Raw genomic sequence first — 121,896 nt, forward strand, 5'->3', positions numbered from 1 at the left:
GCTGCACAGGCATGTGCACGTGTACACACAGACATGCACACACCAGCACACGTGCATACAGGCATGTGCACACACATGCTCACACACGGCTCCCTCTCCATCCCTTCTCGTTCCATATTGTTGCCACTTTGCCCTTTGACCTTGTCTCCAGGACGACGCTGATCTTGCCCACGGCCCTCCTGCATCTGGAGCCTCAATGGCACGACGGGGCTTGTTAGGATGTGCAGCGTGTGTCACATCGAGCAGGGTGGGGTAACCCCGCTGAGTGACCCACGGCGTGTGGGCTGGTCGCTCCTTCATGCTGTCGGTCAAGGGAGATGCAGGTTAACTCCTAGTTTTGTGCCTTTGGTTTTACGGTTTTTTTCTCTCCTACTCGCTCTGGAAAGTAGTAAAAGGGGGGTGAGTGTCATGAGTTAAGAACTGGTGCCTGTTATAATTTCCAGAAGTCTACACCCTGAGCTTTGAAAGGGGATAATGAACCAGGGGGAAGTTGCCGATTCCTGGATTTCCTGCATCTTGTAAAGTGTGTTATGATTCACAGGCCCCACAATGTCAGGCAAACCCATTATCGCTCACATTGCTATTTATCTGCAGTCCTCGCTTTGCACGAGGCTCGCGGCTTTATCTGGACGGCGCAGAGACTGACCCGCTGACTCCTGCTGGAATCGACCCTGGCCGCGCTCCAGACTCGGCACAAATACCCACATGTGGGGCCAGGAGGGGAGCGTGGCCGTGCCGGGCCTTCCCGGCGGGTGGGCCGTGGCAGCCAGGTCGCCCAGGCAGCTCCGTGGGCACGGCTCAGCATGCCGCCCTGCGGGCTGGCGACGTGGCTGCGCGGCGCGTCCTCCGAGGAGGCCGTGTGGGCTGGCACAGGCAGCGAGCTGCGGTTGACGCTGTGTGAGCACGGAAGGGAAGAATGGAAGGGCCCGGAAGGAGGCTCGGGCCTCCAGGCACGGACTCCCTGGCCAGTCCACAACCAGAGGTCGAGTCAGCCTCAAACCAAAGCTTCCTGTGCCGCGAAGAGCAGCCCTGCCGACGCCGCCGGCCCTTGCTCGAAGAGCTGCGGCCTGGTCCCGCTCTGCAGCCTGGACGCTCCCGGCCTCCCCGGGCCGTTCACTCGTGGGCAGATGGACGCATGCTGCCTGCCCGCCCGCAGGGCCACGGGGGCTCCCCTGGTGACGGGCCCTCGCGCGGCCATCGGATGCGGCCCGTGTGACGGCGGCGGCCTGGCTCTGGCCTGGGAAGGAGACGGACGCGGGAACGCCTCCAGCAGATTGACGTCTTTCCTGGTTCCATGGAGCCGCCGGTGATTAAAGGAAGCAAACCGGCGAGCTCATTTGCATCTGGATCAAATAGTCCTCGTTCTGTACAGTATTCAGTGGCTATTTTTAATATTGATAAGTTAATAATGTATAGAAAACGGGATTTTGAAAATAGACAGCACCCAGAAAGACCCGATAGGATGCAGCAGCCGCTTCTCCTTCAAGCGAGGCTGTTCCCGGTAAAGCACAGCGTCCTCGGAAGGCCCCGGTCCCCAGTCGCACGAAGGGAAATGCCGTCCCGCGGAGAGAGGTCCTCTCAGGGGCCGGGAGGGCAGGAAAGCCTGGGCGCGCTCGGCCCGCGGTGAACCAGGGGTGACGCCGTCGGAGCGTCGCAGGGGGACGTGGCTTCTGGAGACGCGGCCTCGTCCCGCAGATGGCAAGCCTCGCCGCGGGCAGCGCCTTCCCCGACGTCCACGCAGCCGAGCCCCTGACCGCACACGCGCCGCTGCCTTTCCACGGCAGGTGTGAGCCAACACCTTGCAAACCTCACTCTGTGCGGCTGCTTTTCCCCCCACGGTAGGCCGGCCTTACTGTGTAGGCCTTTTCTTTAAAATTTTGTAAAAAAAAAATTCTAGAAAGCTTTAAGGTGTAAGAAAGCAAGGAAAATCACCAAAGCCATACGCTACGGCAAGCACGTCGGTGGCCGTCATTCATGCACACGCGTGCACACACACACACCTGTGCACAGGGGACCGCGTCCCCGGGAAGACGCGCACGGCCGTGGAGCCTCCCAGGGGCGTTTGGCCCCGACCCCACGAGGCCCCAGATCACCCGCTCAGCCTCGGCTGCGTCCGCCAGGCCTCCCCTTGCTCCCACGAGTCACATGCAATCACACGCACGTGCACGTGCACACGGATGTAGACGAAGGCGCCTACAGGGTGTTTGTACCTTGTCTAAGAATCGCCGTGTGATGTTTGCAGAGTCCTCGTTTTCCTCACTGAACCCGGTGCCGTCGGCGGGGACAGATCCCGTCACGGGAGCAGGGGCCACACCCTGGCCGCCGTCGCCAGGCCTCCTCCCGCTGCCCCGAGGCAGGCGCGCCCCGAAGGGAGCTGTCCTGCTCTGTCCGCGCCCTCGCTCTGCCTGCGTCGGGGGCGTCGTGGCCGCGGAGCCCCCAGGCCTGGTGCCCTCTGGGCTGGGGCAGCCCCTGGCCGTGGCCGGGCCCACCCTGCATCTACGCGGGCCTTGTCTCCTGCTGCGCCCGTTGGGTGCCCTGGGTCTCGGCGATGCCGTCGGGTCCGCCCCCGTCGAGGCCGCTCCATCCTCCGTCCCCTGGTTCCTGTGGGTCCGTCTTTGGCTCGATCCCTTCACGGATCACGGGTGTTATCCTTTCCTCGATAAGCCTGCACATCTATTTATCGGCCGACGGGCTATGGCTCTTTTTTTCCTGGGAGGGACCTTGTCGCCTGACAACCCAGGATGCCAGGCCTGGCCGTGCGCACGGCCCCCACGGACTCTCCTGAGACGTCCATCCATCTGCACTTTCCGAGACCTTTGCTTGGACTCACGATCCCTGGACTAGAACACGTGGGGTGACACCATCCTCAAGTGCCTCCCGTTGTCCAGACGCACACGTGTGTGGGACGGGAGCTGGTGACACCAGGTCCGGGGAGGGGTCGCTGCTGAGAGCGAGGAGGCGGCTCTCACGGGCAGACCCAGGGGGCTCCCGCTGCACTTCGGGGCCGCGGGGCTCACGGTGCTCTCAGGACGTGCGACCACGAGGGTGCTGTCTACGTTCCTCTGCGCCAAATATTTTATTTTGTTAATACACAGAAAAAATAAATTTTGATAATGCATAAAATCCCAGACTCTTCCTTAAATTCGAGCCGGGTAGAATTTTCTTAAAAACAGATCACCCGTATCGTTGAACGAGTTCGGAGGCCCGTGGTCCAGCGGAGCGTCCGTGGAAACCCCACGGGCTGTGAGCTCCAGATGTGGCTGAGACGGTTCGTCGCGGGTCGAGTGTTTCGAGTGTTCTTACCGCAATATAAAGAGTAAGAGCAAACCACGGAGGCGCCGGGCGTGCTTGCCCGGGCTGGGCTGGCGTCACGGGTGCGTCACCCCCACCCCCAGGTGTGCGCAGGAATACGTGGCGTCAACGCTCTACCTCAGAGAAAGCTAAAACCATGCACATGGACCGCTTAAAAACTATAAATGCTGACTTTTTAAAAAAATAAATAAATAAATTTAGTCTTCCCGTCGAAACGAAGGGAGACCCAGTCGTCGCAGACACGGGTCCGTGTCCCAGGAGGGGGTGCTCTGCGGAGTTCGAGGCACGCTGTGTGGGAGCGGCCGAGCGCGCCGACCGTGCTCCGGTGGGTGAGCCACCCCGAGGCCGGTCGGGCCCAGGACCGTGTCCGCCAGGCCCGCCGTGCGCCCGGGGCCGTCGAGGCTCAGCAGCCGCCCCGTCCGCCGCCGTGTTGGGGCCCGGAGAGCCACCCGGCTGGCGGGCTTGCAGGAGCCCTGAGGCTGGCTCTGGCAGCTTGTCCCTCGCGGGGCCGCCAGGGCGCCCCGAAGCCTCCGTGGAACAGGCCGCCGTCGGGCTGGAAGGCTCCGACCTCCACGGGACACTCATGTCCGCGACGTCACGGCGGCCCGGCCCTAGACCGGCAGGTGCACGGAGCTCGCACGGGCCAACGATCACAAAGCGCGGCACGGGCGGACTTTAACCGCCCACATCTCAGAGCAGAAAACCGGGTCCTCGTGGAACAGTCGGCCGGGCCCTACGACAGCTGCCTGGCGCCAGAGCCCGCCGGAGGAGCGCGGTGGCCATGCCCCGTGGCCCGCGTCCCCCGCGCCCCGCCAGCCGCCAGCCGCCGCCCCTGCTCTGCTCCGACCTGACGTGCAGCTCCCGGGCGTCCTGCACACGGCCCCGAGCCCCAGCCCGACCAGGCCCCACCCCCGCCCCCTCCTGACCGGGCGGAAGGCGCCACCCCGTCTCCTCCTGCCCCCGGGAGGCACAAGCCCACCCGGAACGGGCCTTCCCGGGCACGGGGTCCAGGCAGTCACCGTCCGCACGGCCAGGCCTTCCCCGGGGGACCAGGGAGAAGGAGCAGCCGCCGGGGCTCGTCCCAGAGGCGAGACTCCGGCCTCCTCCTCGTGCCGGCTGGTTTCCCCGCGGCTCCTGGCAGGCTCGACCGGAGGGGCGGGGTCCACACTGGTAACAGTCTCCCGGAGCCCCCGGTGCCACCCAGCTCCCCCCTAGTCCCCCAGCTCCCCCCAAAACTGGGCTCACCCTCGTCCCCGCATCTTCCCTCCACGTGGCTTCCAAACTCCTCAGATCACACGAGCATCACTGAGGACGAAATAGGAAAGTGCCCTTTGGTTTGACGGTGTGTGTGTCTGTGTGAAGCATATAGTGCACACGTGTGCGTGCGTGTGCCCTGAGCGTGTGCATGTGTGTGTGCCTGTGGGTGTGTGCGTGTGCAGGCCCATCTGTGTGCACGTGTGACACATCTGTATACGCAGGCGTGTGTGTGTGACCTTGGCACGTGTGCCATGTGCACGAGCACGTGTGGACGTGTGTGGCGCGTGTGTGGGCGAGGGCCCGGGTCTGCATGTCTGCATGTGAGAACTGCTCCGAGGCCACCTCCCCAGGGAGAAGGGGGCAGCACCTCCCAGGGACACGAGCACCGAGCTCAGGCAGCTGGAACCTCAGGTCCTGGCCCCTGCGGCCACCGCGCAGGACGGCCCTCGGCCCCACGTGAGCAGCACGTCTGGGCGGGCCCCGATGGCACCCACGTCACGGCCCGCCTCTCTCCTCAGGGAAGCGTGTCAGGGTTCACAGCCCGGGCCTCGTTCCGCCGCAGGGCCCGGTCACGGGGTCCCCAGCCGCAGCGGGGCGGGGACAGGTCCTGTTCCGCAGGTGCCGGTCGGGGGTGCAGGGGAGTCCACAGCCGGGCGCACCCCGAGGCCAAGGGCTCTGCAGCGGCCCAGGCCCAGCTCCCCAGCGAGGTGGCCGCGGGGAACGGGGACGGCGCGTCTCCTCGGGACCCATAGCAGCTCACGCGTTGCTGCCCCGACGGCTCGAGGTTCTGACGCCCGGAACAGCCTGCCCTCCAGACGGTCTGTCCACGGAGCCTCGGACCCTGCCCCGAACCGCGGGGCACACGCTGTGGCATCAGGCCCCACCCTGGACCCTGAGCCCGGAACCGAAGCCAGCCAGGTGTTCAAACCCACGATCCCCGCCCGCGGGGACTTCCCAGGGGCCAGCGCCCCAGATCCAGCCGGGAGGGGACAGGGCGCAGCCCCGAGCAGGGGGTCTGTGCAGCCAGGCGTCTGCAGTGCCGGGGGCCGTCCTGGGGAGACGGGCTGCGGGTCACACACGCACACACATGCACACCTGCGGATAGTGCTCCAGCCCCACACCTGCAGGGGCTCCCACCTGCCTCACGCGACCCTGACCTGAGAGCATAACCTTCAGGTGACACTTGGTGTAGACCCCTTCCTGACAACAGACTGACCGACACAGAGGTCCTCCCTGCCCCGGGGAGCACACGGACATCCACACCACAGGTGCCCGGGGAGCACACGGACGTCCACACCGCAGGTGCCCGGGGAGCACATCGACGTCCACACCGCAGGTGCCCGGGGAGCACACGGACGTCCACACCGCAGGTGCCCGGGGAGCACGTGGGCGTCCACACCACAGGTGCCCGGGGAGCATGCGGGCGTCCACACTGCAGGTGCCCGGGGAGCACATCGACGTCCACACCGCAGGTGCCCGGGGAGCACGTGGGCGTCCACACCACAGGTGCCCGGGGAGCATGCGGGCGTCCACACTGCAGGTGCCCGGGGAGCACACGGGCGTCCACACCGCAGGTGCCCAGGGAGCACGCAGGCGTCCACACCGCAGGTTCCCCGGGGAGCACGTGGGCGTCCACACGGCAGGTGCCCAGGGAGCATGCGGGCGTCCACACTGCAGGTGCCCGGGGAGCACGCGGACGTCCACACCGCAGGTGCCCCGGGGAGCACGTGGGCGTCCACACGGCAGGTGCCCAGGGAGCATGCAGACGTCCACACCACAGGTGCCCGGGGAGCACACAGGCGTCCACACCGCAGGTGCCCCAGGGCAGGGCATGGAGACCTCGGCGATGACACACGCTTTCCACTGGCAAGTGTTCAAGGCCGGTTTTTTGTTCCCTGAGCACAGGAACCATCCTGCAAGCGCCTGACTCACCGGGTGATTACATCAAAGGCTGTTTGTCTTGGTCGGCTGCCTATTTGGGTTAAAACCAAGATAAATGCGCACTGGCTGGAGCTGCTCACAAACACGCACGTTTCGGCGGATCCTGGGAGGAGCGCGCCGTGTGCCCGGCTCGGCTCACCCCCATCCTGTCGTGATTCAGCAAGTTGCTGACGGAGCCGCACAGGGCCCGGTGCGTGGGCGCTTCCTGCAGGTTCGCTGTGCCCTGCCACCTGCTGGCGCCAGACGCCGGGCGCAGAGGACGGCGGTGCCCCGACCCCTGCCCGGGCCCTGCCGGTGGGGCTGGAGCCGCAGGCGACTTGGCACAGGCTCCCGCGGGGCTGAAACCGCGCCGCCCCCACGTGCTGGGGGACCCCCTGGGGCCCTGGTCGGGACTGCGGCTCCCACTTGCCCTCCTCCTCTCCGTGGGGAGTGGGGACGCCCTCAGCTTCCAGGGGCCGCGGCTCGCGTCGGAGGGGGCGTCTGCAGGAGGCTCGGGGCCGCCCGGGGCTCTCCCCGCGGGTCAGCGGCCGGGACCGGCCACACGCACCCTGCCTGCCGCGCCTGCCGGGCTGTCTGGGCGACCGGAGGGGCTCACGTGCCCCGGGCCCCGGCCACCTGCTGGGACGCCCGACCGCCTGGCAGGACGGAGGGTGTGCGGGACGCGGTCCGGGGACCCTGCTCCCACAGCACGGCCCTCGGTCTCCGGCACGCAGCGGCCAGGCCTGCCCCAGGGTCGTGGGAGCCTCGTTCTGGGAGCTGCCGGGGCGGGGGCGCCGTCAGGCCGGAGAGCTGGCACCTCGCCGGGGCCCCGCAGTGGGATGGCAGCGGGAGCAGGCGGCCGCGCGGGGGGCGGGGAGGCCGGGCGAGCGCCCTCCCCACACTCTCCGAGGGTATTTTTTCAGTGATAAGTAAGAAAAGGAGCAGGTCAATGGGCACTTCCCCCCATTGTTTGCCCTTTTTATCACGGGCTGAGCAACCACAGCTGCGCCCCCGGGGCCAGGCCGGGCTCCGAATCAGGAAGCGCGGCTCTCAGAGGCCCAGCCGCGGCCCCGAACGGCCAGGAGGCCAGGACTCGGGAGCAGCCTGACCCCGCGGATGTCGCATCCTCCCGGCCTGGATGGGTCAGGCCAGGGTGTGGGCGCAGGGGGACGCCCCAGGGTGGCCGCGAGTGTCGCCTGAGAGCTGCCCCAGCCCCCGTGGCTGGGCCCCCCAATGCCTGGGCCCCCTGACACCTGGCCCCCCACACCTGAGCCCCCCACACCGGAACCCCCCACACCTGGCCCCCTGATGCCTGCCCCACCAATGCCTGGATCCCCCCTGACACCTGGGCCCCCAGACACCTGGACCCCCCTGACACCTGGCTCCCCACACTGAACCCCCCACACATGGCCCGCTAATTCCTGCACCCCAAATGCCTGCCCCGCTGACGCCTGGATCCCCCCTGACACGTGGTCCCCCACACCTGAACCCCCCACACCTGGCCCCCCAACGCCTGCCCCGCCGAGGCCTGGATCCCCCCCACCTGGGACCCCAGCGTTCTCCCGGCATCAACACCTTCCTGAGCTGGTTGCTCGTGGGAACTTGCCCAAGTGCCCGTGTCCCCCCAGCAGGGCGGCAGGGGCCAGCACCCCGTGACTGCGGTGTCAGCTCCAGCTGCCCGTCGGCTCCGCGGGTCCTGAGCCCGGCAGCAGTGGGCGAGGTCGTGGACACACGCGCTCCTCTTTCCGCAGGAGGGAACCACAGCATCTCCGTCCGGGAGCACGTCTTCAAGGTCCCCGGGTCGTCCAGTGTCGCAGGCTGGACTCCTAGCCCATCCCCACGGGCCTGGCGGGACGCTCGCCCCGAGGATCCTGGCGTTTCCGGAGACTGTGGACAGCCGGGTGGTTCCCGCGCTGCCCCCGCAGAGCCTGGTCGGACCCCGCGGGGGGACGCAGGTCACGGGCATGTGCAGGCCGCCCCAGGGGTTCAGGACCAGCGCTGTGAGCCTCACGTCACAGACACGCATGGTCCCTGCTCGGTGAGACACCACGCTCGGGAGGGGCCTCGCGCCTCCGCGTCTCTGCAAGGACTGCCCAGAGCAGCTCGGGGTCAGGCGGACGCTGGCGGGTGGACAGAGGGACGCACAGACGGACACGGAGACGATGATCGATGGTCCCTAGAGCCGGGACGGAGCCGCGTCCAGGAGTTCGGGGAAGCCCGACGCCGGGGCCGATACCCCCGCGGTGCCCTCGCGAGCTCCTCTCAAAACGAAGCAAGACAAGACTGAAGATCTTTGTTCCTCCGCAGGACGCGGATCAAACTGTCAGCGCCGTGGCCTCTTGCTTCCGCTCCCGCGATCACTAGTTTAAAGCTCAAGCCACTTGCTGGCCGCCTGCCGGGCACGGGGTGCAGGTGCTGAGAGATGCGCGGAGGCCGCCCACGCGCGGCTGGTCCCAGGGCACGCGGCAGCTTCGGGGCACGGGGCACCGGGTGCTGTGGGTCCACACGGGAGGCCGCGCCGGCCGCGGGGGGAGGAGGCTCCTGCGGCTGATTCCTGGGCGCGGACACATGGGAGCGTCCCTCAGCCAGAGCAGCCCAGGGACCCGCACGGGTCAGTGGGACAGAGACCCCGGCCCGGGCCAGCCCCCGTGCTGGGAGGTGCCCGGCGTGGCTGCAGTGTAGACGCAGGGCCCTGAGGCGGGGACACTGTGCAGGCCACGCGGCATCCACCTGCCGGCTCGAGTGGACCCTGAGAACCAGGACGGGGCCGGGCGGCGTCCTGAGCGGAGCAGTGCCGGGGCCTCGGGGCAGGGCTGGCCACAGAGTGGGTGTGGGGACAGGAGCCGCCCCGAGGAGCCCCGGCCGGCCGGCCCTGCGACAGGTGGGGTGAAGCCTCAGGCCTGGCGGGCGGGGGCCGTGGAGCAGGGCTGGGCCCAGGCCCGCGGGGCAGCCGGTGCTCAGGGTGGGCACAGCCCCAGGGTGGTGGACAGGCCTCTGCGGTGGGTGCAGAGCCGGCGGGAGCGCATGGGGCTGTGGGTACACGCGGGCCGTGATGGCGAGGCCTGCGGCCCCAGGACCCCTGTCGGCAGGTGTGCAAGCGCGGCTGTGGGGCAGGGGGCGGGAAGGAGGCCCGGCCCCGCTCCAGGCCCAGGTCAGGGGGTCGGGCCTGGAGGTCACCCTGGGTCCCCTGGCGGCAGCTCTGCCCGCGGACACCACCCATGAGGTCAGAGGGAGGGCCCCGGGGCACCAGCAGGAGCAGTGGGCCACGGGTCAGCGTGGCCGTCGGGGGGCACTGGGTGGATGTGCGTGCGGGGGGGGGGCGGGCAGGTGGTCAGGCCCCAGGTGCCCCATACGACGAGTCCCTCTGTGGCTCCTAAGGGCTGAGATCCCGTCTGTGCAGGGGTGGGGGGAGAGGCACTGCCCCTCTGCCCGTCCCTCCCGTCCCTCCCGTCCCCCCGCCGCCATCGGTCCCATCCTGCCTCCTCCCGAGGACCCGCAGGCCCCACCGCACAGCGTCCACTCCCGGAGCTGCCTCCTCCTGGGGTCACAGGCACGTCTGCGCCTCCTCTGCGCCGACTCCGAAGCGCCCATCGCCCTTTCCCCCCTGGGGTGGCCGTCCCTGTCCCCTTGGGGGACCACAGCCCCAGGGCTTGTTGAACACCTGTCTACACGGCACGGAGGGGGTTTCCGGTGCGATGGCCGAGTGAACCCGTCAGCCCCTTGTAAGCGGGTGACCCACGCCCCGCAGCGCGCCGCAGCCACGCACTTGAGGACACCAAGAGAGAGAAGTGAGGTCTCGGGAGGCGGAGGGACTGTCCTCCAGGTGTCGCGGGCGCTGAGCCCCCGTGACCTCCCGCCGCCCTGTCACCCCCACGGCGGCCACACTCCACGCGTCCCTGAGCCGATTCTCAAGACAAATGTCTGTCACTCAGCAAGTCACTGTGAGCCTTGTCCCCGGGGTTGTGTCTCAGGGCCTGTAACGTTGCCCCCACACCGCTGATGACCAAAGCGTATTTGGGCCAATTTCATCAATAAAGGAGTAAGCAGGTGAGTGTCCCTTTGCCAACAGTGCAGTAGGAGGTACAAGGACGACACAGTCCAGTCTCCAGGACACTCACCGTGTCCTCCCCCGTATGGACCACAGCCGAGCATGATGCTCCGGGAGCGCCTGGGTGCAGAGTGAAACGGGTCTATCACCTCCTTTCTTCAGGAGCCCGTGCTTTGTTAATATGACCTAACATACTCCCCGGGCCGGAGGCTGCTGGAGACTCGACCCACTGCTCCTCTAGGTTTCGTTTCCGGCTGCTCGTAGGGAAGGGAGCACAGAAGGAATGGGATGCCCTGGGGGAGGACCCGGGCAGGGGGTGACGCTCACGGCCCGAGCGCCTCTCCCCACAGCACCGGGAGTCTGGTTCTGTCCCTCCAGCGTGTGGGCCTCCTCGAGGGTCAGTCGCCACCTCCTGTCCGCATCCGAGGGCCTGGAAGAGCAGGGTGCGGCGGGGGCGGCCCGGGGAGTGACCCCTGCTCCTGAGGAAGGTGCTAGAAGCCGGGGCAGCACAGGTGTCAGGACCCGCAGGCGGCACCACCACCGCGGGCGCAGGGACGGCCGGGGCCGCCGGGCCTCACAGCACCGCTGGCGCGTCCCTGAACGCAGCCCTGGCGGTTCCCAGAGGCGCGGCGTGGCCTCCCCGTGGGGCGTCCGCACCCCCGTCCACCTGAGGCCAAGCCACAAGGCCAGGCCGGTGACGTGAATCACGCGCTGCAAGCACAGCCTGTATCTCTTCCCACCCAAATGTGCTTTCACGAGACCACGGAAATAGGACTGGAAGGTTCTGACGCCCGAGACGCCGCGACACCGCTCACCACGACCCTGCAAGGGCAGCACCAGCTCAGGCCGCGGGGACTCGGGGAGCACAGGCCTCCCGCCCGGAATCCCCGCTCGGCCGCCCCAGGGTCCACGCCGACCTGCCTCGGCTCCAGGGCGCGCTGGCCGGGAGGGGCTGGGATGGGAGGGAAGGGAGGGCGCCCCACGCACGCCCCTCCTGACCCCGGCTGCGACCTCCGAATCCTGGCCTCGCGCGGGGGCCACGGGCAGGGACCTGAGCCTTTTCCTGGGCCTACGGCATCAGCATAGGACAGATGACTCTTCTGGAAGGTCAGGGTGCTGCTCGGGGGCCCTCAGGACTTGCCCCAGGGTCCCACATGACGTCAGGGACACAGACACAAGCCAGGAATCCAGGGAAGACCCAAGGGAGGCCAGCAGGGTCAGAGAGGCCAGTGGGACAGGGGTGGGACGTGGATAGGGGACGTGGACGGGGCCAGGATGCGGATAGGGGACGTGAACAGGGGCCGGGGCATGGACGGGGCCCGGGGGGTGGATGGGGCCTGGGCACGTGGACGGGGCCTGGGGACATGGACAGGGCCCATGGACGTGGATGGAGCCCAGGGGATGGATGGGGCCTGGGGACGTGGATGGGGCCTGGGGACATGGACAGGGCCCATGGACGTGGACGGGGCCCGGGGACGTGGATGGGGCCTGGGGACATGGACAGGGCCCATGGACGTGGACGGGGCCCAGGGACGTGGATGGAGCCCAGGGGATGGATGGGGTCTGGGGACGTGGACGGGGCCTGGGGACATGGACAGGGCCCATGGACGTGGATGGGACCCAGGGAGTGCATGGGGCCTGGGCACATGGGTGGGGCCCGGGGACGTGGACGGGGCTTGGGGACATGGATGGGGCCCATGGACGTGGACGGGGCCCGGGGACGTGGATGGGACCCAGGGAGTGCATGGGGCCTGGGCACATGGGTGGGGCCCGGGGACGTGGACGGGGCTTGGGGTATGGATGGGGCCCGGGGGCGTGGACGGGGCCCGGGACATGGACGGGGCCCGGGGACGTGGATGGGCCCAGGCCGTGGACACTGAGCCTGAGGGTTTGTGGGGAGCAGCTGTGCGTCCGGCGCCCCTGGAGGCGTGGGATTGGCAGGCGCAGCTGCGGGCCGGGCCCCTCGCCCTCCTGACAGATGTTTTAATCTACTGTTTGAAGAATGAGTTCGGCGCGGCTCTGCCGCTCGGACATCTGTTTCTGTTTAGAATGACAGAGGCGTTTCCAACGGCGCTGGCCGTGCCCCCCGGGCCCCGTGTAAACGCGGCCACGTTGCTTACATTATCCACTGCGGCCCGGGAGGATTTACTGCAGGCGGGCTGCACATACTTTTAAGCTCTGTAAAATAGATCATTCATTCCAGAAAAGCGAGCAGTTTGGCTTCCTAAACACATCCTTTTTCGAAGGGAGGAGTCGCCTTATTAACCCATAAAAACCATCAGGGAGCGTAAAGCTTGCAGGACCGGCCTCCCGGAGCCCCGGCAGCGCCCGCTCGTCCTCTGGCTGCTGCCCCGGGTCCCGCCGCTCATGGCCCTTGCGCTCCCGGTGGCGCCGCGAGGACCCCGGGCCGTGCGGCCTCCCCTCCCCGTCTGAGCCGCAGGGGCCGCCAGCCTGGGACCTCGGCACGGCCGTTCTTACTTCTTACGTGTCCCCGCGTCCTAGCGCACAGTGGGCGGGCGATAATCGCACGTTACAGTAACAGAGTGGCTCTCCACGTGGGCTGGCGTGTGGGCCACCAGGCAGTACTGGTGGGGGTCGGACCCGGGGGCGGCACTGAGGCCGTGGCCCGCCCGCGTCCCTGTACCACCCTCCCGAGTCCTGGGTGGAGGGAAACCTGGAGGCAAGTGGGCGGCCTGCGGTCCCGGGTCGGGGGGGAGCCCTAGGGCCAGAGCCCCATCGCCCGGCCGGGGACCAAGGCCTGGAGGTGAGGGGCCCCCAGCGTCCCGGCTCCCGACGGGTCTGGTCGGCACCAGCGCCCAAGCTTCCCGCGTGGGAAACACGGCAGGTGGCAGGCAAAACCTGCCCTGGATGCGTGCGCATCGGGGCACTGCCCTGCGGGGCCCTTTTCCCAGCTCCTCATTGCACACAGCTCCATCCCCCCAGCAGCGCCCGGGGGTGCCCAGGTGAGGGACAGCATCTCCCGGCTCTGGCCGCCCCCCAGGAGCACAGGGCAGGAGCCCCTCGACCCCTCGGGCAGGAGGCTGGCGCTCGCATGTGGAAGGAGCAGAGGCGCCTGGGACTCGGGCACCGGGAGCACCTGCTGCAGGGACGCACCGGCCCCTCATCATCAGCCAGGGGTGACCATGACCAGCGGTGACTCCCGCGTCACAGCAGCTGCCGCGGCAGGCCTGGTCACACGCCGTGGGGACACTGTCGCCTCTGCCGGCCTCGAGGCACGCCGGGCCGCGGACGCCCCCGAGCAACGGCAGCTCCAGGGAGAGGGCCCGGCTCTCCAGGAGGGGCCGTGGACGCTCTGCTGGCGCCCAGGCCCGGCGGGGGGCGCCCGGTCACTCGTGCAGGTGGCGTGTGCCCCCCTCGCCCGCTGCCTGGGAGCACGAGGACGCACACTCGCTGCCTTGGGTGAAAGCTCCGGTTTACACGTGCCCGCCAATACCGGCCTCTCCCTCTGAACTACCGCGCAGGAAGACAGGACGACAGGTGGTCTCGGGACCGAGCTGCCCCTTCTCCAGGAGATCGTCAGCCGAAGGGAAATGGAAGTGCCAGCCTGGAGTGGCCGGAGGGCCAGGCCCGGGTGGGGACACGGGGCGCGTTTCCCAGGAAGGGGACGGACGCCAGGGAAGGCGGCTCACAGAGGGCGTCCCTCCTGCCTCGCGTGGGTGGCCGGGCAGCGAGCCAGCAGTGTGTCGCCCGCACCCCACGTCGGCCGCGTCTTGGGCGCAGCCCTGTGTACGCTCTTCCACAGAAAGTGAGCTTCCGAGGGACGCAGGGAAGCCAGGGGCCTAGGACTGATGGGGCAGGGAGACCCACAGTATACAGGGTGCCGGTGTGGGCGGGAGCCGGCCATTGGGGTGGGGGTCCCCGGATCAGCGACTTGGGATGGGACGTACCTCTGCGGAGCAGCGTGGTCACCTGTGCCACTGAGGTCGAGCCCAGCACGGCCCAGACCCTAGACAGCTGCTCCCCTCGGTGTGGCCCCGCGGCCCACGTGAAGGCGGCTGTGTCCCGCCACAGGGTGGACGCTGCCCGCTGCACCACGACAGGGGAGCACAGAACCCACAGCAGGCTCCGGGGGCGGCCACGGGCGCTCCAGAAGGCGCTGGCATGCCTGTCCAAACCCACAAATACGGGAGCTTGCGTTTTACGTTTTTTATTTTATTTTTCTAGGAACTTTATTGTACTTTCGTACCTTTCAAAAGTGAGCGGCAAATGGGACATAAGAGCTTGAAAGCTCTGGTCTTCGCCCCGGGGGTTGGGGACGTGCTGATGGAAGCAGCAGGAAAACTCGGGAAACAGGAGAGAAAGACGAAGGTGTTGGGCCTGTTCGCTTGGGGGTCCCCGAATACAGTAGGTCCTGGCGGAGCAGAATGTTTGTCGACTGCACCAGGAATCCATTTCCTTGTTCCTCGGAGTTCTGTGCCCGGTTCCAGAACGACCCGCTCAGGAGGGGGCTCGGTGTTTGCGTCAACGCACGGGGCGGCGAGGAGGCAACACAGGGTGATGCTCACGTTGTTCGAGAGGCCGCATGGATGAAGCAGGGGTGCGGCTCTTTGGCCACTCGGTGGGCGGTGCTAGAAGGCTAGCTATGCAGTTTTATTCGGCAAACTATTTAACGAGATTTAATTAAAATTTTTAATAATTAAATTAAAATAGAGCTTTAGTCAAATTTCGATCTAAATGTTGATATCAACTAAATATGATCAATCTGCCGTCCCTCGGTTTTTGTAGTATAATTTTGAATACTCAGAAGAAATACATACTTCAAGGCAAAATTTTTTAGATTTTTTTTTTGTTTCTTTATATTTAATTTATTTTTTGATGTTTATGTATTCAATTTTGGACGTTATAAAAGAAAGCACATGTTTTGATCATAAAATAGATCTTTAATGGTAATAGAATATAAAGTGCAGGAAAATCTTGTTTTTCAACAACATAGTTTTGGCAAACTATATGACTTTATGAATTTTGCATGCCTTTGGTTTTCTTGGGTTTTGGTTTTTTGTTTTGCCTTTGGTTTTATATAATGGAAACATTGGCAACCCACAGCAGAATACCCAGACAAACCCAGTAATAACTGATTTCAGTTGTCCTCGATATTTTGTCAATTTTTATCAAATAATAACCATAATTTTACACATTTTTATTTCCTCTGTGAATTTCTAGTTAAGAAGGTAACAGACAGAAATATTTTACTTAACAGCTTGTTAACTCCGTGTATAACTTTTCAGGATTGAGTCATATGCCTCCTTTGTACTTGCCCAGAACCCACACTTAGGGGGCCGTGACATCAGGGTAAAGCGACCCAAGACTTCATTTTTCTTTCCTGGTATCATTCAACTGCAGAGTCCACGGAGCCTCTCCAACCAGCGGAGCGTGGACCCCCCGTCCCTTCACCAGGGGAAAGCAGGGCCCCTCCGCTGGCGGGACATTCTGAAATTGGGGCACGCAGGCAGCTGGTGCAGGCGCTCTCGGCAGCTCAGGCCTGCGGCCTCGGGATCTCACCCTCTCACCTCCCTCCCAGCAACCTGCGGGCTTTGTAGAGAGCACGACGCTCAGTGGGCTGAGGTTCCCCCAAACCTAAGAAACTGCTCCGAGGGATCCCAGGTGCAGCAGAGGCTTTCACGGCCATCCCGGGAGCCCAGCAGCCCTTCTGCTCTGAGGGGACGCGCACCCTGTCCCCGCGAGCCTCACTATGTGCACGGCGAGAGCACAGACGTCTGTTCCAGTCGGACTTGCAAGGATAACCGCATACTTTAATTCGGTAAGCCTCATTCTGGTCAATGTGCGCATGAAAATAGAGTCATTATGTGCATGAAATCGAAGTCGAATGCTTGGAAAGACCACACGGGGAGAATTCAGTGAAAATTCATATCGATTTAGGTGCAGGTGAGAGAGCTGTAGATAAACGGAGGAAAAAACCGTAAAACTCCCGTGGGATTCCGCGCTGCCTGTGCCCTGCTCCGCCTGATTCCCAGGCTTCCCCGGAGCGTTTCCACGCGGCTCCGTCGGACCCTAACGGTCGAGTTAAATGGGCGGCTGGGGCGACGGGCAGTCGGGTGCAGCGAGAAGCTAGCGAGCTGTCACCAGCCTGCCACCTGCGAGGAGAGAGCTGGGATTTGGGACGCTTGGACTGAAGTTTAAGTGATCCCCGCACGGCCAGTTTCAGGCCACGCTCAGATGGAGCTGGGGAGGGACGTGCAGAGCAGATCTGGTGAGCGGGCCCGACCCTCGCGGGTCAGGAGGTGACACGGAGCCATGGCCACACTCCGGGAGAGCAGCCGTCACGGCTTCACCGCGGCCCCACAGGACAGGACCAAGGGCGCCCCGGGCGTGAGGGCCTGGTTGTGCACGGCTGCACCTGCTCACACCTCTCTCCCGGCTGGAGAGCCAGAGTCCGCGTGTTCCGGGAGCACAATCAGAAGAGCAGTTGTCCTGGAATGTTGAATTCAGGCTCTTCCATCCACGCGCATGTGTCTCCTCTGCCTCCGGGGCTCACCCACACGCGTTGCCGCCAGCAGCTCGCGTCTCTCCAGGACCTCCTGTGCCGTGGTCCGTGGGAACTCACTTCAGAAATCAACCAAAACAGCCCGAGAACCCCGTCACCCGGTACCCAGACCCTGGAGGTGGCCTGAGGCTTCTGGAAGAGCATGCTTTTTGGGTTTTCTCTTGGCTTATTGGGGGCTATTGTTTTTGTTCCCAGAGATAAATAATATTAGAATGAAACACGTACTTCGGGAATGTCTAAATTTCTGTGTGGGAAGAAGCTAAGCTGTGTTTACTTTAACTTTTTATTCTTAAAGATACCGGAATTTGAGAGGGAAACAGTACTGAGGGTGCGGGGCTGGCCGGGTGGGGTGCAGAGCAGGGAGGAGCAACCATTCTCCCGATCCTTCTCTCCGGGAGGAATCCACAAAGTCACTGATGGGGCACACGTGGGAGGCGGCACTCCAGGGTCCCCAGCAGCCGCGGTGCCCGAGGCGAGTCGCGCCGCAGAACGAGATGCGCCCGTGACACGCGTGAGGCCGGCTGCTCCGTGTGCAGCCGCCCCGGGAGGCCCCAGGCTCCTGAAGCCTGCACATCTGTGGCCTCTGAGATCAGCAGCGCGGTGCATCGGCCCCCCGCGTACCGTGGCCGCAAATCCAACAGCGTGTTGTGTACAGAAATCCTGATCCCGCGATCTCGGCCTTCAGATTTCACTCTCCTAGAATCAATAACTTGTCATGTGTAACCAAGACAAACGCTACCTAATGGCCCCATGTTTATTAAGTCAATATATGGCTGGGAGGGAAATCCTTGGCATTGTTTGTACGCGGTATAAATATTTAAGATTGCGCCAGTAACAGGGGTCTCTGTGTATATTATACAGAGTTCTCTTTTATCCAGTTTGAAGAAGTAGTACGCCGGAGCGGATGCAAATTGTCCAAACAAACATCTGTTTCTTCCTGCAGCTGGAGGATTGCCATCACCCGTCCCGGGGAGCCCCGGTGGTCTCTGCGTGTGCTCACAGGTAGTGCACGCTGGGCCGGGGCTGGAAGAGCACAGGGTGGGGCTGCCGTGCGTGTGGTGGCACTGAGTGCAGCGTGGGCTGGTGCTGTGAGGTATCGTGGGCGTCATGAGGTGTGGTGTGCTGTGTGGTGAGGTGAGGTGTGTTGTGAGGTGAGGTGTGGTACCGCGAGGTGTTGTGTTATGTGATGCTGTGTGCTCAGCTGTGGTACACTGTGGGGTGTGATATGGTGAGTTAGGGTGTGTTAAGGTTTGGTCAGGTGTGATGTCTCATGAGGTGCAGTATGATGTGTGGTGCAGTGTGGTGTGGTGAGGTGTTGTGTCATGTGGTACATGTGGTGAGGTGTGGTGCATTGTGAGGTATAATATGGCACGTTGTGGTATGTTGTTTAAGGCTTGGTGAGGTGTAGGGTCACGAGCTGTAGTATGATGTGTGGTGTTATGTGGTGAGGTGTGGTGGGGTGTGGTGAGGTGTTGTCTGGTGATACGTGGTGAGGTGTGGTGAGGTGGGAAGTACAGTGAGTTGTGGTGTGTTGTTTGGGGTCTGGTGAGGTGTTCTGTGGGACTGTGAGGTGTGCTGAGGTGTGGTGAGGTGTGCTGAGGTGTGGTGAGGTGTCGTGAGGTGTCGTGTTCCGTGGTGCTGTGTGGTGAGGTGTTGTGAGGTGTTATGAGGTGTTGTGTGGTGTTGTCTTACATGGTGTTGTGCTCCGTGGTGAGGTTGTGTGGTGTGAGGTGTGAGAGGGCGAGTTGTGGTCCGCTGTCTGGGGTTTGGTGAGGTGGCGCACGGGCCTGTGAGGCGTGCTGAGTGCTGCGTTGCGGGCCGCCTGCCGCTGGACAGCTGGGGGCACGATGAGGTCTGGCTGGCACCTGGAAACAGCCAGAGGCCCCTGGGGAGAGGGCAGCGCTGCCCGTGGGAGCGGCTGGCGCGGCTGCGCTGTGAGACCGCTGCCCCCCAAGTCTCACGTCCTCGGGCTCCGGAGACCCGAGCTGCTCTGAGAATGGGTTTTGTCCGCCGAGCGCCGGGTCCTCCCTTCAGTTCTCTGAGTCTTTGCATCATTATGTGCCAATACCCCAGAGGACGCCAAGTTCTTGCCGGAGCCAACTAGCGGTCGTTGACTTTTCTAGAACAGTAGGGCGGCCAGACGCTGGCGGGCGCAGGGCCTCTCGCCAGAACTCCGCGTGCCGCGCATCTCTGGGAAGCCCTTTCTCCACCGTGGGTCCTCGCCCCGGACGCGGCGGAAGGTGACCCCCCACGCGTGCCCCGGGACACCCACGCGCTCCCCGGGACACCCGACACTCAAGGAGGGAGGCGCTGCCCACGGCGGCCAGCACGTGCTCTCCGACGGCGGCGGGCGGCAGGGCCCAGGAGGCAAGGTCACAGAGGGGAGCCCCGTCCCACTGCGTCCTGGCTCTGGCGAAGCGGCACCGTGCGGCCCGGGCGAGGGGCGGAGAGGCCTCAGCCCGGCCCCCCACCCCGGCCCCCCGACGGGAAGCGCGTCGTCGGCAGCCACCCCGGCGGCAGGACCGTGTGGCGGCTCTGGGCCTTCCGGGGAGCGGCTGACAGGTCCGCGGCCTTCTCCAGCCAGGGAGGCCGCCCCCCGTGACCTTGAGGTCTCGCCATCTCCCCCTTGTCCTCCAAGGAGAGAGAAAAGACGGTTTACCAGATGCAGGGCCTTGAGGTCCCAGCGAGGAGACCGGCCGCAGCGGGCCGGGGTCCCCGCTCCTCCGAGCCGAGTGTGGGTCGTGGGGCCGGCAGCGGGAGCAGGGCCCGGTGTGGGGGCCGCTGGGCCCCTGGTGCCACATGGTGCCCGGTCCACGGCGTGTGTCCCAGAGCGTGCACGGCGCACGGAGGGCCTGGGCACTATTCTGGGCACACTCACTGGACACGGGGGACTTTCCCGGAGCCTCCAGTCTCGTGGGACTCGGGCGCGGTGTGCGGCTCCGCCGTCCCCATTGGGCCTGGCCCCATTCTGCGGGCCCGGTCCACACGTGGCCCCTCCCACCCGTGGCCCGGCTCCAGAGGGCAAGGGCGTCTGGGAGGCTCCTCCCCCCCACAGCCCCGCTTCTACGCAGGAGGGTGTCCGGCCCGTGTGGAAGGGTGTCGGGCAGAGCCACCAACCTGGCGCCACCAGAGGCCGCTGCCCCGCCACACAGGCCCGATTCCCGCGTGGGGAGGCCGTGGGGCGCGGGGACTCCGCTTCCCTCACCCGCCTCACGGGCTGGATCGGCGTCCGTTGGAGCGGGTCACGCGGGAGTGCGTGTGCAGCACGTCGGGCAGCCCCAGTGTGGCGAACACGCAAGTGTGCGGGGCAGCAGCCGAGGGCGGCGGGAGGGACGGGGACGGCGATGGGGATGGGGACGGGCGGAGGCTTGAGCCTCGGCGAGGAGCCCCCAGCAAGTGCGGCTCCGGCCCCGGGGACAAGCCCCCAGCTGTGGGCTGGTCCGGGTCCTTGTGTGGTGACCCCGGCCCCACGTTCCATCTGTGACCAGGGAGGCGTCCACCGCTCAGATGAGGGCAGGGCACTGGGGCCCCAGGAGCCCCCCTCCGTGAGCCCCCCCAGCCCCGTGTCCCCCCCTGTGAGACCCCCCTCCTGCCCCGGTGCCCCCCCGTGAGCCCCCCAACCCTGTGTCCCCCCCATGAGGTGCCCCCGACAGGCAGCCCGGGGTCCCGCCACCACCTCCCGCGTCCTGCTCAGGGGCGAGTGAGCTCCAGGCGGCGCCGCCAGCGGGCTCGTCCGTCTGTCCCGAGGTCCGTGGGCCGGAGCCGCCTGCCGCCGCCGCGGGAGGTGGGAGCAAGAAGCAGCTGCGGCCCAGGCGCCCGAGTTGCCCCGACCCGGCAGGCGCCCTCCTGCTGCTGCACGTTGGCCCACAGGCTGCACGTGCATGTGGGTGTGCGTGGGTGTGCGAGTGCCGTGCGAGTGTGCAGGGCCCGGGGCGTGGGCCAGCGGCTGTGCTGGGCCGGGCAGGTCGGGCGGGGGAGGCTGAGGGCTGCGGGCGCCCCCCTAGCCCGGCCGCAGCACGTGCCCCACTCCTGTCAGGCCGCCGGCCGCTCGCGTGCAGCCGGGCCGTGGGCTCAGCCCAGCGCCCTCCCACCACACACGTTCACGCATCCTCACGGGCGCCCGAGCCCACGGACGCGCATTCCCACCTGCCCACGAGCGCACACGTGCACAACGTTCACTCTCCTGTTCCCAGGCACGTGCCCACGCGCGTATTCTCACACAGTCATACGAGCCAGTGACTCGATTTCCCCTCACCGCCGAGAAGCTGCGGCACCGTGAGGAGCGACGGGCGTCCCCGGCGCGGCGCCAACACATGACAGCCGGGCGCCGGCCTTCGCAGGGCTGCAGCCACACACGTGCGTTCGCGTCACGGCTGAAAATAGGAGACGTTAAACGTAAATGGACAAAAGTATTTCTTCAGGCCGAGTGTCCAGACTTTGTCACTGTCCCCAGGACATTGTACACTTTGCGTTAAATATTTAAAACACGGAGATGAGGCAGACGGAGCCAAGTGCCCCGTGTCCACGTGGACGTCTCGCCCGACCGCCGCGGCCCTGTGCCAGCGCTCGGGCGCCCCCAGACAAGCGGTCACCCGCGGCTGCGAGGATGGCCGGGGACGCCCGAGGGCACATTAGCGGCTCCACCACGTGACACGGGGCCCCAGCTGGCCCGCCCCCCAGGACGCGTCCCCGCGGGGACACGGAGCATCACTTGGGTGCCCGTCACCTCTCGGGTCCTCGCCGCCGTCCCCGCCTCTGCGGTGGGTGGGGGAGCCCCGCGGTCAGCACACGGCCGTGTCCCTGCTCCGTAACCTTGTCCCGGGTCCCCGGCACGCCCCGCTGACCCGGCGGGAAACGCTCACTTCCAGTGTGGACGGCGGCGGGCTCGGCAGCTGCGGCGCCCCGGCCAGGGCCCTGGCGGGCTCTGCGGGGCGCTCCCTACGGGCGGCGGTGTCCACAGTTGCACCCGCGGGCGGCTCGGCCGGCTGCTCCCACGCTGCGTGGGCCTCACGCCCCGGGAACAGGACGCTCAGAAACCACCTGCCGTCCCCGGGTCCTCAGCTTGGACAGTCCCCGCGCCGTCCCCCCCCCCGGGAGCCGCGGCCGGCAGCACAACACCCGCACTCGCACCGCCCGTGTCCACACCGGCTGGGGCACCATTAGCCTGGGAAATCCGAGTGCAAGGACTCGCACGTCAAGCCGAGTTCCTCAGCATCTGATGCCGCAGATCCTTCGAGACGCCACCCGAACCTCGGACAGTCCCCGGAATCGTTCCGGCCCCAGGAAACCTAAACCTTAGTTTTTAAAGTAACCAGTGACTGCTGAGCGATACGCCGCCCCGTGAATCTTCGTTAATGGGTTGATTTTTGATGCGCATTTTCCGGCGTCCCCGGGGATCCCGAGGAGCCCGGCCTGAGGAACCAGGCTCGCACACTGGGTGCTCTGTCGGCGGAGACATCGCTTTGGTTAACCTCCGGGTCTGTCTTCACGGGGTCCCGGAAAAGGAGCTAAAGGATCGGGCGCAAGAAAAGCAGACTTCCTCTCTGGGCCGCGGCTGTGCGGCCCACCCGGGTCCGGCGAGCGGAGCAGGGCCGCAGGCCGGTGTGCGGGGCTCCCTGGCTCCGTGTCCCAGCAGGACCCTCTGCCGGACAGAGGGCTCCGGGCCCGGGGATGCACCGTGTCCCTGTCCCCAAGGGGCCTCAGCCCCGCGGTCCGCTCTAAGCTGGGCCACAGTCTCCAGGACGAGCGTCCTCTCCTCCCAGCCCCCAGCCGGGGCCCCCGCGCGCCAGCCCGCGTTCACCGGGGCGCAGGCCGAGGGCGAAGCTGAGTGGCCTCGCTCTGCACACGACTCCGCTGCGTCCCGCCCGAGGGCCTCAGGGGCCCAGGAGCATCTGCCTGCACCGACGACCGCCGCGGCCCCGCCAGGCCCTGTGGTCTGCTGGACTGGAGCGTGAGGCGCGGAGAGGCGGCACCGTGCAGGGCCCCGGGAGCCGGCCGAGCACCACGGCTGAGGAGGCTCCGGAGCCCGTGAGCGAGGAGGGAGTGGGCCGCGGCTGGCCTGGGCCCCGGGGGACGTGCTGGGGGAGCCAGGGGCAGGGCTCAAGTCTGGGTGCCCACGGTCCCCTGGTCCCGCAGGCCCGGGAGGCGTGGTGTGTGCTCCGGGGGCCCCGCGGCCTCGGGGGCTGATGCTGTGACCCCAGGTCTGTGCGGGAGCTCTGGGGGGGTGACTCAGGAGGCTGCGGGTCCCCAGGAAGGTCCCCAAACACCAAGGACACCGCCAGGCCGACGTGTGTGCCGAAGCCCCGGCCGGGGAATGTGTCCCTGTGCTCAGGGCAGGCGAGGTGCAGGCTCCAGGCCTCCAGGAGAGTCGCTCAAAACTCTCCTGGGTCACACTCGGGGCGTGTGAGGGAGGAGGACCCGCAGCCCGCCTTCCTCTCCTGCCCTGGGCGGGGGACCCAGGGGCGCCGGCCGTGCTGCCCTCGGCCTCCAGACCCTGCTGGCCGCCAGCAGGCCCCGTCCCCAGCCCCAGCCCCGGGAACAGCAGCCCGCACAGCCCGCTAGACCTGCCCACGGTGGGCAGGTGCACACGGACCCGCCCCCTGGGGAAGCTGAGTCCCCACACCCGTGGGAGGGGCGCACCGGGAGGGGACAGCACCGGGGAGCACCCGGTGCTGGCGGGGATTCGGAGAAGCCTGCCGAGCCTCCCGCCTGGCCAGGCCCACGGGGCAGCTGTACTCCCGGGGGTGGGGGCATCGGGGTGAATGCACGCCCCGCTTTCAGGGTTCTCCAGAAACACGGGTGGGGGGGTGGGGGGTTCTAAGGGGAGGCTCCCCTGACGCGGGGGCAGCACACCCGAAATCTGCAGGGGGCGGGCAGCCGCTCCAGGGAGGCATCGGAGGGTGCCCTCCACTGGGCTGGGGCGTCGTCGCCTGATTGGGTGAGGCCCGCCCCCGGGGGGAGGTAACCCGCGGGACTTGCTCTGCTGATTTAAAGGGTGGTCTCCTGCTAAAACCCTTCAGAGCGACAACCGCAACACCGCCCAGGCACACGTCTTGGTGCCGCGGCCCCGCCAAGGGGACGCCGATGGCTGTGCCGCCTCCGGGCAGCGAGCACGAGGGGCAGCTGGCCCAGGCCTGTCAGCCGCGGGACGGTGTGTGGACGGCGCTCAGCGCGGCGGGACCAACACTTGCCCTCGGGGACTCTGGGGACGCGGGGTCTCTGCCCGGCGCCACAGGCCCCTGAGGACGGACAGGCTCCCGGGAGGAACATTCTGCCGGGGACCGTCACCCAGATGCCACCTGAGCGACGCCTTTGGGCCACCGGGTCCTCCTGCAACCCGGCACTACTGTCCACTTCTCCACCTGCGCAGCGGGCAGGCTGTGCAAGGGTCAGGCTCCCGAGGGGCCCCCATCCCCGCCCCGGCCCGGGAGGGCACCCCCGATGCCCCTGTCACCTGGACCACCCTCAGAGCACCCCGGCCCCGCGCCACATGCCCCGCCCCGAGGGCCAGAGAGAGCCCCGCGAACACACTGCAGGGCAGTGAGGCATCTGACCTCCCGTCACCACCCAAGTTCAACGACACCGGCTTCCAAAGACACTGGTTCCGGGTCCCTTACGGTTTATGTGGTGCTACTTTCCCAGCAAGAAAACCGCTTCTGAGGACGGTGCCCTGATGGTACCCCCGACAGTGACCCCTGATGGTGCCCTGACTATGCCCTGACGGTGACCCGATGGTGACCTCTGACAGTGCCCTGAAGGTAACCTGACAGTGACCCTGATTGTGACCCCTGACGGTGCCCTGATGGTGACCTGATGGTGACCCCTGACAGTGACCCTGACGGTGTCCTGATGGTGACCCCTGATGGTGACCTGACAGCAACCTTACAGTGACCTGACAGTGCCCTGATGGTGACCCTGATGATGACCCCTGACGGTGCCCTGACAGTGACCCCGGATGATGACCCTGGCGGTGCCCTGAAGGTGACCCAATGGTGACCCTGAGGGTACCCTGAGTGTGTCCTGATGGCGACCTCTGACAGTTCCCTGAAGGTAACCTGATGGTGACCCTGATGGTTACCCTGGCAGTGCCCTGACAGTGACCCTGACGGTGCCCTGATGGTGCCCTGATGGTAACCCTGAGGGTGTCCTGATGGTGACTCTGACAGTGCCCTGATGGTGACCCTGACGGTGACCTGATGTGACCCTGACAGTGCAGGAGGAAAGGGAAGCTGCGGCCGCGTGGACAAGAAGCCCACGCGGGAGGGACACGCTGGGAGAGCCTGTGAAGCAGCGTGGGGGAGACGGTGGGGCCGCCGGTACCCGGCCGGGAAGGGAGAGACAGCCGGGTGTGCAGGGCGCGGGCGGTGGGGGCCGGCGGCGGGGGGCAGGGGAGGCAGCGCGGGGGGGGGGGGGGGGTTGTCAGCGGGGGAGGAGGCAGGGAGATGGCGGGGGGGGGGGGGGGTTGTAGGGGGGAGGTGCCGCCAAGCCCCGAGGGCACCAGGAGCTGTGTCCTCCGCCCCCCAGGCCCTGGCAGCGCGTGCAGACGCCTCCGCAGGAGGCCTCCTGCCCAGGACCCGGTATGTCCCGTCGTGAAGCTGGTGTTGACTCCCTCGATGACCGCGGAGAGTCCACGGACAGCCCCGCCCCAGCTCGAGCCCTGGTCCCGTGACCGTGACCCTGGAGGCCGGTGGCAGAGGGCTGGAGGCAGCGGGCGCAGGCCCTGGGCACTGGAGAAGCACGGCCCGTGTCGCTGCCCGCGAGCTCCGGGAAGCACCCCCCGGCGGCGCGGGGCCTCACACACCCAGAAGGGCCTCTCCGTGTGGCTCGCAGACCGCGGGCACAGGGGTGCCCCCGGGCCCCCAGCAGGCCCGCAGAAGGAAGGGAGGAAACCCGCCCGAGAGCGCCCATCACGGGCACCAGCTGCGACCCGGGGCAAGCACAGCGTCAGGCCTCCCTCCACGGCGCCGAAGCCGTCTGCATCGTGACAAGACTCCCGGTGATTGGCTGCCCTCGGGAGGAGGGGGCACCCGGGAGCACGAAGGGGATCTGTCGTCTGCGCCTCCTGTGGGGCCAGCAGGGGACAGGTCCGTGAGCGCCGTCGCCGTCCTAGCTGACCTCTACTAGAACCTCGTAAGGACCCCGTGACTGTGGAGACGTCCCGTCCTCGTTGACGGGTGAGAAAACCTGGGGCTTTATGAGTGGCTGGCTCCGGCCCACTCGGCCAGTAGGTGGAACGACGTCATGAGCTGCCACCTGGTGATCCCACCGTAGCTGCTGTTGCCATCTTTCCAGGAGGCTGTCGGCCTGGCTAGGTGACCGCCCCCCGCCCCCGATACCTGCGCCCGTCAGGCTTCGTGGAGCCACCAGAAACCTACCTCCAGGCTCCAGGCACTGTCTCCACGTCCAGTCCTGACCGGTCTGACCGCTGTCCACTCATTTCCTCCGAGACCTCTCTGGCCCCCAAGAACTGGGGGGGTCGCTTGGGCCACGGCAATGGGTGTGAGTTCACGTCCACAGCAAAGCAATCCTCCAAGAGGTGAGGCTCAGGAGGGCCAAGAACCCGGCAAGGGAGGAGATGTTTCAGACAGGCCTGCAACGTCCGCAGAGGAATTGGACGCTTCCCCGCATCCTCTGAAGGACCTCGCGGGAGCCCGTCCGGGAGCGCCGGTGCCTCTGAGCTGGTTCAACACGGGGTAAGTATTCTCAGCCTCTGCCTCCCTCCCTTTCAGCAAAGTGAAAGCGGGACCCTAAACAGAACGGGTCTTCAGGGAGGGGTCCTATGGGACAAGGAGGTGGCAGCAAGAAAGACCCGGCCCGTGCCCACGTGGCCAAGGACGGGCCAAGCTCTAGCAGGGCAGGTGTCCCCCCGGGTGAGCACATGTGGCCTGCAGCCTCGGGCCTGGCCGCGCCCCCAGCCAGTCAGGGTGATCTTCCAGGAAGAGAGGGACCTGCCATGCCTTCGGGGGACGCGACGTTGACTGCCCCTCGGAAGCCCGCTGCCCGGGGGCTGAGCCTCTCTCTGTCGGCACAGTTGGTCTCTCGAGGGCTCGCCTCTGCCACAATGTCGTACTGATGCCGCGCCAAGGAAGGGCCACACGGGGTGAGTCCTCAGTGATGGTAAACACGCCAGGGGCACCAATTCAGCCGCTCGGCTGTAGGAAACCCATTAATACGTGAGGTTTTCTGGGGCACAAGCAAGATCTGTGGGATCCATTACCACACCCTAAATCTATAGATTTTTAAACACATGCACAAATATTTTCTAAAAAACTCGTTTTTATGTGCATATTAAAATTTTCTCTTTGTGCTCTGTCTCCAATAAGGTCCAAAACTCATATCTGCATAACATGAGATTTCTCATTTTTTCTACTTGACGACACACAGTTGCCTCTTCCTACCTGTACCATCAAACACGAGATTCTGTCTACGCGCGTCTTCTCTTGCTCCTGTTGCTGTTTTTAGCTGACTTCGGGGTAGAAGCACAGATGTCATTTTAATCCTGCTTGATGTCATCTTCAGAGGGGAAAATTGTCATTCCTCCTGGTGGAAAACATCAGCTCGAAGTGAAAGCCAAAAACCACAGAACATCTCACTGTCCACGGCCCTGGGTTTTCTCTGCTGCAGCTGGGGTCAGCGTGCACGGTCGTGCGTGGGCACGGAGCGGGGACGGCACGTTGGGGAAGGCAAGCATGAGGCAGGTGTGCGCCCCAGTCGGAATTCCTCCCATCCACCTTGAAGAAGAGTACACGTCCCTCTGTAGTTCAAATAATTCAACTTTTTAAGAACCGCACACCCACCGAGCCAAATGAGAGACATCTGGAACCGTATATATTGACTGAGAGCTCTTCTCAGAGGAAAATATAGGATATTTGCATGTCCCCGTGATCTAGTCACACAACCCAGGCCTCTCACTAACGTGCTGAGTCACCACGATACTAATGGTAAAGAGCGTTGCTCTGGTCTCACGATCATTCAACGGGAAATGATGGCAGCTCTCCATCCAGAGACTGAAGTCACAGAAACAGGCTCGAGGACATAATTTCCGTTTTAATAGCTGTTGATCGTCTGCTGCAGGTGGGACAAGCCACTGGGCTAAAAGCTAGACTTGGTCCACAGCCGGTCTTCTCGACTTGGAATAAACGTTCTCAGAAGTCGGAAACTAGGCAGTCGCTAATTACTGTTATTTATAGCTGCTGAAATAATTTATTGGGTGTAAATTATATAAAGAGGCCAAGCACGTGCTCCACGTAACCTGGCCGGGCCACCCTCCAGTCCATGGACAAACTGCCCAATCCCGTGCAGCCCACACCGAACGGCACCCTAGCTGGGATACTCCCATTTTCCAGGAGGGAGACGGGGAGATGTCAGATGCCCGGCACTCCTGGTTTGCCCAAGGAGTGGGTTGTGGCAGCTTCTTTTTTTAATATTTATTTATTTATTCATGAGAGACATAGAAAGAGAGAGAGGCAGAGACACAGGCAGAGGGAGAAGCAGGCTCCTCGAGGGGAGCCCGATGTGGGACTCGATCCCGGATCCCAGGATCACGAGCTGAGCCGAAGGCGGCCACCCAACTGCTGAGCCACCCCGGCGTCCCTGTGGCAGCTTCAAAGGAGGATGTGCAACTGCATCGTGGCGCTTGGAGCCACGCCTCCTGCTCTGGAAAGATGGAGCGGGCTGCTCAGCTACCCCACGTCAGGCACAAGGCGGAGTCCGAGGACGCGGGCACGGTGAGGGCTGGTGGTGATTCGGAGCGCCCCAGCCTGAGATCCCCACCCCTTTCCTGGAGTTCTCCCTGGGTCCCCCATTATCGGCTCCAGGTCTCACTAGGAAGGGTCAGAAAGTATCATAGACACAGAGAAAGGGTAGAAATGAGGTCATTGAGGGTAGAAGAGGAGGGAAGGGCAGCAAAGTCAGAAAACAACCCTGATGTTAATTCCTCGATCGATTCTCAATTTATTGGGATTCTGTGATGGGGAAAGCTGTGGACTCTTCAGTGAGGATAAGACACAGTCCCGTTCTCAGGGAGTATCTCTGAGGCTTGCAGGTGTGGGAGGGAGGGGCTGGTATAAAAAACTGCGTGTCGGGATTTAGGGCAAATGAGAGGAAGCTCGTTCTGGCTCGACAGCCAGCGGTAAGCACTAGGAGACTTGGGGACAAGGGCACCGGGGGCGGCCCGGACAGGGACCAGCGGGGTCCGTATAACTAATGGGGCAGTGCGCACGGAGGAGCCTCCAGGGCGGAGGCCGGCCAGCCTGGAAGGGCAGGAGCGGGAGGGAAGGAGCTCCCTGGCCCGCAAGCGTGGGTCTCATCCATCAGAATCCGGGCAAATCCCCCCTAGGACTCAATTCAGTCCAGGTCAGTGAGCATCTTGCGAGCATCTGCCGGCATCGGACTGACCCGCCTCTGGGGTCGCCGTGGCACCCTGAGCCCCCACGACTGTGGCTCCTCCTCAGCGTCGGCCTCAGAAGACGCCAAGCACGTGGCCGTGAGAGCCCGTCCTAACCACACCCTCCCTCCTGAGGGGCCACACTGACCCCCAGGTGCCGGAAAGTGTTCTCGTCAGTGGCTGCCGACACTTTTGGAAACCCAGAAAACTCGACTGACCGATTGGCTCCACTCAAAATACACCTTAGTGTATGAAGTCTAGCAGCCCCCCATCGGCGCTCTCTGGGGAGCGCTGTTCTTCCAAATTCCCAAAAGATGGAGGGGGGCTCAGGTGAGGGGGCCTCTCAAGAGCCCGGCCTCCGCAGGTGGAGAGGCCATGGCAGGTTGGGATCCGGGCTCTGGGCCGGACCTGGGCCTCCAGTGTCCCCCATGGGGCTGGACTGAAGTCCTCCCCCCGGGGCCACGGGGCCTTTCTGTCAACAGAAGGGTGAGAGTGGACGATGAGGGTGGGGAGACAGCAGCCCTAGGCGGATCCTCGTGCTTGACCATGGCTCCCTGCCACCTGGGAGCTTGATTCGTCCCCAGCCAGGCAGCGGCGGCCACCCGTGGGGGAGTCTTCTGTGCACACCACGTTGGCGGACTGAGGAATTTAGGTTGGTTGTTTCAAAAAGAGATCCTGCAGTGAAATGAGATATCCCAGAATGACTCAGGGCTGGCTCCAGGCTCGGTGCCCAGCACGTGTCCGGTGTGACTTCTCGGCGTCGAACCGACGAGGAGGTCGTGAGCTGGGTCAGGCCCACGGGGTGCACCCGGCACTACCTGTCCCGGGCCAGAGAACTGGGGCCCTGGCTCATGAGGGAGGCCTGCCCAGGGGCCTCATCCCAGCAGAAAACCCCACGAGGCGGCCGCTGCTCCCAGGCCAGCGCACTGCTTTGTCATTTCCTGCACGTGGGTGCCCGGGGCTCGGGACACTCAGGAGGCAGGGGCTTCTTTCTCACGCCACCACATTTCCCACCAGCAGGAAACGCTCCCCGCCGATGCCATAGTCGGCAGGGGGGGCCTGGGATGGGTCCCCCTGAGGCGGGTCAGGGCACCAGGGAGGGCACAGGCCCCGAGGACAGTCTTCGTGGGCTGGGGGGCCGGGAACGCCGCTGGGTGGGCAGCCAGAAGCCGAGCGCTGTGGGCAGCGTTGCTTTGTCCAAAAAGGACAGGGAGAAAATAAAGGCAAAATTAGTGGCGAGCGTATTTTCAAGGAGACAGTTGTTTCGTGCAGCCCCAGAATCACGCCGACCGCCACACAGACCCTCGGACCCCCTCGTGTTCACGTCGGGGAAGCCAGTGCAGAGAGGGGCCCGGCAGCCGGGGTGCTGGGGAGAGGCCCGCACTTGGCCGAGGACGGTGGCCACGTGTCCCGGGGGGGGGAGAGCTGGGACGTTAGGTGGGCTGCCCTTGCCGAGAGCCAGGAGCCACCCGGGGAGTCCACGCACGGACCGGTGAGAGCAAGCCCTGGCCAGGGCAGGGCAGTCCCCGAGCGGCTGGTCCCCGCGGACGGAGGGAGGAGCCACGTATCAAACCCGGGAAGAGGCAAAGCAGCTGTTGTGCAGTCGCGATGAGACGGGTCTAAGGCCACTGACCAGAAGCGCAGGAGCAGGTCCCCCAGGCAGCCCGGGGGGGGGGGGGCCCTCTGACACGCCAGGTGGGCTCCCCAGGCCCAGTGGGTGCTGGCGGGCGGCACAGGCCACTGGGAGGGGACGCTGGGCCCTGGGGACGCTCTGGGCGGGTGACAGCCTTGAGCTGAGATGTCCTTCACGGATCCTGGAGACAGGAAGGCACCTGCACTCCGCCTCCGCTTCCAGCTCCTTCCCCTAAAGCCCCGGGTAAATGCTGCAGGGAGAGGGGGGTCGGCTGGGGGGTCCCGGGGGCTGAGACGGGGCCACCAATGGTGGGGGGAGGGCGAGCACCCAGGGGCCCGATGGTGGGGGGAGGCCGAGCACCCGGGGGCCCGATGGTAGGGGGAGGCCGAGCACCTGGGGGCCCAATGGTGACGGGAGGCCAAGCACCCTGGCTCCCCTCCGGTGCCCTGCTCCGCAGGGAGCTCACTCCGCCCCAGGACCCGGGTCAGACTGTCTAAAGGCTGCGCTCACCCTCAGGGCACCCAGCAGCTTCCCCGCCCTCGCCCCGCCCTCCCCGCTCTCTCCCTTCCCCCGTGACCCCTGCTGGTCCTGCCCTCCCGCCCCTGCGTACACCCGTCAGGGCCTCCGCAGCCCTGCGGCCACCACCCCGTCCCCCATGCTCCCCGTCACCTCAGTGGGCTGCCCCCAGGCCCCCCGGCCTTCCAGGGAAGCGTGGTCCCCTCGGTGGGGGGTGTTAACCGCTCCCCTGCCCACGATTCCAAGACGTCCCCTGCTCGGTTTCGGGGCACGTGGCAGGAACCCCGGGGGCCATCCTGTCAGCTCAGCAGTTAATGAGCTCATGCCATCCTGCTCACGGAGCCCACAGGACGTGGTGTTCGGATCATTGGGTCCTTCTGGTTCACGTCCTGGGAGCCCCAGGATACCCCTGATGGGCTCTCCCGGGGTGGCGGGAATTGGTCCATCCATCTGCCAGTGTGGCTCTGTGCCCTGTGCGTCCTGCAGAGAGGGACGGCGGGGACACGGAGGGACGGCGGGCACGGAGAGACTGTAAGGGTACAGACGGACAGCGGGACATGGAGGGACAGCAGGGACATGGAAGGACGGTGGGGGCACAGAGGGATGGCGGGGACATGGAGGGACGGCGGAGGCACGGAGGGATGGCGGGGACACGGAGGGACGGCGGGGACACGGAGGGACGGCGGGCATGGAGGGAGGGCAGGGACATGGAAGGACAGCGGTAGGGGACACGGAGGGACGGCAGGGACATGGAAGGACGGCGGGGGTACAGAGGGATGGCAGGGACACGGAGGGACGGCGGGGACACGGAGGGACGGCGGGCATGGAGGGAGGGCAGGGACATGGAGGGACAGCGGCAGGGGACACGGAGGGACGGCGGCAGGGGCCGAGGGCCACGTGGAACCCAGGGGCATCTGGGCTGTGAGCCCCACGGGGTCCCGCCCAGGCTGTCACCGCAAGGCGCTGGAGGACGCCCCGTCGCAGGCACACAGCCGTCCTGGGCCCCCCAACACTCCCGCACTCGCACGGGAGTCAGACGGTCCCCGCCTGCGGCCTGGTCCCAGACCGAGGCTGGTTTTCTAATCATCTGGCAGGAAACAAACAGTGTCACGGGTCATTTGTTCCCGATCCCAGAGACGCTGGCCTGGAAAGCACCCCGGTTTTCCCCGGGGCCCCCGCAGCGCCCCTCCCCCCGGGCGGGCAGGATCCTCCGGGAAGCTGCAGTGCCACCCCGCGTGTCTGGGTGCTCGGCCCGGGAGTCTGACCCCGGAAGCCACACCAGGAGGGCCAGGGCCGGGCCTGCGGCCGGGTCAGCATCCCCTGCTGCTGTGACAGGTAACAGCAATTGGTGGCTTAAAGCGAAGTCCTAACGGGGCCTCACCAGGCTCACACCCGGTGCCAGCAGCTCTGGGCCCCCCCGAAGCCCAGGACTCGGCCTGCCTTAGCCGAGCTTCTGGGCAGGCGCGGGGGGGTTGGCTCAGCGCCCCTTCCCCGCATCCAAAGCCTGCCGGCCGGGGCCTTTTTCACACCCGCCCCCCGCGGACCTGCCCTTGGGCCCCCACATCCACGTTTAAGGACCTGCTGACAGCCCTGGGCACACCCACCTTGTCCAGGATAATGTCCCCGTCTCAAGTCCAGTCGGGTGACACCAAGCCCATGCGTTCTCCTCTGTCACGTGAGCTAACAATCCACAGGATCTGGGATTAAAACACGAAGGTCTCAGGGGGCGCTGATTCCTCCGCCACACACCCTAAGAAAGTTTTAAGGTGAAAGTTTTACAATTGCAAAGAAACAAGTCTCTCCGTGGCTGCCAGACATGGCCACCTCCTCCATGTGGCTCATCCGAGAAATCTGTGCCTGGCGCCGGCGTGCGTTCCACACACGTGGATTGTGCCAGAAAATAGAATTTGCCAATGAAATCACCCAGTCACGTTTTGGAAGATTTTTAACTACAAAATCAGTCCCTTTAGGGGACCCCTGGGTGGCTCAGTGGTTTAGCGCCTGCCTTCGGCCCAGGGTGCGATCCTGGAGACCCGGGATCAAGTCCCACGTCAGGCTCCCTGCATGGAGCCTGCTTCTCCCTCTGCCTGTGTCTCTGCCTCTCTCTCTCTCTCTCTGTCTATCATAAATAAATAAATAAATCTTTAAAAAAAAATCAGTCCCTTTAATAGAGGTAGGACTATTCAGTTTCTCTATTTCTTCTGAGTGTGTTTTAATAGTTTGCAGCTTTTAAGGAATCGGTCGTCCTATTTGTCGGATGTGCGTGTGCAACGCCGTTCACGGGGCGCCTCACTGCCGTCTGAATGTCTGCGGGTCTGTAAGGGCACATCCTCATTTATTCGCCACGTTACATTTTTTTCTCTTTCCTTCTTTGTCATTCTGACTAGAGGTTTACTGATTTTGTTCATTTTTTAAAAATCTGTCTTGAATTTATTCATTTTCTCGTTTCCCTTTTTTCCAACTTTAATACAGTTCAAAATATTTTCTAATTTCCTCGCAATGGTCTCTTTGCCCTACAGATTACCTGTGTCATTTGGTTTTCAAGTAGTTAGAGGTTTCCTGAACATCTTTTTTGTTATTTTCACTTCAATTTTACTATGGTCAGAAAACATGTTTCATATGATTTCAGCTCTTTTAAATGTATCAGTTTTTATAACCACCGATGGCTTATTTGCTGGACGTCTCGTGAACCCCTGAGGAGGGTCTCCGTGTACTCCCCGTGTGGTCCTGTCTGCACCCCCGTCCGCAGGGCAGCTGCTGGGCGCCTCACCCCTTCTGCTAGCTCTGCCCATTACTGATTCGCGAGTCTTGCAGTCTCCCACTATAATCACGGATTCCTCGTGGCTTTTTTCAGATCTATCAGCTTATATTTCATGAATCCTGTACACATCCGTGTGCTCAGGATTGTAAACCGGTAAATTGACCATTTGTCACTGTGTCGTCTCCTTTATTGATGGTTTCCTTGCTCTGAAGTCTACTGGCCTCACACCAGCGCAGCCCACCACAGTTTCCCTTTATCGATGTTTGCCTGGTAGCATTTTGTTTACAGGAGGCGTCCTGTAGCCAAGAGAGCTGGGTCTTCTCTTTAAATCCAGTCTGATAATCTTTTTCGATTAATATGTTTCAGCCATTTCTATTTAATTACCAATATGGTTGGAGATGTTTACTCTTTTATTACTTTTTGGCCCTTATATTTTCCATTGTTTTATTTCCCCCTTTCTGTCTGATAATTAGTAGAATATTTTTTCCTATTCCATGTTAATCTCTCTACTGGGGTGTGGTCTATGTCACCCTGTACAGGTGTAGGACCATATAGTTGTTGGGGTTAATAAATCAATTTACAACTTTAACTTTTCACTATCTACTTAGAGGTTCTCTCGCAGAACAAGGGCTCCGGGGGTCCATGCTCAGGGTGGGTCCACGCTTAGGGAGTCCATGCTCATGAGGATCATGCTTATGGAGGGGGCTGTGCTCTGGGGAACTGTGCTGGGGGGTCCGTGCAGGGGGTCCATGGTCGGGGGAACTGTGCAGGGGTGGGGGGTCCATGCTTGGGGGTCCATGCGGGGCTCCATGCCTGGGGGAACTGTGTGAGGGCTCCATGCTCAGGGGTCCATGCAGGGGTCCGTGCTCAGAGAGCCACATCTGAGGGTGTCAGACTGGGTCAATGCTCTTCTCTTGGGTCCTCGCGTAACTGGCGATGTAGATATGCAGAGATCAGCACAGCTTCTGGGGGGCAGGGGGGCCACTTTGCTATCACTGAGAAGACAATGTCCTGGGGCCGCCAGTCAGGGCAACAAGGGCCGGAGGTCCTGGCATCCCAGGCCGGCCGGTGGCCCCCTGGGCTGGAGCCTGGATGCCTGGGTGGACTCTGGAGCCCTGAGCGAAGCAGGTCAGAGCTGCTGGGCTGGTGGCAATGGCGGCGGGAGAGGTCTGGGCCCTGGGGGCGTCCCTGTGCTCAGCTCTCCCGCCAGGGCCCTTCCAGGACGCCGCCCCCCGCAGTGGCCCGCCTTGCCACGGGGCCTCGAGGAGGGCCCAGGTCGCCCCCTCCTGGCCTGCCATCCGCCGTCAGGTGCCCCTGCGCAGTGCTCGCAGTGGTGCTCTTGGTGGTGCTCACGTGGTGCTCGCAGTGGTGCTCACAGTGGTGCTCACAATGGTACTCCCACAGTGGAGCTCCCGAGGCAGTGCTTGCAGTGGTGCTCGCAGTGATGTTCCCGGTGGTGCTCTTGAGGCAGTGCTCGTGGTGGTGCTCCCAGCGATGCTCACGGTGGTGCTCGCGAGGCAGTGCTCCCAGCAATGCTCCCGAGGTGGTGCTCCCGAGGTGGTGCTCGCGATGGTGCTCGTGGTGCTGCTCCCAGCGATGCTTCCAGCGGTGCTCGCAGTGCTCGCGGTGCTGCTCCCAGTGGTGCTCCCGGCGGTGCTCGCGGTGTTGGTCCGGAGGCGGAGCTCGCGGTGCTGCTCCCAGCAGTGCTCCCGGGGGTGCTCCCGCTGTGCTTCCGGGGCCATGCTCACGGTGGACCCAGCTGAGACCCGCCTTGTGAGGCCGGGAGACACGGGCCAGGGCAGGGGACATGGGGACACGACCCTAACCTGAGCCGTACAATGTTTTATTTCGCTTGTGTCTCTGAAAACCAGTTTATGTTAAGATCAGATTTCCCCCAGGAGCCCAGATTTCCAGATGCTCTAGCAGGCCTGCTCCCCGCTCCTGCCCATGGTCCCGCCCCGTGTGATGTGCGGAGGCCGCGGGAGCCTGGGGAAACCCGCAGAGGCCGCTCCCCCGTCTTGTCTAAGGACAAAGCCCCCGAGGAAGTGGTCAGCAGGGAGGAAAGTTCTGGATGCTGCTGCAGGAGCAGGAGCACTCGCGGCCCAGGGCACGTCCAGGCGGCCCAAGCAGGGACTCAGGGGTGGGCGAGCCCTCAGCCCAGACCCCAGGACGGGGGGCGCTTTGTGGGGTGGGCCTCGCAGCTGTGAGGGGCCCAACCCGGCGCACGGGCCCACACTCCTGTCCGCAGCCTCTGTCAGCAGGCTGGAACCCTGGCTTCTTGGGACAGGTGCTGGTGACATTTTTCAAGGCTCTGGTGTCAAAAAAAAAAAACTCAACACCACCGATGCCAGGGCCTCAGATGAGGTCAGGTCAGATTTAAATTTTTTTAAAATTTAAATTCAATTAATTAGCATATAGTGCATATTACTTTCAGAAGCAAATTTAGTGACTCCTCACTTAGGCGTACACCCAGTGCTCATGCATCACGTGCCCTCCTGCGGGCAGTCCCCCGGCTTCCCCGTCCCCCCAGCCCTCCCTCCAGCGACCGTTCCCGAGTTAAGAGTCTCTAATGGTTTGTCTCCCTCCGTTTTCATCTTACTCTTCTGTTCCTTCCTGGTTTGTTCTCCTGCTCCACAGGGGAGTGAGACCACACGACGGTTGTCCTCCTCCGCCTGACTTGCTTCGCTCAGCGTCATCCCCTCCAGGTCCATCCACGTGGTTGCAAACGGCCAGATTCCATTCTTCCTGACGGCTGAGTGATTCCGCCGTACACGTGGACCACCTGCCCTTATCCATCACCTGTCCGAGGGCACCCGGCGCCCCACAGTGTGGCTGTTGTGGACACTGCTGCTGTGAACACTGGGGCGCAGGTGCCCCGGCGTTTCCCTACATGTGCGTCTTCGGGGTAAATACCCAGTGGTTGCACTGCTGGGTCGTAGGGCAGCTCTATTAGTGACTTCTTGAGGGACAAGAAGTTACCCCCACGCTCTTCTCCACAGCGGCTGCACCAGCCTGCGTTCCCACCGCAGCGCGCGAGGGCTCCCCTCTCTCCACATCCTCACCATCGCCTGTTGTCTCCCGAGTTGCTCGTTTTAGTCATTCCAACAGGTGTGAGCCGGCATCTCCCTGGGGTTTGATCTGTATTTCCCTGGTGCCGAGGCAGGTGGAGCATTTTTTCATGTGCCTGTTGGCCACGTGTACGTCGTCTGCCCATTTCATGATGGATTATTTGTTCTCTGGGTGTTGGGCTTGGCAAGTTCTTCATGGATCTTGCATCCTAGCCCCTCGTCTGACATGTCGTTTGCAAATATCCTCCCCCATTCTGTGCGTTGTCTTCTGGTTTTGTTGACTGTGTCTTTTGCTGTGCAGAAGCTTTTTCTTTTGATGAAGTTCCAACAGTTCATCTTTCCTTTTGTTTCCCTGCTAACGGAGACCCGTCTAGCAAGAGGTTGCTGCGGTCAAGGTCACGGAGGTGGCCGCCTGTGTTCGCCTCTAGGACTTTGATGGGCTCCTGTCTCACATGTAGATCTTTCATCCATTTTGAGTTTATCTCTGTTCCGGTGTAAGAGAACGGCCCAGCTTGGCTCCTCTGCACGTGGTGTCCAATTTTCCCAGCACCACTTGTCGAATAGACGGTCCTCTTTCCAGTGGGTGGTCTTTCCTGCTTTGTCGAATATTAGTTGACCACAGGGCTGAGGGCCCATTTCTGGGTTCTCTGTTCTGTTCCATTGATCTGTGTGTCTGTTCCTGTGCCAGGACCACACTGTCTGGATGGTCACGGCTTTGTGGTACAACCTGAAATCCGGCATTGTGATGCCCCCGGCTCTGGTTTTCTTTTTCAATATTCTTTTGGCTATTCAGGGTGTTTTCTGCTTCCATACAAATTTTAGGATTATTTGTTCCAACTCTGTCTTCCTCAATTTCTTTCATGAGTGCTCTATAGTTTTCTGAGTAGGGATCCTCCGCCTCTTTGGCGAGGTTTATTCCTAGGATCTTGTGGTTACCACGAGGTCATTTAAATCCGCGTCTGGAAGCAGGGTCTGGACTCAGGGGTCTGGGAACTCCCTGTGATTCCGATGTGGACGAGGATTGACAGGCCCCTGGCTATGGGGTGAGGAGCCGGTGGCAAGACGACCCCTCAAGCAAACTAGGAAGGGAGCAGAGGAGGAGGCCTGAGGACTGGCAGCTGCAGGCCTGGGGAGAAAGGAAGGGGCCAATTAAATGGGGCCCCCAGCCCCCAGGCTCCTCCCCCAGCCCCTCCAGGCTCTGCCCCGCCCCTCCAGGCACCCCCCAGCCCCTGTAGATTCTGCCCACCAGCCCCTCCACCCAGCCCCTCCTAGCTCTGACCCCCAGCCCCCTAGGCTCCGCCCCCAACCCCTCCAGGCTCTGCTCTCTGGCCCCTCCAGGCTCCGCCCCCAGCCCTCCAGGCCCCGTCCCCACCCTCCAGGCCCCGCCCCACTCCTCCAGGCTCCACCCCCAGCCCCCCAGGCACCTCCCCGAGCTCCTCCAGGCCCCGCCCCACCCCTCCAGGCTCCGCCCCCACACTCCAGGCCCTGCCCCCACCCTCCAGGCCACGACCCCGCCCCTCCAGGCCACGCCCCCACCCCTCCAGGCCACGCCCCAACCCTCCAGGCCCCGCCCCTCCAGGCCCCGCCCCCACACCTCCAGGCTCCGCCTCCAGTCCCCAGGCCCCCGCCCCCACCCTCCAGGCCCCGCCCCACCCTCCAGGCCCCGCCCCCGCTTCCCCAGGCCCCGCCCCCACCCTCCAGGCTCCACCCCCACCCCTCCAGGCCCCCGCCCCCACCCTCCAGGCTCCACCCCCAGCCCCAGGCCCCGCCCCCACCCTCCAGGCCCGGCCCCGCCCCCTCGCTCTGCACCCGGAGGCCCTCGCCGTCCTCCTCCAGCGCTGAGGCTCCGGTCCAGGGAGGAGCAGAAACCCAGCGGCCGTCACCGGGCCCCGCCCCAGGGCGCCCGTCTCCCGGGCCCTGCAGGCCTCCCGCCCCACACCCGGACAGCATCCCAGCGCCTCCCGAGCGCCCACTGGCCCCGCGTTCAGCCGCCCGGATCGCACGGACAGAGGCGGAGCCCGGGCGCCGGACTGGACCTGGGACCTTCCCGGGCGCCCGGCTCGCCCTCCCCGGCGGCCCCGTCCTGTGGCCCAGGCCCTGCGCCCCGGGCAGCCCGTCCCCACGGCCACCCCCGCCACCAGCAGCCCCGCCGGTGCCCCGACGCCTGGCTCAGGCCAAGGCTCTCCTGCAGGTCTAGCTGCGGGCGGCCCTGCCCTGGGGCCTGCCCTGGGGCCTGTCCGGATTCAGGCCGGAGGGAGCAGCGCCTCACCTCGCTGGCGACACACACGGCGGAGGGTCAGTCGGGGCACACGCGACCCGCCGCTGCTGACCCCCTTGGTGGCTCTGGACACGGAGCATCAGCTTCGCCGCGCAGGGGGCGCCCGTGGCGAGCACACAGGGCCCGGCAGGTCTCCGGGCCTGCAGCCCTCGTGCAGGAAAGCCCGCGAGGGTCCTTGTCCTCAGCTCCCTGCGCTTGCGGGCCGGGCCCCATATGTCATCCCGCCACCGCGACGACAAACCAGAGCTCGCTCCAGGGCGCCGGTGTGGACGGGCCTGGCGGGCTCGAGCGGCCAGTCCAAGGCCTTCTCACGGGGCCTGGCGGGCGGCGGCTCGGCCCCGGGGTCACCCCGCAGCCCGGCCGGTCGCCAGCGGTCGTCTTTGCTCCTCGCTGGGGACTCCTGGGCCACCACGCTCTCCTGGACACGCAGATGGACGCAGGCATTTGTCAAGGGAAGGACCCGGGCCTGCGCCCGCAGGGCTCACCTCCCCACCCCAGCCGGGACACGGGCGCACCTCGCACCTGCAGGCCCTGGGGCTCGGCGGGTCTCAGCCCACGGGCGCTGCACCCCCGGAGCTCGTGTCCTCGCATCCAAGTGGCTATGAGCACAAATCAGGACACGCTACTGCCCCGGTCCCGGCCCTGGTGCCTGCCGGGGGACAGCTGGCATCCCTGGCGAGCTAACCCATGCCAGGGGCACAGTGTGGCGGCTCCGTGTGCATCCTCCACGGCATGTCACTCAGCCACACCGAGACAGAGAGAAATGCGGGAGACAGCTCAGAAGAAGGCCATTTCTCAAAGACGGTGCCTTCCAACGGTTTACTCAGAGGACGTCTCGATGACACACAGTGGCTGCCAGTGCCCCGGGCACTCAGCGGGGTGGCAGGAGCAGCAGGGAGGGGGTGGGCAGGGCCAGCCACGGAGCTCCCCTGGGGGACCCACACCTGGGGCCCCACCATCGCTGGAGTGCAAGGGGACCCGCGGTCTCCCGATGGCCACAGGCCACCTCAGGATGCGTGAGAATGAGACCACCTCGGAGATCGGAGATCGCGGAGCACAGACGCCTCCACCAGGGCGTCCTCCGGCCGTGGACCTGCCGGGCGAGGGAGGCTTCCCGCGCTCCCTGAAGGCTCTGACCCGAGGCCCCCAGAGCCTCCCTGGCTGTGTCCCCAGGGGCCTCCATGGGCCCCTGCCGCGGGCCTCCAGGCCGGGGCAGCACAACGCAGAGCCGCACCCACTGCTTCTGAGCAAAACTAACCTTGTTTTCAGCAAAAATAATAGTAAATTTGTTTCATTCCAAAACCTTTCCGTTTTTCCTAGGTGACTACACGGAGCTGCCGCTGGTACGAGATGCAGGTTGCTGGCTTCTGAGACCAGCGCTGAGTCCAAGAAATCAGGTCAGTTTTTGAGAAAATAAGCTTTCAATTTAGACATAATCAATACATTCAAGGAGAAACAAGTTCTAAAAATTCCAGCCTAAGAGTAATCACTTGGGGTTTTGCAGAACACCTTCCTTCCAAAAAGATTAAGACATTTAAAGCGTATTTACTCGGTGGTCGCAGCAGAGAAACCAAGACTGGCACTCCCGTTCCCTTCCTGGTAAAAACGGAAGCGCAGGTGAAAGAACCTGCCGCAGCCCCCACCGCACCCCCACAGGGCCCCCACTGTGAGTCAGGGATAGAAATCCCAGCAAACGGGGCTTGCATAGCAGAATAACCCGGGGGGGGGGGTGGATCCTGCGTGCCCAGTCGGACCTGCCCTCGTCACGACAGGCCTGGAGCAGAAAGAGGGCCTCATCCAGGCGCCAGCATCCTCTCAAGCAGGTGCAGATCCAAGGAAGATCCTACTCTTCAACCCCAGCACCTCCCCGCCCGCCCACCCCGTAACCAGCACGATGCTAATGCACATGGAAGCAGCCGTGAAATTAGTTCATAGACATTCAGCAGGAAAACGGGCCCCGACTGACGGCATTTCCAAACCTCCTGCTTATGTTTTTGCACAAAACATCTGCGCTTAGACACTCTTAAGTTGACAGGATCTATTTGATTATGTCCCTGTAGGAAATGCGCTTCTGCATGTGATTCGGGTTCCTTATGGGGGAACACACAGTGGCCAGAACTCTAGCTTCCGGTAGCAGGTGCAAAAAGGACTCTGGCCCCTGACGGGTCTGACTGGCCGCATGCGCTGGGAAATGCATGGGACCTGCCACACGCTGCCCGTGGCCCCGGGTCCCTGAGAGCCCCATGTGTTGCAGAATCACGACGGCTTTATTTGATCTAAGTGATATCTGATGATGCACAATTCAGATTCCTCAGAGGAGGACCCCCAATATATAAAGCCCCCTCTCCTGGAAAAACAGGCTAACGACACTCGCACACTCGTATGGCGTGGCTGAGTCTGCGGGTCAGGCCCACGTGCACACACGCGCTCCACCTTCTCCAGCCCGGCAGGGGGGTGGGGGTCACCAGCTCAGGCCCCAGGTTGCCCTGCGGCCGGCCAGGCAGGCTCTGGAAACCACCCCACATTCCTGGCAGGCCTGGAGCTGCCTGTGCTGCCTGTCAGGACATGGGGCCCTTAACAATCATTTTCAAGACATAAATCCCCAAATAAAGCGTGTGTGAAAGAACAGGACTCCGAGTTTAACGCACGCATGACACCAAGGTCAGAGTCACAGGCCCCGCTCTGTTCTGTAGGTGTGGTCTGTGATCCTGGCCCGGATTACCAGCTGGCAGGTGCACACGCCCGGGCACAAGTCCCTCTGCGGGGAATCATAGGATTGGAGAGATGCATGCTTTTCACCATTAGTGAAAGAAATTAAAATTCACACCCAAGACAGAATGTGAAAGACTCCTAACTCTGGGAAACGAACTGGGGGGGTGGAAGGAGAGGTGGGGGGGGGGGTGGGGGTGGCTGGGTGACAGGCACTGAGGGGGGCACTTGACGGGATGAGCACTGGGTGTTATTCTATATGTTGACAAATTGAACACCAATAAAAAATAAATTTATTTAAAAAAAATTCACACCCATTTCTCATGGTCTGCCATAGCCATGGTTGGTGGCATCACCCACAGTCAGGGGATCGTACTTGTGACCGATAGTCCACACACACGCTGGCTCCGGGGAGGGGCCTGAGCTCAGGAGCACGGCCTGGGGAGCATGGGGTGGGGACGAGCCACGGGATTCAGAAAGTGGGGTCGGAGTCCCGGAGCTGCCAGGATGCCCAGAATGGAGCTGGAAGGGAGCTGGCGGCAACTGTGCCCAGCAACGGCCCACGGGCCTGGGAGCCCGTCCCCTCGTCCCCCAGGGAGGTAAATGCTCCCTTCTCTGCAGGCCTCCATGTGCATGAGCTCCCGGGACAGGGTCAGATCCCGCCTGACCGCCCGCCTGCCTCTCCTGCCCTCAGCGTGTGGACCTGGCTCGAGGGTCAGACCGAAAGATGGAGCAGTGCTCCCCGTGCCGCAGTGTCTGTGCCGAAAACATGAACGAGACCTGGATCTCTCGGGCGGGGGGCCCTGTGCGCCTGGAGAAATGGGGACACGGGCCACCCAGCGGGGAGGTGGGTCTGGAGCCAGGTCTGTGAGCTGGAGTCCAAGCCGGGAGCAGATGGGAAGACCAGGACAGCGCTGGGCCCTGTGCAGGCGGCGGCTCCCTGATCCGGAGGCCGGAGGGGAGGCCAGAGGGGAGGCAGGGAGGGGAGGCAGGAGGGGAAGCAGAGAGGGGAGGAGGCCGGAGGGGAGGCTGAAGGGGAGGCAGAAGAGGAGGTCAGAGGGGAGGCAGGAGGGGAGGACAGAGGGGAGGAGGCCAGAAGGGAGAGAATCTGTGTGTGCAAATAAACAGCACTTCTGCATATTCTCAGCTTCACATCCCTGCCTGCTCAGGTGACAGCAGCTTTCATGTCATTTCCCGTTCAGAATAGACAGACCGTCCAGGGATGCCCGGGGGGCTCAGTGGTTGAGCATCTGCCTTCGGCTCGGGGCAGGATCCCAGGGTCCCAGGATCGAGTCCCACATCGGGCTCCCTGCATGGAGCCTGCTTCTCCCTCTGCCTGTGTCTCTGCCTCTCTCTCTCTCTCTCTCTGCGTCTCTCATAGATAAATAAAATCTTTTGAAAGAAAGAAAAAAAAAAGAAAGAAGGGAAGAAAGAAGGAAAGAAAGAAAGATCATCCAGCATTTCCACTGAGTTTTCTATAGATTTTTTTAATCCAAACACCTTGCAGCTTCCTGTTCGCTACAGCTTCCGTTCTGAGGCCACGGCTGCGCCCCGGGCCCAAGGGCACACACCGGCACAGCAGCCAGGGCAGCTCAGGGCAGGGGCTTCCCAGGCACACAGCCGGGGAGCCGGGCGTCCCTGCGGCGGCAGCAGGTCTGCTGTAGGCAGTGAAGGGACCGGCGGGTGGCAACTGGGCCCGGGCCGCCCAGGGCGGAAGGCGAGTGGTCCAACCTGTGCTTGGAGACAGCGAAGACCGTGGAGGAGCCACAGTGGGGTCCCAGGTGCAGCCGGCGGGAAGCTTGCGGCTGCGGCCACTGCAGTCCCTCTGGCCTGTCCCGCCAGCGCCAGCCTCGGGGACCGGCCCCTCCGACGGCAGTCGCCGCCCGCTCGGCCTCCACGAGCAGCCCCCGGGGCTCCACAGGCAAAGAGGGGCTGAGGCCTCACAGGCAGAGGGGTGGGTGCTGGGCGCGGGGAGACGGGCTCCCCTCCTGCCACCCCGGCCGCCCCACCGGGCAGCAGGGGAGCCTGTGACCAGGGCCTGGCAGACAGAGAGCACCTGCCTCCCGACAGGTGGCGTGGTCCCCTAGGCCTGCGGGCAGAGCCCGTGAGGACGCCCCCAGGCCCCCAAGGTCTGTGCGTGGAGGCCCCAAACCCACCGCAGCCCCGCCGCAGGGCAGGCGCCCGGCCTCGCTGCTGGATTAAGACGCTAATCCGCGCTCCATCTCCGGTGCTTTGAGGCCGAGTTTGGAGGTAATTCGGGGCTCCCATCTGGGACTCGGACAAAACCGCGGCCCGGACTGACCTTTGGTTGCTTGGGAGGCGCTAACGAAGGCCTCCGCAGGTGAAGGCGTGGGCTCCCCGGCAGCGCTGATGGATAACACGGAGCTAATCTCTGGCCTTTGTTCCCGGGGGGCAAAGGTTCGCGCTCCCTTTGAATCCGGGCCTTTCAACCGTCCAGTGAGTGAATCATAACAGGACCGGAGGCCCCAGGATTAAGGCCCTGCAGGAAGTGCTCTCTGGGTCCCTAATGACCACGGCCTCGCCGGGAGGAAGACGCTTCGCCCTTCCCTTGGAAACGGAGGAGGCGGCGCGGCTCGTGGCCACCACACCGTGAAAGACCAGAGCAAAATCACAGCTTAATCGTCTGCGGTGTTCATGCAAGGACGTGGCGGGGCACAGAGACCGGGAGGCCCAGGGCCCGGCGCGTGGCACCTGCTGCCCCACGGGTGGCCGACGTGGGATGGGATGTGAGCCGGGCCCTCGGGAGCAGGTGCACGGCCGGCGGGGCCCCGCTGGCCCCTGTGCTCCCCGAGCCCGCAGCCCCACGGGGCTTCGCGTCTGGACCCGCGCCCCCAACACAGACACGACCAGAGCCACGTCCAAAAATTAGAAGAAATGGGGAAATCCACTTTAGCCAAAGACTCCATCCAGAATTCTGTCATTTCGACATGCAATCAATACAACATGATTATTGATGAGATATTTCACTGTCTTTTTCCACATATGTCTTCAAAATCTGGTGTGTTTCGTGCACACAGAGCCTCTGGACGCAGATGAGCCTCGTGGCGCGGCAGTGGCATCCCCAGGACCCGCGGCCGGGAGAGGCCCTCCCCGTGGGGAGCGATCCTTCCGCGCTCACCTGCATTTGAGGAAGGATGGCCGCTGCACAACGCACAAGCTGCAGGAATGAATGTGTAATGGTAAAATGCCGCAGCCCACGGGGATGCCGCGGAGGGAGGCCCTGATTTTCAGATCCCCGCAACCCCCGACATGGCTGCGACAGGAAAGCTACGTATTGGGGTTCTGCACTCATTGCCCAGTGGGGGACGTGCCCAGACACCAGCTGCGGGCCCTGCAGCTCAACTCAGCTCTGACACCACGGGCCGCGTAGAGTCAGACCCCGGGCTGGGGGCTCGGCCCCACCGCCTGCCCCCCAGAGAGGCCAGTCTCCAGCCCTGCTGCCGTCTGCGCTTCTGGCCCCATCAGCTGTAGATCAGAGGCTCCCCAGCCCCTTGGGGCCAAGCACTAGAGCGGCTCCGAGATCTCTGTGACAGAGCAGGCCAGGGGAGCAGCCGCATGGGGGACACGCGTGGGCAGGCACGCAAGGGGTGCGGAGCTTCTGCTCCCTCTCCACGGGCCACTCTCCCCAGGGCCCACCTGTTCACACACCCGTCCTCTGGGTTTTCCTGGAGGCTTCATCCCACAGGCCTGTCCAACGGCAGCGTCAGCCACTGGGGCCTGGACCCCACCCCCAGCCCCTGGCCCACCCCACGAGGTCAGGGGTGGGATGGACCCCACCAGGCTGTCGTCTCACCGGGCAACGCACCCCCACCCTCTCCAGAAGTCCCCTCCTGACCACAGAAGACACGTCTGTCTCTCATCAGAGACCTAATGCACATCCCAGACCCCAGCACCACGCTAAGGGGTCTTCACCCCACAGGAACCAAAGAAATGAAGTGTGGAGACTGATGCCCCTGGGACGAGCTCTACGACCCCAGGGGCCGAGGATCCATGGAGGAGAGAAACCAATGGACAGGGACAGGCCAGGAAATCCCTCCCTTCCGGAAATTTCCGCCTGAGGGACAGGAGAGGCAATGTGGCCCCCTGGGAGGAGAGGCCCTGGGCGGGCAGCGGCGGGAGCCAGGCCCTGGGGGCAGAAGGGCCTCCACAGGGCGGGCTTGGCCGCGAACCTCGAGCCCCGGTCGCGGTGGAAACGTCCTCAGTTGCACAGTCACGGCCGCGCACGCATGGCTGGAAGGCCACGGTCTCTCCGGGGAAACGGGTCGTAGGGAAGGCGGGAGACACCGTAAAATACGCAAGTTTGGGAGGACACGAAGAAACAGCATCCATTCTGAAAACAGAATCAGTGACGGAAAACAGAGGTTCTAAAAATCGGGGGACATGAAGATGCACAGTCAGAAATTTGACATTTTTAAGATTTTTAAGATGGGAGGAGCCGCAGACGGATCGCAGGGGAGCCTCTGCTGCTTCAGACGGTCCTGAGGACAAGAAGAGCTTTCACTGGGGCTTCCAACGGTTACGGGCGCCCACCCGTGGGGCTCGTGGGGACCAGGCCTCGACGGACAAACAGCTCAGCGTTTTCACAAACTAGAGGCCAAGGGCTCAAGCTCGCAGGAGGAAGTGTGGCTGCACCCCCATGCACTCCCCCGTGTGCCCCCATGTCCAACCCCCTATGCGTGCCCCAGGTGCCCCCACGTCTGCCCCCTGTGCGCTCCCCGTGCACCCCCCATGCGCCCCCACGTCCGCCCCCCCATGCCCCTCCCAATGCGCTCCCTATGCATTCCCACGCCCATCCCCCATGTCCCCCCTGGGAGCCCCCCATGTGCCCCCATGTCTGCCCCCCTTGCCCCCATGTGCTCCCCATGCACTCCCATCCAACCACCCATGTGCTCCCACATCCACCCCCTTGCACCCCACCTCCGCCCCCCGTATGCCCCCGTGCGCCCCCCGTGTGCCCCCACATTCACCCATGTGCCCCCCATGCACCCCCACATCCACCCCCATGAGCCCGCTGTGTGCCCCCACGTCCACCCCCCGTGTGCCCCCCAATGCGACCCCACGTCCACCCCCCCGTGTGCACCCCATGTGCCCCCGCATCTGCCCCCCCATGCGCTCTCGTGCACCCCCCATGCGCCCCCACATCCATCACCCCGTGTGCCCCCCCAGGAGCCCCCCATGCACCCCCATGTCTACCCCCCGCCCCCATGTGCTCCCCATGTGCCCCCATGCCCATCCCCCCGTGTACCCCCCACCGTGCGCCCTCCATGAGCCCCCTCATGCGCCCCCACGTCCACCCCCTGTGCACCCCCACCTCAGCCTCCGTGTGCCTCACGTCCACTCCCCGTGTGCCCCCCCGTGCACCCCCACGTTCACCCTCTTGCGCCCCCATGCACCCCCGTGTACCCCCCGTGCACCCCCATGTCCACCCCCGCAGTCGCACAGAGGGCAGCTCCTAGCCACCCCTGGGCGAGAAGACAGCACCTAGAAGCTCTGCACACTTGTCAGCTGCCAGGAGGGACACCGCACTGACGTCACCAGAGGGGAGAGGAAACCAACATGAGCCTGGGTGTTACGCTCCATCAAACGTCATTTAAGAACGAGAGGAAACCGTGGAAGGAGCCTCAGTGTCCTTCGACAGATGACGGGTACAGAAGACTGGTCCTATAGCTACAGTGGGGTATCGCTCAGCCGTCAGGAAGGACGAGCACCCAGCGTGGGCTTTGACGTGGGTGGAACTGGAGGGCATGACGCTGAGTGAGGGAAGTCGTGGGAGGACAGTCATCACATGGTCTCACTCATCCGGGGAAGAGAAGAAATAGTGAGGGGGATTAGAGGGGAAGGAGGGAAACTAACTTCATGTTTAAATGTACGTAGTTTAAATGCCAAAATCTTTTTCCTGTTTGGAACGATAGGAATACTGAACAGATTCTCATTTGTTAAAAATGAAATTATATGCATGTTAAGATGTTAGGGTGAATTTTAAGAGAAATTGAAACAGAGGACAAGCGAGGAGGAAGTCATTAAGATCTATTTACCAGAACTAGTAGCATTCTTATAACCACTAGTTACCAATTATTAGATGTAATAGGAAAAAGAATATATCATGAGCAGTAGCAAGATATTTTTAAAATCTCAGTGAGTCTGCAAATAACAAGTCTGCTCAGCCTTGCGGTCCTGAGCTTGAACCTCTTTGTGCTCAGACTGTTTCTGACGGTTCCGATCACAGGATCTTTGGGGACGTGGAGTCCAGACACCGCGGAGCATACGAAGCAGGTTGGAGCAGAGCACGGTGTCACGCTGCGTTTATGGACGCGAGGACTAGTGTTGTGAGTCTAGCAATTCTCCGCCTTAAGGGCCTACGAGGTAGATGTCGTTCTGGGGGCCCCCCAGGGGGTGCCGTCGGTTGAGCACCCGCTTCTTGGTTTCAGGTCCAGTCGTGATCTGGAGGTCGTGACATGGAGCCCCGTGTCGAGCTCCGCGCTCAGCACAGAGTCTGCTTGCGATTCTGTCTCCCTCTCCCTGTGACCCTCCTCTCTCCCTCTCAATACATAAATAAATAAATAAATAAATAAATAAATAAATAAATAAATGCCATTCCGACCAGGATTCTCATAAGATTTATTACGGAACCTGACGAGCTGATCCTGAATGTCATTAGCACAAACCCGAAGAACAGCAAAGAACAGGTGAGAGGAGGAGGGAGGACAGGGAAGGCGGTGGTGCCAGCCCTGTGGCGTCGGGCCTGCCCTGCAGCCACAGCAGGTGGCGCAAGGACTTGGCGGAGAACCAGAAACGGGCACACGTTTCCGGAATGTGGGCATACGACACAGCAAGGGCCAGGACTACAGGAAGAAAGCACTGTGAAAAGGTAACCTCTGAGATGACATCAAAAGCAGAGGCTATAAAAAATAAAATAAAAATAAAAGATTTTAAAAAGCACAGGCAATAAAAATAAATAAAATTTTTTTTAAAAGCACAGGCAATGAAAGGAAAAACAAATAAATTATGACAAAAATAATCACTTTTGTTCCTCAAAGGACACTACCAAGAAAGCAAAGAGACAACCTACAAAACGGAAGAATATATCTATAAACATATCTGATAAGGGATTAGTATCCAGAGTATATAAAGAACTCCTACAACTGAACAGAAACAAACAAGAAAATTAAAACATGGGCAGAGGACTTGAACGATTTCTCCAAAGAAGACGTACAAAGGACCAACAAGCACACAAAGCTACTCCCCATCATTAGTCATCAGGGAACCGCAAACGAAGACCCCGGTGACGTACTGCTCCACCCCGGCCAGGATGGCTAGCAGACAGTTTTTTTAGGAGAGAAAACAAATGTTGGAGAGGATGTGGAGAACTTGGAGCCTTCGTGCACTGTGGGCAGGAATGCAAAGCAGTGTGGCAGTGAGCCTATGGCTCCTCAAAAAATAAAACACAGAATTATGGTCTGACCCACAGTCCCACGTCCCGAGGTAGGCCCAGGATGCCTGAGAGCGGGGACTCGCACAGGTGCGTGTGCACAGATGCTCACGGCAGCATTTTTCGCAAGAGGGAAGCAACCCAAAGGTCCGTCAGCAGGCGACCCGACGAACAGCATGACCACGACCTATGGGGAGGGAGTATCCCGCCCCACAAGGGAAGGAAGATGGGACGGTACCACATCGGTGGCCCTTGAACCCGTGGTGCTCAGCACGACAAGCAGGCGCAGGACAGGTGCGTGGGACAGCCTGTGTGCGAGGCGCCCGGAACAGCAAACTCCCGGAGATGGAAGGCAGAGGGGAGGTCGGGGGTCAGCGTTTAACAGGGACAGAGTTACAGTGCAGACGAGGAAACGGGTCTGGGGGACGACATGGTGACGGTCACACAATGTTGTGAGTGTATTTAACGCCTCTGCAGCGCACACTTGCACAGGTACGCGTGATAAAGATCACGGTGTGTCTACTTTATAAAAGTAGACGCTGGGCAAGTCGGCTGTGATGAAATTATATTCCTCAGACTTGTTTATACATTCCTGGGGGAATAAAGCCATAAAAGGAAAAAGCAAAATGTTAATTTTGGGAGATTTTGGAAGTAAATATAGGGAAACATCTTTAAGATCACAGAGGGAAAGTTATTTTAAAATACACAAAACATGTCCCCCAGCAGACGAATAAATCCGACCCGGTAAAGTGAACAGTTTGTGTGCAAACGCTGGTTCCCACTTTGACGACTGCATGAGGGCATCAGAGGTGCAAACAGGTGCAAACAGGACCTTGTCAAACCACTTCTGTGAACCAGAACAGGAGAGGACACTTAACGCACACGCCCAACAAGCACTAATACTCCGTCTGAAGCATTCCTTCCAAACAGCTTAAAAAGTAACCTCCCGACGGAAGTGCTCCCCGGGCGCAGGCGGTCACGGGGGGCTGGCCGCTGACCCGCCCGACCCCCCTCGCCTTCACCAGGAAGCCAAGCTAGGAAGGCGTCCTGGGAGTCCTCTAGACCCTCTAGACGGCGCGGGTTCAAGCCCGGTGTCTGCAGCGGGCACGGAGGGAGCAGTGCGGGCTGTGCTGGGGGCGCCAGGGGCCCCGGCAGGTGAACAGGCCTGGCCCGGATCGCCGCCTGGTCCGACCCTGAGCTCTCGCCGGGGCCTGGAGGTCGGCGAAGCGCCCGCACACCCTGAACCAGATCCTGTGGCCGCTCCGTGGGCATCAACCCGGCGACGCAGGAGACTAACCAAACCCAGGCGGATACTCAGAATATCTGATGCCCGTAGCCGCGGCCACACTGCGAGCACCCACCCGCGTGGACAGGGAACGCCAGCCCTGGGGGAGCCTTGCGGTCCTGAGCTTGAACCTCTTTGTGCTCAGACTGTTTCTGATGGTTCCGATCGTGTGGAGGCCGCGCTGGGCTCGCAGCTCGCAGCCACCCCGGGCCCTGCTCCCTTTCCCAGGCCCGGCTCCGCACCGCCCTCCCAGCAGCCGGCCGGCAGGTCCTCCCAGGTCGGGAGCCCCAGGCCCATGTTGTGAGCAGCTTGCCCCCCACTTCAGCCCACGATCTAAGGCCCCTCGTCCAACAGCAGCTGCCCAGGCCCCGCCGCTTCCCGACCCCAGGCTCCGCTCTGGCCGCCACTGCACCCCGCAGGCTGGCGCTCCAGGCTCATCCCCAGGCCACACCACCTGTCAGTCCCAGTCCCGTTTCTGGGCCCCGCCCGAGGGCCACCGGCCAGTGGTCTGTGGGAGGGACTGGTGTCTTCAAGGTTTGCAGGCTTGGGCAGTCGGGGGCTGGAGGGGGCGCGGGGGGTCCCCACTTGGACCGTGTACTGCGTGGAGTCGCTGCCTGTCTGAGCACAGGAGTGACACAAAACAGTTTTCATCCCTGTCTTGTAGGTAAGGAGCCTGCAGCTTGGGGACCAGGAGCTCGTCCCTGGGGGCAGGACCCCCGCCTGGATCCCTGGCCGTGGCACCCGGCCGAGTGGCTCTCGGGATCCTGGGAGCCCAGGGGACGGATGGACTCCCCATCCACGTTCCCGCTGGGCACCTGCTGACTTTTCAGACGTGTCAGCCACTGCGTTTCTAACCGTAAGGACCTGCCCACGGAGAGAATGTGGCTGCCTGGCATGGAGCACTGCGTGGGGGGCAGGATTTGCCCTCAGGCCCCGGGAAAGAGTGCTGCGGAGGTGGGACAGGCCCAGGGTCTGACCGGCCCCTGCCCTGATGTGGCCTCCGGGCCGCCCGCTACTTCTCTCATCTGCAAGGGTGAACCGGGCAGAGGCAAAGGGACATGCACCCTGCTGCAAGGCGCAAGGTCATCTCGGGGCGGCGTCCCGCGGGGCTCACGCCCTGCCCCTTAGCCTTGGTGGGTGTTGCGCGTGGGCCTCATGCATGGGCCTCCACAGGGCACGCGGGGACAGATGAGCCACTTCTGCAAGGCAACACCCCGCCGCTGCCCACGCAGGTGGCATCTCCTGTGGGGCGCATGCGGCCGGGGTCACGCTCCGGGGGCGCCTAGCACAGGGCTCCCCGTGCAGACTGTCCACCCCCTTCCTGCCCCTGAGCTATGCGTCCCCTTGGGGCCACCACCCACGGGAGGGCGGCTGTGATGCTGTGGTGGGCGCAGTGGGCACTCAGCTGCCCGAAGGCTTCAGGGGCAGCGTGGAAATTTCACTCAAAGGCAACTGGCAGGTGGACACAGCCGATCTGGCTGCAGCTCTGGGTGGTGAGGGCGGAGGTCAGCGGAGCTGGGGGCAGGCAGGGCGCGCTCGGGCAAGAAACCTGAGGACCCGAGGGCCCAGGAGGCCCCAGGAAGGTGGTGGGGGCCCCGGGGCAGGGGCGAGGTGGGGGGCGTGAGCCAGGTTCCCCACAACACGGGGCGCACAGCCACAGGTTGTAGCCTACAGGCCTCCGCGCGGGGTCCCCTGCCCCCGGGGGTGTTCGAGCCCCTCCTCCCCACCCCCGTGGCAGTGGGTCCCCAGGGGCCGCGGTGTCTCCAGGGGGCAGTGACGCTGCCCTGCTTCAGGGGCGCAGGCCCGGAGCACACGGCCCTCCCGCCTCGAGCTGCACAAACCGCGGTTCCGAAGGGGGCGTGGGCGGCCGACAGCCCGGCCCTGGGTGCGGCGACTCCCCCACGGCACACGCGGCCTCCCCTTGGGCAGGACGGAGGTTCCGTCGGAAGCGCGGCGGGGCCCGACTGAGCTCCCAGGGGGAGGGGGACCAGGGGGGCCTGTGACACCCCTGCCCCCGGACGACGTCCCGCAGCCTCCCGCCGGCTCCTCGCTGCCCCGAAACGTGCTGCTCCCAGCACAGGCCTCCGCGGCCGGGTTCCCTGACGGATGGAGGCTCGGACCCAGACTGACCCCGACGGGCGGAGGCGCAGACCCGGACTCACCCCGACGGGCAGAGGCTCAGACCCGGACTCACCCGAAGGGCAGAGGCGCAGAACCGGACTCAAACCGAAAGGCGGAGGCTCAGACCTGGACTCACCCGACGGGCAGAGGCGTGGACCCGGACTGAACCCGACGGGTGGAGGCTCAGACCCGAACTGACCCCGACGGGCAGAGGCGCAGACCTGGACTCACCCCGACGGGCAGAGGCTCAGACCCGGACTCAGCCGACGGGCAGAGGCGCAGACCCGGACTGACCCCGACGGGCAGAGGCGCAGACCCAGACTCACCCCGAAAGGCGGAGGCTCAGACCCGGACTCACCCGACGGGCAGAGGTGCAGACCCGGACTCACCCGACGGGCAGAGGTGCAGACCCGGACTCACCCCGACGGGCGGAGGCTCAGACCTGGACTCACCCGACGGGCGGAGGCGCAGACCTGGACTCACCCCGACGGGCAGAGGCGCGGACCCGGACTGACCCCGACAGGCAGAGGCGCAGACCCGGACTCACCCCGACGGGCGGAGGCTCAGAACCGGACTCAGCCGATGGGCAGAGGCGCAGACCCGGACTCACCCCGACGGGCAGAGGCGTGGACCCGGACTGACCCCGACGGGCAGAGGCGCGGACCCAGACTCACCCCGAAAGGCAGAGGCTCAGACCCGGACTCACCCCGACGGGCAGAGGCTCAGACCCGGACTGACCCCGACAGGCAGAGGCGCAGACCCGGACTCACCTCGACAGGCAGAGGCTCAGACCCGGACTCACCCGACGGGCAGAGGCGCAACCCGGACTCACCCCGAAAGGCGGAGGCTCAGACCCGGATTGACCCCGACAGGCAGAGGCGCAGACCCGGACTCACCCCGACGGGCAGAGGCTCAGACCTGGACTCACCCGACGGGCAGAGGCGCAGACCCGGACTCACCCCGAAAGGCGGAGGCTCAGACCCAGACTGACCCAGACGGGCAGAGGCGCGGACCCGGACTCACCCCGACGGGCAGAGGCGTGGACCCGGACTCACCCGATGGGCAGAGGCGCGGACCCGGACTCACCCCGACGGGCAGAGGCGCGGACCCGGACTCACCCCGACGGGCTGAGGCGTGGACCCGGACTCACCCCGACGGGCAGAGGCGTGGACCCGGACTCACCCCGACGGGCGAGGCTCAGACCCGGACTCACCCCGACGGGCAGAGGCGTGGACCCGGACTGACCCCGACAGGCAGAGGCGCGGACCCGGACTGACCCCGACGGGCAGAGGCGCGGACCCGGACTCACCCCGAAAGGCGGAGGCTCAGACCCGGACTCACCCGACGGGCAGAGGCGCAGACCCGGACTCACCCCGAAAGGCAGAGGCTCAGACCCGGACTCACCCCGACGGGCAGAGGCTCAGACCCGGACTGACCCCGACAGGCAGAGGCGCAGACCCGGACTCACCCCGACAGGCAGAGGCTCAGACCCGGACTCATCCGACGGGCAGAGGCGCAGACCCGGACTCACCCCGAAAGGCGGAGGCTCAGACCCGGATTGACCCCGACAGGCAGAGGCGCAGACCCGGACTCACCCCGACGGGCAGAGGCTCAGACCTGGACTCACCCGACGGGCAGAGGCGCAGACCCGGACTCACCCCGAAAGGCGGAGGCTCAGACCCAGACTGACCCCGACGGGCAGAGGCGCAGACCCGGACTCACCCCGACGGGCAGAGGCGTGGACCCGGACTCACCCGACGGGCAGAGGCGCGGACCCGGACTCACCCCGACGGGCAGAGGCGTGGACCCGGACTCACCCCGACGGGCAGAGGCGCGGACCCGGACTGACCCCGACGGGCAGAGGCGCGGACCCGGACTCACCCCGAAAGGCGGAGGCTCAGACCCGGACTCACCCGACGGGCAGAGGTGCAGACCCGGACTCACCCCGACGGGCGGAGGCTCAGACCTGGACTCACCCGACGGGCGGAGGCGCAGACCTGGACTCACCCCGACGGGCAGAGGCTCAGACCCGGACTGACCCCGACAGGCAGAGGCGCAGACCCGGACTCACCCCGACAGGCAGAGGCTCAGACCTGGACTCACCCGACGGGCAGAGGCGCAGACCCAGACTCACCCCGACGGGCAGAGGCTCAGACCCGGACTGACCCCGACAGGCAGAGGCGCAGACCCGGACTCACCCGACGGGCAGAGGTGCAGACCCGGACTCACCCCGACGGGCGGAGGCTCAGACCTGGACTCACCCGACGGGCGGAGGCGCAGACCTGGACTCACCCCGACGGGCAGAGGCTCAGACCCGGACTGACCCCGACAGGCAGAGGCGCAGACCCGGACTCACCCCAACAGGCAGAGGCTCAGACCTGGACTCACCCGACGGGCAGAGGTGCAGACCCGGACTCACCCCGACGGGCGGAGGCTCAGACCTGGACTCACCCGACGGGCGGAGGCGCAGACCTGGACTCACCCCGACGGGCAGAGGCTCAGACCCGGACTGACCCCGACAGGCAGAGGCGCAGACCCGGACTCACCCCGACAGGCAGAGGCTCAGACCTGGACTCACCCGACGGGCAGAGGCGCAGACCCGGACTCACCCCGAAAGGTGGAGGCTCAGACCCGGATTGACCCCGACGGGCAGAGGCGCAGACCCGGACTCACCCCGACAGGCAGAGGCTCAGACCTGGACTCACCCGACGGGCAGAGGCGCAGACCCGGACTCACCCCGACGGGCAGAGGCTCAGACCTGGAGTCACCCGACGGGCAGAGGCGCAGACCCGGACTCACCCCGAAAGGCAGAGGCTCAGACCCGGATTGACCCCGACGGGCAGAGGCGCAGACCCGGACTCACCCCGACGGGCAGAGGCTCAGACCTGGACTCACCCGACGGGCAGAGGCGCAGACCCGGACTCACCCCGAAAGGCAGAGGCTCAGACCCAGACTGACCCCGATGGGCAGAGGCGCAGACCCGGACTCACCCCGACGGGCAGAGGCGTGGACCCGGACTGACCCCGACAGGCAGAGGCGCAGACCCGGACTCACCCCGACGGGCGGAGGCTCAGACCCGGACTCAGCCGACGGGCAGAGGCGCAGACCCGGACTCACCCCGACGGGCAGAGGCGTGGACCCGGACTGACCCCGACGGGCAGAGGCGCAGACCCGGACTCACCCCGAAAGGTGGAGGCTCAGACCCGGATTGACCCCGACGGGCAGAGGCGCAGACCCGGACTCACCCCGACGGGCAGAGGCTCAGACCTGGACTCACCCGACGGGCAGAGGCGCAGACCCGGACTCACCCCGACGGGCAGAGGCTCAGACCTGGACTCACCCGACGGGCAGAGGCGCAGACCCGGACTCACCTCGAAAGGCGGAGGCTCAGACCCAGACTGACCCCGACGGGCAGAGGCGCAGACCCGGACTCACCCCGACGGGCAGAGGCGTGGACCCGGACTCACCCGATGGGCAGAGGCGCAGACCCGGACTCACCCCGACGGGCAGAGGCGTGGACCCGGACTCACCCCGACGGGCTGAGGCGTGGACCCGGACTCACCCCAACGGGCAGAGGCGTGGACCCGGACTCACCCCGACGGGCGAGGCTCAGACCCGGACTCACCCCAACGGGCAGAGGCGTGGACCCGGACTGACCCCGACGGGCAGAGGCGCAGACCCGGACTCACCCCGACGGGCAGAGGCGTGGACCCGGACTCACCCCGACGGGCAGAGGCGTGGACCCGGACTCACCCCGACGGGCGAGGCTCAGACCCGGACTCACCCCGACGGGCAGAGGCGTGGACCCGGACTGACCCCGACGGGCAGAGGCGCGGACCCGGACTCACCCCGACGGGCAGAGGCGCGGACCCGGACTCACCCCGAAAGGCGGAGGCTCAGACCCGGACTCACCCGACGGGCAGAGGTGCAGACCCGGACTCACCCCGATGGGCGGAGGCTCAGACCTGGACTCACCCGACGGGCGGAGGCGCAGACCTGGACTCACCCCGACGGGCAGAGGCGCGGACCCGGACTGACCCCGACAGGCAGAGGCTCAGACCCGGACTCACCCCGACGGGCGGAGGCTCAGACCCGGACTCAGCCGACGGGCAGAGGCGCAGACCCGGACTCACCCCGACGGGCAGAGGCGTGGACCCGGACTGACCCCGACGGGCAGAGGCGCGGACCCAGACTCACCCCGAAAGGCAGAGGCTCAGACCCGGACTCACCCCGACGGGCAGAGGCGCAGACCCGGACTCACCCCGACGGGCAGAGGCGTGGACCCGGACTCACCCCGACGGGCTGAGGCGTGGACCCGGACTCACCCCGACGGGCAGAGGCGTGGACCCGGACTCACCCCGACGGGCGAGGCTCAGACCCGGACTCACCCCAACGGGGAGAGGCGTGGACCCGGACTGACCCCGACGGGCAGAGGCGCAGACCCGGACTCACCCCGACGGGCAGAGGCGTGGACCCGGACTCACCCGATGGGCAGAGGCGCCGACCCGGACTCACCCCGACGGGCAGAGGCGTGGACCCGGACTCACCCTGACGGGCTGAGGCGTGGACCCGGACTCACCCCGACGGGCGAGGCTCAGACCCGGACTCACGCCGACGGGCAGAGGCGTGGACCCGGACTGACCCGACGGGCAGAGGCGCGGACCCGGACTGACCCCGACGGGCAGAGGCGCGGACCCGGACTCACCCCGACAGGCAGAGGCTCAGACCCGGACTCACCCGACGGGCAGAGGTGCAGACCCGGACTCACCCCGACGGGCGGAGGCTCAGACCTGGACTCACCCGACGGGCGGAGGCGCAGACCTGGACTCACCCCAACGGGCAGAGGCTCAGACCCGGACTGACCCCGACAGGCAGAGGCGCAGACCCGGACTCACCCCGACAGGCAGAGGCTCAGACCTGGACTCACCCGACGGGCAGAGGCGCAGACCCAGACTCACCCCGACGGGCAGAGGCTCAGACCCGGACTGACCCCGACAGGCAGAGGCGCAGACCCGGACTCACCCGACGGGCAGAGGTGCAGACCCGGACTCACCCCGACGGGCGGAGGCTCAGACCTGGACTCACCCGACGGGCGGAGGCGCAGACCTGGACTCACCCCGACGGGCAGAGGCTCAGACCCGGACTGACCCCGACAGGCAGAGGCGCAGACCCGGACTCACCCCAACAGGCAGAGGCTCAGACCTGGACTCACCCGACGGGCAGAGGTGCAGACCCGGACTCACCCCGACGGGCGGAGGCTCAGACCTGGACTCACCCGACGGGCGGAGGCGCAGACCTGGACTCACCCCGACGGGCAGAGGCTCAGACCCGGACTGACCCCGACAGGCAGAGGCGCAGACCCGGACTCACCCCGACAGGCAGAGGCTCAGACCTGGACTCACCCGACGGGCAGAGGCGCAGACCCGGACTCACCCCGAAAGGTGGAGGCTCAGACCCGGATTGACCCCGACGGGCAGAGGCGCAGACCCGGACTCACCCCGACAGGCAGAGGCTCAGACCTGGACTCACCCGACGGGCAGAGGCGCAGACCCGGACTCACCCCGACGGGCAGAGGCTCAGACCTGGAGTCACCCGACGGGCAGAGGCGCAGACCCGGACTCACCCCGAAAGGCAGAGGCTCAGACCCGGATTGACCCCGACGGGCAGAGGCGCAGACCCGGACTCACCCCGACGGGCAGAGGCTCAGACCTGGACTCACCCGACGGGCAGAGGCGCAGACCCGGACTCACCCCGAAAGGCAGAGGCTCAGACCCAGACTGACCCCGACGGGCAGAGGCGCAGACCCGGACTCACCCCGACGGGCAGAGGCGTGGACCCGGACTGACCCCGACAGGCAGAGGCGCAGACCCGGACTCACCCCGACGGGCGGAGGCTCAGACCCGGACTCAGCCGACGGGCAGAGGCGCAGACCCGGACTCACCCCGACGGGCAGAGGCGTGGACCCGGACTGACCCCGACGGGCAGAGGCGCAGACCCGGACTCACCCCGAAAGGTGGAGGCTCAGACCCGGATTGACCCCGACGGGCAGAGGCGCAGACCCGGACTCACCCCGACGGGCAGAGGCTCAGACCTGGACTCACCCGACGGGCAGAGGCGCAGACCCGGACTCACCCCGACGGGCAGAGGCTCAGACCTGGACTCACCCGACGGGCAGAGGCGCAGACCCGGACTCACCTCGAAAGGCGGAGGCTCAGACCCAGACTGACCCCGACGGGCAGAGGCGCAGACCCGGACTCACCCCGACGGGCAGAGGCGTGGACCCGGACTCACCCGATGGGCAGAGGCGCAGACCCGGACTCACCCCGACGGGCAGAGGCGTGGACCCGGACTCACCCCAACGGGCAGAGGCGTGGACCCGGACTCACCCCGACGGGCGAGGCTCAGACCCGGACTCACCCCAACGGGCAGAGGCGTGGACCCGGACTGACCCCGACGGGCAGAGGCGCAGACCCGGACTCACCCCGACGGGCAGAGGCGTGGACCCGGACTCACCCGATGGGCAGAGGCGCCGACCCGGACTCACCCCGACGGGCAGAGGCGTGGACCCGGACTCACCCCGACGGGCAGAGGCGTGGACCCGGACTCACCCCGACGGGCAGAGGCGTGGACCCGGACTCATCCCGACGGGCGAGGCTCAGACCCGGACTCACCCCGACGGGCAGAGGCGTGGACCCGGACTGACCCCGACGGGCAGAGGCGCGGACCCGGACTCACCCCGACGGGCAGAGGCGCGGACCCGGACTCACCCCGAAAGGCGGAGGCTCAGACCCGGACTCACCCGACGGGCAGAGGTGCAGACCCGGACTCACCCCGATGGGCGGAGGCTCAGACCTGGACTCACCCGACGGGCGGAGGCGCAGACCTGGACTCACCCCGACGGGCAGAGGCGCGGACCCGGACTGACCCCGACAGGCAGAGGCTCAGACCCGGACTCACCCCGACGGGCGGAGGCTCAGACCCGGACTCAGCCGACGGGCAGAGGCGCAGACCCGGACTCACCCCGACGGGCAGAGGCGTGGACCCGGACTGACCCCGACGGGCAGAGGCGCGGACCCAGACTCACCCCGAAAGGCAGAGGCTCAGACCCGGACTCACCCCGACGGGCAGAGGCGCAGACCCGGACTCACCCCGACGGGCAGAGGCGTGGACCCGGACTCACCCCGACGGGCTGAGGCGTGGACCCGGACTCACCCCGACGGGCAGAGGCGTGGACCCGGACTCACCCCGACGGGCGAGGCTCAGACCCGGACTCACCCCGACGGGGAGAGGCGTGGACCCGGACTGACCCCGACGGGCAGAGGCGCAGACCCGGACTCACCCCGACGGGCAGAGGCGTGGACCCGGACTCACCCGATGGGCAGAGGCGCCGACCCGGACTCACCCTGACGGGCTGAGGCGTGGACCCGGACTCACCCCGACGGGCGAGGCTCAGACCCGGACTCACGCCGACGGGCAGAGGCGTGGACCCGGACTGACCCGACGGGCAGAGGCGCGGACCCGGACTGACCCCGACGGGCAGAGGCGCGGACCCGGACTCACCCCGACAGGCAGAGGCTCAGACCCGGACTCACCCCGACGGGCGGAGGCTCAGACCCGGACTCAGCCGACGGGCAGAGGCGCAGACCCGGACTCACCCCGACGGGCAGAGGCGTGGACCCGGACTGACCCGGACGGGCAGAGGCGCGGACCCAGACTCACCCCGAAAGGCAGAGGCTCAGACCCGGACTCACCCGACGGGCAGAGGTGCAGACCCGGACTCACCCCGACGGGCGGAGGCTCAGACCTGGACAAACCCGACGGGCGGAGGCGCAGACCTGGACTCACCCCGACGGGCAGAGGCTCAGACCCGGACTGACCCCGACAGGCAGAGGCGCAGACCCGGACTCACCCCGACAGGCAGAGGCTCAGACCTGGACTCACCCGACGGGCAGAGGCGCAGACCCAGACTCACCCCGACGGGCAGAGGCTCAGACCCGGACTGACCCCGACAGGCAGAGGCGCAGACCCGGACTCACCCCAACAGGCAGAGGCTCAGACCTGGACTCACCAGACGGGCAGAGGTGCAGACCCGGACTCACCCCGACGGGCGGAGGCTCAGACCTGGACTCACCCGACGGGCGGAGGCGCAGACCTGGACTCACCCCGACGGGCAGAGGCTCAGACCCGGACTGACCCCGACAGGCAGAGGCGCAGACCCGGACTCACCCCGACGGGCAGAGGCGTGGACCCGGACTCACCCGACGGGCAGAGGCGCGGACCCGGACTCACCCCGACGGGCAGAGGCGTGGACCCGGACTCACCCCGATGGGCAGAGGCTCAGACCCGGACTCACCCCGACGGGCGGAGGCGCAGACCCGGACTCACCCCGACGGGCAGAGGCGTGGACCCGGACTCACCCCGACGGGCGAGGCTCAGACCCGGACTCACCCCGACGGGCAGAGGCGTGGACCCGGACTGACCCCGACGGGCAGAGGCGCAGACCTGGACTCACCCTGAAAGGCAGAGGCTCAGACCCCCGACTCACCCGACGGGCGGAGGCGCGGACCCCGGACCCTCCCACCCCGCAGCGCCGCCTCCGCGCCCACTCGGTGCCTGGCGCCCGGGGCAGGGGCACAGCCGCTTGTGGGCCGAGGGGGCGCGCCCCAGGGCACCGCAGCCGGGGGAAGCCTGGCGGGAGCTGTGCCCCCGGGAGCTGCGGCACAAAGGCGGATTGCTCGGAAGAATTCCCCCTCGGAGGGAAAAGCGGATTAAGGGCCCTCTGGGGGCTGCCAAAGTCCAGCCGCAGGCACCGTGGAAGCTGTGGGGACGCGGGCTGGGGGCGGGGAGGGCGCCTGGCCCGGCGGCGGGACAGATTGTGTTTTGGCAGCCGAGGCAGCGGCTGGCAGGAGGGGCCGTGCGCGGGCGGCAGACTAATGAGGTGTGATGCTGGGCGCTTGGCTGGGGCGCCAGGTGACAGGGGCGCAGGACCATCCGGCGGAGCGCGCGGCCACGGCCCCAGGAGCCCGCGGCCCCACGGCCCGCACTCAGGCCCCGCGCTCGGAGCGGCTTCCCTTCCCGCAGGTGCACCTGCCGGGGGCGCTGGTCTGCGGCCTGGGAGCCCCGGGGTTGCCGCCCCGAGGAAGGGCCCCACGCGAGGCCGCCCTGCGCACGCCCCCTGGCACCTCCCGAGGGATCCCTGGCTGCGGCCCTCTGTTGGGCACGTATCTGTCAAGATTAGTTTCAATTTGCTGTGAATGTTTTCAAACTCCTTCCGTATACATGGAAGTGTCACCACCTCATCTCAGCCTCTGCCAAGTCGAATGGCAAGTGTGTAAGTGAGTTTTCTGTTTTCTGGGAAAGATAAATAAATAACACTCACTTTACATAATCCGTTGGCCCACGCCAAGGAGCTGCTCCTCGCCGGGGATGCATCCGATCCACACAGGTCTCCCGACTGGGCTGCGTGCGTCTGGATTGTCCTCCAGGCAACCCAGGCCCAAGCGAAGACGACGTCTTGCCTGAGATCATGGGTTCCCCACCTGCATGCTTGCAGGACCGTCTTGGAGGGTTTCCGCTTATCCGATGCTTGGTTGATTATACAGACGGTAAATCCTACAGACAGTAGGACAGACAGTAAATCCTTTCAGAGTGCAGGAAATAAAGGAGCAAAATGCACTGCCCACATCCGAGCCACAGGGCACGTAGACGAGGTCGCTGGGTTTGCAGAGTCCCCGTGTGCACCGCGGGCCCTCCGGGTGCAGTGGGAGGCCGCGGAGGACGCGGGGCCCTGGGTGATGCCCACCAGGCCAGGAGCAGAAAGGCCCCGCAGGTCTTACAGCTGCGTCTTTATCACACGCTCCTGGACACCGCCCACGAAGCTCTGCCCTGGGCCACCTCGCTCCCATGCCCCACCACCCTTGCCCCGGAACGTGCTGGAAGCGGGCTTGGGCTCCTCACTTCCCACGGCTCATCTGGACGTGCAGCCTCTGAACGGGATCCGCTGTCCTGCAGCCACCGCGGCCTCCTCTCCCCTCGCAGCACACAGGCCTCGGCCTCACGGCACCTGAAGGACTGACATCAAGGAGTAGCAGATGGAGACCCGGAAGCACCCTCCCACCGGTGCCGGGCTGACGAGCTCCGGCTTGGTGGCGGTGTTTGCCCTTTGGGGGACACATCCGCACCAAAGCCTCAAGACCCATCCCATCGTAAGGAATCGTTGATGAGTGTGAACAAGAGTGAACCCCGCTGGGGTACGGCGGCAAGCCGGGAGCCGTGCTGAGCAGGTGCAGAGCTCCACCGCAGTTCGCAGCCACCCCCTCAAACCCCAGGTCCCCAGGGTCCCCACTGGGGCGGGGGTGCGATCGCTGGGCAGGTGTTCCATGGAAGGCGGCCCGGGAGGAGGGACATGTGCCCTCAGGTGACTAGCTCTCAATTCCATGGGTCTTTCTCAGCTGCCCCAACGCCCAGGTGATATATTTATTGCCAGCCTCACCGCAAAGGACACAAATAACCCAGATGTCCACGTGGTAGACCACTGAAAGACACCGCCAGGGCCCAAGTAACATCAAACCCTGGATGCTGGATGCGATGCTAGAGATTTATGAGTCCAGACGCGGGGATCCGTCTCCTCATGCCCCCGCTGAATCCCAGGGGATACATAGATATTTTTTAAAGCCTGAAGATTGCTTCCTTTTAATGGCAAGTGCCCGCTCTGTCCCGTGGAGGCAGAAATGTTTTTCTACTCTGGGTTTGCAATCACCACAAAACCGTAATGTGATTCTGCAGAATCGAGAGGTTGACAAACGAGCTCAGGACACAAAGGTGTTTCAGAGATGGAAATGGGCGGGCGCTGGGGCATCTCCTCGCCGCCCCTCCCTGCGCGGTTGCCACGGAGACCAGGGCTCCTGCAGGCCCGGCTTCACAGTAGCATCTGCACACTCAACTTTCCTACTCACTTGCTTTCTTGCTTCTTATTTCACTTTTACAAAGGGTTTGAAAAGTGTGCATCATGCCCGTGTAAATTTACTGACTTCATCTTTTTATCATCTACCTGCCCACAAACCAACCCCTGCCCTTCCACCCATACACACCTGCTTTATTCAGGGAAGAATTTAAGATGACACACTGAACATTGCTTTATTCATTCAAGTATATCTGTATTTATTTTATGCATAAATTCTGTTTCAGACTCAGCAAAATGTAAGCTTTTAAATGATGGCATGATTGCACTAGCTCTAAGTTTCCTCTGCTAGCGTATTTTGTTAAATTAATTCAAGCTGCTGTTGAACTCTCACTGCATAAGACAGCAGTATGTCTTTATGGAAAACTGGGTTCTGAATGACACATGCTTCAGGCTGCAGCTACACATAATTATGTGTCAAAATAAAATTCAAAAACTTGGTTTCAAAAGCTGGTTATGGGTACTTTGTTTTATCTTGTAATAGATCAGAGGATTTTAAAAAATGGGATCATCTTCACCAAAGCTTAAAAAGTATCTGATAAAATCAAGCATTAAAAACTTTAATAAAATAGGATTCGATATTTTCTTAACATGTTAAGATTCATCTATCTCGGGTAGCCCTGGTGGCTCAGCGGTTTAGCGCCATCTTCAGCCCGGGGTGTGATCCTGGAGACCCGGGATCGAGTCCCACGTCGGGCTCCCTGCATGGAGCCTGCTTCTCCCTCTGCCTGGGTCTCTGCCCCTCTCTGTGCCTCTCATGAATAAATAAATAAATAAAATCTTTTAAAAAAATACATCTATCTCAACCCAAAGACAATATCAAGTGAAAACCAAATAGTAAGAAAATTTAGTAAGATATCAGAATATAACATTAACATAAAGAAACGAACAGCTTTATAAGCTAGAATAGGAAAAAAAAATACCCCTATTTAATTAGCCAAAAAACAAAGATCAGCATCAGGAATGAGCTTAAGAAAAGTTAAAAATCTATGTAAGAAACACGTTTAAAAACATTCATATAAAAATTCATATATGAAAGTCTGAACAAGTGGGAAGAACCTCTGTCTTCCCTAACTCTATAAATCAATGCATTACTGAATATGCACTAAATGAATAAAAATAAAGATAGTTTAAGGTTTTTCTGGATCTTTGCATTGCATTTTTTTTATTGTGGGGAGAGGAGTAGACAGTCTGATCCTAAAGTTTAAATAGAAAAAGAAACCAACAAGAATAGGCAGAAAATCCTTAAAGGAAAAGTTAAGAAAAATCAGTAGCCCTATTTGCTCTTCAATCATATAATAGTCTCAATAATTAAAACTCTGCTGTGCTGGCTCATGAACAGGCACCCACAACGTAAAACTGCAGAAAGTACAGGTAAACACAGAAAATATGTGAGAAACTGGCATACAATACAGATGACATCGCAGATTAGTAGCGAAAACTTGATGGGTAAACGGCATCAGGATGGCTGAGTGGCTACCCAGCAAATAAATAATAAAAAACAAAAGCCACACTCAAATCTCATGTTATACATCAAAATAAATTCCCTAAGAGTCAAATCCTTAACTGTTAAAAATACAACCATGAGGGATCCCTGGGTGGCGCAGCGGTTTGGCGCCTGCCTTTGGCCCAGGGCACGATGCTGGAGACCCGGGATCGAATCCCACATCGGGCTCCCGGTGCATGGAGCCTGCTTCTCCCTCTGCCTGTGTCTCTGCCTCTCTCTCTCTCACTGTGTGCCTATCATGAATAAATAAAAATTAAAAAAAAATACAACCATGAAAAGCACTGATGGAAATCATGGGCCGGTTTCTTTATAAATTTGTCACCAAGGGAAGACTTTGTTAATTCAAACTAAAAATCCAAATGCAGTAAAAGAATAATTTATAAGTCCAACTACATGAAAATAAAACTTCTGCATGAAAAACTGCCATCAGCATATGAGGAAGCCAACACCGACAATGAGAAAAACACCTACTTCATCTCCTGTCACAACCTGTATCCTTAATATGCAAAGAACTCCTGGAGCCCAAAAGGAAAGACAAAGATTAGCAGCCCAACAGAAGCGTGTCGCAGGTGAAGTCAGGCGTTTTTGGTTATGACCCTGGAGCCGCGACAGGAATTACAGCCACAAGGTTCACTGGGAAGGAATGGAAATGAGCGAGTCCTGGGGACGCAGAAATTCGCGTCGGACAAACGTCAGCCCTGCGGCCCAGGAGGGCCGGGACTCTGCACATGTCCGCCGGAGCAGCTTCTTCCCGGCCGTCCCTCTCTGTCCCGCTGTCCCAGCAGGGCCGATTTAGCCCAGATGTTTGCAGCCTGCCAGGCCTTTCCTGGAAGCGGCGAGGGGCCAGCCAGGAAGGAGAGGAGAGCCATCAATCAGACCCGGGGGATTTTGGAAATCTGTGTTACTCCCTTGGCGGCTGCAGAGCCGGCCGCGCCGCCCGCGTCCCCTCACGCTGGCCTTCTCCATCCCCGCTCAGGGGCCCCTGCTGACCACCCAGCCTGCCCACTTTGTCGCTCAAACGGGGCTCGGCCCCTTGGTCCACCCGGTAGCCCCGTGACTCGGCGAGGTCCTGACCGCTGTGCGGGATGGCACCTGCCCCGCGGGGTGATCGCCAGGGCCGGAGGCGATGAGGATGCACCAGAGGGCAGGTGTCACCAGGCACGAGCACGGCACTGCGGGGACTCGGGGTCCATCTCCCTCGCCTCCATCCCAGGGCAGGCCCTGGCCCCCACCCACAGTGACGTGTGCTCGGCCTGGCCCTGGGCCACCCCAGCCACTCTGGCTGTCCCGGTCCCTGTCCCTGCTCCTGCCCCGTGGGCTCTCCCTCCAGCCGCCACGCCCGCTGCTGTGACCCGATGCGGCAGGAGCAGCCTGGCCTGAGCCGTTCCTCCCACCGCTTCCACGAGCACCCGGGGCGGACGACTGTCCTCTCTGCGGCCTGGCATTCCATCCGAGGAGGCGCCGCTGGTTCGTGGTAACACAAAGCAAAACTGATATGAAAACTGTCCCATCTGCTGCATCCCTAACGGACCCCGGTGACGGGGCGCCGAAGGAGGGCTGGGTGGCCTCGTGTCCATGCACCGCTTTGCGTGGTCCCGAAGGCCACACCTATTCTGGAAGAAGTGCTGGGGGTGAGACTTGGGGAAACGTCTGCAAAACCAGGAAATCAGGGGACCTAAAGGTCCCCTTGGGAACGCAGGCTGGATGCCTGCACCTTTGTCTCGCTGGTGTGCTGGGAAACTTTTGGCGTGGGGCCCTCAGAGGCCGGGCACTAGGGGACGGCTCATCAGGCACGGGCGGAAGGCGGGAACACCGTCGGGACCCATGCCAGCCAGAACCTGGCACATGGGGGCCCCCCCGGTGGCAAGACGGGTGTCCCCCAGCCCGGGCGGGAGAGATGCGGCAATGGGGCTGGAGGTTCAGCCACCATCTGGACGGGACGGCTTCACACCAGGCCATACCCCCACCATTTGTCTGCCGGCTGGATGTCGCACCTCGCGGCTGCCTGCACAGGTGTCTGCAGCAATGACACCTCCCTGACGTGGGGCGCCGCGGCCGAGCCCTGCACAAACAGAGGCAAATGGGCATCCTCTTGATCACCAGGTGCCCGGGTGTGGGGCGGCCCTGTTTCCCAGGCTGGGGTGTGATGGCAGGACCGAGTCTCTCTCGTCTGTAGGTGGGGTCCCCTGGGGCCCCCGGGGAGGGGACGGGCGCTGGTGCTACCTGCTTCTCCCACATCCCAAGATGCATAAACACCGCTTTCTCCACTCAGGAGCGGGGCCCCATTTGTCCCCCTCATCCAACCCCCACCCTCGTCCCGGCTCCCTGGGGAAGACTGTGAATTTAACTACTTCACGTACTGCCCACTGCTCGAAGGCTTCCTGGCTTTCCCACCGCCTGCAATGGGCATGGTGCCCTCCTCTCGCTCAGCCCCAGCGCCTTGCTCTGGGGTGTTGGTGTCGCCAACACCTCCTGGAGTCCCCAAGACGCCCCACACCGCCCTCCTCAGCCCTGCATCTCCCGGCCACCCCCCTGTCGGGCTTGTCCAGCGGTCAGCCTGCCAGCTCCCGTCCCCATGGTCCTCCTTGTGCCCGCCTTCCCACCAGCCCCAGGACCATGGGCTGCCCTCCTTGCCCCTGTGTGGCGGCCCTGCCCTCGGTCCCCAGCCCTCCACTGCCACCTCCCCCGTGTGAGGCCGGGGGCTGGTCTCAAGGCTTGGGATGCCTCGGCCTGCCCCATGGAAGCAGGTAGCTCCCCCAGCGGACTGAACACTTGCCCCCCGAGGAGTTAAGCGTACGGACCACGTGACTTCCACCCAAGCCGGAGATGCCTGACTTACCAACTAGGAAAGGGAAGAAGCTGGACCCTCTAGGGCCACCAGCCCTGACACTCATTCCTGTGTCTGACTTGCTCTCTGCTGTTTGAGCGTCTGAAGCAATAGTGTGACTTCGAAGGGGGCAGGGCGGGCGGGGTCAGTGAAGCAGGTGCACTTGGGGTGGGAGCCACCATGGGACACGTCCTGTCAATAACACGAAGGACGGACACAGGTGGGCTGACGGCCGGGAGACGGCTGCTCTCCTGCCCAGCGGCCCCGGGTGCCAACAGGCTCGGGTTTCTGAGTGTCTGGTGGACCCAGACCACAGGCTGGCCCTGCTGCCTGGGTGACCTCGCCCTCGGGGCCCCCCTGCTCCTCAAAACTGCCTCCTTCCTGGGGCTGCTACAAGGTGGGCTTGGATGCTATCCGCCAGGGTGACCGCCTGCAGGGTGTCCCACGGTGGATTCAGAGCTGCTGTGGGCACCCTGGGAGGGGGGACAGCCCCGTGGGGCCCACCTGCCGGGGAGCGGGTGCCTGGAAAGGGCGAGCCGACACCCGGCTTCTCCTTCTCCATCAGGTTTTCTGCGCGTTTGCTCCCTCACTCTGAAACGGAGTTAATAACACCATCTGGCTCAGGGGTGTGCGCAGACGTGAGCAATTAGCGACTGCAACGGACTTTGAAAATGAATGAGCTTGCTCGAGGGGCGGCATCTAATATTTATGATAAGTCTGTGCCTGTGCCTGCTGGCCGCGCGGGCTCTGACCGCTGGTGGGGCCCCAGTGCCACGACTGGCTTGAGCTTAACATTAAGTTCTCTTGTTTTAGAGTAAGTAGGTGACGGGCGGGAAGAGCGTCCTGCGGGCGTCGGGGCCTCCGTGGACAGGCCGAGGTCGGACCCGAGGCCCCGGATCTGCGGTCGCCACCGCCTCACCCACGGCCCTGCCTCTGCAAGGCCTGCGGGGGAGCCCCACGGCCCGGAGCCTTGGTGGCAGCCGCGGGGCGGGTTCACGGGACTCCCGGGGGCGGCGGGCTCTGCGCCCCGAAAGGCTGAGTAGAGGGCGGCTTCCCCGCACCCGCACCCGCACCCGCACCCGCAGCCGCACCCGCACCCGCAGCCGCAGCCGCACCCGCAGCCACACCCGCACCCGCAGCCGCACCCGCACCCGCACCCGCAGCCGCACCCGCACCCGCACCCGCAGCCACACCCGCACCCGCAGCCGCACCCGCACCCGCAGCCACACCCGCACCCGCAGCCGCACCCGCAGCCGCACCCGCAGCCGCACCCGCACCCGCAGCCGCAGCCGCACCCGCAGCCACACCCGCACCCGCAGCCGCACCCGCACCCGCAGCCGCACCCGCACCCGCACCCGCAGCCACACCCGCACCCGCACCCGCACCCGCAGCCGCACCCGCAGCCGCACCCGCACCCGCAGCCGCACCCGCACCCGCAGCCGCAGCCGCACCCGCACCCGCAGCCGCAGCCGCACCCGCACCCGCACCCGCAGCCGCACCCGCACCCGCACCCGCACCCGCACCCGCAGCCGCACCCGCACCCGCAGCCGCACCCGCAGCCACACCCGCACCCGCAGCCGCACCCGCAGCCGCACCCGCACCCGCACCCGCACCCGCAGCCGCAGCCGCACCCGCACCCGCAGCCGCAGCCGCACCCGCACCCGCACCCGCAGCCGCACCCGCACCCGCACCCGCACCCGCACCCGCAGCCGCACCCGCACCCGCAGCCGCACCCGCAGCCACACCCGCACCCGCAGCCGCACCCGCACCCGCACCCGCACCCGCAGCCGCACCCGCACCCGCAGCCGCAGCCCTCCGAGGAAGCCCATCGCGCTCTTCACACAGAGCCTTGCCGCACAGCGACGGCGAGACCCGCGGCCCCGGCCTCCCGAGGGCCCCTTCCCGGGCGGTCACTGCCCGCCGGCCTCGGTCCTCGCTGTCCTCCGTGAGCCCGCGGAGCCCGGTGGAGCGCCCGGGGGTCCCGCAGCTGCGGCTCCTCCTCTGCGCCCTGAGCACTGCGGGCGGGAGCGCACGTGGCACCTGACCCCCCCCCCGTGCTCCCCGCCGTGGCACCCGAGCCCCCCCCCCAGGCACCCGAGCCCCCCGCGGTGGCACCTGACCCGCCCCCGCCCCCGCCCCCGCCCCCGCCCCGCGGCCACCTGCTCGGCCGAGCAGCGCCACCACGCGTCCCGCAGACGCAACGCCCGCCCCCCGCGACCCTCCCCCGCGTCCGCCGCGGCTCCCCGGAGCCCGAGTTGGTCCCGAGCGACTCGCTGGAAGCACGACCCGGGGCGCCGAGACGCGACCAAGCTCGGGCCGGGCCGGGTGTCCGGGTGTCCGGGTGTGCTGCGGGCGCGGGTCGGGTCGGGTCGGGTCGGGCCGGGTCGGGTGCGCGCTCCGGGGCTCGGCTGCGCTCCGCGGACAGAGGACGCCCCCGCCCGGCCCCCGCGGACTCTGCGACGGCGGCTCCTGCGCACCAGGGCCCGCGGGCGGCCTCCGTCGGGGACCGGGGGGCGTCGAACCCGCGCCGCGAGCCCGTCAGTCCCGGGGGGGAGCCCAGCGCGGAGCCGGCGGAGCCTGACCCCGGAGGAGGGCGGCGCGCCTGGGGCAGGTGGGTGTGCGGGGCCAGCGGCGGGGCCAGGAGCGGGGCGGGGGCGGGGGGGCGCGGGGCGGAGGGTCCCCCCCCGCACCGGGCACGGGGCCGCGGGAGGGGCGGGCTCCTTGCGGGGCACGCAGAGGGCCCACAGTCCCCCCCGGGAGCGCGCCGGGTCTCGGGGCCCCCGCACCGCGCAGCCCCAGGGCCTCCGACGTGGCGGCCCGGACGGACCCTGGCCCCGACCCCACCGCGGACGCCCCGGACGCGGAGACGGGCCCAGCGTCGCGGCCCCAGGCCACGGCCGCTCCGCGTGAGCCTCCGACCCGTGGACGCCCCGCGCCGGCAGAGGCGCGCCCGGCTCCCGGCGTCTGTGCCCTCGGCCGCCACGGGGACACCGAGCACGAACACGGACATTCTCGGGGACCCCGTGCGCGGAGGCCGCTCGGCACCTCCCGCCTCGGGGGGCCGCCCACGAGCCCCTCCTGCAGCGCCGCGGCCGCCCTGTCTCCGCTGAAACCAGGCACCGGAGTCTTCGGGGCCTAAAACAGCACGAAGGCGCGGCTTCGCCGTGGGCGCCGAGCCTGGCGTGGGCCCGGGGCTAAGACCCGGCGCGGGGCCCTGCTCCTTCGCGAGGCTGGGGCGCCCCGCCTCCCCGCCTCCCCGCCTCCCCGCCTCCCCGCCTCCCCGCGGGCTCAGGGCCCGGCGCCCCCGCGAGCCCAGCAGCCTGCCTCGCCCCGGCACTCGGCACTCGAGGCCGGACCCCGCAGGAGCGCCCGTTCCGTGGGCCCCACCCGCCCCGGCCGCGCCCCCGACCGTGCATCCTGCGTCCCCGGCCCGGCCGCACGCGGGGCTGGACGCCAACAAGGTGCCTGGGGTGCGGCTCTGGGCGGAGCGCACGACCGTCCACGACCCTCCACGAGGCGTGTGGTCCGGGGGCCTGAGCGGAGGCTGAGGACCCCGCAGCGCAACGGCTCCCGCTCCTCCTCCCGCTCGCGCTCCTCCTCTCGCTCCTCCTCCCGCTCCCGCTCCTCCTCCCGTTCCTCCTCCCGCTCCTCTTCCCGCTCCTCTTCCCGCTCCTCCTCCCGCTCCTCCTCCCGCTCCCGCTCCTCCTCCCGCTCATCTTCCGCTCCTCCTCCCGCTCCTCCTCCCGCTCCTCCTCCCGCTCCTCCTCCCGCTCCCCCTCTCACTCCCGCTCCTCCTCCCGCTCCTCCTCCCGCTCCTCTTCCCGCTCCTCTTCCCGCTCCTCCTCCCGCTCCCGCTCCTCCTCCCGCTCATCTTCCGCTCCTCCTCCCGCTCCTCCTCCCGCTCCTCCTCCCGCTCCCGCTCCTCCTCCCGCTCCTCCTCTCGCTCCTCCTCCCGCTCACGCTCCTCCTCCCGCTCCTCTTCACGCTCCTCCTCCCGCTCCTCCTCCCGCTCATCTTCCGCTCCTCCTCCCGCTCCTCCTCCCGCTCCTCCTCCCGCTCCTCCTCCCGCTCCCCCTCTCACTCCCGCTCCTCCTCCCGCTCCTCCTCCCGCTCACGCTCCTCCTCCCGCTCCTCCTCTCGCTCCTCCTCCCGCTCACGCTCCTCCTCTCGCTCCCGCTCCTCCTCCCGCTCACGCTCCTCCTCCCGCTCCTCTTCCCGCTCCTCCTCCCGCTCCCCCTCTCACTCCCGCTCCTCCTCCCGCTCCTCCTCCCGCTCCTCTTCCCGCTCCTCTTCCCGCTCCTCCTCCCGCTCCCGCTCCTCCTCCCGCTCATCTTCCGCTCCTCCTCCCGCTCCTCCTCCCGCTCCTCCTCCCGCTCCCGCTCCTCCTCCCGCTCCTCCTCTCGCTCCTCCTCCCGCTCACGCTCCTCCTCCCGCTCCTCTTCACGCTCCTCCTCCCGCTCCTCCTCCCGCTCATCTTCCGCTCCTCCTCCCGCTCCTCCTCCCGCTCCTCCTCCCGCTCCTCCTCCCGCTCCCCCTCTCACTCCCGCTCCTCCTCCCGCTCCTCCTCCCGCTCACGCTCCTCCTCCCGCTCCTCCTCTCGCTCCTCCTCCCGCTCACGCTCCTCCTCTCGCTCACGCTCCTCCTCCCGCTCACGCTCCTCCTCCCGCTCCTCTTCCCGCTCCTCCTCTCGCTCCTCCTCTCGCTCCCGCTCCTCTTCCCGCTCCTCCTCCCGCTCCCCCTCCCTCCTCCCCCTCCCCCTCCGCAGAGGGAGGCACTCTCCGCGCCTGCGCACAGCGGCTCTGCCCCGGCCTGGGCCCCGCAGCCCCCACACCCCACACCACCGGCCTTGGAATCACGCACGCAGCCCCCACCGCGGGAGGCGCCGCAGCAGACGGGCCGCCTGGCGAGGGTGGCGGGAATCCGCCTCCTGCGACCCGGGGCAGCGGACGCACCAGGGCCCCGTGGTCTCGTGCTCCCGAGAACAGTGTTTTCTTTTTTTTTCTCGGATTTGGAGAGAAAAAACGGACAGACGGACAGGGGGATCCCAGAGCTGTCAGCGCCCTCCCGCGCCGCCTTATCCCACGAGGGCTCTTGCACTTGTGGTTTTGTTTATTTGAGGCCCCTCTCCCTCTCTTGGTGAATCTAGCTCACGGTTTGCCAAGTTTGTGTAGATTTTCAGAAAACCAACTCTGAATCTTGTTGCTTCTGTGTCATTTACCTCTTACCTGCATCGTTCTTTCATTCTGCTAAGCGCAGGCTTAGCTCTATTGAGGCTCCGTTTGCTGTTCCCGGTGAGGGACGACTCCAGCCTTCCTCCCTGTGTATCTCTAGTTCTTCATTCCCAGAGTATTCTTGGGAGCAGTTGTTCTCTGCAGCATTTTGGGACAAGGATCTACTTGAGGTGCAGGTGCTGGGCCTGTTCGCAGGCCACCGACCACTGTGGCTCCTGCGGGGTCCTGGGTGGATCCTGGGCGGGCAGGTGCAGGCCGCAGCTGGCAGGGGCTTGTGCAGGTCCTCAGCCAGGGCGAGGTCAGGCCAGCCGCTGGGGGCACAGAGGAAAGTATCTCACCTACCCCGTCCCCACCTGAGCCTCACTGAACTCCCACACAGCCCCGGTCCTTGGGGACATTCTGTCCGTGGGGCATCATGAATGCTGTCTGTGGGAGGGCACACACGTGCCTCCTCCACTCACACAGACCCCACTGTCCCATCAGACTTCACTTACAAAGTGCAACTTCAGAGGTAAAACTAGTGTCAGAAATGACACATGGGGGATCCCTGGGTGGCGCAGCGGTTTGGCGCCTGCCTTTGGCCCAGGGCGCGATCCTGGAGACCCAGGATCGAATCCCACATCGGGCTCCCGGTGCATGGAGCCTGCTTCTCCCTCTGCCTATGTCTCTGCCTCTCTCTCTCTCTCTCTCTGTGTGTGTGACTATCATAAATAAATAAAGAAAAAAATATTTTAAGAAAAAAAGAAATGACACATGGGACCTGGTCCTCCTGAGCACAGGGTCCCCTGGGACTGCACCGGTCTCACCGCTGTGGCCAGCCCTGTGTCCTTTGTCACTCAGCCCTCTCAGAAGTCACCCCTCCTTGACCCAGCTCCTCAGGGCTCCCGTCTCCCAACAGGGGCAGCCCAAGGCTTCATCTCCCCAAATAAACCTCTACATTCCTGCTTTTTCTTCATTTTGTCCCACATGGACGCCTTGGTTCCTGGCCTGGCAATTCAGGGTATGCGTCCAGGGGTTTGCAGGGAGGACTACTTCTCCGGATATTCAGTTTGCCACACAGCCAGAGCAGTGTCCAAATAAAACGTCCTTAACTACGAGAAGATATCCGTGAGAAGTCAGCAAGGAGCGGCGCCCAGGGGGAGGGGGGGGCAGCAGGGGGAGGGTCTGACTCTTGGTCAGGCTGAGCACGGAGTCTGCTTGGGACTCTCTCTCCCTCTCCCTCTGTGCTCTCCTCTCTCTCTAAAAGGAATAAATAAATCTTAAGAAGTCAACAAGGAATACATGGCTTAGTGATGAACACGAGAAGCAGGAGCAAGACAAAGTTGTTCCCTACTTCACACGGCGCCGACTCTTGTTCTCACGTGCAGAAACTCCTACACACGAGATGATGTGGGAGGCACATTCCCACATTTGGCAGGTATGGGGAGGGCCCTGGACACCGTGCGGAGGAACCAGAATGCTTTGCATGAAAGGTGCTTATTTAGAGGAATAACATGACCTGACCAGTGGTTGGGGAACACAGTTCTCCAGCTCAGAGGATGCGCTGGAGAGGCGAGAGGAAGGCGGTCTCCAGCACGTCCTCGGGGGGTAACAGGGCAGGCAGGCACGGGCAGCACGGGAGGTAGTGCAACGGATGGGAAATTGTGAGTGCTGGCACGTGCCCCTCAGGTTTCTAGAGTCTGGGATCCCCTTGTTGCCTTTCAAGACAGAGCACCCACAGGAGGGCTTGAGTGGAAGAGGATGTTAAGTGAAGGGACGTGGCCTGTGGGGTGTTGGTGCCAAGTTGTCCAGGAGGCAGAAGGCTGAGTCTTAAGGCCAGGGCTTGAGATAGTTGGGAATCATCAGCATAAAAGTAAGCGGGGAAAATAATTTGCATGTAGAGCAAAATCCTACTGCAGCTTTTAGTGCCTCAGAAGTGTCGGGGCATTCATCTCCTGGGTAGAGAATGCCTTTGTTGGGGAAAGCAATTTGGTTGGACATCTAGTTTAAGAAAAATAAGACTTCCCCCTGGAATACCTTAATGGGAGGGAACAACAGAGAAAAGTTAATTACTTGGTATAATAAAGTGAGAGATTCTGAATCCCATTGGAGCTTTGGATGGAGCTGGTGAGAAGCCAGCTAAGTGGGAGAAAATGGGGATTTGAGGAATACTAGGGAACCAGGGCCAGTGTCCTAAGGGCAGACACAGCCAATGAGGGACCCCAATGAGGAGGAAGGACCCCGACGGGGGACCTCGATGAGGAGGGACCCCGATGACGAGGAGCCCTGATTAGGGACCCCGATGATGAGGAGGGACCCCAATGAGGAGCAACAATAGGTCTATTTTTCAGGATGGGGGACTGATACTCGGATGGAAGTGGCTTCCTTCTCTGTGCAGTACTTGCCCTGTGTGACCTCTCGGGCTTCCACAGGTGGCCCCACCATCAGCCTCGTGCTGGGGCACTTGGGCACCAGCGCCAAGCCCAGGATGGCCCCTCCAGGGATCAGCAGGGGAAGGGCTGGCTCAGGAGACATGCAAACCCTCCAAGCCACCTTGAGCTTTAGTGACTCTTTTTGTAACCAATCTGCCTGAATCTGTTGAAACCCTTGGTTTCCCCCAAACCAACACAAATGCCACCTCTGTGGAGTACTCCCAGATCTCCCCGGGAGGGGATGCACGTACACTGTGCACAGCATCTGCTTCTGCAAACACCTGCCTCCTCTGGTCTCCTTCTCATGTTATTTCTACGTCAGCCGCTCTTCTGCCGACTGGCTCCTGAGCACTTCTGGGTGAGAAACACGCTTGTTTGCAGCCGAGTGCCCTTGCCTCTCGTGACAGGGTAGCGTTTGAATCCATGCAAACTTAACTATCTGGTTTTGTGAACAATATTTCTAATTGTTAAAATAACAAATCAGCATTGTTAGTATTAGTTTTGTGAACTCAAACTTGGTGAATGGGAAAGATTCTGCTTCTGGTGTGTTGACATTAATCAAACTTCTGTGCCTGCACGACGAAGGCCATACATGTGGCCAAACCCAGATTGTGGGAGTGAACCCGATGTCCGGGGGGTCTCATTCTGCCTGAGTCGGCTGCTTTCCAGAAACACTCAGCACTGTGTCCCCCGGGCGGTCTGCTCAGATCCCAGCATCGAGGAGTGGACAGCACATGGCGGGATGCAGGGCCGGAGGAAGAGGAGTCCTGTGGACGTCAAGGACCCCCCCCCCCCCCCCAGTTCAAGAGGGAGCTGTGGCTTGTGTGTGCAGAGCACTGGGAACACTGGCGGGGTCTGTGGGACGTGTGAAGTCTGGCCCAGACGGTGCCCGGATGAGACACAAGCTGAACCGCTGTCTCTGTCCGGATGTCAGACAGAGCAGGCCCAGGTCTGGCACAGGCACACAGCTCTCCTGGCCTTCACCCCGAGTCCCAGAGAGTCCCCTGGGCACAGGGACGTCCTCCTACACCGCCCGAGGCTGGCCGCTCCCGCAGGAAGACGTGGAAACAGCTTCACCCAAGCTGCTGCCAGGAACCCTCCAGAATCAACACCTCTGCCTCTTCCGGCATCCACGCTGGTGATGGGGTTGGCCCCAGGAGGCAGAGACAAAAGTACGGTTTCACCCAAGAAAATAACTGTTAAATTTTTCCAAATTATATTGGTAGAATTCTGGGGAGTGACGATCACTGCTCAGGTGCTGGATGATAAAGGAAGACGCGGCAGTCCTGGCTCACGTAAAGCGTACCGCATTCTGGGCCTCACAATGGGCACGCCAAGGTCACTGAGTTGGCCCAGCTTCCTGACATACTTCAGAGGAAGAGACCCAAAAGCTTTGGAATGTAGGAATACTTGGGTTTTTTTTTTTAACTTTAAGAAACATTTTTAATATTTTATTTATTTTTAAAGACTTTATTTATTTATTCATGAGAGACACAGAGAGAAAGAGGCAGAGACACAGGCAGAGGGAGAAGCAGGCTCCATGCAGGGAGCCTGATGCAGGACTCGGTCCAGGGACCCTGGGGTCACGCCCTGGGCCAAAGGCAAACACTGCCCCCACGGAGTCACCCAGGCTCCCTAGTTTTGTTGGTTTGTAATGAGTGGCTTACTCAGTGCCCAACAACGTCTACAAGCAGTAGGCACTGAAAAAGCACACCGGTAGGGGACCCGGGCACTCCTGGCAGGTGCATCGTGACTGTGCCCCTTAGGAGGGTGACAGAGGGAACTGCCACCATCTAAATTAAATTACTCAACTTCACTGGAAAGGTTGGGACCTGGTGTCAGGTCCTAGAATGGACTGAAAAACAGGGGTGCACGTGGCTCCTGTAACTACGCGGGAAGGTCAGACCTACAGAGACGTTTGGTGGTAGCCAGTTAACCACGGAGCCCCTTGGACAGGAATACGTGGGCCGTCCCTGACATCACCCTCTATCAGCAAATCTGTCCCCTTGGCTGTTTGACGGAGGCATCACTACAGAACCACATCCCTCTCTCCAAACTCCCAGGACTGAGCCAGTTCTGACCCAGAGCCTCTTTCACAGAGCGATGGCAGGGTCCCTTGACCCTCCAACAAGGTCCAGCCCAGTGGGGAGGGCAGAGCAGAAACCTACAGAATGACCTCTTTCCTCCAAGAGGGTAAAAAACCCAAAGCAATACTGCTTCCGTGGGAACTGCACATGATACTTGTACGACCTGTGCCCAAGTGACCTGTGAGGAAGGCAGCTGGGTCTCTGTGAGTGGCCACGGGCTGCCGCAAACCTAACCAGGTCACGGCCCCCACTGCAGGCGCTGCCCCAGATGTGGTTCCTCCAGGGGAACAGATGGCCTGCAGCTACTGCTCGGGTGCACATCCGTGAACACCTGCCACAAAACCCGCCAGAGCAGCGTGTGTTCGCCTGTCGGGGACAGCGGTCACCCTCAGTTCTCCGGTTCGTTGTGGGACATCCTGTGGGACGTGCTGACAGCTCAGCCACTGATGGCGTGTGTCACAGGGAAGAGGGCGCCCTCGATGCCTGGACGATACACGAATGCCGAGGGGAGGGGCTGCCTTCAAGTTTGCAGGGTCCCAGCGGTCAGGGACCACCCATGCGATTGGGCTCTGACGTGGGCACGCCGCCCGGACCCGTGCCAGCAAACCCATAATACCACCAGTTTGCACGAGGTCGGGAATGTGAAAACGCTCGATAGCAGGTTGAGCCGAAGGCTGTTCCCCTCAGACCCCAAGGCACAAAAGGTGCCCGTGGCAGGGGAGATGCCACACGGAGCCGCAAGCTGGGCCCCGCACAGGCCCCTAGGGCTCGGGGACAGAACCACGGCGACTACGCTGCATGTAGCTGTGCTCCTTCTGCCCCCTGGCTGCCCTCCAGGCCCCCGCACGGACTTGGAGCGGCTCCTGGTCAAGCTGCACCTGCAACGGCCCTCCTTGCGCACCCAGGCTCCCAGAGGCTCCTGTGGTCACTGCCAGTAACGAAGCTCTGTCTGATTTCTGGAAAATGCCGCTGGCCCCATGTAGGGCTGATGGCAGGTAGCACAAGGGCCCGAGGGTGACCCCCCAACAGCGGGAGGGAGGGAGGGGCCGTGGCAAGCTGAGCGCCCCCTGTACTTGTTCACTCTGCAGGACGGTGGGCCTGGAGGGAAGCCGGCAAGGGCGGTCAGGGTCTCAGCAGGGGCAAGGCCAGGAATGGCAAGTGGCGTCTGAGCGGTGGGCGAGAGCCGAGGAAGAGGTCAGTGGCTGGATCTCCTGCGACGAGCGGTGTGCAGGCGTCGTACCCCAGGGCGCTCACCCCCGGCATCAGGGGCGCGATGCGGTCAGTGGCTCCCACAAAGCCTCACTCGCCCTGGTTCTGACAGCGATGCTTCCAAGAGGTGCGCCTCCCACAGACGGAAGTGCCAGGGCCCCTGCTCCCCCGGCGGTGCGGGCCGTGGACGATGCCCACCTTGGAAGTGGAGGCCCGGATGCAGATGCCGGCTCGCCAGCCGGAGGACGCCTGAGGGTGGCGTCCCTCCCCCTACGGCAGCCGCTAGCATGTCTCACAACCCTGGACTCTGCTGGTTTGGGTATCTGCGCCCTCAGGGACAGGTCGGCAGCAGTCAGGCGGGGATGAGTGTGCTGGGACGCAGCCGGCCCTGGGGAACCCCCCACTACTCCCTGCTCCAGTGATCAGAGCCAGAGGAAAACTAGCTGCTCAAACCAGAAAGATGTTCCAGACAGAGCCCTTTCAGGAATGAAGTCTGGGTCACCCTGCCAGGTGCAGAGCGACCACCACCAGAGGTGAGCGTCTGAGGGCAGAGGAAGAGAATGAGCAGCAGAAGGGGGTTTAATACCGACCATGCCCGCTCGGCAGGCCCCAGGAGCTCCAGGCTCTTCACGCGCTCGTAAGTGCACCCATTCTTTATTTCCCCTTTTCCATCCCAGCTCCAACAGCAGGAGAGTAGAGGGGCTAAGCCCATAAACTATCACCTAGATTAGTCTGTCCAAGGGAGGCCGTGACCACACTGCAAAAGAACGTGTCCCAGGAGCAGCGGCTCGGACACGTGGGGTTTGGGGCCGCGTTTTGCCCCAGGGGAGGCTGCACGGAGGGAGTGGAGGCTCGGTGCCCTGTCCTTACCCAGGAGCTTGGTTTACAAGGGGTGAGGGGTGGAGTTGGCAAAGGGATAGATGGGACATGCTGGAGTGTGTCGTCCCGCAGCACCACCCCTTCCCCTTGGGGTCTCCTTGGCCCTGCTCTCCAACGGCAGAGAAGCCAGAAACAGACGTGGTGGAGCCGTTCCTGGGACCCGGACGTGGGCTGGAACCCATGAGCCAGGTCTGGACGGTGGAGGGAGGCCACGACTCGCTGTGCACGGCCCAGCACGCACGCACACCTGAGGTCTGGGACAGCCTCATGGGGTCCTGAGGGCTGCCACCCCCGAGACGACGGCACGGGCTTCCCAGATGTTCCAGGCAACTGCAGCGGCTCCAAGAGCCAAGAACTGCAGACTCTGGCTCTCCGAGCGGGATGGGGGCGACTGCACCCCTGACCCCCAGTCCTCCAGCTCTCCCTGCGCCAGGCAAAAGCTTCAGACCCAGACACATGCCAGGGCCCCTGCTCCCCCCGCCACACACCAAAGGGCAAACCTGCTGCCTGGCACCCGTGTCTGCCCAGTACACCCTCCCCCAGCTGTCCCGTGGGGTCTGGACCATCCAACCTCACTCTCAGCTCCAGGGATGAGGCTGGGCTGGCCCAGGCTCTCTCTCCGTGCCCCGGTGGTGGCTCAGGAGCGGCATCTATGCAGCCGGGCCAGCGGGAGCAGGGGGCAGGGTCCTGCCCACACTGACCATTTCCAAGGGTGTCTGGAATGCGGGGGAAAAGCTCCCCCTCCTGTGGACACTGTGTCATGGTGGGGGCCAAGGTGCTGCAGCCATTTGGTTCTGGGGGGGCCCAGCCTGAGGTTCGCACAAACACGGAACAGCTGCAGGGAAACGGAACTTGATCCCTGATCAAACACACCCTGGAAGCCGCCCTACCTTCGGCTTTTCAATTTCCGTGCTGGTAAAGCCTCTCCGGGCTGGGTTTCCAGATGTAGCCGAAAGCATCCTGACGGTACACGTTCTCATAAGACTCCTTTACTCGTGGATTTCTTGGCTAAATGTACTAACATTTGTTTCTTCTCACTGAAAGTCCAAATTTTCAGCAGAGCTGTGCGGGTAAGAGCGATGGTTTCGCTCCACTTGTTCTTCTGTTGGCTGGTGTAAGCCACCAGGTTCTCCATGTACTGCAAGATCGACTTTAAGAACCTGTTTTAACAAAAAGAAATTAATTTCGTTACCGTATTATAAAATGCAACAATGATTTAAATGGACTCTTCTCCTTTCGGAATTAAAACTAAAGGACTACACTTAATTGCTGTCTGCAAATTCGAGAAAAAGAAATGCACGGAACACAGAAGCTGCGTCGTAAGCGTCCCTGGAGAGACGGGCTGCACGCCCGAGCGCCGGCTTCAACTTACTCTCAGGTCAGGTAGACGGCAGTACGTAGGGACCGCGCTCCCGGAAAGGGCTGGAGACCGTTGGGACTGAATGCCACGTGAGCACGCGATGCGCTGGGCGGGGCGCCTGCGAGCCCTGCAGCCCCACGGTGGGGGGGCCGCTGTCCGACCCCCGGTACCCGCCTTCTGCGTGCTCTGACCCAGCCGTGCTTGCAGGCGTTCACCAGCTGTTCCCGGGGCCCCTCCGACTGGTGGGGGGCACATCGTGCTCCTAGGTTTTCCCCATCTGCCACGTAGTCTAAAATGTGCCCCAACTTTTTTCTTTTTTTTTGCCTTGTTTTGTTTTTCCAACTTCTAATTCTGAATATAACAAAAGTCCCCAGATGCTTCCTGTGGAGAGCTCCTCAGCCGGGGAGGACTCTGTCTGGCAACATCACTTTGGGCCGTCGCCGTGCGGAGCTGTAGGCACGCCGTGCTGGAGACCAGGTGCTGCTCCCACCCTGTGTGCTCGGAGGACCCCCGGTCAGAGTGCCAACAGTGCCGGGGGCAGGGGGGGCCCCATCTGGAACCACGGATCCGCAAGCCTCTGCACATCGGTTTCGGCCACCCTGGTTCTCACCTGGGTCCTACGTTTCTTTAAGAAAACGCATCGTGTTTTCATGTTCATTCTAAGCAGGAGGCACGGGAGGTATCGCTCCCTGGGCGGTGGTGTCATCACACAGGGTGACGGATCCTAAAAGCCTTTGCAAGTGCATCACATTTAATTTTCTGAAATGAGGCTACCACGGGTGCTAGTTTTAAAGGTTCACACACTTGCACCAAAACCCACAGAGAAAAACGAGTGAAGAGCCAACCAAGACTGTGGGGTTTTTAAAAACAAACAAGAAAAATCAAAGAAAAGAAAGCACTGCAAGTGAAAACCACTTAATTCGCCAAAATATAGTTTCAAGTCTTATAAGGACGACACACTTACTTTAGATACTGTTGATATTCCGAAGTATTTTTTCCACAAACTGCGTGAATGTTGACCAATTCCAGTGCAATCAGTAATAAAATCAGGTAAAGCACGGGAGACAGCAGCTTAATACTAAAAAAAGATGAAGTTAAAATTTGACAAACGCTCAGTATTTTGCACTTTCATCAGTGAACATTCTTTTTCAAAAATCCCTTTTCCAAGGGGACTTAAATTCAAACTATGCAAGAGAAGGCTGCCTGCGTGGTGGTCTCCCTGGGCCCCCACCGCGCCGTGGCCCACCTGCCCTACCCGCTCCCCGCCCCCCAAGAGCCCGCCAGCTGCAGCCCAGCCCTCCGGCAGGGGTGCTCAAGAGCAGGAGGCCGCCGCCGTGGCTCCGGGTCACCGTGCCTGCTGCCAGCATCCTTCCTGCAGCCTGATGTCGATACGGACCGTGCTGTCCGACTCTCACAAGAAGACACATAGAAATGGCTCAAACATGAGAACATGTTCAGTGTCTCCAGGACACAAAGATATTCCAGTCAGAGGAAGATACTATCTTTCCCATGAAACCGGTAGAGACTCTAGAAAAATATACCCTGTTTGGGGAAGGACGTAACCTAACAGTCATCATCTTCTAAACTGCTGGTAGGAGTACGTTCCAGAAGAAGCCAAGGAAAACCCGTTAAAAGCTTTATAGACACAGATACCTCTCAACCCAGAGTTCTGGGAATTTGTCCAAAATGGTGATTTCCTAAAGATGTAGAACATCCTAAGAACACAACAGGTAAGAATGCTGGCATACCCGAGGTAACCTGGTAATATTTTAAATCCAAATATTCACGGGGTCGGTAGCACCCATGTTCTCATGCACCAAAATCACAACAGTATTTAAAACAGGAGTTCCCCTACAAGAAAGAATTAGAACGGCCTCCCAAGGGAAGGCCTGCCCAGCGGGGCCTGTTCCAGACCAGGACAGGGAGCCGCGCACCTGCCGAGCATGTGCAGGTAGGTCTGCCTCTGCCGGGAGCGCAGCCTTCTTTCCACCCACTGCTGGTGTCTCAGCCCCGCAGAGGCCACCACCTGGCTGGACGCACGGGCACACTGTGCGCTGATGTTTCGAAGCACGGTCAGCACTTCCACAACGGTTCTGGGACAGAACAGAGTGGGGACGGGGGTGCCGCAGAGTTCCCGGATCAGCTGGGGCCACCTGGGGATGAGAGCGTGGGTTCTCAGGGGTGTGTTCACTGCTGGGCCCCTCCACAGTCAGCTTGTGGGGAGCAGCGGCAGGTCACATGCCGCGTCGTTCCCTGCGGGGACGAGTGTGCAGGGGGCCCCTCAGGCCCACCAGCACTGCCCAAGCGATGGAGGCCACCTCCCCGCCCTTGAGGCACGGCCACCGTGGGATCGAGTGCTGCCCCAAGCTCGCCAGCTTTGACACAGAAAAGGGGAGTCTGGGGCAGTTCTCGGAGACTCACGTCTCAGCAGGAAGACCGTCCCCGTCACCGACAGCACCGTGGCTCTCAGGCAGGTGGTGGTACAGCTCACGTAGGATTTCTGTGATTAGAGACTTACAGGCACGTGCTTCGGAAGTACCTTCTAATCTGAAAAACAGAAGATATGTAGACACGTGACCATGAGGCAGATGCCCAGTCGGGGCCTGTGCACGTGTTTAAGGGTTCACTGAGCAACGCACTTAATCTACAACTTTGTTTTCCCCAAATATGAAAAGAAAAAGCCACTGTCAGGGCAGTGGTAAAAATAAACCATAGGATATGCTAAAAGCAATAAATTGTTGACAAAAGATAAGCAACAAATCGAATTATTATTCCTTCGGGATGGATCTGCTATATCCTGATTCCAAAATCTCTCTATGCCCCCTTCTCTGCAACCTTTAGATCCTATTTCTAACCATCCACTAAATATTTCTAGAGGACCCCTCCCCTCCCCACAAGGCCTGCCTCTCGTCTCTGTGGGCCCGGTCTCCCCAACGGCCCATCACCCGGCTGGGCTGCCAGCAGGGAGACGGCTCCGTCCGCACCGGCACCGCTGCCTAGCAAGACCCCTGCGCCTGGGCCGCCCGTGACCTGGCCAAGGCCTCACTCGGAGGTTCACCGGGGACCGTGAGGTCTACACGACCCCCCACAGAACTCACCTGGCTGCCTCCTCGGCCTCCTGGGGCAAAGGCAGGAGGGGCCACACCCTGATGCTCTTCTCACAGCTCAGCACCTGAGAGGGAGATGTCCTACTGGTGTTACAGACTTTACAGCAAGTCTGGAAACAATGTTTGCAAACTGTTAGCAGCAACCACTCTCCAGAAGACACTCTGGGTAAAATTGTTACACATCTTACAACATTTGAAACCCCAGTTATTTGCTGTGACACTGACAGGAGATTAGGAGGACGTTACCATGTGGCCTGTCCTGTCGGGAGCAGCCTTCACCCGGACGACACGGTGGACGTGAGGGTGCGGGACTCTGGAAGCCAAGTAGGACAGCCCGGGAGGCCCTGATCCACCTCTCTCCACAGATGAAGCACCAAGCCAGGAGCCCACCCCAAGTTTCTGACTCATCAAAGCAAATGAAACACTGCTGACACCACTGACGGCAGGTAATTTATGCAGCAATAAGCAGAGCAATGACCTTAAGAAGAACGGGATGCAAGGCTGCCAAATGAGAACTGAATTCCACGGCGGGAATAAGGCTGCAGGAGAGGGTCCATCAGGTCTGAAATACCCCCTGTGGGAAATACCCCCGTGGGGCACGGAGGGGCCGCAACCAGGCCATGGAAGCAGCAGCCGAGGAACAGGGGGCCTCGCGAGACCAGACTCAGCCGCGGAGTCTACGGGCAAAGCCTGCCTTCCGGAAGCTTCTCTTCCTTCTGGAACGTCACCCCTTCCTTGCCACGTGCCCCCCTCCGTCCTCTCTGTAGGGCAGAGTCCTGCAGGCAGGTCCTGGTCCTCCCTTCCAATGACTGGTTCCCGGGAAGCTCGGAGTCACGACAGGCAGATGAAGTACCCGGTGCCCCGCTGCTGACCCAGAGCCCGCAGGTATTCGGGTCGACCTCCTCTCACATAGCGCCAGGAGACCACAACACCTCCGGGCCTCTGCACCTCGACTGCTGACAACCCCTTCTACCGTGTGACACCGTCAGACCCCATCCTCTCAGGCCGTTCTTCCAGCTGCAGCTGCAGATCTCTCCCTAAGCCCTGATGTGTGGATGCGACGGCTTCCGTCTAGAGGGCACGCTCACTGATAAACGTCTATGTTGGCAGGTATCCTGATTATTCTGTTCTTGGAGACGACCCCATCTTGGCCCTTGCACATTCACATCCTGCTACATGGAGAATAAAGGACCCAAGCTAATTTCCACCCTGGAACCTGAAAGTCCATGTTCTGCTTGTTCTCATTCACAAGAGAACAAGCACTGGTCTCGCGTGCCATCCCGCACACGGAGCGGGAGCAGTCCCGAGTCAAGGCCGTACCGCGTGACCCAGTCACCACTCCTCCCGTGCTAACATCACTGGAAACAACAAACGCTGCCGCGACTGCCACTACGGGATGAGGGGCGTGAGGCTCAGAGGGACGGAGGGATGGAGCCAGCCTCTGGTGGCGACCCTGAGGTCCCGCTTGCCAGACCCGTGGGTGTCTCTGCCCCAGGAGCCCCATGTGCCCCTCCCAATGGCCCATGTGCGGCTCACCTGTTTTTTAAGCTGAGAAATTGGGTGGAAGTGAGCAGTGTAGCCCTCTGCAAGAGCGACCAATGACTTTATCGCTGCCTTTCCCTGGTTCAAAGAAAACAGACAAGGGTTACTGCGACGTGTGGTCTGGCCCTGGTTTCTCCTGCTGAGTGTGAGTCACACGACTGTGCCCCAGTCTCACCAGCTTCCTTCACCGAACCCCCGTCAGCTGTAACAGAGCAGGACTCCTCATGGAACAGGTTTCAGACTGTGGTCAAATCATTACCAATACAAGTTTTCTAAATGAAGCCAATTAACAACGAAGACAAAGGCCGTGTGTGCTCTTTGTCCACCATCAGTGACACCAGAAACACATAAGAAAAAAGAAAAAAACCTCATAACAACTAGAAAATATAAGAACATCTCCTAAAAAACTAGAACGGGAATTTAAATTTAAAAACCAATACAACCAAAAGAGTCATACAGGTATAACCACGTAATTGTTAAACCTGAAAATACTGAAAGAAAGAGTAAAAATGACATTCTTTACAGCTGATGTAACTCTGTGGCTGGAAAGCCCAAGCCGGCTGAATAACAACTATCGGGAACAGGAGAGGCGGCGAGTTGACGGCTGACGGCCTCAGTACACCCCTGCCAGCCGGGAGCCCTCCCTACGACTCTCAACAGCACCAAGCGAGTCTCTAAACGTCCAGACACTAAGCCTCTCATCCGCTCAAGGCCCCGAGTCCTACGGCCCAGCGGAGGGTTCCGTGCACAAGGTGGCAGGCGAGCTCCATGTGGGGCAGCCACACCTCGCACAGGTGCAGGTCAGTGATGAAGCCCCGCAGCCGCCGGGACACACGGCTCCTCTAAGACCGAGGCCATGGAAGGGCAGAGGATGGGGAGGGCGGAGGATGAGGAGGGGGGCCTGAGGGGTCCCCCGGTTGCTGGGCTGACAACAGGACAAAGGACCACCCGCAGGGAGCCCAGGTGAAGGCTGGGGCAGCTCAGCCCAGCACGTGGCACAGGAGCACCAGAGACAAAGTCTAAGGTGGACGACGGAACAAGAACGTGGACAAGCAAGGAGAGGAGGGGTCTGGCCTTTGGATGGCGCAGCCCCTCGGGAGAGGCTCAGGGAGGGAAGGCCGAGGACATGGAGACACACGTTCGGGAGTAATGTTCAATATTGTAAGAACCATCAATTATCCCTAAATTAATCCGTCCAGAGCCCATTCCTGTTTGTTGCTGGGTTAATCTTGGGCTTCGTGTTTATTTTTAACTACACAGGTTTGCCTACAATCCTCATCGGGAGGAGGCAGGAGATTCGGGAAGAGACGACAGATGGGAAAGTTCCCCTACAGACATTGAACTGTCCTGAAGGTCACTACGGAGTCACAAGCCACTGCACACAGTACACAGATGTCGGTCTTCTAAACACTCTTGGGCCAACTTGCAAGACATATGTCAAAAAAAAAAAAAAGAAGAAGAAGAAGAAGAAGAAGAAGAAGTGAACCTAAATTTTCTAACTCCCTCCCAGGTGAAATAAATTCCAGCTGGACCAAAGGATGTTAATTGGGGTGAAAAAAAAAACCCTATAAAGCTACCAAGGAAATGCATGACTATATTTATAATTTTAGAAAGCAAAGTGTCTCTTAAAAATAATTCCAAGTGCTTAAGTCAAAACGAAAAGGCCTCAGAACTTCAAGACAAGTAAGCAACATGCACACTGGGGGGCAAGTAAGGCTAATAAACCAACGAGGAACATAACATGCACGAAATGGAGCAAAAGACATTAATAGTTCACGAAATAATAGCACATTTCCAGCAAACACAATAAAAGCAGAGTAACTCAAACAGATAAAAACACGTCTTCGCTTTGCTTCAGGACTCTGTTTTACAAGTTCACGGGCGCCCGAGTGAACAAGGGTGTGCAATCCGACACCAGCCAGGAGAGCTGCACACGCGGGAACACTGGGACCCACCCCTCGTGAGGGGCAGCTTACGTAAACCATAAATGAGGGTACACTGATGCACATGTCGAGCAGCTGATAAACCAAGGTAGAACAAGTGCTACCTCCAGAACAGGTACGGCCCCCGTGGCTGCACAGCGTGCTCCTGGGAGGGCGTGGAAGCAGTGCCCACCCCCACGAGGAGGCGTCCCTGAGGGCTGTCACTTCTCCTATCACACGGTCTGTGTTTTGTCTGAACCTCTGAACGTGTTTTTTTTGGTTGTTTTTTTTTTTTTCTCTGAACGTGTTTTACAGCAATCGTTACACGTATCGTTTGAAAAAAAAGATTAAAGTCAATAACTACCCCGGATGATTTGCTTAAAAATAAAAATAATAAAATTTGCTTAAAAATAAAATAATAAAAAAAATTTATCGATCGATGCAACTATTCCACCCAACCATTTGAATCATTTTTAAAATTTTGTGATACATTTAGTTAATCTTTTATGCTGGTTCTTTGGTTTGTGGTGTCCTGTCCCCGTTGAAGGGAATCAGACGGCACATCATCCGCTCACCTGTCACAGCAAATACATGTGCGTAATCAAGTCACAATGATGTGTTCTGACAGAGGCACACTCTCACTCCGATATATTCAAAGAAAGGGCGATTAAGGGTTAATTACCTTTCAAAATAAACTGTATTTGGTCACAGCTGAGCAAGAGCGCCCCTAAGGCCTCTCTTCCCTATATGTTACCTTAAAGGCCGTCGACACATCTTCATCGGTGAATCTGAGTAACAGCACGACAGAGAACGCAAGCAACTGGGTTGTTGCCTCTCTAGGAAAGTCATGTAAGTTGAATTCCCCGTGGCTTAGATGGTCTCTCAGACGGGGCCCCTCCTGATGGTTCAGGAAATCCCACAGAAACTCCTGTCGGAATATAAACACAGAAAATACGATGTTAGTTTTCTCAACTGACGGAAGAAAGAACCGGCCGGCCATGCCTCGCATATCGGAGGAGCAGCAGGGTCGGGTGACAGACGCGAGGACACGGAGCTTCAGAGACAGTTAGTGTAGGTAATACAGCCCCGGATCATGCTGGGATCTCACTGGGAACTGTCCTAACTGTGGCCACTGCCCTGGTCCCTCACTGTCCCCCCACGGCCTGGGGCAGGACTGTCCCTGGGAGCCCTGGTCTCTCACTGTCCCCCCACAGCCTGGGGCAGGACTGTCCCTGGGAGCCTTGGTCTCTAACTGCCCCTCCACAGCCTGGGGCAGGACTGTCCCTGGGAGCCCTGGTCTCTCACTGTCCCCCCATCGCCTGGGGCAGGGCTGTCCCTGGGAGCCCTGATCTCTCACTGCTCCCCCCACAGCCTGGGGCAGGATTGTCCCTGGGAGCTCTGGTCTCTCACTGCCCCCCCACAGCCTGGGGCAGGGCTGTCCCTGGGAGCCCTGATCTCTCACTGCCACCCCCACAGCCTGGGGCAGGACTGTCCCTGGGAGCCTTGGTCTCTAACTGCCCCCCCACAGCCTGGGGCAGGACTGTCCCTGGGAGCCCTGGTCTCTCACTGTCCCCCCCACAGCCTGGGGCAGGACTGTCCCTGGGAGCCTTGGTCTCTAACTGCCCCTCCACAGCCTGGGGCAGGACTGTCCCTGGGAGCCTTGGTCTCTAACTGCCCCCCCACAGCCTGGGGCAGGACTGTCCCTGGGAGCCCTGGTCTCTCACTGTCCCCCCATCGCCTGGGGCAGGGCTGTCCCTGGGAGCCCTGATCTCTCACTGCTCCCCCCACAGCCTGGGGCAGGACTGTCCCTGGGAGCTCTGGTCTCTCACTGCCCCCCCACAGCCTGGGGCAGGGCTGTCCCTGGGAGCCCTGATCTCTCACTGCCACCCCCACAGCCTGGGGCAGGACTGTCCCTGGGAGCCTTGGTCTCTAACTGCCCCCCCACAGCCTGGGGCAGGACTGTCCCTGGGAGCCCTGGTCTCTCACTGTCCCCCCCACAGCCTGGGGCAGGACTGTCCCTGGGAGCCTTGGTCTCTAACTGCCCCTCCACAGCCTGGGGCAGGACTGTCCCTGGGAGCCCTGGTCTCTCACTGTCCCCCCATCGCCTGGGGCAGGGCTGTCCCTGGGAGCCCTGGTCTCTCACTGCCCCCAAACAGCCTGGGGCAGGACTGTCCCTGGGAGCCCTGGTTCTAGCTGTTCCCCATTGCGCGGGGCAGGAGTCCATGGGAGCTCCAGTGTTTTAGGAATCCTCACACTGTCTCACCCACATCCCTCTGAAGGAAGAGGCTGAGGCGTCCAGGCCTGGAAGCTGACCTCCCTTCTATAGAGAAAGCACTGCTGTCCTGTCTCACAGCCCTGGCCTCTCCCTGTCCGGGGGCCTCCCTCTGCACCCCCTCTCAGATCACATTCTCTATGAAGCCGACACAGACAGCTGCTTCTCCCCTAACACCACTGGCTGGAGCAGGAAAAGAAGTGAGGACACAGGCAAGCTGCCCGTGGACAGACTGTCCTGGAGATTCAGGATGGACACACACACTGGCTCCATCATCCTAACTTCCTGATGCCAAAAATGACACTCCAGGAGTCCACAGAATCCCACTAATGTCACACAGGGACTAAAGTCTAGGCTGCTAGTAAGTCTCAGTTCAGAATAAATGTAAAAATTCTCCTTATGGTCCTAAGGAGCCCCAGTAATATCTTTGGGAGGAAATGGGGAATGGCTCTGCGTCTCTATCCACGTTCATCCAACACACTCAGCTCCTGCTCATATCTGACTTCTGCGGCTGCTCACAGGGTGAACCCGGATCCTCCAGCACCACACTCCACAAGGAACCCACGTGCACTTTGGGAACAGGGCAGCCGTAACAGCAGGACTCAGAACAGGACGTTTAAATGGGCAGCAGGCAGCCTGGTACCTGAGCTGCGTGGGCCGCGTGCGTGGCACTGAGACAGCGCGGGAGTGGCTCAGGGGCACTCTTGTGAGCACATCACAGGCCAAGATTAATTTCATTTTGGAGAAGTGCTAATCACCTCCATAAACAGAAGGATGTCAGATCAGGAAAGGGCTAGTACTTTACCATTGCAGGCGCTCCTAGGAAAAGAGGGAGTTGATTGATTTTGCCATCACTCAAGTGTTTTGCCAATATCTAAAACACCGAAAATAAATAATTAGTATGCACACATCACATACAGAACCTTCAGAGCCAAGGACGTAGCATCTTGGTATGACATACATAGAAGCCCGAAGCACATGAAACACGGACAGCCTTAAGCACACAGCAGCCACTCGCTCAAGAAAACTCTTCTTAACCAGTATAATGATTTCAGGAATAAATGTGAATATACATGTCTTCTTAGTTGTCTGTGTATATGGGTCCTTATGTGTACTTACATGCACATACATGTGTGTGATGATGTGTATTTATGTGTATAAATGTGCATGTGTGTATTTATAGGTATGTTCCTGTGTATAGGTGCGTGGGTGTTTATTTGCACATACATATGTTGACGTGTAGTTACACGTGTATGTGTGTATATATGTACTTATGTGGATGTGTGTATATATCTGCACATTTCTGTGTTGTATGTATATTTATAGGTATGTGCATATACACATTTGTGTCTGCATGTGTTCGTGTGTAAGAGTGAGTGTGTATATGTGTATTTATGTGTACTTGCATGTGTTTATATTTGTATGCGTTCATGTACCTTCACAGGAATGAGTGTGCATGCATGTGCATGTGTGTTCTGTATGTGTGGATATAAGTATACATCGGAGTTACTTTATAGGCCGCTTAACTCCCCACAGAGCTCAGAGCCCAACCACCCAATCCAACCCTATAGACCCTAATCCTTTTTTTTTTTTTAAGATTTTATTTATTTATTCATGAGAGACAGACAGAGAGAGAGAAGCAGAGACACAGGCAGAGGGAGAAGCAGGCTCCCTGCTCCCTGACGTGGGACTCGATCAGGATCAGGCCCTGGGCTGAAGGCGGCACTAAACCACTGAGCCACCTGGGCTGCCCTATCGACCCTAATCCTATACAGATATGACTACACTATATAATTTAATCCTCATAGGATCAAACATATTATGTACTAAGTTATAACAAGTTATTTACCTAATGGAATAAAGTCTGTAGATAAACAGGCATGTGCTTAATGCCTCCTGCCAACCATTCACTAAGGAATCTAAGAGTTATCTTAAAGGCCCCAATCACTCCACAAAGACTCTCCCCTTTGTTTCCTCCTGTAGGCCAACTCTGTGAAGTCACCCTTGAGGCTATGTAAGAATTCTTATCCACAGGACGCCTGGGTGGATCAGTGGTTGAGCATCTGCCTTCGGGCCCAGGGTGTGATCCAGGGGTCCTGGGATCGAGTCCCACGTCAGGCTCTCTGCAGGGAGCCTGCTTTTCCCTCTGCCTGTGTCTCTGCCTCTCTCTCTCTCTCTCTGTCTCCCATGAATAAATAAATAAAATCTTAAAAAAAAAAAAAAAGAATTCTTAACCAGGATTACACACACACAAAAGCCTCTACACTCTAAAGTGGTAAAAGATATTTTCAATGGCAATTTTTAGTATTCCAGATTTTTAGTTTCAGAATCCCACACCCACTTCACAGATTAAATGCATCCGTGTATACTGTGCATTTACAATAGTAGTTCATGCATATTTCACGTGCAAAACAAATGTCAATCTTAAATCTAAAATGTAACCTCTAAATAATTATAGTATATAATATTAATATCTCTTGGCATTTTCCAACGTTGCTCTTTCTATAACTTTAGAAACCAGGTTAGTCAATCACTGAATCTCAAAATTAGCCTGAAAACAACACTTAACTCTATAATAAAGTTTTTTTTTTCTGCATATACAGCTATCAACATTCTCTGTGTAATAAAAAACAATGTTTTGTTTGTTTCCAGATACTCCATAAGCTTACTTACTTCATCGAAGGTGGTATAAAGAGCCGTTGACTTCAGAAAAGGAAAGAAAAGAAACAATGAAAACAAAATGTAAGTAAATGACATTATCCAAAGGAGGAACGACAATTCTAGTAGATGGCCACAAACATGAAACCTTCTTCTGAAAATAAATGTTCACTTAGCAATGGTCTGGGAAGAATGTCATTGACCTAAAACATCACTAAAGACAAGAAAATATGGTGAATGGGCGCCGGAGCCTGGTCACAGCTGCTCTCACAGGTGCTTCAGCTCAGGGATGCCCATCACCTCACAGGCACGCCCCACCCACGCGGCATTTTGGCTGATGGCACACGAGTGAGCACAACTGGGTGTGCTCTCCCTCAAAGGGCCTGGGTGTCACATGCTTCCTGGTGTCACAGGTCTCGTCTACAGACACGGGCTCTGGAGCTGGCTGCCTCGACATCCACTCCTGGCTTCCGTGCCTCCCAGCAGCGAGACCCTGAGCACCCGCATATGCAGGTTTCGCTGCAGAATGGGACACAACCGATGCCCACCTTGGAAGGCTGCTGGGAAATTCTGTAAGTTTTTACACACATTATGATGAAATCAGCATTTTGTGGAAGCCAGCTCTCAAGAAAAACCTCTCACATATTCACACCTGTTAAAGTTTTTTCAATTTAACATTATGAAATTTCTTTCAACATTTATTATGGTATAGGATGCTTATAAAGTCTGCATCTTTAGCTCCCAAATCTATAGTACTGACCCTAAAATTTTTCCTGAGCTCTTAATATCCAATTTCTACTAAATACCCCCAGTACTTCCTCAAAAGAGCTGAACTTTTCATTATCTTCACAAACTGCGTGCACTAACGTCTACCTCGTTTTATGGAATTGGTATACACATCTTATTCCTCACTCCTCGTACATAAGCTCCTTAAAAGTCACAACGTCTTACTCAGCCCGATCTTCCCTGATCTCAGAGACCTTATGCTGGAAGTATTCAGTCAACGGTAACAGCGTGTGCACAGCCTTCACAGCTTTATAAATAAAGCATTTCCATGTGTGCTGCCTTATAAATAAACTGATGCCACGTTTATTCTGAATGAGAGCCTGGCCTACAATTTCAGACATTCTTTGTTAAATTACTTCCCATGTGGAAACGGTCCTGCTATGTGCTTGTGTGGTCAGCCAACGAGTAAGGAAATGTGTCCCCACCGCACAGCTGCAGATAACGGCCCGCCAGCCAGCGCTCGGGTGAGGGTGCTCTCCACACCACCGCCCACACCGCGCTGGGCACAGCCACAGACAGGCACCAGGCGTGGGCACCGGGGGACATGGCCGTGCACCCCGCTCCACAGGAACCCGAACGGGAATGTGCCTGTCCCGACAGGAATGTACATCAGGCAGAAAAGCACTTGAGGTAAGGTGGATGCGGGAAGAGGAGGTGTTGAACCTGGGTTGTTGAGGCTCCCGGGGTCACTAATGTGGCCTGAAGGGGCAAAGCTGGAGAAAGACACACATGCGGGTCTGGGGGGCTGGGTGATGCTGGAGGAATCTGAAGGGAACAGCCTGCAGGCTGGGCCACGCCGAGTCAGGCACGCCCCAGGCAAGGGCGAAGCTCCCGTGGGTCCTGGGGGCCGTGAAAATGCTTTAAGCGGATGAGCCCCCAGCAAATGGAGGCGTATTTGTCAGTTTATAAAACAATCCGTGGCCATGAGGACAGATCAGAGAAGGAAGAGCGTCAGGAGGGACGCCAGGAGAGCGGGCGGGCACGTTGGGACACTGAGTGGACGGAGGGGACCTGGCCCGGGTGGAGGCCACTGCCCAGCGCCTAAGCAGCGAGGAATTGAAGGAATACCAGAGAACACAGTTGTGGAAGAAAAAGTGAGCTCCTTAGACACCAAGTGGTTTGAGGCCTGGGGAACACCCCCATCGCCCCTGCGCAGGCAGGTGTGAGCCCACCTCGGGGGTGGAAGAGCTGAGTCCGAGGGGGCCGTCCTGGGGACGCACTGCCCTTTCCCGCCATGCACAGCTGTCCTGGCGCTGCTCTGGCCCCATCGCCAGCTCCGTGTGCAGGGCTTTCACTTTTATCAGGCTCCCAGGATTTTCCAGTCGTTCCCATGGGACTAAGATCTCCCAGGGCCGATCCAGGGAGCGCAGGGTTGGGAACAGAATTTTGAGGAATGCCTCTGGAAAGGGGCAGAAAGAGGAAGGTGACCTAGTGAAAGGTACGGCGGCCACTGCTGTTGGCCCGGCACAGCCCCCAGGCCTCTTCCCTCCGCTCCTGACAGGTAACTGGGTGCACGGCCCCCCAGAAACTTCTGCACGCCTCCCGGCCCTGCTGGCCCAGAGGAAGGCGTGTCCTTCAGCAGAGCCACCTCACGGGGCTACAAGGGGACGCTGGCGGGAATGGCTACAGAGAGGAAATAAGAGCTCTCTCCCTTTATGACAGCGAGCTTGAAATACCTGGAAATACTACACAACCAGCAAAACAGTCACAAAAAGCAATTATGCCATATAAAATCATTATAATAGGAAGCCACAAAACATGACACTCAAACCTTCCAAAGCAAATTCTTAGCTAAAAAATTCATTTAACGATGGGATCCCTGGGTGGCGCAGCGGTTTGGCGCCTGCCTTTGGCCCAGGGCGTGATCCTGGAGATCCAGGATCGAGTCCCACATCGGGCTCCCGGTGCATGGAGCCTGCTTCTCCCTCTGCCTGTGTCTCTGCCTCTCTCTCTCTCTCTCTCTCTGTGACTATCATAAATAAATAAAAGTTTTTTTAAAAAATTCATTTAACGGAAAAAAAAAAAATTCATTTAACGGTAAACAAAAATGAGATATTGAAGACTTTTAATTAGGCACAGAAACCGTCAACGCAGCAGCAACCACCATCAATCACTAAAGCACGTGTACCTCAGCAGTCAGAAGTCTTTCCGGACACTCGTTAACGGTGGCAAAAACTCTCCTGAGTCCCGTCTCCAGCTGACTCAGCAACAACATGGCGCAGTCAGCAAACCTGTGAAATGAAAGGAAAATCTCAGGCTTTAAAAGTGAACACTGGCACCAACCCCAAATAACGGAGCTTTATTCCAGATATTACCGTGTGTGCACAAAGCCGGGGGGAGGTGACAGTACTCGCTAGCGTGGGAAACAACATGGAATCACAGTCTCCTTAGACTCGGGATTTTTAAATCTATTTTCCACTGTTGTGACGTAAGATGGAACATGCTTAGAAGCTCCAAGGTAGGGCAGCCCCGGTGGTGCAGCGGTTTAGCGCCGCCTACAGCCCAGGGTGTGGTCCTGGAGACCCGGGATCAAGTCCTATGTCAGGTTCCCCGCATGGGGCCTGCTTCTCCCTCTGCCTGAATCTCTGCCTCTCTCTGTGTGTCTCATGAATAAGTAAAATCTTTAAAAAAAAAAGTAGAAGCTCCAAGGGAATAAAACATTATCAAAGACCTGCCTACGTCTTCTCATCACTTGCAAGAAATGCTCAAATACCAGGATTTCGGTGGGTTTTCAGGGTACGAACAAATGTAGACAACAGGACCTGGAGGGAGGGAAAGGCCAAGGGCCTTCTGAACAACTCGAGCATCTGCTCTGCTCCCCAGGAAACAGAATCGAACGTACCTCCTTGTTTCAGAGTTAAGATTTCATTTATTCATTTGGGGGAGAGAGAGCGAGCGAGCGAGCGAGAGTGGGGGGAGAGAGAGAGTGAGCACAAGCAGGGGCGGAGGGGGAGGATGACGCAGACTCCTCGCTGAGCAGGGAGCCCAATGTGGGACGCAATCCCGGGACCCTAGTATCACGCCCTGAGCCGAAGGCAGACGCTCAACCGCTGAGCCCCCCGGGCACCCGTTTCAGGATTCTTTAAGGCGGGACACACGGTTCTCTCAGAGTAAGAACTCAACAGATACTGAAAAGTTGATTCCCAGCAGCGATTGTCAGGGGCGAGAGCAGCAGCGGGCTGACGCGTAGCATGCAAGCCTCCTGGGAGCGAGCGGCCTCCGTGCCGTCAGGAACCCGGGCTTACCTGTGTGACCTGAACCTGATTAATGCAGCTTCCCAGTACGGCAACATGACCTTCGATACAAAAGTGGATTTCTTCACCACCTCTTCTAACATGGAAAGTACCTCAGAAGTGACATCTGCAAAATAACAAGTGTTTTTAAGCACAGTCACCCTAATCCGTGGAAGAGCGATGTAAGCAGAGTCAGGGTGGGATGCCCACGAGCTGACCCCTGCAGCGGATGACCCAGGGCCCCCGGGGCCAGCGCCCATGCCGTCAGACCACCCGGCCAGGGCCAGAGTCGGAGGTGAGCACAGCACCCCCCGGGGCAAGGGGATGCACACGACGCCACAGCTGTGAGCACAGGACGTCAGGGCTGACCTGCTGACCACACTGACCAAGAGGGGGAAGATACAGAGGAGCGACAGTGACCCCTGGGGCAAACTACGGACTCTGCGTGACGATGCCGCATCCTTGCTAATGAAGGCGCCTCTGGAGGAGGTGTGGATGAGAGGGAGGCTGTGCAGGTGCCGGTCAGGGCGCGGAATCTCTGCGCCTCCCTCTCCACTGTGTCCATTTTGTTCCAAACTTAAAACTGCTCTAAGAAACAAGGTCTTAAAAAGTACGTATTATTGGCAGTCAGCAGCCAAACGGTCCATGGCACAAAAAGACTAAGGCCTCGGGTCCCTAGGATCCGGGCTATTCCCACCATGATTTACATCAGAAACTCCGCTCCCATGGCTCTGCTGCTGCAGCGGACAAGGAATGGGCTCGGAGCAAACACGGTTTGACCGCACTTTCAAAGTGTCGTGTCCCCACCCCCGTTAATCTGGTCAATGGCTTTGTCACAAAAATAAAAGAGACAGCAGAGGAGACCACCTGCGCCGTCGGCGCTTCCGGCATCAGGACTGCGCACAAAGGAGCAGGGAATGCACGTTACACAAAGGTCCGGAGCCAGCCTCCCTCAACGCGCCAGAGGCAGAACTACCCAGACACTAGCAAGTACTCCCGCACCACGACCCCCAACCCGGGGCGCTGCGGGGGGGGCGCAGGTTCCATGGAGCAAAGCGGAAGAGGCTCCTCACGCATCTTCTGGCATCTGGAGCAGCAGCAGTGCATCCAGGGCGTCCGAGGCCGTCTGCTACTCCCTGACCGTGCACCTCTCCCTACGAGGACACAGTCCGGCACAAGGTGCATGTGGTACTTGCCGGGGAAAACAGCCAACTCCTCCAGGCCTGTAAGGGCTACGAGAGGTCGGCGCGCCAGCACAGCCTCCGTTCGCTGCAAGTACCTCTCCAGCAGCTGGCCCAGTCCCGCCGTCAACAGTATCATCACTGAACAGTATCTAGTGCAAAACACGCAGGATCTGTTAGGGAAATGAACTGACATACAGATAAAAAGGTCTTCCAGAAAACAAGTTTAAGATAAGAGGCTACACCACCAGTGAACTGCAGGAGGGCCCCGCTGTGGCCCTGAGCTGCACAAGGGCTGGGCGCTCGCCAGTGCGGGTCTCGGGGTCCCCCACTCCCCGCCCCCCCGGCACCTCCACGAGGCTCAGCCTCACAGCTGCCTCTGCGTGGAAGTCAGTGGTGACCGACCCCATCACCACTCCAGGTGTTCATCAACCTCAGTCTGATCTTCACATTCCTGCCTCAAACTCTCTCATCTTACCCCAAACACGCTTTTCCCCAATAGAAAATTCAAGATAAAACAAACTCTTAAGTAGGTCGAAGAGAGAATTACTTTCCCCATAACGTACTTTGGGGGGATTTCATGAGGGGACGCGAAGCCATGCCATAGGATGTTCCGCAGGTTCAGGCCACAGGGAGATCCAATGAAGACTTTGAGCACGTCCATCTGACCAGGTCAAGAACAGGGTACTGAACAGTGAAATCATCACCAATGGGCGGATAAACCGATAGAGTAGCGTGAAAACGTCTGTGTTCCTCTTCGACGCCCTGCCTGGCACACGGCACGTGCGGTGACAGCACTCAAGCGACCTTTGCTGGGCATATTGTGTGTCAGACGCAGCTTATGTGTGTCTCGCACCCACTATCCTCAGGACCAGCCCCAGGGGCACTACTCCCGCCCCGCTCTGTAGAGCAGCGTCCAAGCACGGAGAGCTGCAAGCCGGCCTCAGGGCCCCGAGCTACCAATGGGGATGTGCATGCCAGCTCCACTGCCTTCGTCCTGTCTGCAAACCTGATCCCCAGGTGGGCAGAGGCGCGGGGAGGGCAGCGTGCCTGCATGGGCAGACCCGGAAGGTGGCCCCAAGTGGCGGGCCCGCGGCCCACTGACGCCCCAGCCCAACGGGCGAGCACCCCTGGAAACTCCCAGACTCCACTACGAAGGAAAGACGCCCAGTATGGGATCCTGCTCATCAGACGGCAAGAGCCGTGCACGATCTCTGGGTTCGGGGCCACACTTTGGAACAGATTCAGGAAAAATGGAAGATAGCAGAAACTAAAGAAACTTGAAACCAAGTCACACGATGAGAACAGTGAGCCTCCAGAAGGCGCAGGGAAGGGACGGGAGCGGTGTTCAGACGCCTGAAGGACTCTCGCTGAGTGGAGGAAACAGATGCATCTGAATTTCTCCCAAAGGGCAGGACAAGCCAGAGCGGAAGCTACAGAGAGGGGTCTCAACCGAGCATCAGAACCCTCGGCAACTCCAGAAACTCTTCACGCTCACACCAATTTTTAAGACTTGAAGAGTAATTATCTAGTATTGGTAGTCATAATAATACTCTTTTAATTACATTTATTCTCATTTACTACTCTTATTCCCGTTCATACCATGTGAGCAATCAGAAGTACACAGGCCGATGAGCTAGGAGAATTACCAGGGGCTGAATGTGGCTGCAAGTCGGCAAAAGGCTAAGAGCAGCCAGGCAGACGGCGCAGAGCAGCTCCAAACAACGGGAATTCTGGGCCTGATCTCTCTCCGTGTTCTCCACTACGGAAGGGACCTTGAAGCTGACCACGAACCAGATTCAGGCACTAAAGAGACTTCTTATCCAAGAACAAGGAGTCTAGCTGGTAACATATTACACAAACATCGTAAACACCCCCCGGCTCAGCGAGCTCCGCCTGGGGCAGGGCGCTACCCTGGCTTCCTTCCGCACCTTGACCCCCCTCACCCGGTGCCCAAGGGTTGTTCATTAGTCTTAAACAACCTTGGTCACGTGGCCTGTAGAAGAGTTTGGAAAAGTACACAGCTCTGCATGTTTTTAAACTGACATCTATATATAAATAAATAAATAAATAAATAAATAAATAAATAAATAAATAAATAAATAAAAATAAACTGACATCTAATTTTCTCCGCCGTTAAGTCTGAACAGTTGCACAAGGGCATAAATTCCCACATTTTAAAAAAATTGAGATTTTATGATAAAACTATAATATCACTCCCTAAATGGTTAAAGTTTTATTCTAGAATAAGTTATCATTATAATTACTAATGTGTAATTCCTGAAAGCACTAGAGCTCAAATGGTCCATCTGGCATCCCCAGAGCACGCGGCGGCAGCGCAGAGGCCACGCCACCACGTTCACTCAATGTAGGGAAGGCCTGTCTCGTGGCTGGAAAAGCGGCAATTCTGAAAGGAGAACGTGCTTGAGTTACAGCTATAGTTAGTTCTTCCTAATGCAGCACCCGTGTTGGAGGAACGAAAGCCTAGCTGTGTTGTGTCCATCAGCTTCAGAGGGACGAGCTTACCACAGGCCGTCCAAAGACCTCAGCAAGCTCCTCGGATGCGAGAAGATCTCTCAAAAGAAAGGGGCATTCCTTCCCATTCAGTAAAAATACCTAAAATTCAAACAAGGACTGTATCAGAGTTGATGACGATGAGCCCAACAATATGAAGAAAAAACTCACCCATAAAGCCACTGTTTGTACAAATGAGGGAGAACAGCACTGGATTGATTTCGTAATCGTTCACAAAGAAAAATATTAAACAGCTGTGCCAAATAAATACATTTCACAGGGAAATGATAACTAAAAACCAAGAAACTTGGGTACAGCTGTAGCAGCGTTATGTTCATTCAGACGCTTTAATAAAGCAACAAAGGAAGACTTCACACACTTACATCACCCAGAGCCCGTTCCAGACACGCCGTCAGCTTCATCAAGCCGAGAGGAAGAGCCGGAGCCCCAGGGGTCTCCAGAGCATCAACCAGTTCAGGAAATAACTGTGGGGAATAAGACACACCTTAGAATGTGTGCTCAGCAAGAAATATCTCCCAGAGTAGCAGTACTCTTGATGAAATTCAAACTTCTAAAGGCCTCAACCAGTATATTTTCATGACTTTTTGGTATAGGTAAACAATTTCTATATAAATATACAGTTGACTCCTGAACACGGGTTTGAACTCCACAGGTCGGCTTATATGTGGATTTTTTCTGTAAATAGAGTACAGTATCGTATTTTTCTCTTCCTTATGATTCTTAATGACTTTTCTCTGGCTAACTTTATTGTCAAAATACAGTATATAAAACATCAGACATACAAAACACACGTTAACGGACTGCCTACGTTATCAGTGAGGCTTGTGGTCAAGACCAGGCTCTTAGCCATTCAGCTCCGCGGAGTCAAAACTTACATGCAGATTTCTGACTGCAAGGGGGTTCGGCATCCTTAACCCCCGTGTGGTTCAAAACTCAACTGTAACAGTACATAAAGAATTTTAAAAATGTTTAATATCTAAGGAATTTTGAAAGTTTTTTCTTCCTTTAAAATTTTTTCCATTAGATTTATTGAAAGCAATAAATCTGACATAACTATAAACATTTTGACCTAAATATTTTGTCAAATATTTTGACCTAAATCTTGTTTCCCATTTTGATTAGCTCGTAGAAGTAGATAAGTGTGAGGCAGTCCTGAGAGCCGTTACAAGGGGAGAAGCGATGACCCTTCTTCTCCATGTCAGGAAATTCAAAGTATTTTAGACTTAGAGCCTGTATGGTTACTGCTCTATTGTGGTCATTGAATGCGCCAAGTGCACCGACCGACCAACCAGCTTAGGTGGCCTCGTGCTGCTACTCCTCCCCCGTCCCCATTTGCCCTCCACAAGCCAAGCTCCCCACCTCATTTCCTTGTCCCACCATCTCAAGAACACCTTTCTGTCTGTCCATAACATCTCCGCTTTTCTCTGGAGCAGCACGTTCTCATCTGTCCCCAGGCCAGTGCCCATACACCCAGCTACCTCCCCAACCTCCAGTTTGGACAGTGCAGCAAAAAGCTTCCTTTGCTCCAAGATTGTTTCTCAGCTCAGGCCATGGAGACTGCGTAACAGTCCATTTCCCTCGCAACCTGAGCCATTTCACAGGTGGAGGCCTTGGTGGATGGAGGAGACCCTTTAAGATTAGCAGGTAATGAGGGCCTCAAAGCGGACTTTGCAGGATCTTTTATTTCTAAAGGTTGTTCACAAGCCAAACCTCTGGAAAAGCTGTCCACTGCAGCCACGGCATGTATCGAATTTCAAACTGCCCCTTGGTCAGAGATAACAAGTGTGAGTGGACAGCCGCACACACGGGGCCCAGCAGCATCACGCTTCCCCGGTAATCCAGACTCTGCGCTTCAGGGGTAAGAGGACAAGTATTAGTGCCACAGCTCCCTATCATGGGATGAAAATGCCTAAAGCATCAAAGAAAAAGTACTTTAATTATGAAGTTTCCACAAAATCAACAACAGGTTTATTGTTGAAAGTACAGTAAAGATATTGTTGGATACTCAGATATTGTTGGAAGTAAATTACATGGTGCTTATCTGATGATAAAGAAAAAATATACACATCAGTAGGGTTTGGAAAATCCAAAAAGGTTAATCAAGAGAAAATGTTTTCTTTACTTGTTCATTAAGTTTATACAAACTCAGGTTTATACTGTATATATGATATTTTAACCTGATCCTTTATACTTGATATTGTTAGACGGTAAGATTTCAATGACAAGGGATCCCTGGGTGGCGCAGCGGTTTAGCGCATGCCTTTGGCCCAGGGCCCGATCCTGGAGACCCAGGATCGAATCCCACGTCGGGCTCCCGGTGCATGGAGCCTGCTTCTCCCTCTGCCTATGTCTCTGCCTCTCTCTCTCTCTGTGTGACTATCATAAATAAATAAAAATTAAAAAGAAAAGATTAAAAAAAAAAGATTTCAGGGATCCCTGGGTGGCGCAGTGGTTTGGCGCCTGCCTTTGGCCCAGGGCGCGATCCTGGAGATCCGGGATCGAATCCCACGTCGGGCTCCCGGTACATGGAGCCTGCTTCTCCCTCTGCCTGTGTCTCTGCCTCTCTCTCTCTCTCTCTCTCTGTGACTATCATAAATAAATAAAAATGTAAAAAAAAAAAAAAAAAAAAGGTTTCAATGACAATTATTTTAAAACATTTGAATTTTAATTTTCTGATAAATTTGAAACTGAACATTCACACAGTTCACACCCAAAACATATGAAAATGTGAAGGTCTCCCTTCATCCAGTTCTCTTTCCTATAGCAACTGCTGTTATCAATTCCTCGGGCATATTTAGAAATATTCATGTGCATACAAGTAAATACAATTACATATGCTGTTCCAATTTTTTCACTTAGCCACGTAGCTCTGAGATGGGCTCATTCTTTCCCACAACCACATGACGTTCATATTTACTCTACCGTTCCCCTACTGCTGTATATTTTGCTGTTTCCAATGTTTTGGGCTTTTCTTCTTTTTTTTTCATTTTTGCCTACAAAATGGCACCAAGAGTAGCATTACCCAAACGCTCTTTCATTTCACACCTCTAAGTGTGCCAGTCTCATAAATCCCTGGGATGAAATCGCTGGGCCAGACCACATTCGTCTGTAACTTTGATAACTATTACTAAATTTCTCAATCCACATCCCTGCTCTAAAAAATGTACAATAATGCCTGGAATATTTACAACAGCTGTACAGTATATTACTGGTCATTTCCTACCCTGAATTCATTGGATTCCTACTTTCTTCTGTCTCCCACCTGGACTGCCAGCCTAGAGCAAGAGCGAGACCAAGCCACGTGGCTTCCCCGGCCTCAGTCCCTCCCTTGTCACCTGATCCTCCTCCTCTTCTGAGCTAGGTCGGTATTACAACAACCTAGAACTAAGAGAAGCAATGGTCAGAAAGGAAAATTTTACAGTCAAAACATTTTATTTATTTTTAAAAATTGTATTTATTTATTCATGAGAGACACACAGAGAGAGAGGCAGAGACACAGGCAGAGGGAGAAGCAAGCTCCATGCCGGAGCCCGATGTGGGACTCAATCCCAGGACCCCAGGATCACGCCCTGGGTCAAAGGCAGACGCTCAACCGCTGAGCCACCCAGGTTCTCTCAGTCAAGACACATTTTAAACGGAACAGGCAGACAGATGCTTGGGGTGCAGAGAACGTACAGACCTGATTCTGTATAAACCACACAGTCTGTGATTGTCTGCCAGCATACTTCACCCCTCTGAGTCACAATGCTGTTGATATCACAACTTTCTTTGACTTCAAACCCGAGTTTACAGATCATATCATAGACAGAGGGAGAAAGACAAGTGGTAACTGGATCCTCTATCAGCATCTGAAATATAAAACATAGAAGACACTATTTAAAAAGAAATAAAAACAGAGGAGTATCATTTATATATTCAAGTCATAAGAAAGTCCTGTTTCATCTTTAGGACAGAATATACTCGGGTATAGCTACTGCTAACACACTTTCTGACTACCATGAGAGCTGTGTTCAAAATACTGTGATTAAATATTAATTACAGATAGTTTACAGAAACTTTTTCAAATAAATGTTAAAGATGTGAAATTATTAATAAGATCTGTTAGGAGTTTACAGAAGCTTGGCACGTCTTACAGATAGTGCATCGTTCCTTTCAGTGTTCCTGTACTGTCTCAAAGCTATCAAAATTAGTAATTTTTTTAAATGTGGAATGGAAAAGCAGAAAATCATCATGAACTAAAATGTCAATAAAAAGCATACTTCTGATTCTTTATGTGGTGTCAGAAGTGCCACACTGCTTCCATGTGAAGGATTCAATAATACCCAAATCCTCAGAATTATCCCCACATCACACTAACATCATCCTATAAACCTGCAAAGGAGTCACTCTCTGGGACTAAACTTATGGGGTCTTCATCTGATCAAGTCAAGGGGAGTCTGCTTAACATTACAGATTAAGTAAGCCCCAGCAGTTCCTATTTTGGAAGCTGGCCACTTAGAGTTTTTGCACCCCACTCACTATCACCGTGACACCATCCACTCCTCCCGTCCCCTAGAAGCCTCACTCCCCACTCAGCCCTGCTGTCAACCGTTCTTCCACAGACCCAAGCAATGCAGGTATTGCCCCAGAAACGTGCACCGAATAACCAGTGATGCTGTGACCCTACAACCCCACGCTGCAGCCTGGCCTTCCTCCCCACCTTCTGTTCCTTGAGCTCCTCCCTGGCAGCAGCAGAGCCTCCGACCACAGTAGCTGAGTCCAGGCCACAGTTTTCCTAGCACCTGCAGGCCCCGCGTCCTCCCCACCAGCTGTCCAGTGCCTGCCCTTCAAACCTCTGCCTCCCAGAAATCCCAGGCCCAGCCACATAGCCACCTCCTCCTTAGAGATCCAGGTTCCAACAACACGGGACCTTCCACTCAGTCTCCAGGTTGTCAAACTCCAACCACTTCCCTGGTTCTCAGTCCTACAGCTAGGGTCCGCTTCCTGCAGCAGCCGCCTCCACATCACCTGTACAGGCCGCTCCTTATTCTTTTGTAACAATTCTCTCCCTTCCGAAACTAGTGTGGTTTGTCCTCCAACTGATACAGAAACATAACCCCAAAGGGCTACTTTGATAACAAAAAGGGACTCCTTGCATTTTTAAAAAGCATTGAACTCTAAAGCAAGGAGCTGTGGTTCTGGAAGGACAGGTGGCAGGCAGATCTCTTTCTGCACAAAAGCCCATCTACTCTACTACTGCAGCTCCTGGATATGGCAACAGAGGCTTCAAGAAATGTCTTTTTTTTTTTTTTTTGGTTGTATTTGCCCCATCCAGAGTTGCTGCTCAGCCTTCACCAAACTGGGAGATCCTGGGGCACCAAGGTCAGGCCCCTGGCACACAGAAATCCTAGATAAGCTGCAGCGCTGCCACTGGTGTATTTCCTGCATCCTCCATCTGGGAGCCAGGAACCCGCCAGCCTGCCCGTGTGCTCCCGCGCCGTCCCTGCGCACATGCCCCTCCCGTGTGCACCTGTGTCCCCTCCCACCCCCGTGTGTAGCTGCGCGCCCCTGTGTGCACCTGCACCCTGGTGTGCACCTGCCCCCCCGTGTGCAGCTGTGCGCCCCCCGTGTGCACCTGTGCGCCATCCGTGTACACCCGCCCCCCCGTGTGCACCTGCCCCCCCGTGTGCACCCGCGCGCCGTCCATGTGCACCCGCCCCCGTGTGCACCTGTGCGCCATCCGTGTACACCCGCCCCCCCGTGTGCACCTGCCCCCCCGTGTGCACCCGCCCCCGTGTGCACCTGTGCGCCATCCCTGTACACCCGCCCCCCCGTGTGCACCTGCGCCCGCCCTCACCTTTCCTCCGTGCGTCAGTGTCCCGTCCAGGACCGCGCGCGGTGCTGCTAGTGACCTGCGCGGAGGCGCCGCCCTCTGAGCCCTTCCCTGGCCGGGGCACCCCCTGCTTCCAGGGCCCGTCCGCCGAGCCTCCGCGTTAGCTGCCAGGGGGCAGCACGGAGAGCGCTTGAAGGCTCCGACGCAGAGCGGCCCAGGGCTTCCGTTCGACCGCGTGAGGGCAGAAAGGAGATGGAACGTGAGGCAACCCCGCCGCGTCCGACCCACAGCCCGGGCCCGTGATGTGGTTTTGCTCCCCAAGTGGCCTAGAAACGTCCCACTTCCCGCGCGGGGGTCACGACCACGGAGCTTCAGTTTGCTCAGTGCACGACGCAGGGGACCCGCCCTCCGCAGCTCCAGGACACGGAGCCCCGCGCCTCAGTCTGCACGCGGACGCTGGACGCTCGTCCTCGGGGGGCGGGGAACAGCGCCGCAGGCGCGATCTGGGGGCACCTCCGGGCAGGACCGGCTTCTGCGCAGCCGCAGACCCGCGCCGGCCAGACCACCCGCTTCCGCGGCGGCGCGGGCGCTGCGCCTCCTCCAGCCGGTGTCGCGCCGGCCGCGCTCAGGCGCAGCCCCGACCCCCGCCGCCGTCACTTCCGGTTCCTGGTGGCCGGCGCCGAGGGATGACGCGCGCCTCGCCCCGCCCCCCTGGGGGCCGCACTTGCGGCCGGCGCACGCGCGCGACTTGAGCTCTCGCGGGAAGCGGCCCGGACGTTAGGGGCGGGTGGAGGCGGGCCGAGGCGGGCCGAGGCGGGCCGCTGGGCGTGGCGGCGAGAGGAGGGACATGGACAGGCGCGGGCGGGGCGGGAAGCCGGCCTCGAGCTCGGCCCCTCAGCCGCCGCAGACGCCGCCGCAGCCTCGGAAGGACAGGAGGCCCAGCATGTTCGAGAAGGAGGCAGTGAGTGCGGGGGCGGGGAGGGCGTCGGTGAGCGGCCCGCTGCCCTCCTGCCCCCAGCGCGCGCCTGGGGGGCCTCGCGCTCCTGACGGGACCTCGTGCTCCTGACGGGGCCTCGCGCTCCTGACCGGCCTCATGCTCCCGACGGGACCTCGTGCTCCCGACGGGCCTCGCGCTCCCGACGGGACCTCGTGCTCCTGACGGGCCTCGTGCTCCTGACGGGGCCTCGCGCTCCTGACGGGGCCTCGCGCTCCTGACCGGCCTCATGCTCCCGACGGGACCTCGTGCTCCCGACGGGCCTCGCGCTCCTGACGGGACCTCGTGCTCCCGACGGGCCTCGTGCTCCTGACGGGGCCTCGCGCTCCTGACGGGACCTCGTGCCGTGACCGGGACCTCGCGCCCCTGACAGGCCTCGCGCTCCTGACGGGCCTCCTTTTTTTTTTTTTTTTTTTTTAATTTTTATTATTTATTCGTGCTCCTGACGGGGCCTCGCGCCCCTGACGGGGCCTCGTGCTCCTGACGGGACCTGGTGCTCCCGACGGGGCAGACCCACGCTCCTGACGGGACCTCGCGCTCCCGACGGGGCTTCGTGCTCCCGACGGGCCTCGTGCTCCCGACGGGCCTCGCGCTCCTGACTGGGCCTCGTGCTCCTGACCGGCCTCGTGCTCCTGACGGGGCCTCGCGCTCCTGACGGGGTCTCGTGCTCCCGACGGGACCTCGTGCCGTGACCGGGACCTCGCGCTCCTGACGGGCCTCGTTTTTTTTTTTTTTTTTTTTTTTTTTATTCGTGTTCCTGACGGGGCCTCGTGCTCCTGACGGGACCTGGTGCTCCCGACGGGGCAGACCCACGCTCCTGACGGGACTTTGCGCCCCTGACGGGGCCTCTTGCCATCACCAGGACCTCGTGCCATGACCCGAGCCTCGCGCTCCTGACGACCGCGCAGGCGTGGACAGCAGTGCACACGTGCTGCGTTTCAAGGACAAGCGTCCGATATGTGGAGCTTTCAGAAGCAGCTGCAGTCCCCGTATTTGAGGGACCTGCAGGAGAAAAAAAATAAATGCAGGACTAACTGTCTGGAATTAATGGAGGATGCCACTCACTTTCCCGGGTGGGATGACACCAGGATTTGTGTGGGATCCTAGTCCGGAAAGCATGACTGCAGTCGAGACTCCTCCTCTTGCTGAGACATTAAGTGAGGAAGGAATTTGTTCAAGGGGACGGAACCATAAGGTCAGAGGGAGTCTGGACCCCCCTGCGGGGCGCCTGGCCTGCTCCTCCCGTGGTTTCCTTTCCCACCTACTTCGTGGGACCCATTCGCCAGGCTGAAGGAGAGCAGAGCCTAAATATTTCAAGTAATGAAACAGGAATCAGAACAGATCACAGCAATATTTTAGGTTCTTTTTATTTTAAAATATATTATTTATTCCTGAGAGACAAGAGAGAGGGGGCAGAGACACAGGCAGAGGGAGAAGCATGCTCTCTGCGGGGAGCCGGATGCAGGGACTCGATCCTCGGACCCAGGATTGTGACCTGAGCCAAAGGCAGACGGTCACCCGCTGAGCCACTCAGGCGTCCCAACAATTTAGGTTCTAATGACACCATTTTACAAAGGGAAAAACAGATGAGAGGAGGAAAGATAAAGCAAGTTCACAAAATGAAGAGCACGAGGAGAGCGAGGCCAGAAACCTTACTCTGTTGGAGCTGGAGTTTCATGCTCCCAAAAGCTGAGCTGGGCAGTTTGGCCCCTGAGCAACATGAACTCCAACCACACGGATCTACTTACAGATTTTTTCAATAAATAAGTTTAAAAATTTGAGGGGTATTTGTAACAATTTGGAAAAACATTTCTCTACCTGACTTTATTGTAAGAATATAGTATATAACGTGTGTTAACTAGCTGTTTGTATTATTGGCAAGGCTTCTGGTCAGCAGTAGACAATACATTAAGTTTTGGAGGAGTCAAAAGTTAGAAATTTTTTCTTTTTTTTTTTTTACTGGAGGCAGTGGTCAGTGCCCCTAACCTTCGAGCTCAAGGATCAATGGTGTTGCCTGGTAATAAATCTGTCTCATACATAGATCACTAGCAACAAAGAAAAATTTCTGTATTTTGAGGCGGACAAAGGTGACTTTTAGGAATTACTGCCTGCTAAAGGTCAGAAGTGGTCTTGAAAAATGAATAAGACTGAATCCTAAAAGATATATATACAGATATAGATAGATAGAGATAGAGATAGAGATAGAGATAGAGAGAGAGATGTTACGTAGACCAAAGTCTGGGAGTAAAGGGACATGGACCAAGGTCATTGTTGCTTATTTGATAGGGCTGTCTTAAAGACCTAGGCTTCTAGGAGTCAGAAATTTTAATAGACCAGAAATTGTGAGGAAACTGAGAATGCATGCCACATATGCTCACTAAATATACATGAGGACAGTAAGTGCACTGATGTGTAATTTCTAACTTTTGGGTAGTAGACAATTCCTGTGTTCATTGGAAACATGAAGGTACACCACACAATTTAATCAATATAAATGTATTTTAATGTTATATAAGCTGTATCCATTTTTTTCTTCTTCTAGTAATAACGTCTCCATTTTCTTTTGGAGGATTAATCCATTCCTCATTGGATAGAGTTTTGATGAACTATCACTCTCTTTGTGTTATAGATGAGAACCAAATATGGCTAATTAGATGAACACTTAATGGAATACTGTAATAAAATGATTGAGATAAATTCAAATTGGGGACAGAATACTGATGTGCGTTGTGTCTGGTTCTTTAACCTTCTCTCCCATTCTGTAAACTCTCACCAAAGATCCCAAAACCTTAAACAGATGACCAAAAAATTGAAGACTTGCTTAATTTCACTTGTGTACATACATTTTAAAATCTTAAATATAAGCAAACAGCCTTTAATTAGATTTTTTAAAATTTATTTAAGACAGAGTGTGTGTGTGCATGAACTGAGAGAAGGGGCAGAGAGAGAGGGAAAAGCAGACTCCCCACTGAGCGGGGAGCCTGACTTGGGGCTTGATCCCAGGACACTGGGATCATGACATGAGATGAAGGTAGATGGTTAACCAATCGAGCCACTCAGGCACTCCAAATAGCCTTTAATTAGTATATTAATATAATAATAATTGTTATAATATAGTGGCATCTTATAACTGAATTCCGTTTATTTTAGGATTATAAGCAGGCTCAACATGAGGAAATGCTATATCACTGGGTTAAAGTCAGGTTATTTTAGTAGATGTGAAAATGTTGATCAGAGGCACCTGGATGGCTCAGTGGTTGAGGGTCTGCCTTTGGCTCAGGTCACAATCCAGGGGTCCTGGGATCCAGTCCCACATTGGGCTCCTCATAGGGAGTCTGCTTCTCCCTCTGCCTGTGTCTCTGCCTCTCTCTGTCTCTCATGAATAAATTTTTAAAAATCTTTTAAAAAGTTGATCATATTTAAGACATTCCTAATTTTTAGAAGTAATTAGATTTTTCTGTAATGAAGAGATAAAATAATGAATAAAAGGAAAACTGAATCAAAAGGCCAAAATTATGGGATGCCTGGGTAACTCAGCTGTTGGACACCTGCCTTCGGCTCAGGTAGTAATTCTGGAGACCTGGGATCGAGTCCCACGTCGGGCTTCCTGCATGGAGCCTGCTTCTCCCTCTGCCTGTGTCTCTGCCTCTCTCTGTGTGTGTCTCTCTCTATGTGTGTCTCTCTATGTGTGTCTCATTAATAAATAAATAATTCTTAAAAAGAAGATCAAAATTATATATAAGGAAGAAATGGTAGAGTTGTGAAGTTTCAGTATGTTAGAATCTGTTATTTTCAAACCATGCATGCATGCTCTATCCCCAAGGGACTCATTAAAGTTGGAAGCCACTGTAGTTACAAATACATTGTAGCTGTATCCCTTGAGTATATTGTGTGTGTGTGTGGGGGGGGGGGGGTGGCAATTACTCTAGAGAGGCATTCTCTGAATAGAACATAATAAAGTTTGTTTTTAAGAGGTTTAAGGAGCAAATAATACCTCTTTTCTCTAAAACATAATGCAGTCTGGTGAATAAAACAGAGTTTTGATGGACTTCAACTAGCAGACAACATGGAGTAACTCCTACCAGAAACTATTGAAAGTATTTTGCATGTGAGAAGGAAATAAGTTTGGGGGGGTCAGAGGGCAGACTATTATGTCTCATCATGTCCCCTCAAAATGCCTATGTTGAAGTCCTAATCCCTGGTACCTCAGGATGTGACTGTATTTGGAGACAGAGCCTTTATTTATTTTTTAAAGATTTTATTTATTTATTCATGAGAGACACAGAGAGAGAGAGAGAGAGGCAGAGACACAGGCAGAGGGAGAAGCAGGGTCCCTGCAAGGAGCCCAAGATGGGACTTGATCCCGGGACCCAGGGATCATGACCTGAGCCAAAGGCAGAGGTTCAGTGACTGAGCCACCCAGGGGCTCCTGCAGACAGAACCTTTAAAGAGATAATTAAGTTAAAATGGAGTCATTAGGAACCAAGAAACAGACTCTTAAGTATAGAGAACCCACTGGTGATCACCAGCAGGGTAGTGGGTGGAATGATGGGAGAAATATGTGATGGGGATTAGGATTACACATATCATGATGAGCACTGAGTCATCTACAGAAGTGTTGAGTCACTATATTGTACCCCTGAAACTAATATAACACTGTATGTTAACTACCCAGAATTAAAAAAAAAAAAAAAAAAAAAAACTTAAAAAGAAGAATGACTTATATGGATTATACATTTACCAGTAAATTATTTATTTTTTTTAATTTATAAAAACTATTTAAAAGAGCACTTTTAAACTTCTCATTTCTTTTTAAAATTCTCTTATACAAAACTTTATCCCCAAGTATAAAGACTTTTTAAGTATCCTTTAAAAAAAAATGGGGTTGTTAGGGTGGACCTAATCTAACATGACGGGAGATTAGAACACAGGACAAACAGAGGGATGACCATATGAGGAGATATCAAAACGCTGGTGGGGCACCTGGATGGCTCAGTGGTTGAGCATCTGCCTTTGGCTTAGGGCGTGACCCCGGGGTCCTGGGATTGAGTCCCACATCGGGCTCCCCGCAGGGAGCCTGCTTCTCCCTCTGCCCATGTCTCTGCCTCTCTCTCTCTCTGTGTCTCTCATGAATAAAAAAATATTTTTTTAAATTGGATATAAGGAACAAAGAACACATGTGACAAATAGGAAACAAAAAATATGAAGGATTTAAACACAATCATGACAATTACATTAAACATAAATGGGAAGAATGGGAAAAGATCTATCATGTGATCCTAATAGGAAGCTGGAGTACATACATTAGTATAAGACAAGATACATTTCTAAACAATACTAGATAAAGAGAGTCATTTAATAATACTAAGTCAATTTATCTGAAAGGCCCAACAATCCTGTTTATGTACCTAAAGTCAGAGCTTTGAAATACAGGACACAAAAACTTCATGTGTTCTTACAGAAATAGACATCCATAATTACAGTTGGAAATTTCAATACATCTCTATATCGATAATTTATAGAATAGACAAAAATCTAATAAAGATATAAAATATGTGAACAATAATTAACTTGAACTAGTGCACTTTTATTGCATACTCCATGCAACCACAGCTGAATAAATGTTCTTTATTTTTTTTAACATTTTTTTTAAATTTTCATTTTATGATAGTCACACACAGAGAGAGAGAGAGAGGCAGAGACACAGGCAGAGGGAGAAGCAGGCTCCATGCACCGGGAGCCCGACGTGGGATTCGATCCCGAGTCTCCAGGATCGCGCCCTGGGCCAAAGGCAGGCGCGCTAAACCGCTGCGCCACCCAGGGATCCCATAAATGTTCTTTAGAAGTGCACATGAAGCATCACTAGGATTATGTCCTGGGACATAGAACAAGTCCCAATAACTTTAAAAGTATTCAGATCGGGGATCCCTGGGTGGTGCAGCGGTTTGGCACCTGCCTTTGGCCCAGGGCGCGATCCTGGAGACCCGGGATCAAATCCCACGTCGGGCTCCCGGTGCATGGAGCCTGCTTCTCCCTCTGCCTGTGTCTCTGCCTCTCTCTCTCTCTCTCTCTCTCTGTGTGACTATCATAAATAAATAAAAATTAAAAAAAAAAGTATTCAGATCATACAAAATATGTTCTTTGGCCATAATGGAATAAATTAAAAATCATTAACAGAAAAATATATAGAAAAGTACAAATTGTCTGAAAATTAAATGACGGTTCTGAATAACTTGAGATAAAGTAAAAGAGAAAATATTTTCAACTGAAAATAAACATATATTTCAAAAACTATAGGTAATAGCTATTGAAGTAGGTGGGGAAATTTATAGCCCTAAACATCTATATTAGAAACATTTTGAATCAGTATTTCAACTATCAGTTCAAATTAGAAAAAGAACCATCTAAATTCAAAGTAAGCAAAAGGAAGGAGGTAATAAAAACAAGAGTGAAAGTGAATGAAATAGCGAACTGAAAAACAAGATTAATGAAACCAAAGATATTTTGGAAAAATAAAGTTGATAAACTTCCCACCTAAGAGTTGGCAAACAGCAGCCTGTGGGTCAAATGTGGCTTGCTGCCTATCTTTGCACAGCCTATGAGCTAAGAATGGTTTGTATATTTTTAAAGGGTTATTTTAAAAAGATAGATGGAGATGGTGAAAGAAGAGGACAAAAGGAGAGTTGGAGGAGAAGAAGCAGTGCAATTACCACAGTTGGTCCACAGTGTCTAAAATATTTACTAGCTGACTCTTTACAGAGAAAGTTTGCCAGCCCTTCCCGAAGTGAGACTAATCAGGAAAAGAAAAAGATCAATTCTCAATACCAGGAATGAGAGTGAAATTAAGAGCTGGTTCATTGAAAAGATAAACAAAATTGACAAACTTTTATCTAGATTTCACCAAGGAAAAGGAGAGGGCTCAAATAAAACCAGAAATGAAAGAAGAAAAACACATGAAAGAAAAGACATTGCAACTGATACCACAGACATACAAAGGATCATAAGAGATTACTAGCAATTATATGCCAAAAATTTGGACAGCTCAGAAAAAATGTGTAAATTCCTAAAATAGAAAAGTTGAACAGACCAATTAGTAGTAAGGAGATCAAATCAGCAATCAAAAACCTCCCAACAAACAATAGTCCAGGACCAGATGGCTTCACTGGTGAATTCTATTAAACAGTCAAAGAAGGATTAATACCAATCTTTCTCAAACTCTTCAAAAGAATAGAAGAGGAACTTCTATAACTTCCAAACTAATTATATGAGGCTGACATTACTTGGACACCAAAACTGTACAAGGACACCAAAGAAAAGAGAACTACAGGTCAATAAACCTAATGAATGTAGATGCAAAAATTCTCAGGAAAGTAGTAGCAAATCAAATGTCACCACTCTGCGTTACTCAGAACACTGGACTCACACTGACTGCAAACCTGCTTCTAGAACAGTTTGCCTTAAAGCCTTTGTTCTTTTTGGGCTTCAGCCCAAACCTAACTTCATTCAGAGAGGCCTTCTCTGATTGTTCGGTCTAAATTACAATGAGTTCTACCAAGTCATGTAATTTTATTTTTATAGCAATTGCTACTATTTAAATTCACTTACTCATTTTCCTATATGCTTTTTAATTTTTTTTAAAGATTGTATTTATTCTTGAGAAACAGAGAAAGAGAGAGGCAGAGACACAGGCGGAGGCTCCACGCAAGGAGCCCAACATGGGACTCGATCCCGGAACTCCAGGATCACACCCTGGGCCAAGGCAGGTGCTAAACCGCTGAGCCACCTGGGCTGCCTTGCTTTTTAATTGTTAATCAGCTCTCCTCTCTCCTAGAATGATCCCTCCATGAATGCAGACTACTTGATTATGAGTTAACATAAGCCAAACAATTAATCCCTGACTATTACAATGAAGCTCACCACTGTAACTTCAGAGCCTAGACCATTTATCTGGACCATATTAGGCACCAATAAACTCCTTTTCTTTAAGGAGTGTTGAATGGCAGATAATGAATGTTGAATGTCAAAAGCAGAATGATGTCTGTACCAAATCAATACTTTTTTTTTTTTTTTTTATGATAGTCACACAGAGAGAGAGAGAGAGAGAGGCAGAGACATAGGCAGAGGGAGAAGCAGACTCCACGCACCGGGAGCCTGACGTGGGATTTGATCCCGGGTCTCCAGGATCGGGCCCTGGGCCAAAGGCAGGCGCCAACCCGCTGCGCCACCCAGGGATCCCCAAATCAATACACTTTTGTTATCTTTTCAACTTAAAACTTATTTATGTAAATGTTATGTAAAGACTTACAGAAATAATGGTATTTATTTGAAGACAAGTAAAAGTAAATTAAAATTGTAAGACTATGAAGGATAATATTTTCATAATCTCAGGGTAGAGAACCAGAAAGTTTTCTTAACATGCCTGTCTCCTAGCCCCCCCAATTGTCCTCTCTGGAGGCCTGTCTTGTTTCTGGTTCTTTTGTATCTTCCATGTATATTTTAAATATACGTATGCAAATTTGTGTTTATAGATAAATAGATGATAGCTAGCTAGTTAGATTCTTCTTTTTTTTCTTTAACCCAACTGATAGCTAGGAGTGAATCAGTGAATCTAGGATTCAGCAACTCCTTTATCACAGAAGTCAAGTAGAATGGAATTCCAAACTTTGTGCCAATTTTGTCCCATTATGCCAGGGTTCTTAAATCTTAAATTTCATTGTACGATTAAAAAAGTAATCTCTTTCTCTTCTCCTTCCCTGCTCTTTCAGTATGCACAGATTTTAAGAGACAGACTGAGAGAATCATTTCATGATGTTCAGTATGTAGAGCCTCCATTTGATGAATCAATTGCTGATCTAGGTAAAGAATGGAAGAGTGTCCTGGCAAAACTGAAGTTTGCTAATTCATATAGAATGGAACCATTGAAAAAATTCCAAGCTCATTCAGTAGAAACTAAAGTCCAGCAGATATTAAAGGTAGGTTGATAAATACATATGACAGCAGTATCTTAGCTTTGGGGGTTTGATAAACTTTATTAAGATCTATGGTGTATATTTGATTGATTTTTTTTTGCAGCACTTATTTCTGAAAATGACAGTATTTTGTAGTCATACTCAAGAATCTTCACATTGATGCTGTGAGCTAGATTTAACTCTTTTGTTATTTCAACTTTTAATTATCCATAAATTATTTATCCCTCAGGTTTCAGGTTTTCCCATATTTGGAGAAATGAGTTAAACAAGACACACTGAATCTGTAAATGGGTATGAACAGTTGGTTCCTGTACACTAACACGTCTAAGGACAAGTGGCTGCCAACATGCGCACAGGTTCCCTTTTTTAAACTGACTGGAATCTAAAGGTCATTTAAGGTGGTTGTTTCCAGGCTAGTCCAAAAAAGCTTCTTCAATTTTATAAAATAATACTGCAATACTAATATTAATACCAGCATTATTTAAATGAGTGTTGGCATCTGAGGGCTATGTTGTTCAGACAGAAAGAATTCCATCTTTCGTAATAAAGGACCAAATCTTTTAAAATGTTTATAGAAAGTTTGAGGAATCCCCTTTTCATCTGTGGTCTCCATTTCTGGGCACCAGGCACCCAGGCAAAATTTTCTGATGGCTGGATTCCCCTCAGGGACTCCACCAAGCCTGAGTCTACCCGACATATGTTCCTTGTTTCAAACTTACCTCCTCTGTCAGTTCACAAGGTGAATTCCCTCAGTAACAACTGATGTGAGCTAGCTGTTGGGAAGAAAGTTTCAATGTAATTTATTTTGTATAAATGATTAATACCTTTTTAATTATATCAAAGTTAATTATCTAAATGAATTAACTTTTATTAATACAGAAGAATATTTAAGAGGGCTACTCTAGCCTCCCTCGACTACCATAGACAGGTACATTTCTAAGCTGAACTATTAATTGTTGGATGATATTTGGCAATGATAGTATGACTTAAGGAAATAAAGAATGTCAACTCAATTTAATACGATAAAGTAATTACTGATTACCTTCTTATCTAAACATTAACAGCAGACATAATGTGACATGAGAGTATACATTTTGGTGTGTCTCTTGCTTGGCCTTACCACATAGACTGAGTTCAGATTTATTGAACATAATAAGATTTCAAATTGTATTTACATGCCATAATTTACAGAATTGTGTTGAGCAAGACGGGGCCTGGAACAGCTGATTGGATATGAAGGTGGATAGCTAGAGGTCATAAGGGCAGGGCTTTTCCCTTGGGTTCACAGAACATTCAACATAGCTCTAGAGAAATAGTATACACTGCTGGGGCTTGTGGGAATCTTCCTATAGCAAGCACTCATTGTCTCATTGTTTGTTAAATAAGAGCAGGTGGGGGTGGGCCCCCTGGGTGGCTCAGTGATTGAGTGTCTGCCTTTGGCAGGGGGTATAATCCCGGAGTTCCCAGATCGGGTCCCACATCGGGCTTCCTGCATGGAGCCTGCTTCTCCCTCTACCTATGTCTCTAACTCTCTCTCTCTGCGTCTTTCATGAATAAATAAATCTTAAAAAAAAAAAAAAAAAGAGCAAGTGGGGGAAACCTGAGGTCTGTTAGGCAGATTCAGAAAAGAGAATAGATGTTACTAAGTGCCTGGAAGATGACGAACCACAGCCAATGCCTGAGGGAAACAAATGCTTCTAGACAGAGTTTTAGATCCAGCACCATTCTAGAAGGGAAACAAACAAACAAAAAAAGAGCAACATATTTGTTGTTACATGCCTATAAAATTAGCTAGTAGGAGCTCCTTTGTTATCACAGGACCCAGAACCATGGTTCATTCATCACTGCCCAGGTCAGTCAAAGGCACTTGCAGTTGGCTAGCTCACTAGGTGGCCCAGTCTGCTTATGGGCTGTGGGAAAGCTTCGTACTTCATAACACACATGTGTCTCCCCAGCTGTAATTAATCCACAGCCGATGTGGTGGAAAACCTGGGATCTCCTCGGCGTCCACCTGGAGACCTGAGAGAGCAGTAGAGTGCAAAGCCATGGGGAGAGGGCTAGAGAAGTGGCTTAATTCAGGAAGACTGGGGAAGACAGGAGTCACATGATACAAACTCCTGTCCAGGAAATTCAGGCTTTAGGAAAACTCAAGTCTGAGTTTTAGCTAATATGGAAATTATAGAAAAATTTCCTTCATCTACTTAAGAATCCCCAGAAGCATTCTTTTAAAATTCCCATGTCTCCCTAACAGCTGTATGATGGGGTGATCTAGTTAAGGAAAACTTACAGGTTAAGGGTTGGTAATGAAGAGAAATTGAATGTAGCTAAAAGCCAAAATAAACTTTATTCAACATTATTATTGAAATCGATTGGTAAAACAGTCATTTAATGTTATTTGGTTGGGAATGCATGTATTTTTTTAAGTTATATGTATTATTTAGACACATGTTTTCTTGAGTTTTTATGTAGAAAATATTTGGTTTGAAAATGAAAATGTTTTTCCTGTTCTTTTAAAGGAGAGTCTTAAGGATGTCAAATATGATGATAAAGTCTTCTCTCATTTGTCACTTGAATTAGCAGACCGCATCTTGTCAGCAGTGAAAGAATTTGGGTACCACCGTTACAAGTTCGTTATAAAAGTATTATTTATTCAAAAGACTGGTCAGGCAATAAATGTGAGTACCACACTGACCCAGCATCTATCAGCCAGTTCTCTGAGTTCTCCCCTCTAGTGACCTGACCCTTCCTGTGCCATCCACCTGCAGGGCACTTCAAGGTTCTAAGGTGCCTCTCTGACAAATGACAATTTTGTTAGCTCTGTCTTCCTTCACTACCTATTATTTGAGAAGTACTAACCCAGAGATGGCGATTTTCTACTGATAATTTATTAAACTGTAGCTATCCTGTTCCTTGATCATACTAATTTTGACAATTTAATGTCATTTGATAATTAACAAGTAAATTTATTTTGAGGACTAATGGGAATTAGGTACTGAGAAAAAGACAGAAAATGGGGAGACGCAGACCATGATTCTCCAGGATTTTTTACCATACTTGAGGGCAGAAAACAACGCAGGTCGGAGTTTAAGAAATGGGATAGGGTGGATGGTGGGACAGCCCGGTGTTCGAGTCTGGTTGGCCTAGATACAAACACTGGCAGCTGCAGTCAGAGCCTGTAGCCTGGGCCTAATCGCTCTTTTCATCTGTAAGATGGGGATGGTGACCCTGGCTGCAGCTGCCCTGAGGATCAAATGAGATGGTAAGAAAGCCCTCTACGTGGTCTCTGGCACAGAGTCCTCAGTAAGCAGCAAGGGGATTATTGTCATTTACAAATATGATTGCACACCACTGGGCCACATGAGGTTCTTGTGAGCTGCCCGTGAATGTGTGGCAGCTGGACACAGTTTGCAGTCTTTGTGGATGAGTGACGTGCATGTGGAAGCAGGCAGAGGAGTGGTAGCCACATGAGAGTGAGTGACACAGAGGTGCCTTGGATCCTGGAGAGGAGAGCACTGGCACATAGGTCTAGTTGGTGGCAGGTGCTCCACGGAGGAGGGTAAGGTAGGACAATGTGCCAGAGTGGCAGAATGACTGCTGGGGCTGTCTGGAGATGGGAAATGCCCTCTGGTAAGCTGAACATCAAGAAGAAACCAGCTGTGCTGGAGACCTGCCCCCCGAGAACACGGGAGAGCAAAGATGCCAAGGCCGTGGGCCCTGTGTGCTTGGTTAATAACCTGTGTGCTTGTGGTATATTTGGGTAGCAGACACGGGTAGGATGTATATTGCATAACGGTACTGTACTGGCTGAGTGGGTTTCCTTATGTGGGAAATGTTCTGAGCAGGTGGGAGCAGACGACCTGTGACAGCCTTGCTTGGAAGTTACACTATGTCACATTCTTTTGCTCAGAGCAAGTCCCAAGGTTAATTCATACTCAAGGGGTGGAGATATAGAAGCCGTGAAAGGTTTGTGGCCATGTGCATCCACCATGGAAAAGTAGGCTGTAGTCAAATTGTGTGGCTTTGTGAGCAAAGCAAAAGATTTAGAATTTTCTCTAACAGCCTGCTTGTATAATCAATGCCATTTCTTTATTTCAAAATAATGTTCTAATAAACTTTCCCTTGAAAATACCTTAAGGATGGAAAGGAAAATTCCATACCATGAACTATAACACAGCAGAGTTGTATTGTATGCAGAACTCTTAACCCAGTTACAGAGGGCTTTCATCCCCAACCAGATGCTCTGCTAAGGTCCAGTCTCCATGTCAGATAAGGACCGCTCCAGGAAGAGAAGAGGGGCCCCTTCTGGAAAAGGGAAATTGGACAAATTACTTTCAAAATATCACTATCTAAGATACCGTATAGACTTGAAGATTACTTCTTAACATGTTCTACCTAAAGTTGGTCTTTCGAAATTTGTGTGTCACAGATCGCCAGCAGATGGATCTGGGATGTTGCATGGGACAGCTGGGTTGGGGCAAAACATGAAACGGAAACGTATGTTGCCTTGGCCCTGGTGTTTGCTCTCTATTGTGAATAGCTCATTACATGTACGGGAGTGCTTGCTTCTCAACTTTTCCAAGATATGTGACTTTGAAGATTTGCCAACTTCACAGTAGCTTTGATTAGCTATACTTTTGCCTCCAGTTGAAGCTTCATTGTATTCTTGTAACAACAAACAAGGCCACGTTTTTACCTTCATACTTACTTGTTATAATATTTATTAAAGTTCTATTACCCCAAAGTATAAAAGTATGAATGATACATAAGGGGATAGACAGATATGAGTATATAAATACTTCTAAGTAGATTCTAATATAGGGAAATTATTTATTCTTTTTAGATTTGAGACAATTAGAATTTGCTACAGGAAATGTAGCAATTATGACAGCCTTGTAAAGTATCACATTAAATGTTAAAACATATATTGGAAAACTTCTAAAGGCAGTTGTATGTTTGAATGGTATTTTAATACATTGTAGGCATTCTTTGGAAAGAAATTACCAAGTTTGAAAGAAAGATATTCATGTATTTAACACATTCCTAACCAATCAAAATGCTTAAGGGTGTGTGGTCATTCTTTTCGTTAATCTGTCAGTTAAGCTCTTTTTAGATGCAAGAACTGAAAAACCTAATCCAGTTCTTAAAAAA

The 121,896-nt window shown here is 58.6% G+C and overlaps 2 protein-coding genes and 3 long non-coding RNA genes across 6 annotated transcripts; 2 read left to right on the forward strand and 3 right to left on the reverse strand.

The window, feature by feature from the left end:
- Positions 1-43,877: 43,877 nt before the first annotated feature.
- On the reverse strand, positions 43,878-48,407 carry LOC144316930 (uncharacterized). Its single transcript, XR_013382746.1, has 2 exons — positions 47,913-48,407; positions 43,878-46,761 (listed from the first exon to the last, which is right to left on the reverse strand). It is a non-coding gene; the product is annotated as an uncharacterized LOC144316930 (long non-coding RNA).
- LOC144316929 (uncharacterized) lies at positions 47,915-49,116 on the forward strand. Of its 2 annotated transcripts, none has more exons than XR_013382744.1 (3): positions 47,915-48,076; positions 48,658-48,757; positions 48,860-49,116. It is a non-coding gene; the product is annotated as an uncharacterized LOC144316929 (long non-coding RNA). The 2 variants fall into 2 exon arrangements; XR_013382745.1 differs by lacking the exon at positions 47,915-48,076 and adding an exon at positions 48,202-48,297.
- A 31,020-nt stretch (positions 49,117-80,136) lies between these two features.
- Positions 80,137-107,425, reverse strand: ERMARD (ER membrane associated RNA degradation). Its single transcript, XM_077902699.1, has 18 exons — positions 106,810-107,425; positions 104,653-104,821; positions 102,684-102,823; positions 101,336-101,437; positions 100,965-101,054; positions 99,005-99,102; positions 98,454-98,590; positions 97,270-97,384; positions 96,153-96,255; positions 93,254-93,283; positions 91,386-91,454; positions 89,063-89,236; positions 86,381-86,464; positions 84,836-84,909; positions 84,159-84,284; positions 83,672-83,890; positions 82,702-82,815; positions 80,137-81,537 (listed from the first exon to the last, which is right to left on the reverse strand). Exons 2-18 carry the CDS (start codon positions 104,819-104,821, stop codon positions 81,354-81,356), a joined length of 2,028 nt encoding a protein of 675 aa, XP_077758825.1. The 5' UTR covers positions 106,810-107,425; the 3' UTR covers positions 80,137-81,353.
- Positions 107,426-107,578: 153 nt separating this feature from the next.
- Positions 107,579-121,497, forward strand: DYNLT2 (dynein light chain Tctex-type 2). Its single transcript, XM_077902697.1, has 4 exons — positions 107,579-107,746; positions 116,545-116,751; positions 119,265-119,423; positions 121,175-121,497. The coding sequence occupies exons 1-4, from the start codon at positions 107,633-107,635 to the stop codon at positions 121,283-121,285; spliced, it is 591 nt and encodes a 196-aa protein (XP_077758823.1). The 5' UTR covers positions 107,579-107,632; the 3' UTR covers positions 121,286-121,497.
- Positions 110,224-118,417, reverse strand: LOC144316946 (uncharacterized). The gene is made up of 3 exons (XR_013382767.1): positions 118,349-118,417; positions 117,468-117,521; positions 110,224-110,452 (listed from the first exon to the last, which is right to left on the reverse strand). It is a non-coding gene; the product is annotated as an uncharacterized LOC144316946 (long non-coding RNA).
- Positions 121,498-121,896: the final 399 nt, after the last annotated feature.

The sequence above is a fragment of the Canis aureus genome, chromosome 7 (assembly GCF_053574225.1).
Source record: "Canis aureus isolate CA01 chromosome 7, VMU_Caureus_v.1.0, whole genome shotgun sequence".
NCBI lineage: Eukaryota > Metazoa > Chordata > Mammalia > Carnivora > Canidae > Canis > Canis aureus.

Bases quoted from the DNA above. Each gene is read 5' to 3' on its own strand.
- ERMARD (XM_077902699.1), bottom strand. From the start codon at position 104,821: ATGCTGATAGAGGATCCAGTTACCACTTGTCTTTCTCCCTCTGTCTAT. The intron at 99,103-100,964 runs GTAAGCTCGTCC...TGACCTGGTCAG, and splicing joins AGGTCTTTGGACGGCCTGTG to ATGGACGTGCTCAAAGTCTT. The intron at 81,538-82,701 runs GTAAGTGTGTCG...TTGTTAAAACAG, and splicing joins GAATATCAACAGTATCTAAA to GTTCTTAAAGTCGATCTTGC.
- DYNLT2 (XM_077902697.1), top strand. From the start codon at position 107,633: ATGGACAGGCGCGGGCGGGGCGGGAAGCCGGCCTCGAGCTCGGCCCCT. The intron at 116,752-119,264 runs GTAGGTTGATAA...GTTCTTTTAAAG, and splicing joins AAGTCCAGCAGATATTAAAG to GAGAGTCTTAAGGATGTCAA. The intron at 119,424-121,174 runs GTGAGTACCACA...TGTGTGTCACAG, and splicing joins AGACTGGTCAGGCAATAAAT to ATCGCCAGCAGATGGATCTG.